Source organism: Phalacrocorax aristotelis, chromosome 11 (assembly GCF_949628215.1).
Source record: "Phalacrocorax aristotelis chromosome 11, bGulAri2.1, whole genome shotgun sequence".
Taxonomy (NCBI): domain Eukaryota; kingdom Metazoa; phylum Chordata; class Aves; order Suliformes; family Phalacrocoracidae; genus Phalacrocorax; species Phalacrocorax aristotelis.
The window spans coordinates 2,566,501-2,706,851 of record NC_134286.1 but is presented as its reverse complement, the minus strand read 5'-3'; the positions used below and the strand labels follow the sequence as shown (position 1 = coordinate 2,706,851).

At 46.2% G+C, this 140,351-nt stretch overlaps 3 protein-coding genes and 1 long non-coding RNA gene across 14 annotated transcripts; 3 read left to right on the top strand and 1 right to left on the bottom strand.

Annotated features, from left to right (window-relative positions):
- Positions 1 to 9,010: 9,010 nt before the first annotated feature.
- On the top strand, positions 9,011 to 18,257 carry HMGN5 (high mobility group nucleosome binding domain 5). Its single transcript, XM_075106613.1, has 6 exons — positions 9,011 to 9,303; positions 10,525 to 10,554; positions 11,088 to 11,117; positions 12,060 to 12,110; positions 16,110 to 16,253; positions 17,563 to 18,257. Exons 1-6 carry the CDS (start codon positions 9,289 to 9,291, stop codon positions 17,608 to 17,610), a joined length of 318 nt encoding a protein of 105 aa, XP_074962714.1. The 5' UTR covers positions 9,011 to 9,288; the 3' UTR covers positions 17,611 to 18,257.
- Positions 18,258 to 32,005: 13,748 nt separating this feature from the next.
- On the bottom strand, positions 32,006 to 48,868 carry LOC142063185 (uncharacterized). 11 transcript variants are annotated; one of them, XR_012662673.1, is made up of 6 exons: positions 48,242 to 48,712; positions 48,098 to 48,126; positions 45,642 to 45,881; positions 41,448 to 45,057; positions 41,239 to 41,335; positions 40,461 to 40,788 (listed from the first exon to the last, which is right to left on the bottom strand). It is a non-coding gene; the product is annotated as an uncharacterized LOC142063185 (long non-coding RNA). The 11 variants fall into 11 exon arrangements; XR_012662670.1 differs by adding an exon at positions 32,006 to 34,755 and having other exon boundaries at positions 40,647 to 45,057; XR_012662677.1 differs by lacking the exons at positions 40,461 to 40,788; positions 41,239 to 41,335 and adding an exon at positions 32,006 to 34,755.
- BRWD3 (bromodomain and WD repeat domain containing 3) lies at positions 47,693 to 108,859 on the top strand. The gene is made up of 40 exons (XM_075106610.1): positions 47,693 to 47,980; positions 48,087 to 48,145; positions 48,277 to 48,306; positions 48,617 to 48,676; positions 57,046 to 57,196; positions 59,640 to 59,738; positions 66,776 to 66,936; positions 68,771 to 68,992; positions 70,494 to 70,594; positions 71,316 to 71,386; positions 72,532 to 72,632; positions 74,420 to 74,460; positions 78,373 to 78,477; positions 79,952 to 80,105; positions 80,646 to 80,780; positions 81,615 to 81,743; positions 82,153 to 82,378; positions 83,056 to 83,226; positions 85,078 to 85,261; positions 85,778 to 85,871; positions 86,506 to 86,655; positions 87,476 to 87,552; positions 88,554 to 88,731; positions 89,320 to 89,436; positions 89,888 to 89,995; positions 91,514 to 91,638; positions 91,855 to 91,937; positions 92,329 to 92,440; positions 92,799 to 92,860; positions 92,952 to 93,107; positions 93,832 to 93,952; positions 94,725 to 94,850; positions 94,941 to 95,022; positions 96,585 to 96,641; positions 97,174 to 97,314; positions 97,581 to 97,733; positions 100,567 to 100,730; positions 101,279 to 101,376; positions 101,900 to 102,058; positions 103,289 to 108,859. The coding sequence occupies exons 1-40, from the start codon at positions 47,944 to 47,946 to the stop codon at positions 104,065 to 104,067; spliced, it is 5,379 nt and encodes a 1,792-aa protein (XP_074962711.1). The 5' UTR covers positions 47,693 to 47,943; the 3' UTR covers positions 104,068 to 108,859.
- A 3,350-nt stretch (positions 108,860 to 112,209) lies between these two features.
- Positions 112,210 to 114,210, top strand: LOC142063095 (syntaxin-1B-like). The gene has a single exon (XM_075106482.1). It carries the CDS (start codon positions 112,400 to 112,402, stop codon positions 113,324 to 113,326), a length of 927 nt encoding a protein of 308 aa, XP_074962583.1. The 5' UTR covers positions 112,210 to 112,399; the 3' UTR covers positions 113,327 to 114,210.
- Positions 114,211 to 140,351: the final 26,141 nt, after the last annotated feature.

The window sequence follows — 140,351 nt, the reverse complement described above, 5'->3', positions numbered from 1 at the left end:
CGCGACGTGACCCGACGTTGCTCCCGGATGAGCGCCTGCGCTGGCACTGGTTTGCACAGGGTGTTCACTGCACCAAACCCGTCCCTGGAATCATCCCTACGGCTGCTGAAGGCAAGAGGAGGGTCCAAGCAGGGCTGAAAACGCCTTCCCTGTAGCGAGAGGAGCTCGGGCTGGCCTCGGTGGCAGTTCAGGCGCCCGGACGAACTCGCGGGTAGCAGCGGCGGCGTTACCGGGGCGCGCCCCCTGCCGGCCCCGGGCTCCGGGGGCTCCGGGCTCCGGGGGCTCCGGGGAGGGCTGGCCGAGGGGCCGGCGGGGCCGGCAGCATCCAACACCCCCCGCAGGGCCGAGGCTGGATTTTATCTTGGGGCCAGAGAGCGCGGCTCACGCTGGAGGAGCAGCCCACATCCAGGGGGTGCAGCCTGTCACCTTCGGTTGGGCTGGTTTTAATTTTTGTAATAACACGATGTTGTTCTGACAGTTCAGCATTTGTAGAACCAAAGGTGCCCGAAGGCACTCCACCGCGGACTGTCACCGTTCCCTGCCCCTGAGACCTTCCCATCCCTCTACTGACTTCTGTCCAGAAAGGGGCTGGCCATGCACAACTCCCTGCTTCAGGTTTAATCTCTCCTTTTCCTTGTGCTCCCGGCTGGCCATCCATCCTCCTGGCTCCGAGCCACCGGCCAGCCCTGGCTCGGACAAGCCCTGTGCAGGCTCCTGAAGTGCACTTAGTTACCCTGGAGTACCTGAGGGAAGTACACGGAAGGGAATACTACAGATACCAGGATTTCAGCCCGAATAACAGGACTATTCACACTTTTAACACCCTTTTAGACCAATTTGCTCAGCATCTCAGAGGGCTGTTCCCCTGAAGGGCAGAAGATACGATCCAGGAGTCTGCCAACACCCTTGCCTGGTCCCCGGCTCCTGCTGACTCAGCACCCGACCTGGACAGAACACTTTTTTGTGCCCTGAACACTAAATCCTGCCTTCCCTGCCAGCAGGTCCTGCTTGCTGTGAGCTCAGAGCAAGCTGAAAGAAGGGGATGTGGAGCTGCAAATCTGCACGTGGTGCCTGCCATGCCATTTTTTGAGAAGTTTTTATATCCTTGGAGCTAATCAGTACATCCAGGTTGAAGAGGGCTTGGGTTTCCTAGGACTTAGCCAGTTTTGGTCAAAGGGTCCACTCGCAGGCTTGCTCTCCGCCTGACCTCTCCATGTGTTCTGGGCGTCTTCAAATGGCTGTTGGAAAGACTTGTTAAAAATAAAGTGCTAAAGGTAGCGTGGCTTTGTAAAACTTCACTGTGTTTACTTAGTCACAACCCTTTCGGGTGCTGGGTCTCCCTGGGAACGGATTTTAAAAGCTGGTGGCATCAGCCCTCTCCTAAGGCTTTGTGTGGAAGCCGTTTTAAAGGAAGGCTTACGCACTTCTGCGGGTGCGATGAGGACCATCTGCCAACGGTTAGTTTGTTATTATTCACTTTGTCGATTTATTCTAACCCTTACCGATGTTTCCGCGTGAGACAGATCCTCAGGCGAGCTTGTGAGTTCCTGCCTGGGAACTTCCCCAGCCTCCTCCACAATAAACACAGATGCAAAAAACTCATGTGGGGTTTTCTGCTCCAATATTGTCTTTTCTACGTATTCCTTTTATATCTCAATAGCTGATTTGTTCTAGAAAATGTCTTTCAGGCTTCCTGCTCCTGACAAGACTGAAAAATTACTTACTATGGTTTTAAACCCTCTGTGCCAGCTGTGTGTCAAACTCTGCTTTTCATACAGCCACATTACATTTCACTTGTTTATAACCTTTTCTGGTTTCCTCATTAAAACACAAATCCAGCTCTTTGAAGGATGCCTTCCTGTTTGTGATAGCCTCCCATGTCCCACCTTTTAGCCATGTTTGATTTTTAGCCGTGTTTTCAGCCATGCTTGATCCTCCTACGCGCTTTTTGACAGGTGACATGCATTTGGTCAGAGCTGCCAATGGGATGTCTTTCAGTGGTCTCCATGCAGTGTAAAACCCTTTTATTCTTTTTGCTACCCCTTTCAGCTATTTGCAAGAATACCCTTCTCGCTGTTACAGAGTTCCCCTTTCCAAAATTAAGAACAACAGGGGGTTTCTTTGGCTTTTGTTGCTCTGACCTGAGTGGTGACTCTTAAGTATGTAATGGTCGCTGATTCGAAGACTGATTAGTTAGGTCCTGTTCTCTGCCCTCAACCAAATCGAGAGTTGCTTCTCCTTTCTTGGCTTCCCTAACCAGCTGCTCTATAAAAAGTCACTAGGAGTGTCTAACCATTCGCACTCAGACATAACACTTCCGTGGTCTGCATCGACAGTTGGATGTTTCCCGTTGCAGGTGTTTTCTGCCCCTGCCGCCTTCCTTGTTTTCATCAACCCTGTTAGGCTACCTGATAGAGTTAGTATCATGTTATAAGGGTAGCAGACATTTCCACTTATTTCTACATCAAGAAGTCACCAAACCTGACAATAATCTCCCTTGTGTTAAGTGAGGAAATATATTTTCTGGTTTATAATGCCAGATTGCACATCTGTCCGAGAATGGAGTGCACCAGGCCCCGAAGGTGCCTGCTTTTCTCTGCCAACTATAGAGGGAGTCCAGACACCTAACTCAAACGTGAGCATCCGCTTTTGGATAGATGACTCCTGCCTGTAGCTCCCTGGAAATCGTCTGGTTTTGCAGATTATATTATTTCCGCATCCCAGTATGGCATTTGCGATTTTTTGCCACCGTGCGACCTCGCAACGGAGGTGAATCCCTGTTTTGGGGACAGGGCTCCTTGCAGCGCTTCGCGCAAGGCCCAGACCTGGCAACACTTCGCCCATGCACGTGACTCCTGCGCTCTTCAAACTTACTTTTCTCTTCTCACGTGCACTCCCATAACCTCATATTTTTGAAGAACAGAGAGAATAGTTACTGTAATGGCAGTCGTCAGGTGCCTGAGCAGTGCATGCCACACGAGACTTGTGGAGGAAAAGGCAAATAAAAGACAGTGTTGGCAACTGATCAGCCGATGAAACTACTCATTTTTCTTTTGTGCTTTTTTCTGGCTCCATTTTAGTAGTAGTCTTAGTTTTGACTGCTATTCCAAATCACATCTGCTTTCAAACAACCAAAACTGTAAGAAATAACTAAAAGACAAACTTGCTGCTGACAGTCTGCTCGTCTGACTGCAATGGATTGAAACTTCTTCTCTGTATTTAGCGTTTAATAAAAATCTGCGTTTACTTTGGGGCTTGCAGTCATCCCCTTTACTACCAGGGACTAGGTAGGAAGCCATAGCTAAGCCAAAAGGTTTTACCGAAGCAAAGATGAACAGACTCAATGCAAATCCTAAACCAACCAGCACAGTTACACCCTCATGTTCCCTAATTGATAATCAGTAAATGTTTCATCGCACCCAGTACTGAATTGGACACATAAATCAATTTTTACCCACGACAAACCATAAAACCACCTGGGATTAAGCATAAAATTAACAAAGCACAAACATCTTCTAGAGATGGATAATCCACTCATTCCAAAAGTTATGTCAAACAAGGCCAGCAGACACTTTAAAAGCCAGGTACCTAACAGTTACACATGGTTGGTGATATTTTGCCACAAAACAACATATGTATTAATATGACTTGTCCTCTGTGCCGGCACTGTGTCCTAATTTCCCTTGCCTCTGAACCCGTCGTTATGGGGCGGCTGCATAATTAGATGAACCAGGCTGAGAGCTGAAGGTGTCCAAAGCCCGTGTCATGCTTGCTTCTGGTTCAACAGACGTCGTCACGGCAGACGTCAGCAAGGTGGTCAGGGCAGCCTCGCCGTGCCATCAGCCACGCTGTCAGCGCCTGCGATGCGCCTCGTTGTCGTGCTGCAGCCCCAGTCGGCAGCTAAACACCCCGCAGCCGCTCGCTCGCTGCCCCACCCCTGTGGGATGGGGAGAGAATCGGAAGAGCAAACGCAAAAAAAAAGAAAACTTTTGGGTTGAGATAAGAACAGTTTAATAATTAGAATAAAATAATAATGATAATAATATTGATTATGATAATAATAACCATAATGATAATATAATAAAAAGGAAAAGGGAAAAAGGGAAAAAACCAGAAACACAAACGATACAGCCGCTCACCGCCCGCCGCTGCCCATCCCTGAGCCGCAATTGCTGCCTCCCTCCCGCCGCCAGCCCCTCCCAGGTAACATACTGGGCATGATGTTACATGATATGGAATATTCCTGTGGCCAGTTTGAATCTGCTCTTATCTGTGCCTCCTCCCCTCCCGGCTTCTTGTGCCCCCGGCAGAGCATGGGAAGCTAGGAAAGTCCTTGACTAGTACAAGCACTGCCCGGCAACAACCAAAACATCTGTGTGTTATCTCAACATTGTTTTCATACTAAGTCCAAAGCACAGCACTATGCCAGCTGCAGTGAAGAAAATTAACTCTACCCCAGCTAAAACCATGACACTCACCCACCCTCCTGATTCCAGAGATAGTGGTGTTGAAGAAGGGCATAACCACAGTACCTTCGGTAAGACCAAGTCTTTATGCATTAGAGACAAATGAATCAGGGAATAAAATGCCTCGGGTCTGAACAGCATGACCGTGAGAGCTGCAAGACTACTGAGATAACAAGGTGGAAAGGAATCTCCTCACGTTCAAAACTCACGTGAATTTCAGCACCAAGGAATGAGAAAACAACATCTATCTCACAGCCTGTTTGGGGAAGGCTAGACCGCAATCACCCAAGAGTGACTTCAGTGTGTTTTGCCTTTATCGAGGAATGTCTTGATCTGCCTCAGTTCAAGGTGATCTAGGAAAACATGCATCCAGTACTACAGATCTTCTCTGACATGAGGAACAGGCTCTCCTGCCCTGCAGGACGTTCCCGCCTTGGGCAACAGCAGGAATTATCTACATGAGATATTGTGAACCAGTAAATATCCTGAAAACCATCCAACAGTCAAAACATCGGTAACTGCACCTTGGAGGACGTTGCAGAGACATAGATCCCCGAGATGACTGCTCAGCAGACACAGAACAGCCAGGAGTCAGGCCACGGGGGGTATCAAAACCGAGTTGACTGAGTCTTGCCCTAGTTTGGAAAGATTAGGGGGCAAAACCTAAACTGAGTCGTGACAGTTTCAGCCTGAAAGTATTTTCTTGCACTTAGGTTATCTGCAATTTCCCAATTTTCTAATAATTTCTCAACATTCAAACATTGCTTTAAGTTTAGCTTGGGCTGTTCAGACCGATGTTGCATGCTGGCTGTGTTGGTTACCATTGTTTTGACATAGTCATGTATTTCTGTTTGTAGACTGGATGTTTTTACCTCTGGAGTCAATAACCTGGTGCGAATACCTATGCTCACAGGAGCAGGATTCAAATTTTAGCATGAAGTTTTCTCATGGAAACAGCAGCACAAAAAAGATTAATTTCTGGTTTGTTGCTTTGATTGACTCTTGATGCTGTCTGGTAATAGGACATCATAAATTCAGGTTTAGGTCTTTTTGTGCTTTAGGTCTTTTTGTGCTGAATAAAAATGCCAGTTTTGGCAAAAACACCAAAAAAGGTCACATGGTACGAACTAATGCTCCAGAATAAACTTCTCCTAGGCCTAATTCATTCAAAAGGTTGAACTGGTTAGTTTTGCACTGTGTGCTGTGACTGATGTCGCAGTGAGCCTGCTGCCTGACTGGATCAGATCCGTGCTACCGTATTAACGGTGGTGGAACCGCTGTCTCCTTTGCTGTGACACTGAGGGTGAACAGCAAGGACAGAAGGCCTTCATCGCATGGCTGTGCACGTCAATGCCTTTTACCTGCCGCTTGGTTTTGGTCACGGATAAAACATAGAGCTACTCCTGTGATTTAGAAGAAAATTCAACCAGCCATGGCCAGCTCCCCGATGAGCTGATAGGTGACTTCCTATTCTTTCCAGTTATTCTTGCATAAAGGAATATTTAATTGCTCCTTCCACTTGGCCTGAAGGAAGGGTGTTTAGAATACCCGTAGGCTATAGCCAGGTCTGTGATTTTCTGTAGGTCTGCACAGTAACAGCCACTGACGCTTTCAGCGTAACAGTATCTTGCAGCAGCTTATCCTATCTATTCAGATCGTCTAACTAATGATGACTCAAGCCAGTTTGTGGTTTAATGAACATTTTTAGAAAAGTCAAAATGTTTGGAAACAATATAAAGGTGAAAAAGAAGGCAGAGCAAATACAATGCAAACACTAGCATTGAATTTTAAATCTGTGCTTGATTTCCAGTGCACATTTTGATCCAAGCTTCCAAACTGCTTGTCATGCAAGTTGTTCAGGAGAAGACGTTCACAGAGACTCTTCAACAAATTCCTGTTCTTTTCCACAAATGTACAAAGACTTCTCAGAGAATATAGAAAGAACGAAACAATAACTGCAGGGGAATGGGCAAAACTTTTCAAGGCAGCTGCAGCACAAATCTTGTCGGTGATGGAGAACTCCTGCTATTGGACAGACTCTTAAAAGAAGACCAAGAGCCCTTGAAATGTGTTTTAGACAATTTTTAGTTCAGAAGATGGAGAAAACTATTGGAAACACTATTTAAAATCTTGATTAATCCAGGAGGACTTGAAGGTGGCACAATTAACAGGCAACGAGAGAGAAAGAAACCCACTGACAGAACGGAAAACCATCCTCGCACAGAAGAAAGATAGGAAGCATATTAAAGACCAACATAAAGACGAACAAAAGTATGATGTAGCTGTAATGGCAGCTTTAAAAATGCATGAGCAGTCTTTCTAAATTGTGCAAAAAGCAGAAACAAGCAGACAACCAAGAATTAGGAGAATGGACTAGAATGGGCACAGAGGAACAAAATAAGAGACAAAGGTCCAAAATCAGTTGCAGTGAGGGAAGAATGGAGGAGGATATAGGAGCACATTCTGTTTATACACAACAGAAGTAAAAGCAAAACAAAAGAAAATCTTATTACTGACAGAAAAGGAGAACAAATAAAGGAAGGCACAAAAAAAAAGCTGTTTCTCCTTTGCTTCAGCCTTCAAATAAAGTGAACTGCCACCAGTTACTAAACCCAACGTTTTAAGGAAGATGGCAGCAACAGGTAGCAGCAGAAAAAACAGACTAAATTGCTTTTCGTTATGTGGCTACAGTGAGGTGCCTGGAAACTGCACGCCCCAGTATTTAGGAGGCCAGTCAGAGACAGTATTGAATAATGGGCATGTATCTACAAAAAAGTGATGGCATTTGGTGGTTCTGCATTGATTGGAGGAAGGTGGAGAAAGGTGGACCCGTGGATAGAAAACTGCTCAGCTGAACTCCAAAGTCCAGGAAGATAATAAACTACTGACATAAAAGCACTGTGAGAATGGGGTAACATACGAAGTGACAAATCAAAAAGTCACCATTAATTTGTCAAGAAACAGCTGTTCAGATAGCAGCACTGAAAGGGACAGGGGATTACAGGGGATCAGCAAAAGAATCTGAACCAACATGGTGATGCTCTTGCGAAGACGGCAATTGCCACGCTGAGATCGGTTATGTCATTAACCTGATTACTGGATATAGATGAAGGAAGAATGCAAAGCTGAAGAGTCCAGAGTAGCCTAAAAATCAGACCAGGTTTAGAGAATATGGCCTATGAGATCATGAGACCTATGAGACGTTGTTTAGTCTATAAAAATGGAAGTTTACTGGAGAGCATAATATTATGTGAGACGATACAGTATCTAAAATGTTATTGTTAAGCTGATGTTGATTAACTGTTCTATCTGCTGGAGGCTAGGCAAAGAAACTTTATTTAATTCACAACCAAAGCACAGTTTAGATGCTGGCGAAAACTTCGTGGTTTTAAGGACAGATGAGTGCTGAAACGGGCTATCTGGGAAGGTTGCAGAATCTCCTTCATCGTCAGTTTTTAGAAAGAGATTAGAGGGGCTTTTGGCAGGAACCGACACACCTCAGAGCAGCAGCTCTGGCTTTAAGTCTTCACTGCAAAGCGCTCTGGCCCTCAAGGTGGTATTAATACACGCCTTGTGCTTTCCCCAAAGAAAAACACAAAGTAAACGGCAGAAACCCTGATGGCAATTGCAGTTATGATAGAAACAAGAGCAAAATTTCCTTAATCCCTGCAGAGGTCTGAGGCTTCACCTTACGGCCTACCTCAAACTCAGGCCCGGCTCCAGGGAAGATTTTGCACTCTTCGGCTGAGATGTGACAGACCAAAAGCCGACTTAAAAGCCAGAACTGGCCCCAAACCCCCTGCCCAGCTGTCGCCCGGCCCCAGAGGCGATCGCACCCTGCGGTCACCCCGTTTTTAGCCGGCGGGGCCGGGGCGGACAAAGGCCGCGGCCCCTCCGCCGGCTGAGGTAACCCGGGTGGGGATGGGGAGGGATGGGGGCCGGCGGCCCTTTCCAACAGGTACCGCAAAGGCGGGGGGCGGTGGCCGGCCCGGCTCCCCCCTTCCCAGGCGGCCCGGCCTCTGCTGCCCGCCGCCCTCGGCCGCCAGGCCGCAGCGCCCCGCGGCATGGCGGCTCCCCGCAGCCCCGGGCGGGCGGGCCGGCGCCGCCGCCGAGGCCGCCATGTTGTCGTCCTGCGGCCTGTGGTAACTTTCGGGGAAGTTTCTTTCCCGGCCTCTGGGGGGAACGCGGGGAAGGAGGCGACGACGGGGCGGGGGTGAGGCGGCCGGAGGGGGGTATCTGCGGCCGCCGGGGCAGGACGCGCCGTAGCGGAGAGGCCGCTCGGAGAAGCGGCGGCCCGGGGACGGCCACCCCCTCTCCGCTCCGCGTCGCCTCCCGGCCCGCCCGGCCCGCTCGGGCTGCCGGCGGCGCCCGCCCCGCCGCAGCGACGGCGCCCTATTCACCGCGCACTTTACGCCGGCTCCGCTACGCAAACAGCGTAGCGCCGCCGTCCCTCCGCCTGCCGGCGGCTCTCGCGCTACGGACCGCGCCCCGCCCACCCGCCCACGCCCCGCCTCCCGGGCCGCTACCCGCGCTCCCATTGGCCGCCGCGGCCGTCACTCGGCGGCTGGGCCCATCTCGGGCTCCCCATTCATGCAGTTTGGTTGCGTGTTGGTGTATTTTACTGTTTGCAATAAAGAGGGGGGGATTTTTTTTTGTTCAGTTTCTGCTGCAATTAACTCTTGGTCCCTTATACATCTTTCGTTTTCTTTTTTTTTTCTTTTTTTTCAATTTTGCAGAAGGGTTGAAACAGTTTTTTCGGTGGTCACATTTATTTTTTATATATATCTATATACATTTTGCAATCAACTATTAAGGTGCAACTATGCCCAAAAGAAAGGTAAGTACAAAAAAAAAATTAGGGGAGACAGATGGGGAAGGAAGGGGAGAGATAAAAGCAGCATTTGCAAATTTAGCTGTAAAATTTTGCGCGCGCGCGTGTGTGTCTATGTGGAGTTTTTGCATTTTTAATTTTTTGTGTATGTCCTAAAGCGGAGCTGGGACTGGAGGGAGAGGGCTAGGGCGTGTGTTGGGGCTGCTCGGCGCGGGCAGGGGAGCCTGTGAGTTCACTTTGGGCTGTTTTGTTTGCAAGGAGAAGGCTGAGCAGTGTCTCCATGCTGGATTACAAACAGCCATAGTGCTGCTGCTGCCCCTATGGAGAACACAGGCAGGCAGCGCTAGGCACGGCGAGCTCTGCCGCTCGCCCAGCGCCGAAAACCCCGGGACCGAGCGGCCCCAGCCCTCCCGGGCACCTCCGGGGGTATTTTCGGGCCATTCCCCGGGAGGATTTGGGTCTAAACGGTGCCTCTTTCTCCTGCGTTTGCCTTTGTTCTCCCTTTTTTTTTTTTTTTTTTTTTCTCCTCTCCCACTTCTTGTCATACCAGATGGTTGTGCAATGGTAATTTGGAGCCATTAGGCGGCGCAGAATTTGAAACTGTCCTTGAAGGAAAGCGGGGAAGGGATTCACCACCATAATTAGTAACTTTAGCTCGTTGCGGGGGTCCCACCGGTCCCGTGTGTCCCCCCTCCTCCGCCAGCCCCGGGGACGAGGAGGAGGAGGCGGTCGCCCCCCACCCGCCGGGACCCCCGACCGCCCGGGGGGCCTCGGACCGGACCCGTCGCCCACGGCCCCGCCGACGGCGGGGCCGGGGGCGACGGGTCCGGTCCGAGGCCCCGCCGGGCGGGAAACGAACGCGGGTGTCCGACATTGTCCTTGCGCGGGGCCGGCGACGACCTTGTTGTGGCAGGTAATTTGGCGGGAACTTTTTAAACGCGGGAACGGCTGGGCGCGGTGACGTCGCCTGGGCGGCCCCGAGGCATTGTGGGAGTTGTAGTCCGTGAGGCGCGGCGAAAGGGAGGGCCCCCTCCCCCCCTTCTTTCCGCCATTAATCTCCCCTCACGCTGCCGAGGAAGGGAGCCCGGAGGTGCGGTTCCCCACCCCACCCCCCGCCGAGTGGTCTTGGGGGTTCCCGGGCTCCCCTGAGGGCTCCAAGCGGCGTCAGGGAGCCGAGTGCAGGGGATGGTGCCGCCTTCTCACCTCAGTCTCTCCCTTTCCTTGCAGGCTCCAGCTGAAGGCGAGGCAAAGGAGGAGGTAGGAGCTGCTTCTTCGGTGCCGGTCCCCGCTCCTCCATGAGCTCATGTGGTGGTCCACATAAATTACAAAGTCCCCAGCGGTGGGTGCAGGCTCGGGCCCGGTGCCCGGGTTCGGGGAGCCCAGGCCCAGCCCGTGTTCTGTCGCCCGAGGTGGGTGCCGGGTGTCCCGGCCACAGGCAGCAGCTCCGCCGGGCTGTGCCCAGAGGCCGCCAGCTCCAACGGGAACGTGTTCCCTTGAGCCATCCCGGCAGGTTCTCCATGGCAGAGCCTTAATGGCACAACTGGAAATAAAGAAACTTAATCGCTTACCGCCTCGGTGGGGTGAAAGGGCAGCGGCGTAGAGTGAGAGCCATTGAACAGCGCTGCACTCTTGGGAGGTCATCGCCGTAATGCCCGTAGTTTCATAAATCCTAGAATTTTTACGGGACTTTGTGACATAGCGTGTGTGTCGCGTTATTCTGGGTCGTGGTTCGGAGAAAGCACTGCTTGATACGCTCTCTGAATTTTAGTGACACATCTTTCTTTACGCAGCCAAAGAGAAGGTCAGCTAGACTATCCGCTGTAAGTACCTTTATTTACCTTTTAATGTTACATCACATGGGATGCTAAGTTCTGGGGGACAGTTACAGATAATGTACAGATGTTTGGGTTCCTTCCACCAATATTGTGAAAGGCATGGTTAGAGTATTGCACTATTTAAAAGTAAAATTGCTGTCTTATGTTTCCAGTCCTTGAGTATCAACACAAAACAGGCTCACTTTTAGACATTTCACCTGAGATGCAACATCTGTGTTAGTTAACGTTCGGTCTGGACGCATGACTCTCCAGAGTCAAGGAATACTGATTTCAAGATGCCTTGGTTCTCTGTAGGTCTTCTCTGTACAAATACCTGCTCACAGCTCTATAAATTACCTGCTCTCTCCTTATACTCGCAGTTTGCCCGTTGATTTTGCGGGCCCAACTGTTGGGTAACGTGAGACCTAGAGGGTGTAAGTCTGTGTCATGCGGTAGGGTTCAGCCCAAAGTCACAGCATTAAACAGGCTCTTGGCATCCTTTTCCGCAGACACTTTGTGCACCCAGCCCTTTTTAAAGCCATCTTGGAAATGCCAAGTGGATAGGGTTGCTATTTAAAAAAGAAAGTACTTAATTTTAGTGAAAGCTAAGATGTGTATTCATAAATAGAGGTATGTCCGAATGTTAATACCTTTCATTTTTGACGGCCGCTTGCCTTCACAGCAGACAGTAACACCCAGACACAGTAATGATCTGCTTGCTGCCACTGTCAGCGTCCGTGCCATAACCGCTGTAACATACATGAGGAAACATGGGTTTGGGTAACGAAAAATGCTGATCTGTCTCTGGCATTTACTTCTTTATACTACAGAAGGAAGCAGACAGCTCTGAACTATGTTTTGTTTGACTAGTTTTCAAAAGTTACCAACATATTGCTAAAACATTTACGGCATTCATCTAACTCTGATTCTTATGTATGTTTTGTGCAGAAACCTGCTCCGCCTAAACCGGAGCCAAAGCCCAAAAAGGCAGCACCTAAGGTAAGTGTTTGAGATCTCTTGAACTGAAGTTATTCTTTTCTTTCTCAAGGCATTTTTAGGGGGGAAAAAACCATCCACAGCTAACCATTTTGGTTTTTCCTAGTTTTCTTCAAAGATTGAATGATGTGAGTTAAAAGAACATGAAAGATGTAAAGATAATTTTGTCCAATTCCTAGTGAAGGAATGTGGTAAACTGAACAGATTTTAAATCAGTTGTGGTGAGGCTTTACTGCTTGCCTTGCAAGGCCGTTCTGAAGTTTCATGTAATGCATTGTTGGGAAAACGATGCTTTGAATAGAGATCAGAAACTCAATTAGAGAAGGCATTGGAAATCGTGCTTTTAATTACAGTTCCTTACTCTGTTCTTATTCAAAGGCCCTCTTAGTTATCAGTTTATCAGATTTTGGTCACCGGAGATAAAGTTCTACATACCAGTTTCCTTAAGCTGGATATTTTTGGAAATGTCAAAAATACTGGCATAGCTGACAGTGTTAAAAAAGAAACTATTTAAAGTTCCTTTGTGCTTTGGAGCAACAGTTTGAAATTTAAAAGGGGATAGTTCTGCACTCTAGGGGGTATTTCTTTATACCCCACTCCTGCCACAGACTTCCCCAGTGGCTGCCGTTTGCAATGCATTTTTTTAGATCTGTCTGTAAACATTCAGATTGTGTTTGGATTTTGCGGCTGGCAAAAAAAACCCCAACAAACCCAACAACAAAACCTTAGTGTTAATTTTAACCTGTTCCCATGATACCTTCTCCTTTGTGGTTTTGGACGGTCACATGGGCAAAGCTGAGGTGCGTTAGTTACAGAAGGGGATGACGGGCTGGGAACCAAGAACTCTTTTTTTCTGTACATTTAAAAGGCCTTACAATGACATACGGCACAGCAGACTTCCAGATGATGGAAAACTACCCTGCCTCCAAGTCTTGCTGTGTGGAGCAGCAGAGATATCACGAGAAATGGACAAGAAGGAGAACCTTGCTTGCCATTTTGGGGACCCCACGCCTCAGCTCTGTCATCTCAGTGGTGTGCAGAGCAAATTTTTCACATCTGCATCTTGGTGGTGCGGCTGGGTTTCTAGATCCCATTCTGGAGTGGCAGGGGAACCTAGGGACCCTGCCGCTCCGCATTCCTGTGGTGCAAGCAGCTGGCACGCTCTGGATTACGTCTCCAAGTGGCTGGTCCCCCGGGAGGAGGAGAGCCTACTGCTCATGGCTGCTCTTCCAGCCCAAGTGGCAGAGAGCTGGCCTGGGGATCTAAAAGTCCCGGGTTCAGCCTCTGCTGATGACCCGTGCAGAGGTCAGTGCCGTTGCACACCATGCACGTTGTTGGTATTTTCTTTTTTTTCAAGTTTGCTTTTTAAAATTTTTATGGAAACATCTCAGAGTTTATACACAAAAGCTGCGTTCACCGAATCTTAAAAGTTTTGAAAATAAGCGTTCAAAAGTTAAGGACTGTGAGTGACTGTGAAAACTTGGTTGGTCCCTCAGTGCACACGCTGTATGCTGTGGGCTCCCTCTGGGATCATACACAGATTAGTTCTGCTGGGAGTGGTGCCTTGGTCATTGCCCCCCAGTTGGTCTGGGAAAGCATTGGTCCTCTTGCTTCTGAGGTGCTGGTTTGAAGCCAGGATACTTGAGCTGCCTCTTCGGCTCTCCAGAGCTCCTAAGGCTGGATCAATACCTGTGCAAAGGGGGATGTAATAAGAATTGTGCAGTCATCTTTAGTTCTTGCTTCCCCAAATGCTTAACGTTACAACCTTCAGGTTCTTTGAACGTTTTTGTGTGTGTCAGAATAGATTTCACCTTTTAAACTTTGCCATGTTGGAAAACTTAGAGCTGAGAAAAAAGTTTTATCATGTTATAAAACACATGACCTTATTACTGAATTGATGTTGCCACCTGTGTAGAAAAATTATTCAGGGAAATTAATGCAAGGGTACTAGCTCAGAACTAGCGGAGAGGATGGGAGGAACTTGAAAATCGAAAAATATCGTTGTCTCCTTGGGTATGTTTTTTTCCTGGAGTCACTCGCTTGTGGAAGCAGGCTTGATCCCTTTCTGAATAGATGTTAGCTTGTCCCCAGGAGCCACAGATCTTGCAGGACAGAGCAGGGATCCCGGGATCCTCACGCACAGCTGTGTGCTGCGAGACACTTTCTCTCCGGTCAGGCCGGCCATGGAAGCCAGTTTCTGTGGGCTCTCCTCCAATGCTTGCCGAAGCAGGGCTTTACCAGCAAAGAGCAAGCTACAGAAAACGACAGTGTTAGCTCTCTTAATACTTTGTTTTCTTTTTTTAATGGGGTAAGGGAAAAGATACCCTTTTTCAAACAATCCAAGTCTTTAAAAATCCTTTACGGCTTACATGGGAAGAGCAAGTGACTAACACACCTGTGCTCGTGAGTTCAGAGCATACTGGTGCTGCTGGAGGAGCCCTTCGTGCTGGACTACTTACGTGTGCTTCAAAGGTCTGATGAGGTCTGTTCAAGTGACAGAGAGGAAAGCAGTACCATGGTAGCATTGCAATTCTAAATCTTGCTGCCGGATGCTACCAGGAGACTTGGGTGCTGACATTACTGTGATATTTGTATTTTTTCCACCTCTCTTGAAAGTTGGAGGGCTGTTCAGCCAACAGAGGGGAAAAAGAACAAGTGGAGGCATACTTTTCTCTTTCCTCTGGTGACTCTCTTCCTTCTCTCTGAAGGAGCTGCATACATACATAAGTCAGTCCCCAGAGAGGAGGAGAGGCTTGTGGAGAGTGGGCACAGCCCAGGAGAAGGGGCTCCTCACCCCCTGTCGTAGTAGAGTTTCCCAGGTGGGCTGAAATCCCTCAGCCAGGTCAGACTGGGGAGTGGGAGGTTAGAGAGGAAAGAGACCCTCACCCATTCGAGTGCTACCAACCTCCTGTCTTAAATTTTGTGCATTATTATAGGATTTGAGGTTAATTTTGGTGAATTTTCAATTATCAGCATTGGTGTCCTTGAAGAATCAAGTGATTTTGCCCCTTCTACTCTGTAACTGAGTTTACCCTTAGCAAGCAGCTCATTTTTAATGTGAATTAATTTTGTACACTAGTAAGTGAGGTGTTGAAATAAGAAAGTGTACTTTTCGTAACTTCCAGTCACTGAGGCAACTCCATCTTCTGAGTAGAGAGAGAGAGAGAGAGATATTTAGTAATTATCTGTGTATCTTCACTTACCTGTGAGTGGTAATTTTGCAGATATTAATGGCTCCTTTGTGCAACTCGGTTAATCAAGCGAGGAACTAAGCTAGTTTGCTTAGTGCAGTTACTTATTGGCAGCACGAGGCAGATCCTTGGAAGTGAAACCAGTGAGAGTCATGCTAGTTACTGCCTTGGGGTCGGGATCTGGCCTTGTCCTATAGAAAACTATTACTACATAAGTTGTAGCACCAAGTTTTGTTTTGATTTAGCCTGTTCCACATATAAGAAGTGGCGCTTAAATAAGAAACGCAAAGGTCTCGTTATTGAATTGATGCTCTTGCGCCCCCGACTTCTTTATCACACAGTTTTACTACAGTAAGGAGTTTTTCTGGCAGGGAAGGGGGAAAGTCCTTTGACTACAGCTTTGTTACAGTTTTCTAAATAGGCATTAATAGCACATCTGAAGTATTCTGGTATTTCCACTAGTTGTACATGTTCCCTTTGTTCTGTGGCATGCCTTTCAGCAGCACAGCAGAAATACAGGCCAGTTCAACTCCAACATATTTTAGCTAATTTAATTGAATGCCTGTTTAAAATAGAAATTCTTCTAACCCCAGCCATGGCTGCTTTTATATTATGCGCTTCCCAGTAGCGCATTCAGGGCAGAATAGAAGGAAAGCACTTCTCCGTAGAAACTTTCATCTCATCGTTGTCAATAGGAAGTTCAGTGTGTAGAAGCAGGTCACACAGAAGGTTTTAGAGTTGAGAATGTGCTTGTGCAGATGTACGAGGTAGAAATTAGCGCTTACCATAACACGGTCTGTTTTCTTCACAGAAGGAAAAAGCAGCAAATGATAAAAAGGAGGACAAAAAGGCAGCAACAAAAGGGAAGAAAGGAGCCAAAGGCAAAGATGAAACTAAACAAGAGGATGCTAAAGAAGAAAACCACTCTGAAAACGGAGATACCAAAACTAATGAGGTACTTTAGCTACAGTAAACACGGGAATAAACACAGATGTATTGGTAATACATCTGCAGGAGCTAACGATTTGGCCTCCTTGTCAGAAGGGGGTGTGTTTCACTGCCGTCCTGTAAAGACAGACCAGCTGCAGTATCTGCACAGGGCTACTCCCAGGGAGAGCCCGAAAGAATAGTGTTCTCCTTGAGCCTCATTCCTGCTGTGTGATAGAGCCCTTCCACAGGTGGCCCGTGCTATCATAGTGTCCCTCTCAGGCTTGGCACAAGAGCAATGCAGAATATTTGGGGAACAATAGAGCTCAGTAAGATTGCTATCCAACCCTGAGCTGACTTTGCATATCCTCTCTGGACTGCTGGATTGCCTCTTCTGCTCAGCACGGGTTGGTACTGTGCCAGAAATCTGGTTTTAAGTTTTACACAATTCTTTGAAACAATTCTTCGCCTCAGAACAATTCAACAAGAGATCTGCAAAATAAACTTGGTCCTGTCTCTTGATCTGCAAGCCTCTTTCTTACAGGTTCTTACCGTATCAGCTACTTACCTAAGAGCTGCCATTTGCTAGGACTAGCTACAAGCTTCAGTCAGCTCCTGATGGCCTTTCCCCAGCAGATTTCTTGCTGCTAGTAGAAGCACAACATTTGCTACGGGCTCCCTTTGCCCCTGTAGGCACAGACTAGCCTGTTGTATTCTCTGTTGCTTCTGATTTACAGTGATCTCTCTTCGCAAGTTGAGTATCATTATCCAGTTAACGGGTTGTTTATTCTTTCATTTTAAAGCTAATTCAGGAGCTTCTTTGCTAAAAATTAATATGGGGCTAATGCACTTCAAAGGATCTTTGATAGGAGCTTTGCGATTTTGATGTGTCGACTTAAAAAGTAATAGCAGACATTTTAATAGAAAACAAGGGAGAACCAATTTCCCTGAAGTTTGGACAATAGACAAGTATTGTGGTTTTATGTGTGATTCCCACACTTCCCTGTGGCTGACAGAGATGAGGACTTGAACTTTCCCTAGCATACGGCTGATCCTAACCTAAAATGTGCTGTAAACTTCCGCCTCTTCGGAGGCACTCAACATTCCAAAATTAACCCGATCATCAATTAATACTCAATCCGTGTTTTAATTTTTAGGATTCTCAGCCGACAGCTCATTGCGTTGATGTTTTCTGTAGTGGCTGTGCATTCTTGTCTATCTACACAAAATGTTGTCCGTGTCTGTGCTGACAAACTAGTCTCTCTTTGATGCTTGTTCGAATGGAATCCGATTAGCATTACGAATAATATTTCTATTCTTCCCAAACACTTTTATAGGCACCAGCTGCTGAAGCATCTGATGATAAGGAAGCCAAGTCCGAGTAATGTTAACCCTGCCCTATATCTCCATCATTTGGTATCCGTACCTCCATGCTGTATTGTTAACAGAGAGGAATATTTTTATCAACTATTTTATAAATGCAGGTTTTTTTAGCATGAATTTAATTATGGAACATCTTCATCTCGGTTACTTGGGAATTAAATCCCTAACAAACAAAACAAAACAAAAGAAAAAAAAAATCATTGTTTTTAAATTTTGTGATTGTAATAGTTTGTATGGTACATGGAAAGAATAAGTGGTGGTAGCTTTTGACTTCTGTCAGTGTGTCCCTTTTTGTGTAAGTCATGCTTACAGACTTCAGATTTTAATTTTTCCCTTGTATGTGTTGTATGGTTTCTTAAAGTGGGGAGGTCTCAAAACAAATAACCGTGTTAAACATTCCAGTGGTTCTGTGGGTTGCTTTTATAAAGAAGGTGAGCTATTTTCATGAAAAACCTAAGAGCTGGAAATCTGTTGTTTCCCAAATGTAATTTTATTTTGTCAGTTTTGAAAAAAATAAATAAATAAAAGTGTAATCATGTTTTTAAATGAAATACAAACATTTCTTTTAAGAGGGCAGGTTGGTTGTATGTACCCACTGTTAGGAATTTTGCTGGATTTATCTTAATAAAAAAGACTCCTCAAAAGCTGATTGTGGTTTGTTGCTTGTGCTGCAAACGTAGTGCTGGAAAGCCCCCGCATTCCAGAAGAGTTGCAGTAGTACCGAGCTCCGGGCTGAGAGAACCGGTGCGGCTAGAGAGCCCTGGGCCACGGCAGGGTTAGGGCTTGGGCCCCTGTCCTCTTCCGTTGTGTCAACAGCAACGACGTTACGGGCCAGCCTCGGCAGCCGAACGGGAAGGGACGATTTCAGGGCTGGCGCGCACCGGCTGGGCGCCTCAGCCAGCGCTTGCGGATGGACGCTGGCCTTGTCAACTCCTGTTGCTCACTCGAGTGAAGGTGGGGTGTTGGTGGTGCCCGGTACGCCTTGAGCATTGTTATTGTAAATTCTGAAGGGTATCGTCTGGCTTTCTTTTTTAATTGCCTCAATATTTAATGGATAATCATCGATAATAAATGAATTAAAATTAATTATGATTTGGGGGGGGTTTCTTTCCTCTTCAAAGTATTGCGGAAGCTTAGAGACCACCACGATTACATCGAACTCTTACTAGCGTAAAATACTTCTCTCTTGACAGAGGGGCGTTCGTAGCCCTGGTTAAAGTGCATACTTCCATAACTGTTGTTTATAGTTTTCTTTTTTAAACGTGTATTACTCACTGAATATTTTCTTGGACTCGCTTAGCTTCTCCTAGCATGATAACGTCTGTGTACAGGAGTGCTTTCCATTAAGGCAAGCTTCATTATTCTGGGAAATGACAGCTAGACTAGACCGTAGTGAAGTGCGGGTTTAGTGTGGGTTTTGCCGAGCCGTATTTTGGTTGCTACAGCTACTCTATGCAACTTTTTCAAGGACACTTCAAATTTTCCTCTTAAAGCCTCCTTTTATATAAAGTCTCTTCACACTGATGACCAAATACATCATATATTTAATAAGAAGGAAAATGTCTGCAATGCAGAAACCTTATCTTTTGCATGAAATTGTTTCGCAGCCCAGAAATGTGACATTCCGAGAGCTTGCCTGTTTTATCTCGTATCCAAAACCTAACTCAGCATCTCAATGCATCGTGTCTTGTATTAAACCTGTGTCTCAGGATCAGTACCCCAGGGCACTGGCTACTGGATGGTGCTTAATGCGGATTTAATTTTCAAGGCCGAAAGCACTGGGGATTTTTATTCCTGCTGCACCACTTTCCATTCTGTAGAACTGCTCTATAAAAGCGGCAGGGTTAACTGAGCTAGATCTTCCTCGGCGGTAGAGGTGGGAGAGTGTTTAGGGGCCTTTTCCTTTGCAGTATATTCCCTAATCCAACGCAGCCTTCATGCCGTGACTTTCGGGCGTACTCTGTAGTCTGTCCTGCAGTGAAAACTGATGGAGAGAAGTAGCCGGAATCCCTTGCCTGGTGGAAGTGTGGTGAGATGTGGGTAAAACCAGGGAGGTTCTGAATGTCCCGGTTCGGAGACAATCCAGCAATAGTTCAGATGTCAGCCTGATACTTTTACACGTAAAAACGATTCACTGAATTTAGCCTGCTTTTGAATAATGAAAGATGACGAACAAGCACAGCAGCTTTGGACACATGGTACAGTCAGTTTTTGGGTCTGACTGACTGCTGCTTGAAGTCGATGAGAAATACCAACGGCCCGTACCGCTTCAGGGAGAAAAAATGCATATTGGAGTGAAATGTTTAATACTTGCGTGTTCCCCCCACCCCCGGTGGTTTCTCTGAAAGGCCTTAAAATAGCAAATCCAGTTCTGCAAGGAAGGTGAGCTCCTTCTCCAAATCTTGGTACCGTAGAACCGTTTCTCTGTGGCCTTAGCCTCCAGTCAGAGAGCATTTCAAGCATTGTTATTTAAATAGCAGCAGACGCGATGAATATGGTTGGTATTTTCTTTTTAGCGAAGGGCTCGTCCATGTGCCAAGGTATAATCAGCCCATCATACGCTAATTGAGGTCATTCTGTACGTCGAGTCATGTTTCTCCATTTTAATATGGAGGTTGTCACACAGAAACATACAATTGAGTGTTTGGTTTTGTTTATTTCTTTTTCATCCAGCGCCAGGGCGAGAGTTGTTAATTCTATAACTATTGTTACAATCAGATTCCTGTTTCAAATAAGTACAGAAAATTGCTTGAGAACTTTTCAGACAAACCCCCTTGCTCCAATTCATAACTTTTCTGAGCAATGGGGTATTGAGCGAGTTGCACAACTAAATAGATTGCCTGCCCTCTGCCAAATCCCCATCTGATGCCTAGATGAGGTCCTGATGTCTAGACACTGAATCAAAGGCTAGCTCCACGTCAGCTCACAAGCTTTGCTTAGTTTATGGTTGTCCGAAAAATAGAGGTTTCGAAGGGAGAAGCCTTTTCCACTGACGGGTCAGTTGGGTGTACGTGCGCTCAGGTTTAGCTGGAGTATGCGGAGAAACGACCTTCGCCGAGGCCCTTGGCTGGCTGCTGAGCAGGGCTCCGGGTGCCAGCAGTACGCGTTTGCCTACGCCGATGCTGGTTACGAAAGATCCATGGAATTGCTAGGCGGGCAAAGTCGGCTGCGGGAGTTGGATTATCGTTACTGACCATAATAAGTACAGGCCGTAGATGATGGCGAACAGATTCATGAGTCTGAATATAGGCATGGTCCTGAGGTGGCAAAATGTTGTTTTTAGGTAGGGGAAGAGATGTACGGCGAGGTCGGCAGCAACTTGCAGAGGTGAGATGCCCGTATAGCTCGTCAGTTATCGGGCAAGATACACGTACAGCTGCTGAGGTGGATTTTGCAGTGAAACCTGGTGAAAGGAGGCAATATTGCTGGTCGTAATGGTTTAGATACTCGTCGTCCTTTGAGGTAGTTTGACAAACCTTATGGCCTGTTTAACAAGCAGCCTGTGAGCACTACCGATTTCATTTAGTAGCAATCGTTGGACCAAGCACGGCTCTTCGCGAGGATTTTTGCCTTGTCATTCTTGCCAGGCTCGGTGCATGAATGTGACTCATGATGTAACTTTTGGTGCAGGCTCCCGGTGCAGCACGGGGCTGAGGTAACCTCAGGGTGCCTTAAAAGTTCTAGAGAAAGTACTGAGACTTCCCACTCCTCGCAATAATGCGTTCTTACAGGATCTTCAACAGACCTTGGGCAAGCATTTGCTTCTGGCTTTGTCGGAACGATGAAAGGCTTAGAAAGACCCTGCTCACCATCCTGGAAAGGGGCTTGAAACAAAAGAAAGCCGTCTCAACCCCACGAACCACACACAGGGAAGGCTTTTGTAGGTACATCCTGCAGCCACCTTCGCTCCTTTGAATGAAGTGACTGCATGCAAAAGCCAGCAAATCTGACGGGTCTGATTTTCAGATCAAGAGCAACTCCCTGGTAGTTAATGGAGTTACATTGGTGTTAATCTGATGAAGTAGAAAGAAAATTGAATCCCCTGAATAGAAACGGATGGCTCTTCTTTCTAATTGTCCCAGTGGTGATGTTCCTTCCCCAGGCAGCTGGCGTGGGAGCCCCTGCTCTGAAACCTGATGCCCTGGACGGGCTCCAGAGAGCCGAGAACATCCCTCGGGCCCCACCGCTGCGTGGCTTTCGAGGAGCCTCTCTCATTTTGAGAGAACAATGTTAACGTGGCTTCTGGCCAGAGACCGTCCCGGTGCCTGAAAGAGGGGAGCTGGTCACAAGTGAGCGCGGAGGTGGGTGACCGAAGTCGTCGGTGCCTCAGTTGGCCACCGTCCCCTGCTTTTGGAGGAGTGCGATTAGGATCGGGCTTGGGGCGACTCGAGCAGGGGATGGGGAGAGGGCCAGTGCGCTGCTCCCGCACCCTTCATCTGCCCTGATTTAGCTACCTCTGCCAACGCTGCTGGAAGAGGACAGCGCAGGGCCGGCGGGAGAGGATCTCGGAGGAGCGAAACGCTGCCTTCCTCCTGTGCTGCCAGCAGTTCGAGGGAATTGCTCGAAACGTGTCAAATGGAAATACGCAACCGACGTCCGAATGGGTTAGCGTGAACTTTGGATCGATGTGACACCTGAAAGCAGTGAAACGAAGTAGGTGCTTATGTGATATAAAAGGAATAAAATCGCAAATTAGAAAGCTCTGTTTCTAAAAGAGTGGAAATCAAATTGACACCATAATGCTCTCAAAGGCATGTTAATACAATTGGACACATCTTAAACGTTTCCAGACATTTTTTAAAAAAGGGGGGAAGCATAAATAACACAGGCAAAAATGCTGTATTGAAACCTAAAAATAGAGTGGTCAAGATTTAAACCAGGTTCATCTCACTGGGAATAGGAAATTCATCCCTCCCTAGGAGAGCCCAGCTTCGTTTCACTCCTCAGCCAGGCTCCCCCGGAGCAGTGACGAAGCTCAATTCCCTCTTCGAGCAGACGCGAGGAGTGCGCAATGCAGAGGCCGTCCCAGAGAGGCGCAGGAGCTCCGGCGGAGCACTCCTGGGGTGAAATTTCTAAGGAATTGTCCCAAATTGGCGATGCCTCCCGGTGCCGAGGCACAAACCGCTTCTCCCTCCCGGCGCCGGCGTCCCCAGCGCGCAGCCGGTGGGGGCCCGTACCCGCGTGCGGTCCCAGGGCACGGCTTTCTGGTTTGCCTCCCTCCCGGCCAAGCGAGGTGCGTTGCTTTTGTTAGGCACGAAGGGTAGCGCAAGCCCGGAATTCGCAGTCAAAGCTGCTTGGAAGTTATCTGAGAGCCGAAGTCCAGAAAAATCGCCAGGGTTTTGTTTGTTTAACATTAACGATTCGGGGAGGGGGTGGAACTACATTTCTCGGAGCTAAAACCAGATGTGAGACATCTTAGCCACAAAGCTTTCTGGTTCTCCTCTGTTTGTTTTCCCCCGGTAAGATAAAAGCAACTGCAGAGAAGGTTTAGATTGCGGCAACTCTCGGATTTCATCCTGGCTACGAGGGTGCTGGCAGATGCTGCTCTGCGAGACCACAAATGAGCTTTTTTTGTTTTACTGATACGGAGGCTGCCATGCCCCATGGCACGCGTCTTGTAGTTAGAGGGAGGCTGTCGCTAAGCCTAGGACTGAGCCTCAGCTTCCCAGCCAGGCTGAAAGTTCCCTTGATTTGATTTTCTTCCTTCATATAACCGTATCTACCATCACAGAGGTGCCGGCCGTAACTCCATCGCCAAGTCGCGGTTCCATTTTGCACTGAAAGCATCTCCGCTAAGCAGGGAGAGGCTGGAGTCGCCACTCCAAGCCTCGACAGCCCAGTCCAAGGGAAACCCTGCAGGATCTGCCTTCCCCTAAGGCAGCCTCCTATAAATCTTTTCCATGCTGCAAACAGAAGTTTGCAAATCTAGGCCAAGCTTTCCCTGCTCCGGTTTCACCACCCATGCTGTTATAGACTGGTTATATCAGCGTAGCTCTTCGGAGTGAACGCTGACTCCTCTGCTCTGTGTTTATGCCTGTGTAGCCCAGTGGCGTCCTCCGCTATACCTGGAACTTTACCCTGGGAGTAATTAAAATAATTAACAAGTGTAATTAACTGTTGGAGAGTAAAGGAGAGTTTTAGCACATTATATCAGCAACAATTAAATAAATTACCCTTTTTGTCTTGCAAGGAATTGACAGACGGAGGGGAAAAAAGGAGGAGGGAGAAGCACAGACTCGTGCAGTGGCACGGAGAAAGTGAATAGGGGTCGATGGCTCTTGTGTTGGAAGACAAAGTGAACAAAGAGGCACCAAATGAAATTACCGAGCGGCAGATGCAAAACGAACATATTTCACACAATGCGTAATTAAGCCATGGAACTCATTGCCCAAATGGATCCCAAAAATCGTAATGGTTTAGTAAGTGATTAGACAAATTCTTGGAAGAGGACCCAGCGGGGCTGTTGAACACAAAGACACGTCCCCAGTGCAGGACGAGCTGAAGTCACAAACCTTGGGAGGGGACGTGAAGCCGTCCCCTGGCCCTGCCCTGCCCCACCACCGCCGGCGGCGCTGGAGGCACGGGGACACAGCCCCGTGCCTTTGGTCCGAGCCCTGCCGGCTGCCCTCCTGGCACATCCACAGGCGAAAAGCTCGCCCGCTGTCAGACCACGCGTGTCTCTGGCTGTCGGTGGGGACAGACAGCCAGCAGTGGCTTCAGCGTGGATGTAAGCGAGGTACTGTAGGCTGGCGGGCTGCTGCGCGCATCCCTGCCAAGCCCTGTGCTGCTAAACCTTGGCTTCTCAGCAGCCAAAGCCAAGGAACACGGCTGCTGCCTACGCGCCCCCGCCGCAAGCGGTGCCCAGGAATCTGATACTCCACTGGAGCTGAAGCAGGGGCTCCTCCTAACCCCCCTCATGCAGGGGAGGATGCACGGGAGGAAAAGGGCACCCCATTCTTCTGCCCCTTGCAAAGCTCCTTCTCTAAGTGCATCCCCCCAGGGTGGCAGGTTCCCTTCGTTGGCTGCTGTTGCGTAGGCTGAAGCTGAGTTGAGGGCCGCCGCTGGGGCGGAGGAGGGTGGTCAGGGTACCCAGCTCTCATTGCTGCTCGATTTGGGCTCCTGAAATATTTCCAACCCCTTTTTTGGCCCATCTTGACTATAAATCTTTCTAGCTTCATTTAGTGCTCTAGCCTCTAGGTGGTGGTCATGTCTGAATATTCTTGTGCAACTGCACTGCAAACATAACTTGATAATCAGGGAGGACCGGGGGAGTTTGAGGTTAATCAGCTGGCCGGGGGTGTTGACAGCGCTGTGCCGGGAGCACGTACCGCAGCTCCCGACGTTTGTGGCCAGGGCATCGGTGTATTTAGCGCCCGGTCACCGGGTGCTCCGCTGTCACCAGCGGCTCCACAGGGTTGGGTGACGTGGTGGGAGCCCCTGTGTCCCAGCTCCCCCAGCAGAAACACCCGGTGAGGCTGCACAGGGGCAGCAGAGACCACCAGCCCGGCCACGGTGTGAGCTGGGGCTGCGAAGGAAAATGCATCCGCGATTCTCCCCGTCGCTTGGAAGCGCAACGTCCTTGCGAGAGCCTGAACCCTCCGGGGTGACAGACGCTCCTCCCTGCCCTGCCCTGCAGCCTTTTTGTCACAGAAACTTGGGGTCTGTGTGTCCCCATCCTCCGGTCCCCACTGTCGGGGACCAGAGGCCGAGTTTCGGGCCACCAGCCCACTTCCCCTTGGGATGTGGCAGAACCTGCGGACGCCGGCTGGCGGGTACCCAGCAGGGTGCCCACACTTTCCTGCTGCCCCCGTGATGGGGACAGTGGCTCGGGCCAGTCCTGCAGTGGATAAGAAGCAAGCAAGCACTCTTGTTTCATTTTGCACGTCCCACTTACAGAGGTACGTGAGCTTGGAGGAAAAGAAACCGTAGAAATCCAAGCTACGAAGATGAGTTCATCGCTCTGCGGCAGTCAGCTGAAGTTTCTCCATCAGGTTTAATAAGGTGAGGAGTTCATTCTCTAAATCTTTGTATAAATTTAATGTGCTGGATAAACGGTGATAGTTATTATTTGTAATGAGAACGATGGAAAAGCGGGCCAGCTGAGCAGCGAGGCCGCAGGCTCATCATGGAGGACATGGAAGTTAAAGCATAGCAAAGCCCCCCTGGTGCCCTGCTCTTCTCCCAGAGGTTTTCCACCTATAGCAGGTGGAAAGCAGCACCTGTAACTTGCTATAATTTGAAATCTAAGTAGGATCATACGGAACCATCCTCAATCTACTGGTTCTGCTTCAAGTGTGCCAGTTCGGCTCAGCAGCCTTTTTTGATTGCAACCTAATGCCTCTCGTACGGTCCAGGTCTCATAAATAGATGTGTTTTCTTCTAATCTCTTCCTTGGACGTTTCAGTCAATGGGCATCTGTAACCGACAATGTCAAGGCAGGAAACTTGGTCCTGCCCTGGCTGGTTAAATGTTGGAAGCACCGTACCCTCTGCCATCCCCAGGGCTCCGGCTGCAGAGCCCATTCACTGTAACAGCCACTACAGCACTCGCTGATCTGGTTTGATTTAGTATACCTCTTATTTATCTTCTAGGATTCGCATAAAAGAAACTTCTTTAATAAAACAGTGACCATCCAGGAGCTCAAAGAGAAAAACATAAGGAAAAGGCTGTTGTAGAATGGTCTCTTGCACGTCCAGCCCCGCTGCCTCGCGTGTCATGGGAAATTTGTCCATCTGACATGAAAACATGGTCAGAATCATTCAAAGAAGAGAATACAGCTCATCTTTCATTAGCGATTTATTTTAAAGATCCCTATCATCGCCTTAAATGAACTGCAGGTGCCAACTTGCCAAGCTGTCCTTTGATCTTGGGAGTCAGCTTTGTCTCGTTTTCCGGAGAAGCAGCTTCTATTTTCACGTCCCCAGGGAACAGTTGGGACCCCCACGAGTACGCGGGCACTCGGCCCCGTAACTGGAGGTGTGCAGCCTGGTATCTGAGCATTCAAAGCTGCAGTTAATGGGAACGAGGAAGCCGAGCCTTGCACCAAGAAGAGCTTGACATTACGTAAACTGGGCTGGAAACGATCTGCGCTGAAATACCACGAGGTCCTGCAAGAACAGCCTAATGAAACCCAGAGCAGTAAGCGCTGGGAGTCCTAGCGCTGTTAGCTACGAACGACCAAAACAAAACAACCATCTTTCTTTCATAATTCTCGGCGTGCAGCTGCGAGCCCGGCGGTGAATTCGGGGCAGCTGGTGTCCTGCCGGCGCCGGGCTGCCGTGAGCCAGGTCCTGCCCGCCGCTGCCGTCTGTGCGAGCACGGCGTAGAAACCTTATCTGGAAACAACCGGTTTGAAGGCGTTGGGGCACACGTGCCGATGGCTGGAAGGAGTCCTGCTTTGGGTTTGCAGAAGGGGCCCCGGTTTGTGCAGAGGTCGGTGGCGGTTGCTTGTGTGCCGTGGGCAGCTCCTGGAGACGTCGGTGACGGCCATGGTGCCAATCGATAAATTAGGAGGGCTCTACGAAGGCATCTCACCAGCACATTTTCTAAAAACAAAATATATTTTATGGAGCGGATAATAATTGCTCCATATATCTTTTACAGCCCATGGGGTAGGCTGTGCACACCTTGAAAATCATCCAAATGCAGGTTTGGACAGCCAGCAGCCCCCACCGGCTTCGAGCCATCGCAGGACATCAGGTGAGGAATATGTGCTGTAGAAGCTCCCCAATTAGCGCACGTATTGATTAGGGCGTGTGGTTGTAATCTACGGGGCCAATACGCCTTGTTTCCAGCGGCTCCGGCTTTGCAGCAGGGTTTCTGCCAAGGACGGAGTCGTGCCTTCAGCCTGGAGAGCCTCGTGCGGGTCGCAGACCCCTCAGTGTTATGTGGATCACTGATGCTTCGCCTTTTATCCGTAGAAAGCTCCAGTCATAACCTAAAATGGCTTTACAAACATGATTCAGTGCTGTTACCCCTGGTTTTAATCCAGGAGAAGTGCCCACGCGTGCACACATCGGGAGCCTCCTTGGCCGCATGCGTGAGCCGGCTGGGAGGGATGTGCCTGTTCCCGGGCACCGGCTGACTTCGGCGCTCACCGACCACTGTCCATCGGACTTGTTTGAGCAGATATTTTGTTGTGGCAAAAAAAATTGCCTTTTGGATTTTCCCCTCCCATATTTCCACGTTCCCTGCTTGGCCTCGGCTCATCCCATCAGGAGCACCGGTGCTGCGGGAACAGCAACCACCCCCCAGCCACGTGGGCTCCCCGCCCTGGCTGTCATTCCCAGCCCCGTCCCTAACGTCCTGCTGTGACCTGCTGGGCGCTGCCCTCGCTGCCCACCCCTGGCACCCATCCCCTCCCCCGCCGGACCCGAGCCGAGCCGGGAGCCCAGCGCCGGCTCCAAAGCCTCCCAACCTCAGCATGGGGGGTGCCCCCACGAGAGCAGCAATGTGCCCGTCGGTACAGCAGCAATGGGCGTTAGTTACAATATTTTATTTATAGGTACATATAAAAACATAAATATATTAAAAATACATACAATGTGGTTGTAGGCCACATTCTTTAGACCAAGCGTGACTCCGTGGTGGGTGCTGAAAGCCCTGTGTGACGTCCCCGCACCCAGCTGCCCCCAGGGACTGCGCGCCCTGGGTGGCCCTCGGTGCGGGTGCCCCTGGGTGCCCCCGCAGCCGCTGCCGCGTCGGCGTCTGCCCCGTGCCGGCCCCCCTCTCCCCCGGCGAGGCCAGCCCGCGCCAAAGCCGGCAGTTTTGGTTATTGCCCAGTCGGAGCCCTCCGCTCTCGGGCTCGCTTCAGTCAAGATCTGCATGACAAAACCACCGGCTCGAGCTCATTTTGGTGATCGCTTGCAACAGGAACATTACGACTTTCATCAAAAGCGTGGATGATTTTAGGGTCTAGGTTTTAATTCATTACAGCATTGGCTGACAAAGCTCATGACATCATCTGCTTGGAAGAGAAATTCTCTGCAGCTGCTTGTGTGGTGCGAGGGGTTTTGTTTCAAAAATAAGACAGATTTTTGTTTCTTTCTTTCAGAGCAATTTTCCTCCCAATTGCTGGAAAACTGTATGCTAAAAGGCTTCAAAAGTGGAAGGGAACAGGGCAGCGTGCAGCAGTTTGAGCCATTCTTTTTTATTATTATTATTTCCTTTCCAAAGACCTGGGGCGGGGGGGGAATAGCCCCATTACCCCACGCATCCAGCGCGCCCAGCCAGGCGTGAAAAGCAAAGCCAGTGTCATGGCAATGGCAGATGGCACGAAGCAGGAGGGAGGGCTCCGGCCCCGACCTCCGGACGGACCGCGCTCCTAATTAGCTCTGGAGCAGAGAGTAATTATACCTGGAGGTAAGGGAGGTGCTCGCTTCTCCTCGGCGGGCGCTGGAGGGGAGGGCCGGGCAGGGATGGGGTGCGGGAGCGGGGCTGCCCCGGGGCTGGCCGGGGCCGGAGCCGGAGCCGCCCCCACATTAATGCTGGGAATTCATTTTCATCTCGCTCAGCCCTCCCGCGCTGCCAGCGAGCAGGGAAGCTACGCCAGGACTCCTTCTAGTTCTCCAAATGACCATAGGCTGCATAAAATGCAATAAAACGTGGCGTTGCAAGGAAATGCTGATGGAAGGGAGAGAGGCAGCGTCTGGACTCTGTGCCGATGGCATTAAAACGTGACACGCTCAATTATTTAGCATTGCAACAGCACCTGATTATTCTGTGCACTGACTTGAACTACCCCAATGCCAGAGCTGTACCTTTTCTTTCCTCCTCGTCAGTTGTCTTAGAGTATTTTCTTATGCTAGATAACCTCGTTTCTTTTAATCCACTTTCCTTGGTTTGCTCTGAAAGAAGCAGTTGGAAGCAAATTATTTTTGTTGCTGTCCGAATGGGTGCAAAGCTCTTGCAAAGCGAGATTTATACAGTGAAACGCACGCAGAGTCCTATGAAAAAATATTAAAGTTCTTCATTCACTGTAATCAAAATCCATCAAAATCGGGAAAATCCATAACCTGGTAGCTGTGTGGCGCTGCATATCACCACTGCCCTTAGACTTCACCTCGAAAACCGCAGTTAATGGCAGCAGGACCCCCGAGCAGGGCGAAGCGACGCGCTCCCACATCCAGCCGCTTCCAGGCCCAGCAAAGTATTTTCTCCAGGGTTGTCCTTGGGAGCAGCCCTTTCTGCAGCAGCACCAGCAGAGCTTGCAGCAGCCCCTGGGCTTTCCAAGCCCCGGATGGGGCAGGGGCTGGCAGCCCTGTGCAGCCCCGAGGACATGGTGCGGGTGAGGAGGGCGGCAGCGGGGAGGCGATGCCCTTCCCCGGTACAGCTGCGCCCACCCAGCACCCAGAGGGGTTAACGCTGGACAGGACCTACCTGAAAGGAGGTTACAGCGAGGTGGGTGCCGGTCTCTTCTCCCAGGTCTCTCACTAGTGATAGAACAAGAGGAAATGGCCTCTTGCCCAGGTGGCCAAGGAGGCCACCAGCCCCCGGGCTTGTGTCAGCACTGGTGTGGCCAGCAGGAGCCGGGCAGGGATGGGGCCCCTGTGCTCGGCCCTGGGGAGGCCCCACCTCGAATGCTGGGCTCAGGTTTGGGCCCCTCGGGACAAGAAGGGCCTTGAGGGGCTGGAGCGTGTCCAGAGAAGGGCAGCGGGGCTGGGGCAGGGTCTGGAGCACAAGTGTGCTGGGGGGCGGCTGAGGGGGCTGGGGGGGTTTAGCCTGGAGAAGAGGGGGCTGAGGGGAGCCCTTCTCGCTCTCTGCAGCTGCCTGAGAGGGGCTGGAGTGAGGGGGGGGCTGGTCTCTGCTCCCAGGTCACCAGTGACAGGACGAGAGGGAACGGCCTCAAGCTGCGCCAGGGGAGGTTTGGGTTGGAGATGAGGGAACATGCCTTCCCTGCCAGAGCGGTCAGGCCCTGGCACAGGCTGCCCAGAGAGGTGGGGGAGTCACCGTCCCTGGGGGGTTCAAAACCTTGTAGACGTGGCACATGGCTCAGGAGGCCTGGGGGTGCTGGGTTGGGGGTTGGGCTTGATGATCCTCGAGGTCTTTTCCAACCTTAATGATCCTGTGATTCTCTCCTATGACTCTATTCTATTCTATGACCTGGCTGCAGGCTCCCTCGCCCAGGGTCGGAAACACCTGCCAAAGCTCAGGGAGCTTCTGGCTTAAAGATTTCTGGTTCCACTTAAAAAATACACCGTGTTTATAGTCCTCTTGCTTTCAGTGGAAACTCTGACAGCAGAGTATACCCAAAGCTCAGGAAGCAAATAAGAAAGGGAATTGAACTTCTATTCTTTTTTTTCTTCCAAAGTACAGCTTAAACCCCACGACTGGCGGGAGCTCACGATTTGGCTCCGAGTGCTGGGGCCGGTGTGGCGGAGGGGCAACGCTGCAGCTGGGCAGGTCCCGCACAGGGGGCCGCCGCCGGACACAACGCTGGGGTCCCGCACGGAGCTGCGCTCCGCGTCCTGCGGGGGCTGCCGCCGCCTGCCTTCCCGCTGCGCCTCCCCGCTCTGCGGGGAAAAGGGCTTTGCTACAGAAACTATCGCTGGGCTCTGAATGCGGGGTAGGTGCTGGGGAATAGAGTCATTCCTGCTCCAGAATAAAAGTGCAAATTGCAGCAGAGGAGTCAAAGGGGGGAGAGTTTTTCTACAGCCCCCAGCGCCCCAGGCCGTAACTTCAGGCACACCCCTTCCCCAGACAGCAAACCAGCTCATTTGGAAAAATCGCCTTCCAAAAGCTCCTGGAGCTCAGCCGGGGAAGCTGGGGGTCCCGAGCCGCCGGCACTGCGCTGGGGGGCTGCAGCTGGCGTGCGGGGGGGGCTCGCCCACGTTGCTTGGTGGCTGCCTTGGAAGCACAGAAACACTTCAGCAGCGCCTCCATCCCCGCTGGCCTCCCACGAGCCTTGGGGCTGAACCAAAGGGAGGGCAAAAAAAGGTAGGACTTGTTTGAGAGGCCTAAACACCAGCTGGGAAAAAGCCTGAGGCTCTGATTTCCCTCTCTGGGTTAGTCCTGGTTCCCCCACCATCGCGGTCCGACCCTGGGGGATGCTCCCACCTGTAGTTCACACTGAGCATTCGGAAGCCAGGAGCAGGGCTGCTCCCGCGGGCACCCACGGGCTTGGAAAGCCCGGGGCGTTCAGGGCACTGGGACGCGCCGTGCTCCTGGCCGGCCGTGCTGGCGCCTGGGGAGCTGCACGGATGGAGCCCGCCGAGGCGGGCAGGGAGGACGGCGGAGGGGCTGCGATGAAGAAGGATCGCAGTGAGCTCTGCAGAAGGAGCTGGATTTACCTTGGAAAAGGGGCAGGAAAGCAGGGAAGAGCCACGGCTTTTTGAGGAGGGAGAGATGAGAACCTCCTTATTCTCCCCTGGAAGGAACTGAGTGAAGCAGCGGAGCATCAAGGAAGCCCTTTATTATCTTAAATGTACTTATTTTTGCGGTGGCTCATCACTGCAAAACCTCTGAGTCCAGACCCGCTTAACGCAGCTGCCTCCGCCAGCGATTCCTGCCGGGGTGTGCTGGGGTTTCTTCGGTTTTTATGAACAGGCTGAAGTTTGCCACACAAATGGGAAAAATCGTGGCTCTACGGAGCCTTCAGCACTTATTTATGCATTTACAGTCAGATGCTCCGTACCCAACGCACACAGAACGGCTGGGTTTTGCATAACGCCAGCTGCCTTTTTGCTTGGCTTAAAATAGCTGCGGCTCTGGATCTCCCATCACCCGCTGGAGCACCAGGCACATCCCTCCATCTGAATCATTAGCAAAGTCCCTGGGGATAAGTGTGGGTTCCAGAATAACATCTACCTCTTGCAGCGTACCATCCGGATGATCTCAAAATCAAATGTCACCAGACCTCTGCTTCCTAGCTGAAATGCCGGACAGCTTTTATTCCTTTTTTGTACTGGATTAGTCCTGGCTTGATGCAGGGCAGAAACAGGGCTGTGGTGCTTTCCTGTGGCTTTATATTTTACCCCATAAATACTCTTTGCCTTTGACAAGCAGGAGAGGAGCCCGACAGGACAACCCCTGTTCGCTGCCAGGGTCTGACCCACCTAGGAGCTCCCGGCGCGGCTTCAGCTCGTCCCAGTGCCCAGCCTTGCCCACACCACAGCGCGATTCCCATCAAGGTTTCCCTGACATAGAGATGGTCAAAGTTATTCGCTCCCATTTAAAAATCAGCCAGGACTATGAAAAAATGGGAACATTTCACCAGCAGTGCTGTGACTAAATCTCCATGGTCCCAACCCGGCTGGGATGCTTACGGGATGAAAAGAGCCTGGGAGAGCTTGGTATTCCCAGATAAACCACTGAATTCCCACCCATTGCTCCTATTTAATGCAGAAACAATGGCAAAACCAACCTGGCTGGAGGGAACAAACATGGAAACGGTGTTGGGACTGTTTGAATGAGATTAACACTATGTCCATGAAAATTATTAGTGATAATTAGTCCCTGCTTGTTGCCTTGAGCTTCAGATATTGATACTCTGGATCTCACATCTGTCAGAATAACTTTTAGTTATCAGCAGTTATAGGGTTTTCCCACTCCCCAGCAAATGCATATTAACTTCTGTCTTGTACGGTGCTTCTGATTCTTCATGAAAAGGGAATAAAGCCAGAGCTGACGGGCAGCGGCGCCCAGGACCGGGGCTGAGCGCGGAGCAGCAGATGGGGGGAGCCAGCGGCAGCTCCTCGCTGTCCCCAAAGCAGCCTACATCTGCTCCTAATGATGATTTTAATAGCCCGATTTATTTCAGTTACTGGAGCAGGGAATCTTAGTACATTATGTCAGATGAGTGGGCTCTTTCTTTTCCTGAAAAATAACCCCCCCCAGAAAGGGAGGGGGGCAGGCAGGCTGATTGGCACCACCGCACTAAGCCTATTTACTATACAAAGGGGATTTAACTCCAAATTTCAAGTGCAATTTAAGGCTAATGCTAAACATGAAAATGGTGCTCACATCACGCTATTAAGAAATGCGTATAAAATGCATTGGAAGTTTAAGTCGGCGATTTCTTTTCCCTCCTTACATTGAAAAACCTGCCCTGTAATTGTAATGTGTGCGAGATTGGGGGGTTTTTTAAAAACCAGACAAATAAGGGGAAGACCCAGGAACGGAGGCAGAGCTCAGCTGCCAGCCTTGCCCTCGGAGGCAGACCAGGTGTGCTCCCCGACGAACACGGGCAGCCTCCGCCACAGAAACGTCTGTTAAAGAGAAGAAACCTTCCGTGGGGGCAGCCGGGGATGCTGCCGGCCAGGGAGGACCCGCAGCTTGTTCCTGGCTTTCCTGGTTTGCCGTTGCATCGGCAGAGCCCGGAGAGCAATTAGCTTAGCCATCCCCCTTCTGGGTGTAGAGACCAGAGGCAGTTCCCCTCTAAATTCCTAACAATGGTATTAAATTTTTGTTGAACATGGTGCTTCTGCCACCCACCTTTCCTTTAGGAAAGGCACAGGACAGCAACCAGGTTTCTTTATGGGACCGGCTTGCACCGAGGCCGGGCTTGGCTGGAACGGAGCTGAGTGCGCCGGGAGAGCCCCGCTGCCTCTCGGGGAAGCTGCAGAAGAAAGGCAGGGCCAGGAAAGACAGGCAGAAATGCTTGCGGAGAAAGCGTTGGCTTGGAAAGAGACGCTTACGGAGGGATGTCGGACTTTGGGTGCAGGACCTCAGGCAGCCCCTGCAGCATCTGTCCCGCTCCCTTCCCCTGGCGGAAGAAACCCTCAGGAGCTGCTCGCTCACACCCGAAAGGGGCGCAGCCGGTGTCAGCAGGGGCCGAGCGAGCTGCCCGACGGCAGCACAGTGGGCAAGCGCTGCAGACGCACGGATGACCCCAAGGACAGCAGAGATACAGGGAAATAGGTGCTGGCTCCTTTCCAGGAGGAATGCAGGGCTTCCCAGGAGATGTCCTGCGAGGGAGACGAAAATCTCAGCCGGAGTAGAAACTTCTGAAGGGGAGATGTGCATCGGGAGACACACCACCTCGGACTGGGACTGGCGGGACGAGGAGCATCGCTGCCCGGACACGGGCGTCACTACGGGCGATCATCCGCCATAACCCGAAGGTGACGGGGGCTCGAGCGGACAGACGCAGCACCCATCTTCCAGGATGAGGAGCGGGGAATTACAGACCAGGAGCCCAACTCTGATATCTGGGAAGGTAGTGGGAAAAAATATTAAACAGTCAACATACAGAGATCCTGGAGATTAATAAAATGATAAGAAAGCAGCCAGCATGGATTTGTCAGGAAGAAATACCAAGAAAGCAAGCTGATTTTTTTTTTTTACAGGGTAGCTGGCCTAGTAGGGAAGGGAGAAGCAGTGAATGTATCGTGGCTTTTGAATGGTGTCTAAGAGCATCTTATATGGCACTGGTAAGCAAAGTAAAGAGAGGGGACGCATTTATATATAAATATATAGGGCATATCCTATAAATACACAGAGCATATATTTATAAAAAGGTGACAGGTCAAGGAGAAAATCACTGAAATCAGTGCAAGGTGCTCCTCTGAGGGGGAGGAAATGCAATAGGCAGGGACTGAACCGCTGCCGTGCTGCTGCGGTGACGTTGCGGTGACGCTGCGGTGACGCTGCGGTGATGCTGCAGTGACGCTGCGGTGACATTGCAGTGATGCTGCAGTGACGCTGCGGTGACGTTGTGGTGACGCTGCGGTGATGCTGTGGTGACGTTGTAGTGACGTTGCAGTGACGCTGCAGTGATGCTGCAGTGACGTTGCAGTGATGCTGCAGTGATGCTGCGGTAACATTGCGGTGATGTTGCAGTGATGTTGCAGTGATGCTGCGGTGACGCTGCGGTGACGCTGCGGTGATGCTGCGGTGATGCTGCGGTGATGCTGCGGTGACGCTGCGGTGATGCTGCGGTGACGCTGCGGTGACGTTGCAGTGCTCCATTGAAAGACAACAAAGAAAGCGCTCGGATACGCTCTTGTGTCCGTTTATTAAGAAACACAGAGATTCCCTTCATGCCGTCTTCACTGAAGGTCACCCACGTCAGCAAGCGAGGGGATCTCCGACCCTCCCTGGGAGGAAAAGGAAGGTGAAAAGGCCTGCACAGATCGTTACAGGGTTTGCTCCCTTTCTGCCTTCATTTCAGCCCAGAACAACACGCTCTTCCTGTTAATTGCAGAGACGACCTCAGGCCATTAACCACCTCCCACAGAAACACGTGTGCTTTATCAGGAGATCCCGCCGAGGCACTACTTGGTTCTTCGGGGACGCCGGGTCCCGTGCTGGGCGCCGCTCTGCGATGGAGCCAAGGCGAGGCGGGACGCCGCTCACCTCCTTCACGTAAGCTACCGGCATCGGGGAGTTATCGTCTAACCCAGTTCACGACACTGGTGGCATCATTTGGGGAGTTTCTTGTAGATTTGGTTGTGTTCAGTTTCGATTCTTGCTGGTGGAAAATAATTTTTTTTTTTTTATATCTGCATCGGCATCTGGTAGTAGGTGAAAAGTTCAGGAAGCTAAAAAATGAAAACAAAATAGGATCTTTTTTTTCTGTTCCCTGAAAAATAAGGTTGCTTTCCAATGCACGTTTTATTTTAAGGTGAGTTATTTTGTTGCCATAGTAATACTACTCAGGTTTTGAACCGCTACGGTTTTGGTTGTCCTCCAGGCTAGCCTTGCATCCAAGGCCCTTCCCAGAGCGCGGCGTCCCACGGCGGTGCAAAACACCTTGAAACTTCCATCTGCACAATGAAGTACCGCCGATCCGTGCCGAGGCGCGGGGTGGACGCGGGAGCCCCGACGGTCGGAGCGGAGAGCTGCGCGGGGCGAGCGCGGCCGCGGCGAGGCACTCCTCTGCCCGGGTCTTATCCTTCCTCCCCGGCCCTTGCAATAAGACTTTGAGAAGGTCGAAGATAACCCGGTGGGTTTATTAATTAGCACTTATTAACAACACTCCCCCGGCTGTGGCGCGGGCGTGCTCGGCGGCCGCCCTCCTCCGGGCTCTGACGCAGGCGAGAGCAAACCCGCCTTTGCCCCAAAGAGCTTAAAACCTCTGTAAATCCTATTTGTTGCTACACAGGTGTCTCCTTTCTTTAGTCCAAGCCTAATGAATTAATTTTATTACTAAGAGGACTGTATTAAAATAAAGACTTTAAATACGAGGGTCTGTAATGATGTTAAGAACGGTGCAGAGAAAAGGGATTCCCTGGTAAGGAAATATTTCTGTGGTCATTTGGGTGAAATGGGTTCTGTAAATGTATTGGAAATTAATATTTAATTTTCTATAGTTATATATAAATATTTAAACAAAGCGTATCATTAAGATATTAAAATATTTAAATTTAAATTGGAAATGCTTTTTTTTTGCTGTAATTCGTCTAATTAAAGCAGGCACAGCGTGCCACATATTAGCCTAAAACCTATTACATGGGTGCCAGACCATATATACGGCCGAGAGCCTGGGCGCTCGTTCCGCTGCACAGGCAGAGCAGCTCAAGCAAAGCAGTTTTAAAGGATTGCTTGGGGTTTTTTCCTTTCGTTTTTTTTTGTTTTTTTGTTTTTTTTTAATATGGAATAAACCATTTCCTGATTAACAAGTCAAGGCTACGTGCACGTAGAAGACCTGAGACCCATGTAAGCCTTCCAGAGATTGGTGCATCTGGATAAATCCAGCACGGATTAAAGGAAAGCTTTCACCGCACGGACTCTCCCCCGAACCGAGCAGGGTGCTCGTGACGCTGCCGTCCCTGGGAACAGCGGGCAGCGAACGACGAGCGCCGACGGCGGGCAGGACGGCGCGGCGGCGTGGAGGCAACGGTCCTGCGCCGTACGCGGTTCCGTTGCGCTGCTCCCTCGCCGGGGGAATTACCGAAGCAGAGCCATTCCGGGAGCGTTAGGGCCGCGGCAGCTTCTGTGGTTCACAAGATTACCCGCGGCTCTCCAGCTCCCTGATAGAAAACCCTCTGAAACGCAACGCCGCGCCTAAACACAATAGCGCTCTAGAATAAAGCCACAGCCTTAACAATGAGTTTCTTTGCTTTTATAGGTTTTAGCGAAGCCCATTGTGTTGTTTTAACACCCTTTTTTGTATTTAGATTTTTAACGTCTTTGACTGGGGGAAGGGTGGAAGGGGCAACCAATTTAATTCATTAATCCCCCTAAGCCTTGCTTAATGCAGTCACTCTGGTTTGCGCCTGAAAATTTTATAGTGGTATTTTGGGTGGTTGCAGCATTGCACTGGAAAATGTCCCATCATTTATTTTGCAGCTATTCGAGGGAAATGGTTCCCGGTGCCGGGGAGCCTCTTCATTAAATCCATATTGTCAAATGAAACAAGCTCTGCCACCCCAGATGGGGCTGGACCTCAGGGCTGCCGTGCCATTTCCTGGATAAGGTAGCTCAGAGTGTGGGTGCAAATTGCCAAAATTGATATTAAACCATGAGGAGGAGACTGTTGCCGTTGGTGAAAAATCTCCTTTTTGGCTTGGAGAAGCCAAAGAAGTCAGCTGCGGCTGACGTCAGGGTGGGGCTGCAGGGAACAAAGCGAAGTCCCCAGCTCGGGGCCGCCTGCGTCCCCCCGGGACGGTGCTGGTGCAGCAGCACGGGCCCTCCTGCCTCCCCAAACACGACCGCGGCTCACGCCATTTGCCCGCAGGGTGGATGAGACGAAAGTGCTGCAGGAGGAACGTTTCAGCAAGAGTTTTTGTCCAGTTGCTTTCTTCTCCCAACAGGGAGGGAGTGCTGCAGCATGGGCTGGTTTTCCCCATGCTCATAAGAAAGACGAGACCTTTAAAGCGTATCGAAGCGTCTCATGAGTCTCTGTGCTCTTTAAATTCCTCCGCCAGTGCTCAGCTCCCGGCATTTCTCTGATGTTTGCTTGAACCTGATGCACTCAGCCAGCAGTGAAAAAACCCACTTGTGCCAGTAGGCTAGCATCGCTCCCAATGGGATTTTTCGATGCCCCATTTAAGGGTGCACCACATCTCCCAAGGAAATGTTCCAGAAGCATCTCGGAAAGAGTCACAGCAAAGACAAAAGCACAAACACAAGGGCACGGGGGGCCGGGCCAGCCGAGAGGCAGCAGTGACAGAGTCAAGATGGGAAGAAGGGTTTGGAAGAGAGGTTGAGGACTGAAAGATGTCACCTGTAGCAAACTAAGTCACCCAGACAGGAGAAAGGAGCAAAGAAAGGAAAAAAAATTTAAGAGACTGCGATCTACTAGACTGCCACAGAACCAGAAGAGAGAAAGGTGCCCAGAGAGACGTCAGAAAACACACAGAGAGAAGAGGATCCTCCACAGGAAAATGGCAGGACTCTTTAGGTGTAACAAAGAATGTGGGGAATAAACAGGAGATGCTTTTTTCACCTCTCCAATCTGTGCAATTGCCTTCCACAGTTATCTCATTATAATCCAGCGACAAGAAATACCTTGGGGAAAATCTAGACCTGTCTTCAAAATTCTTTTAAAGGATTCTGTCTTTATGGCCACCATTTGCCTCCACAGCTTCACCTCACACCTCCTGGCCTTGCGTGTTATTTTCCACCAGACACCAGCCCAGCACTCAGCCACGCAGAACTCAGGGACTTGACAAACTCTGAAGAAAAACTCTTTTATTTGGCATAAAAGAAGTGAAAGGGAACAGCCAAAAAGGCAAGTACTTGCAGGTGTTGAAAAACACTTCACCAGAGATGAAATTAAATTAGTCCTTCAGTCAAGAAAAGCTTTAAGGGATCTTCCAAGAACGTAAGTCATCTCCAAATGGAGAAGTCAGAGAGCACATATTCTAGCATTCTGTATCTCAAGTCCTAATAAGTTAAGGGCAAAAAAATAAAGACAAGCGAGATTCTGAAAACTGACCTCCTGAGAATATCAGAGGAAAGACTTTTCCCAAAGAGAAGAAGCTGGAAGGCTACAGGAGAATGTGTGTGTCCACTAAATGAGGGAAGTACGAGAACTAAATGATATGTGTGGGTCACTGTTTACTACAGAGGAATCTATGGAGGTTTCCACGTTAAAGCCTTTCTTTATGAGGGATAAGATGGAGAAGTCATCCCAAACGGAAGATCACTAGAAGAGGCTTTAAACCGAATAAATAAGGGGAACAAAATGCCGGTATGGGACAGCATTTTGAGAGGTCCAGAAAAGTGCTCAAATATGAAAGTGTCAACCTACTTAACCCTAGTTTGAAAGCCCTTGTGCAAATCAGGCCCGAGATTTAATGACTAGAAGAAGTGAAACTGAACTTGGATGATGCAAAATCATGCAGACCACTACAAACACACAGGAACGGGCTCAGACCCACTACGACTTGCTGAGGAGCTCTTGGCATCACCGCACCGGCATTTTCATAGAGCTCAGAGGCAGCCGGAAGGCAAACGGACCACGAGGAATTATGAGGGAGAACATGGAGAACATAAAAACAAGTGTTGTTACAGCACTGCACGAGCCCGCGGTGTGCCCACGCGTTTCGGCCCCCTCTTCCCACGATGGGTACCCAGAAAAGGTGGAAAAACACACGGGGAGGGAGTAGCGGTCTGCAAAAATCGCCTTGTGGGGTTAAATAGAGTAGGGCTGTCTTATTTGGAAGGGATGCCTGAAAGAGAATACGATGGGGGTACATGAAGAGCATGGTGAAGGGGGGTGGCTGCTCCTTGGTTCGGTTTTGGGCTCACAGAGCCCATTTCGTTCTCCTCATCGTCAAACTGGAGCAGTGGTTTCATTAGTGACTTACAAAGTTCATTATAAACTCACACTCCTGTGGGCAAACTTATACAAGACAGTTTTCTAATCCATCATCTCGCGCAGTAATTTGCATTTAAGTTCTAATTTTTATAAGACTTGCAATGTCTACATGTTACAGATATAAATAAATATAAAAAATACCTCAAACCGTTTTTAAACTTTTTATTTCAAAACAGCAGCACTTTTAAAAACGCTTGCGAGCCCTGCGTGCTCCTTCACAAAAATAGCTAATATTTTGGTAAAACTGACAAACAAAACATATAAAAATCCTCACAACATAACAGAGAAAGGGTACGGGATACACAGGGACATAATTTGATTTAAATGATATACTTAGCTGAGGGGGCCCAGCAAAATTTGCATGTCCAGCTCTGCGGGGAGAGAGGTGATGACTTCCCAGTCGCAGCTGGACACCGTGTGCCCAGGCTGTAAGGCTCCCCGGCGCTTCCAGAAGTCAAAACCGCAGGATTGGGCCCTGAAACCCCCCAAAATCACAAACCAAACATCAAAGGGTTATTAAAAAAAAAATTAGCAAGGCTTGAAGTTGCTGGATTAGCCCCAGCAGGCAACATCAGGCGGTATTTCTGGGGCGAGAGCCCCTTTGCGCGTCGCGGCGCCCCAGACGGGCAGCAGCTGCGGCCACCCCGCGCCTGATGGGCTGCGCTGGGCAGCTGGGAGAGGCTGGGGCCAGGGGGCTCCGTCCCAGCTGGGGGGCTCCTGCGGACACGGGATCAGCATCGGGCCCTTCCACAGGGACGCAGCCGACCGCAACTGCAATCCTGACAATAACAAAACTACCCGGCCGCTTACAGCTCATAGTAATTCTCCCACTTCTAAAACTTGCGGGGTTACGAGCCCGTCCAGGTACAATGTTGAAATTCAGTGACGCTGCATATACGTACACCGAAATACGGACGTTATTTACCTGGTCCCTCCGCTTACAGAGCTGTGAGCATGCAGGCACGCAGCCTGCCGATGCCCCTTTTCATATGCATTTCATCCATATTTGGAATTTTGCATTTCTGTGTAAAACAGAGACATGGATAAACATTCGTATAATATTCAGAGAGAATTCATTTCTTTGAAAACCAGGCAAGCAATAAGTTCCCACGATTGCGGCGGTCATGTACATACCGTCCAGGCGATCGACAGCTAACACCAGTTAATGGCTGCCGTAAGAAATATGAGATATGGATCGGTCCGCGGTGTAACAGATGGTAGTTCCAGGCAGGTGGCATTTCAGGCGCTAGCGAATGGGTTTTAGGATTCTCAGGAGGAAGAAACACCATATTTACATCAGGCAGAACAAGTAATCTATCAACTTAGGTGAACTATTGTAAGATAGAGTTTAGAAACAAAGGAGAGTGGCGTCCTGACTATTTCTCAATCGCCTTTCATGTGGGATAGTGTTACGCCCGGCTCTTGGGTATGGGGCACCATCTAGAGGAAAGGTTGGTACGATGCAGCAGGGAAATTAAATATTAAATTTTTAAAAATAGCAAAAAACCTAGAGCAGATCTTGTGTAACATCTAACAGCTATTTAATCATTACTTAACAGCTGTTGTCAAGGGAGAAACCCGTACGGAGGAGGGGAACTTTGGAGACTCCTCCCGCAAGGCAGGGTGTTGATTTGCACACACGACTTCTGCTCTCAAGCAAAACCCGGGACTGTTACTATTGCTAATTATTTTGCACCTCATATTTTTTTTAGAATGAGCTACGATACCAAACTTTCCTTTTGAGGTTGCTGCATTTAGAGATCATCTTAAAGTAAACCTTGACTTTTCAACATCCGTATTGGCTTACGGCTGCTCAGTACAAGGCACCAGTTCCTAAGTTCCTTCTGAATAACGCTTAATTTTGGGTCAGTTAAACAAAACCTCGGTTTTCACTTCTGAAACCATTGCTATCCTCATTTACCACTTAGCTGCATATCAAAGGTCCAAGGTGAGCAGGACGTACGCAGAAATGTGCATAGAAGATATTTAAAAAAAAAGCTGAAAAAGCTTACCTTGCTCTAGTGTTTAAATCCAAATGGAGACAGACACCTGCGTTCCCATCCACATTTACGGCAAAGGAAAGGTACAACCCAGGCACAAGCCAGCACACCTGCACCATTCCGCTCTAAACTTTCTCTTTCTGATTTGCGACCGTACATTTCCGTCTGGCTGTGAAAAACTGCAACCGTGATTTCAGCCCACGTTAAAGCAGAAGTCAGAATCTGACTCCTCGGTGTAACGATAAATGAAGTAAGAGAGAGACACATTTACTTGGCGTTACAAGCTGACTTTGGGGAAACCCATTTAATTTTGTAGTCAGATTAAACAGGGGTGAACTCTGCTGGCTTGGATTCACTCTCACCTACAGTGATAGGATGTGACGGACCATTTTGCAGGGGAGGAACAGGCTGCCAGTAGTCAGGATATGAAAGTGCCCTCAGCACAAGCACTAGCGCAGCCCCGGCTAAGCCAGAAAGAGGCAAAAAGCTGGAAAATGGCTTATTGTTAAGTGCCGAGAGGTTTCCACCATACCAACCGGGTGGAAGCGACGGGCATTTGAATATTACTGGCAAAAGTTGTCGGAACGGGGCTTTTCAGAGGGATAAGGTGCGTCAGGTTAATCACATCTACATAATGTTAAAAGCGGTTTGGGTAAGCTAGTGGTGCAATGCAGAAGTCTGAGGCAGTTTTTCCGAGGGCTTTGTTTCACACAGGTTTTTGCTTGGAGCAACATGCACGCACAGAGGGGCTACGCCAAGAAACTGGGGACTTAGTAGTAACAAGAGATGGCAATAGGAAGGTAGAAAGGTGGAATTAAGTGAGCCTATGGAAGTGTGAAAAATGCATATACATGCATGAAACAAAAATCTCACCATCAGCCTCACCTGTGACCCACCTCTATAACCTCAGCAAGCTCTCTCTCAGAGCGATATCCTCCGAGATACTCTCCCGGTACATGTTCAGCACTTGTTATCCACCCTCTTGAGCTTTCCACGGACCAGAGAGGTTCCTGACAACCTGCGCCCTGCCCTGCCAGGAGGCGTGGGGAGAGGCAGGTAACCCTGCAAGGTCTGACGAGTTTGGCCACAGCAGAATGGGACCGGTTCCGCTCTGCGGGACGGTGTTGAGCGTGCATTTATCTAACGTTTTCTACCCCTAAAATCCTTTAAAGGCTTTTATTTTTTTAACAAGCAGCATGGAAAAAACCTGTTACAATCCAGCTTCTTCCTTAAAGCATCGCTGCTTCTGAATACCTCTGTTGCTCATTAGCAAAGATTACCACGCCAGTCAGTACGTTCTTCTTTGCTACGCGGAGCCGCCGCTGCTGTTGGCACTTACATAATAGAGCTCTGCTCTGGAGAAAGATGAATAAGCACAACCATAAAATCTTGCTTTCACTAGGAGATTTACTATCATCCCCCAGCAGGCTGCTGCGTGGATGCGGGGGATCCAGAAAGAGATGAGTCACGGAGCTGCAAGATCTGCGTGTGGCCGCAGCGTGCTGTGGAAACGGAGCTCCTGGGGAACGAAAGCTACGCTTGAGAGTGGGCATTTCTCACCAGAGAGATGAGTCCTTAAGGGGAAAAGCCGGGAGAAGCGGGAAGAGGTATTGATCACAGCCCGTATAGCAGCCTTAAGGAATAATAAAGCAACTGGGAAAATATTAACGACAGGAAGCTGAGGTGCCAGGGACTAGCAACTCGGGAAGAGGCTTGGGAGTCACTGCAGCGCAGTAAACCACAGCTGTGATCGCGCCAGAGGACTCCGGCCAAGTTACGCAACGGCTGTTTTGGGCATGACTAATGCTGTTTGTACTCGACCTGAATGCAGGATGCCCTAGTCTGCGTACCTGTACTCTGCCACACACGCGTAACAAATAGTCGGGTGATTACTAACGCGCTCCTCTCTTGTTAATGCACGAATCCATCTGAGCTGCGATGAGGGTGCAGCGTTTGCGACACGGAGCGCGTGTATTTATAAGCACTGAGGCAAACAGCATGTGGCGAGACTTCCCGTCGGAATGGTGTGGGAAGGACACAAGTGAGGGACAGATGAGCTTGCTTTGGAAACATTTTCTATCCCAGGCTTTTGATTTGAGAGTGATTTTAATTACTGTAGAAATTCCCCTCAGCTCTAGACAGGCCCTAAAAGAATCCTGTCTATTGTGGTGGTGCAGCCCCACGTGTTGCCACCCCCAAGCTCAAAGAAAAGCAAATAATGAGTGGAAGCGTTCCGTAAGGCACAGACCAAAAGAAACACGCCATATTCATAAAGAAATCTATTAGGTAACTGTTAGCACTAGAATACCCCAGGATGTGGTGCTATTAAATACTTATGGTGCTGTGTTTTCTCTCGACACAGAATTCCATTTAGCTCAGAAGGACTGATGTGTACTTTCAGGTGTATGATAAAACATCACATGTGTTCTTTTCTTTGCATCCCCGTCACACATAAAAAGATGAGCTGGTGATTCACAGTTCTAAAGACAGGTGGGAGAAAGATTACCTCTAAAGATGGTGAACATCAGCAATACTCTTTTCCTAGCTGGTAATTTATTTGAGGACTGCAGTTTTACACTGTAGCCCTCACAGGAAGCACCCGTGCTGCAGCTTCAGAGGCTGCGGTGTAACGCTGGGAAGGTGGGAGTGTCATTACTGTTGGAAAGCCACTAGATCTGGAGTTTGCAGCTTGGTAAGGCGGCACCTCACATCTCTGCTAGTGACGAGCTGATCGATGAATCTGCCTTAAAAAAGATTCCAAGAGCTACCATGGTGAGCAATTTTTTTTATATTTAAACTCTCATGAGGAATCACAGAATCATTAAGGTTGGAAAAGACCTCGAGGATCATCAAGTCCAACCCCCAACCCAGCACCCCCAGGCCTCCCGAACCATGCGCCCACGTGCCACGTCTACAAGGTTTTGAACCCCCCCAGGGACGGTGACTCCCCCACCTCTCTGGGCAGCCTGTGCCAGGGCCTGACCACTCTGGAAGTAAAGAAATCTTTCCCAATCTCCAACCTAAACCTCCCCTGGCGCAGCTTGAGGCCGTTTCCTCTCATCCTGTCACTGGTGACTTGGGAGCAGAGACCAACCCCCCCCTCACTCCAGCCCCTCTCAGGCAGCTGCAGAGAGCGATGAGGGCTCCCCTCAGCCCCCTCTTCTCCAGGCTAAACCCCCCCTAGCCCCCTCAGCTGCCCCCCAGCACACTTGTGCTCCAGACCCTGCCCCAGCCCCGCTGCCCTTCTCTGGACACGCTCCAGCCCCTCCAGGGCCTTCTTGTCCCGAGGGGCCCAAACCTGAGCCCAGCATTCAAGGTGGGGCCTCACCAGCACTGAGAACATTAGAGGATGAAGAAGAAACGAGGCCTACACAACATCCAGTTGATCTGAGCTGCTGGCACAAAGAAACAACTTCCACAGCTGTATGACGGGGCAGGCAGGCGAATACAGGTGAATTATGTGGAGCAGCTGAATGTCAAGTACCTGACTCCTCCAGAGAGCTACTGGCGCCTGGTCGAGTACCTTGAAGCGTCCTGAGAAGAGGCTGCCAGCAGGAAGGACCGCATCCTGACAGTAACAGCAAGAACAACTCTGAAACAGCACTTCACAGAAAGCCTAGTCATGAGTAGATGCTATAAATACATGCTAAAAATGAATTTATTCTTAATGTTTCAACGGCATCGATTTACAATGATTCAGCTCTTGGTATTCAAAGCATGAAGATGAGTTGTCTTTTTCTGTTTTCCACTTATGACAGTGACTGTTACGCTGCCAAGGCTCGGGGAGTTCTAGTACCAAATGCCTGGTATTTACGGTGGCAAAACACAATTTTACACTAAAGAATGCTGTCAATTCACTTAATATGGTTTAGCAACTTATTGCTAAAGTGACATAAATTTCTGGGGCTTTGACAGGATGCTTCCCATGGAAAAAACATTTGTTTCCCTTAAGAGTATCTACAGTGACTGATATCGAACCCTTCTTTCCCTGAAGAGAGCAGGTGCCACATCAATCATATTTTCATTTCCCGGACACTGGGAGCAAATAATTTTCTTTTGGCTCCTAAAGTCACCCATCGCCCCCCGTTCTGTAAGCCTGGCAGGACCACGCCCCTTGGGGCGCATCGCTGACTGTGCGTGCCGAGGCTGGTAACAGCGCGCTTCTTGGTGCAAGATGCACAAGGGCTCCTCGAAGCATCAAGGTGCTTCTCAAGCTGGCCAGCACCAGCTATCTGTACCTCGACACTTTGTCTAGTGGGTCTTTCCCTACATTTACAGTGAATTAAGCAATTTCATGAACACAGCTCAAAAAACCTCTTTCTGTACCTCCAGCACATTGCTGTATGGCTGTTCTGTACCTAATAGTGCCTCCCCTGCCCTTTGCCTACAGCTAAGCCTTTCTTAATGGAGCCAGCAGCTCTCCGCCTCCACCTTTGCACCCACCCTACCCGCCTGCCAGTGATCACTGAATCCCAGAATGGCGGGGGCTGGAAGGGGCCTCTGGAGCTCATCCTGTCCCACCCCCTGCTTGAGCAGGCACCCCCAGAGCAGGGGCACAGGGCCGCGTCCAGGCGGGGGGTGAATGTCTCCAGGGAAGGGACCCCACAGCCTCTCTGGGCAGCCTGTGCCCCTGCTCTGGCACCCGCACAGGGAAGGGGTTTGTCCTCATGTTCAGGTGGAACTTCCCATGTTCCAGCTTGTGCCCGTGGCCCCTTGGCCTGGCGTTGGGCACCACTGAAGAGAGTCCAGTCCCATCATCATACCACCCACCCTTCAGATATTTATACGTATTGATGAAATAACCCCTCAGCCTTCTCTTCTCCAGGCTGAACAAGCCCAGGTCTCTCAGCCTTTCCTCACGAGGGAGATGCTCCAGCCCCTGATCACCTTGGCAGCTCTGCGCTGGCCTTGCTCCAGCAGTTCCCTGTCCTTCTTGAACTGGGGGGCCCAAGCCTGGACGCAGCACTCCAGGTGTGGCTTCATATTTAGAAGAGGCTAATGATTCCCCAATCCCTGCGGGCGTTTTTTGTTTGGGTTTTTTTTGTGTTATATAAAACACTTATTTCCGGGCCTCCGTGGCTCTCCGTTTCCCAGCCGCTGCCAGGCAGGGGCCGCCTCAGCTCCGGCGCAGAGGCCGGGAGGGCCGAGACGGGCGGCCGGGCTCCCCCCGGGGCGGCGGCGGCGGCCGGGCCCGTAAGGGCCCAACCTCTCCCCCTCCCGTCACGGCGGCGGCGGCGGCGATGACGCAACTCCCGGGCCCCGCGCGGCCCAACCATCGCCTCCTCCACCCACACACCGGCCGGAAGCGCCGCCTGACGCAGAGCCCCGCCCCCGCTGCGTCACCGCCCCTCCCTTCCGGCCGGACCCTTCCGCCCCCCCGCCGCCGGCCGCCGCGCACCGCCCCCGTGCGGCGGGAGGCGCACCCTGCACCCCGCTCGGCCGCCGCCGCTCGGGCCGGGACATCCATGGGGCGAACGGCGATGCGATGAGCCCGGGCAGGAGCCGGACCGGAGGCAGCACCGCGCAGGGGCGGCGGGGCTCCTCCATGGGGGCTCGGCCGCAGTAGGAGCGGTGTCTCCCCCGGGGGCGCCACCCGCCACCTCCCCTCCCCCTCGGGCCTCCTGAGGAGGATGGCGACGGCGGCCGCCCCGACCCAGCTCGAAGCCGGTGGGTATCGCTGGCGGCGGGGGCTGCCCCCCTCGCCCCCCCGCCCGCCGCCCCCCGTTGTAACCGTGTCCCCTTCTCCCCTCGCCCCCCACTCCCCTTCCCGCAGAGCTCTACTACCTGATCGCCCGGTTCCTGCAGTCCGGACCCTGCAAGAAATCCGCCCAGGTGAGCGGGGAGCCGCCGGCTCGGGCCGGGGCGGGACGGGACGGGGAGGGCGGCGGGAGGGAGGGAGAGCCGCTGCGCTGCGGGCGCCGGACTCACGTTCTTTGTCTGTCCGTCCGTCCGTCTCTCCCCAGGTACTGGTGGAGGAGCTGGAGGAGCACCAGGTAAGGCGCCTGCCCCGGCGGGACGGGGACGGGGACACGGGGAAGCCCTGGGGACGGCGGCGGGGAGGGTTGGGGGGGGACGCGGCGGTGCCGGGGGTTTGCCCTGCCCCGTCTAACCCGGCCCATCGGGTCCTCCCGGGGCTCCGCCGCGGGTGCCCCCGCAGCGGCGGAGGGGCTCCTCCCCGGGGCGGGCTGGCACCGGCGGGGGGCTCCCCTCGCCCGCCCGGGGAGGGGTCGCTCGGCGGCGGGGCCGGCCGGGGTCTGACGGCCGCCTCCCTCCCGTCCCTCCTCCCCCGTCTCTCTCCCGCAGCTGATCCCCCGCCGCCTGGACTGGCAGGGCAAGGAGCACCGCCGCAGCTTCGAGGACCTGGTGAGACAACTTGCGCTCCCGACTTCCCCGACGAGCCCCCCCAGCTCCGCTCCCGGTGTCCCCCCCACCCCCAGCCCTCCCTCACAGGGCTGCGCCTCGCCGAGGCCGCGGCCGCCCCGGGGGGCGCGGAGGGGAGGGAAGGGGAGGCTCGGTGGTGGGTGCCCGGGGCGGGGGGACGGGACGCGGCGGGGGCTGCTTGGTGCTGACTGACTGCGCCGTGCCATTGTGGGGCCGGGAGGGTTATCTGAGGGCACCTACCGGGGCCCGGCCCGGCGAATGGCGCCGCGTCTTACATGCCGGAGAGCGTCGGGAGGAGATGGAAGGCGGTAGCTGATTGGTTGCGGCGCAGCGGAGGCACCGGGAGGGAGGGCGGGCTGGGGCGGGGGGCGCGGGGTGCCGGCGTTCCCCCCTCCCCGCCCCGGGCTGACAGGGCCGGCTGAGAGGGCAGGCCCCCGCCGCGGGCGAGCCGCAGCCTGGCCGAAACACGGCTTTCCGCGGGCACCCGTGGGCTGGAGGAGGCCGGCGGCAGCGGGTTCCTGTCACCGCCCGGCCCCGGGGGGCGGCGGGGAGCGGCCGGGCCGGCCGGGCGGGGGGATGGCGCACCGCCGTGCCGCCGGGCCCGGCCCCGGGCAGGGCTGCTGCTCCGGCTCGGGGAGTGCCGGCCTGCGGCGGCAAGCCCCGCGCCTCACCGGGGCGGCTGGGCCTGCTTCAATAGCTGTTAAAAAACCAGGGACTTTTTAGGACATGTGACGTCGAAGCTCTTAAATGCCTGCGAAATGTACGGAGTGGCTACTTTTGTTAGATATAAACCACATGCACGCCTGTCATTGAGGAAGGTCGGCGATCCCTGTGCGCTGCCGAGGGGCCCGGTGCGTGGGGATGGCCCTTCTCCCCTCCCGGCCCCCGAGATGCGCCCGTGCTCACCGTGTGCCAGCGGCGAGACTGGAAAGTCATTTCGGTTTGTTTCCGAAGGGTGCAGACAGCCTTGTTTTCATTTCTAGGAGGAGCTCTGGGTAATAATGTGTGGTGCTGATGTAGCACTTTGCAGCTGGAATGCTGTAAACCTAACTAATAGCTTTTATAATACTGATACACCGCATACGTGCGATCCCGCTGTCTCCTCACTTGCGAGCGGTTGAAAGTATGTCCTTGCCTTTCCCATCTCGCACAGTGCAGTGTGGGATTTTGACATGACTGTTGCTCAGACTGCTTTGTAGCTTGCTCAAGAGTTATCTTTCCACTCTAGCAATATTGTAGAACCTCAGATGCAGATGGGAGAGCTCCTTGCGTCCAGATGAGACGTTTGTACCTGCTGCCTTTCCCTCTCCAAAGTGTGTTAAGAATTTAAGATGAATGTTATGCTTCATCATACCCCTTGTGGATAATTCTGGGACTGTAGATTGAGTGAAAGACACGGAGTATGTACTGCAGTCAGTAAATCTGGATGCTGTACGGTCTTCCTGGAGAACCTGAAATCTAACTAGGGGCTGTTTGAGGATTAGCTTGTGGCTGTAGCTGGTACCTGAGAGCAATATCAACAGTGGCAGTATGAAGTCTGATTTCAGACATAGTGGTTTGGCTTAATCACTTACATTAACATCTACATTTTTTTTCCTTTTATTCTGTGGGGCACGAATAGGAAAGCCTTAACACCCCCCAGTGGTTTCGTTGTTTTTTTTTTTTTTTGTGCATTAGATGGTGGTGTTGGAACCAAATACGTTTCCTTAAAATTTCAGAAACAGGAGACAAACCGTTGTAAAGTAAGGCTTGGCATTAGTGGGAAATTGCTTCTTGCTGTATAAAATTATCCAAATTAAGAGTTTTTTTCTCTGTCTTAAACTAATCAACAGTAATCAATCCTTTTAGATTGCCTTTTTTATCTAGTATTATTTAACTGTTTGTCTTGATTTGCAGTAAGAAACAGGTCCATAAACGAATCATTACAGTTAGACAGGTTGATGCTAGGTAGGATGAACTGAGCTTCTCTCTATTAATCCTCAGAATAAAGCTTTCACTGCTGAGGATGTTGAAGAAAGGCCTTTTTTTCCCTCTCATTGCTTTGGGTTTGATGTATTTGGAACTTGGACTTTTGGTTGCATATGATTGTATATTAACCTGAACTCCTCGACTTCTATGCTAGCTGGATGTCTGAGCTTTGGGCTTAGAGCAAAGCCAGGGTGTGAAGAACACAAATAACGCTGACCTTCATTTTAATTATCTCAGTCACGTAATGAGCCAAAAAGAAATTATAGATGCTAGCAATTGGAGATAAAGGGTTTTTTCTACGTGTTTCTCTTTTTTGAACACTTACAGACAGAAAACCGAATTCAGTGACAATCTCTGCCTGGTCTGGCAGCTACCCTGGTCAGGCAGGCTGGAGAAAATCAAACCCAAGGAGAGTTTAGAAACCCAGAGAAGTCTGAGTTGGCCCCCCCTACCCTTTGTTTGCCCAATATTCTGCTTTGGCAAATCTGACAGAGTATTTTGTGTTCTAACTGCTGATGTTTCAACTTCGTTTTCCATTCTCAGCTTGACTGGTCAGGTCAGCGGTGGTATTTTTCAGAAAATATGCCGATACTCTTGCCATTAGCCATGTTGTTATTCCTCTTGGGGCTTTCAGAAACGGTGAAGATGTAAGAACCGAATTGCCTACTAGGTGGCTTTTATCTAGGGAATGTTTACTCCTGTTTCACTCAAGCTTTTAGTCAAGATCTGAAAACTCTCTGAGTCTCTTTCATTTGAACTTGGTCTTTTCCTTTAAATGTCAGGTACCACAAGGCAGAAGAGTAACTCAAGGCACACTAATAAGAGTCATACCTAGTGAGCAAAACTGCGCAGAGAATGCTAGCCGACGTGCATTTGTGTTCCCTTTGTCTTCTCTGCTTATTCCCACTTTGGAGGACTTTTTATGTGCAACATGTGGCTGGCTGTCTAGGTGATCTAGGTGATTGACTGCTGGTGGTCTCGAGACACGAAATGTGTTTGGAAAAAGGAGGGTCCTGGCTCTCCTTACGAAGACCTGAAGTATGTCAAACTTGCACGCAGTGAGTGCTCCTATTTTAAATTAACCGTTGCAGCTCAGTGTGGAGTCAGCTGTTGTACAGACGAGTCAAGCTGAACCGACTCAGATTGTCAGAACAGTCTCCAGTGGGCTGCTGTTTGAAATCATCTTTATTTATTCCTGATAAAGATGACTGGCTCTGGTTTTCAAGAACTTTTTGATGGGCTCTCTCTTCTGGCTCAGCCCATTTTGGTCTTTGTGCTGAAGATATGTATAATTTCAGGAAAAAAAAAACAGAAAATCAGCTATTGTTGGACAGTGGAGAATTTGCATCCGTGAGTGGCTGTGCTGGTATGGAACAGCTTATGGGATTTGGCTTTGAGTTTCTGCCTTGCCCATCTGCATTGATTTAAAGCTAGCTATGAGTCCGAGGTGCTGTTATTTATAGAGATTGCCAATCCCAGCATTAGCAGCACAGAGATGTTACTGTTTTGTCACCTCAGGAAAATGTCATCTGCTAGTACGGCGGTTCCAACCCTGGTTCTCTCTGGGGAAACCGAGTGGATAATGGTTTTTAAAATTCATCTGTATTTGCATACTGTTGACATCTTGTGCAAGTCCAGTGTCTGAGCTTCCTTTTGCTGAGATTCCATATTTGAGTTCTTGAGTAATTTCCTGCTTGCTCAGCTGCCTTGGTTCTCTTGGTGTCCTTTTGATACAGTTGTCAATTGATTCTTAATGGACAATTATTTTGGCAAATGAGAGATGTGTCGCACGACTGCCTAGAGGTTAGAAATCTGCTGCTGATGCACAACTGCCTGCCGGCCCACAGGAGACTGGGCACGAGGAGCCTTCGAAGGTCTGCGTTGCCTCCATTATGCAGCTCCTGCATCAAATTTAGTCTCTCCTTTGAAGCAACGTTTCGCTGGGCTTCCCAAAAGAGATGTTTCAGAGCTATCTGTTTCCGATTCCTGGGAAGACAGATGTCTTATTATAAGTAGAAGTCACAAAGAGTCTTTTTTTGTTTGTTTCCTGTTTATTGAAACCTTCCTGGGAGGAGAAATTGTCAGCAGTCATACCAAGGGATTTTGTTTGTTTTGGGGATCAACAAGCTTCATGCCTGTCGTCCTAGCTCTCCGAGGAGGACCCTTTGCTCAGTAGTCTTTGGGATTACATGGTAATGATTCCAACAACAGAAGCATAAACAGGTTTAGGGGTATGACTTTCTCCTAGCCCTGGCGTGACTTCACTAATAGTCCTTTACTTGCAGCTGCTTATCACTGTAGCAACTTATTTGCATACTGGTTCAAGCAGTCATGATGGTGTTACATTCACCTGCGGTTGTTCACATATTTTTTTGTCTAAATAATGGATTCACTTTACCCAATTCTTGAAAGTTTTTAGATCTGTAAGACCTGTGTGGTTACTCTGTCAGAGAACTCTTACCTAGTACTGTGGCATTCTTGTGCTCTCATGTTTTAACCTTCATAGCGCCTTTCACATCTTAAGGCAACACAACATTTTTCTCTTTATAATTTATCCCAGGGTGCAGAACTTACTCTCGCTTAGCACGCTTTCAGCTCTTCTGCATTATTTTAACATGCTCTTTTAAGAGCTCCTGTTAAGCACGGTTTTGGCCTGTATGACTTGTCTCTGATTTTTTCCTAATTTTCTAGTTATCTTCTAACATTCTAAAAATATTTTCTAAGAGATTTGTGGAGGTGGTAATATCCTAGCCATCGTTTAATTTTGCTGTACGGGGTTTGGACTAGCGTACGCTAAGAGGTGTGGCTATAACTGATGCTAAGCTTTGCCTTTTTCCTTCCTTCTTTTAACGAAGATCTGATCTGGAGACTTTGCTTTTCTCAGCTGTATGTTTACAGCTTCATGTTTTGGAAAGATACTTAAAATTCATTTACAGCTATCTCACACAGAGGTGAAAGGAAGGATTTTTGTTTCAAGTTCTTTTGGCAACCTGAAAATAGAATTGCTTGTTTTGCTCTGGGCTGCAGTTTAAGCATTTTGTCTGGAAGTTATTATGGAAAAAAAAGTCTCCAGGAGAATTTGCTGCTCTTGCTGCCTGCCTGTGTAGCTGTTTGGTAAGAACAGTGATAATATTCACATTAAAGAGCCACTTAGTTGGGCTGTTCTGGCTTCTAGAAACATTAAAACATGCAGGGAAAGAAGCGCAATACAGCCTTTCTTCTTTAGTATGGCATGGTTCTGACTGCAGGTGGCAAATCTAGTGAGTAGGGCGTGTCAGTGAAGTGAGTGGTCACTTTGATATGCGCCTAGTCTGTGCAATGTGCTCCACATTAAATGTCGCTTAGAAAAGTTCAGAGTCTAATAAAACTGCACTAAAGTCTGGATGCTTCAGCAGCTCGCTTGTGCCGATGTAACTCTGGCTCCGTGCTGGATTTGCCAACTTTCCTGGTCTGGGTAGCGATCAAGCAGATGTCTGGTATCCTGAGCTGCTTAACGCCTGGATGTCCCTGGCAAATTACCACCAGGCGTAGGCAGATAACTGCCACATGCTCCGGGAGTCTGGGCATCCGCCTTTCATCCTGGAGCCTTGGCCGGTCTGCACATGTGTTGGTGTTCGCTCCCTTTGCTAGTCTTTATAAAACCGCGGCTTAATCTGCAGATCTTTAAGCAGCAAAGTCCCTCTCTGTTTCTGAGTAGGTGCGCCGAGGTAACCAGGACTGCTTGTTGAATAACTTGTGCTCTGCCTCCACAGTAGGGTATTTGCTGCCAGGCTTAATGCAGCACCTCACTCTAGACGTAGAACAGCGGCGATGTTTCAACAACGTGCTCCTGAGTGAAAAGGGAAGCGTTCTGCTGCATTGCACTAGGAGAAGGGTTTGGACTTCCTGTGGAGTTTTATATTTCCAGAGAGTGGTATGGTTTGTTTTTTCCTACCCTAGAAGTAAAATGTAAAATTCCACAGCATTGGTTACTCTTTTTAATCTTAAGCTTGATAAGTTGCTAGGATAGGCAATTGTTGACTGAGAAGCATGTTATTAATGATCGGAGATGTAAAAGAGATTTTTATACTCAGATTTTATTAAATCGCAGATTCTCTCTTTAGAATTACCTTTGTTTCAGGTCCTTTCAGATCCCTCACGTACCAAAGGGAGGCTGGCACAGGATACGAAAATATTTTGTAGCGTGAACGCATTTCTAATATTTCAGGAATGAGTAAGAATGATAGGCAAATACAAAAGTTTGGATAATCCTTTAATCTCATTTTGACTTCTGTTATATCATGTAATTTATAATGAAAGGCAATTCCTGCTTATTGGGAAGGTACCAACGCAATTTTGGAACTCTATGATATGTGGCAGGGGGGAGTTAGGATGGCTCGAGAAACCGGTCAGTGCAAGAGGGCGTTTGTGGAGTCATTCCTTGATGCTCACAGTATGAAAAGTCATGGAATGGGACCATGTTAGTGCAGACATGAGGTTTATCTTTCCCGCGGAGGTACGATCCTTCTGTTTCCATCAAAAGGCCAGAGCCGAATCTTTAATGTGCAGTGACTGAAAGGCTTCCCCACATATCCTGTCTCTCTTCTGTAAGAATTTCCATTCAGATTGGAAGGGTCTTTGATTGGGTTTAGTTAAATGATAATTTCTATTTATCACTAGAAAAGCCTTTCCTTTTTTTTTTGTTTGTTTAAAATCTTATTTGTGGGATGGAGTCCCTCCTGCTTGTGCTGCAGGTGATTACATTATACAACACATGACTCACTGCGTTGAGTCCCGTAGCACCACTGCTGTTGCCCAATTGGAACGAACGATTTCCCAATGACATGTAGTAATAATCTGTTTGATGACATAGTTCAGTGAACAATGTTTTGGCAGCAGGTCTGAGTGAAGTACTTAACTTTTCCTCCTTCCCGATGCGTGCCGCTCCCTCCGGTGTGCCAGGGCAGGAGCTGGGCATATCCTTGGGGTCTGGGTAGGCAGGATAGCTGGGCCTATCTGATGATGTTCAGCTGTTGAAAGAAGTTGTCCTGTTGCTTGCTTTCCACCAGCTCTGACACCTCTCTGAATCACAGTCAACTTTGCTAAACCTGGCAGAAAACCTTTTCCTTCAGTTGTCGGGTGAGCATTCCTAGCCAGGGAGCTGAAACGGCTCCCTCCGCAGTAGATGAGCGCTGGAGCTGATGCAGAGAGGAGCTCGGTCGTGGTTTTGGCCAGGCTGGGGAATTGTTCTGGCTCACTGCAGCTGCACAAAAACTTGCCCTGCCCTGCTGGGAGGGAACTGCATGGGTTTGTGAGCGCTCACAGCCCTGTCGCTGGGTATCGGCCTGTGACTGGCCACGTTTGAAGTGGTCATGTAGGAGAGAGGGGTGTGTGCAGGCACATGCCTGCTGTTATTTCTTTACCATGAGCACCCTTCTGGCCCTTTCAGGTCAGCTTTAGTATTATTTGGCTTCAGTTTGTGGCTTGGTAAAACAAAAAACTGGTTTCTGACGATCTCTTCATAATATTGCAACAGATACCAAAGTCGTAAATAGTTCTGATACAAATATTTTTTCCATCTTCGGTCACAGGTACTTAGGAGCTGAGTGACCTCTTACAGTTGATCTTTAAAAAGGAGGTGGATGTGGCTGTATGTCCTGTGTTGAAGGAGCTAAATGAGCTCTGATGTTGAGTCTGTACTGCCAGCTAGTAAATATAGTAAAAGTCAAGCAAGTGTAGGACATTCTGGATAATGAGGCACAATTTATTTGCTGTTTGAACAGACTGTTGGAAAAACTATTGTCTTTCCATAGAAAACAGTCTCTGTCTAAAGGGGAAAAAAGAAGAATGTTTTCTTGAGCCGACAAATTAGGAGCAGAGCCTACACATGTGGGTCTTAAAGATACTTATTCCAAGTAGCTAAAAACCAGAGGCTGGGTATTGCTTTTAGGGTAATATTTAGGGTTTTTAGGCTTTAGCACATGTGCTTCTTAAAGTAATGTGAGTGTCTGGCAAGGGTGTTTCAGCTGAGCGAGAAATACTGTAAGGGAAGAGAATGAACTGAAGGGTAAAACATGCTTAAAAACCAAAAAGTCCACAGACGATACTTTGTTGATCAGAGAGTACTGTGCCGGGAACTCTGAGTTTCAGGGATTTTTGGTTGTTGTTGAGGGGTATCCTAAATGACAACTGTAGCTACCACCAGCTGGAATTTCTGGTCTGACTTTTTCAACACTCCATGTCAATTTAAAAGATGTCTTTGGTATAATTAATTTTGAGGGGGTTTCAGGGGTTTTGGACTTCGTTTCAGTAACTTTAACACTTGAATATGAACCAAACAAAGAAATACCAGCAGAAGCAAGAATAAAACCATTCTCAAACGGCTGCGTTGTTTATATGTTTAGGTGGCTGTCAATGCACACATCCCTCCGGATTATCTTCTTAGGATCTGTGAGAGGCTTGGACCCCTTTTAGACAAGGAAATCCCACAGAGTGTCCTAGGTGTGCAGACTTTGCTAGGTGTCGGGCGCCAGTCTCTATTAAGGGCAGCGAAAGGTAAGCTTCTCAATTTACATGTGATTGAATTTTATTTTAATGATCAGAATCCCTTTTGTTTTGATTCATATTGTGCTCTCTGTGTGTGTTTGCATGAACCCTGGTTTGTCTCCTGTGCTTGTTGGCTCCTGCTTTCTTGTTGCAGCCTTGCTAAAGTGCAGTTATTGCTGGCCCTGTTACATATCTCTTTCTTTGGTTGAGAACGCTGTCTTAAGCCGCTCTTGCTTACAGTTGCCTGATCTTGTCCTTGCTTCCCCTCCCTTCCCTTCTCAGCATGTAGGACTGGTGTTTGTGTAAACGATGTGATGAACTGGATTAGAAAAATAGCCTGAAAAATAGCCAGTTTCTTTCATAGACCTATCTACATGCCTGTGTCTAAAATAACACAGCAGCCTATATCTTTTCTGGGCTATTTTTCAGGCTGATTTGTTCCATTTGTTCCATTATTTGATTCCCTGGCCATGCAGGCAGATGTGTCAGCTTGATGGGCAGGGTGGCATTTGGGTCGGCGTTTAGAGGGTGGGAGAAGGGGAGACTGATTCTTCAGTGACAATTCCTGCTTGTCCTTGCTTAAAGTTAATTTGAACGGAAGCCCCCTATTCCTCTCATGAATAGAACACCAGTCCTATTCCTTTAGAAAAACTGCTCTGCTTGAGATAACGATCCTGAGAGCACAGTTTTTGTTATAACTAAACAGATCTGAGAGCCATCTGCTATTGAAAAGAGTGGTTCCTCCCTTCCCTCCTCACTCCATGCCCCTGCCACTTCTTCCCTGTAGGAGCCAGAACTTATTTGATGCCATGATGTGCTGATTCAGAGAGCTAAAATGTTGCAAAAATTTGTTATTGCTGTGGCAGTGAATTAAATTAGCTCATGGAAGGATCAGAGTGCTGGAGGTGACACAGGCAGCAGGAGCATCCTTCTGGGAGAGGAGGAGGGATGGGAGAGCAGGACCTTCCTGTTTCAGTGGCAGTTGAGCACTTAATTTACCTCATCCTGTGAAGTCACGCTCTGATGCTAACGAGGACCGTAGCATTCTGCTGATCCACTGGATATCACCTGGAGGGATGTGCTGTTTGCAAACACGTTTCCTTATGGAAAGTTTTGGGACAGAATCTTGTTTTGCCTGTGCTTTGTTACAGCTGGGGGGAGAATTTCAGGTTTGCAGGGAGTCCTGCAGAGAAACACTTCTTCGTTTCACACTCAGTTTGTGTCTTAGAAGAAAAGAGCAACAAAACGTAAAGAGAAAATAAACATTTTTGTGTAGGGAAATGGAATTTTCTTAGGTGAAGTAGGGGTCAGAGGCTAGATGCATCACTGAAGGATGTAGTGCTTCCTAAGCCGTGTAATAAATTTATTGCAAAGAGGTTTCTACTAGATTTATGGTGGGTTTTTTTCCCCTTCAGAAAAAGGTGCTGCGACGTGCCGTTTGGTGTGTAAACCACACTCACTAATACAAAACAGCGTACCTTTCTCAAAGCTGACGTACACGGATTTCCGCTCCCCCTAGTTGTGCATCAGTATGAAGTTTCCATTTACTGTTAGTATTTGTAGCTATTTTGATCTATTTTAGAAAGTATGTGAGCTGTTTTTTAATGTGTATCGTTGTAATACTCGGTGGTACAGTTTGGGTTTTAATCAGAAGGTGCTCTCCGGAGTCTCTTTGAGTCACGTAAGCTTGTGCGCTTCAGAGATCTGAATGGTGATATGCAGATCCACCAATCTGTGGCACTATCCTTCTGCTTCAGTCCTTATTCACCATGGAAGCTCATTTCTCTCCTTCCAGATGGCCAGAAATGGAAGAAGTCCAGGTCTAATTTCTGAGGCACTCTGAACAGTCTCAGAAAAATCACCATTGTTCTAGAGAGGAGGCTCTCTGAGGCCAATTGGCAGCCGGTAGCTGGAGAGTCTTTAAAGAAAAGTCTTCATTTTAAAAACAATGTTTTTGGGGGGGCTGGGGTGCAGAGGAGAATCTGAAAGGAGGGCATATTGCCACCAATTGCAGGAAAACAGATTTATTGGAAAGAAAAAAAAAATCTCACTTCTCCCACTTTCAGGGAGCGAATGTGTGCGTGTATGTGTATTCTCAAATGTACAGCTCATAAGAAGAGGTGCTGTAGGTACTGGGATTGCAAAAGGGCTGAAAACATACCAAAGATCAGTCCTGCCTCAATACAAAGCGTGCCTGCTCTTCATTCTCTTATTTCCATCAATTCAGACCCCCTACTTGCAAAAATAAGCCCAAACCATTTACAGTCATATTGCTTAGGAACTAGAGATCAGAGTAGCAGTCTTCGAGTGTTAGATCCCTGCAAACTGTTTAAAAAGACAGAACTTCTTTTGGGATGCTGGGCTTGATGCTCTTGATTTGAAGAAGAATAGGTCAGTTGGACCCAGTTTGGCTGATCGTTTCACTAACCCGCTGTTAATCTTGCTGGTACAGACTTCAGACATACGCTATGGAAAGGATCTGCGTTTGCAGCTCTTCACCGAGGCCGGCCTCCCGAACTGCCTGTAAATTATGGGAAACCACCAAACGTGGGTGAGTTTTGAAACATACGTAAGGTGTTTTTTTTCCTTCTCTGTGTTTTTGTTACTCTTTCAGCTGAAAGTTACTCTTACTGACTGAAACACGACTGTGGGTTTGCATTAATGGCTTTTTTGACATTTCACTACGAATTAGTCTAAACCAGGGTTCTTACTGACAACAGAATAACCCTTTGTGCAATATTCAGGCTTGAGTCTTCCATAACGTATGTATGCCTGTTGAAATGTTGTGGCCACGTTGAAAGGCTTTGCATGCCAACTTTCTGTTTGGAGGGCAATATGCTTGAGGATTTTTTAATGATATACCTACATAATATGTACAGATGCTTGTTAAGATTGAATAGGTGTGGGCACGGGAGCATGTTCACAATCTTTTCATTCAGGAATCTCAGCCAGAACAAAGTGCCTGGCTCCCAGGGAACTTTTTTAACTCAAGAATTCATTTTAGTTCGATTACAACAGAAACCAGCCTGCTTGCAACATCCCCCTCCAGAAAGGAAATAATCGCCAAACCAACATTTGTGTTGCTTCAGTTTCAATTGACCACACAGTTAGATAAAGAACTTGTATAAAACTCAGATATATGCAGGCATTCAGCTTGCACATATCATCAGAGAGCTTCCCTGTTTTGCTTCAGCTGAGAACTGTTTTCCCTGTATGGTCTGAACTTTCATTAGCTATTTTTATAGCAAACAAAATTGATTCTTGCAGGCATAAATATAAGTCTTGCTGGTCATGATTTGTTTCTTATTAGGGTGTTTTACCTGTATTTACTGCGTAAGTGTCTGTGCAAACGTGTAGGCTTCCCCTGGTTTGTTAGGGAATCCATTCAGGTGTGCTGCTCCCATCCCGTTGGAGGCAGGGGCGTGATGGTGGTGGTCTTCTGTTTCTACCATGTCTGTTCCTCTATTTGTGCTTCTGCGCTTTCTCTTTCATTTCCAAAAATTAATCTTTGTCAGACACAAGAGTGACAAAACCTGGGCTGTTTGTGGTTGAAATCGATAGCGTGCTTTGCATAAGGTCTGCGGTGTTGTGGCAGCAGTGTGACGAACAGCAAAGTTAATGGTGGGGCTCCTGAATGAAAAAGAAATGGGTATTTGCCTTGGACTAGTGCGGAGGGAACTATTGCATTGGTACTTTTCCTGCTTTTGTCTGATAATGTATGAGTCATACTGTGGACATAAAAAAGGAAACTATTTCCATATATTAGTATGGTTACTTCGGTACATGTCTATGTATTCTTTCAGGCTGGTTCTACAGTTACTTTATTGTTAGCGGTTGGGCTGATGGATCGCTAACAGTCTAGATTATAGATTAATTGCACACGCTCAGCTTCTCTAGTTGTATTTCTATAAGGGCTCTTGGATCAATTCTTTCATAAGAGGAGAATCAGACTGTGCGTTTTTGGAATATGCAGTATTATTAATGAACCACACCTGCAGACTGGACTTCAGTGTTCATCATGCCATTGTGACAAAGATTTGTGCTGCTTGCTTGGTGACTATTTAGTGACGTAGAGAACAGAATGATTTGTTTGGTTTGCTGTTTTCCGATGAATTGTTTTTTTAAGAAATGCAAAGGTGTTACATGGAAAAGGGTCTTTTATAGCTGGGAACTGATTTTTACAAGTATTGGTTCCTGGAAGAATACAGTCCTCCTTGGAGTAGATACACAAACTACTGGTAAGAGATGGAAATGTGTGTAAAGATATTAAAACAAGAAGTTGACTACACTTAAGCTGTACAGGAGGCTGGAGTTTGGTTTTGGCGTTCCCCATTCTTAATCCTGAAGCGGAAGTCACAAAACTACTTCTGTGTATATTTGTGCAAAATGGGTGCTTTTTCTGGTGAGTAGTGACAGCCACAGATGCCGCAGTGCATGTCTTGTTTTAAAATCCAAGATGAAGTATGCCCAGCCCCTTTAATATTTTGTTTTAATTGTGAATTCCCATACTGTGCTGGCTTAGTCAGATTGAGTTTTCTGGAATTACTTGCTGAGGTAGTTGGGCTGAAGTAATAGACACCCATAATGATGTGTGTTCATGAGTGAGATGAAATGATTGTGTAATTGCCTGTGTAGACAGGTAAATAAGGCCTAGAACTAGCAGCCAAAAGTATTTTTACATTGTTTCCCTCCCAGTGATAAAGATTTAAGCTTGCTGCCGTAAATGTGGCTTTTCTGCTGCAAGAACGGGAATGCTCGTGGTCGCCCTCCCAGCTGGCGGAGGCGGTAGCTGCGGTGGTTTGCCTTTCCGTCTGGATGGGGTTGGGATGGGACCTTGTGATCTGTACTCCAGCATACAAGGTCATGCCCAGTGGAACTGGAGCAAGAAATCAGTGTTGCCATTTCCCAGCATGTTTGTGCAGAGCTGGGAATCTTTTGGCTGGGGGAGTCTCTGAGAAAGTGCTGATCTGTGGAAGTTGTTTTCAGGAACGTCTTATTTCTGTGTTGAGTCTTGAAGGTCTGTGGAGATCTGCTGGGGGGGGGAGTGGGAAGGAAAATGCTGTCTTAGCTTTCTGCTGCTGATAGGATAACACAGTGAATACGGTGAGGATGGTCTTTTAGACAGGTTTTTTTTTTTTGCAGGTTTTGTGGTAGTGGTATGTTTAGGACTTCCTTTGTGCTCTTCCAGTCAGAAAACTGGAAGATTGTCACACAGTACCTCAGCAAAGGGATTTATTCACATATGATAAACCCACTTTTGAACACTGCTTCAATTTTGTCCGAGACTTTTTTTTTAAGGCAACCCAAAGCAGATTAGAGGATTGTTTTCCCTCTGTAGTTGATTACTAGAGCTGTTTTGTCCCGAGTATGAAAATCTTGATGTGGGTAACTGTTGTTAGTGAAAAATAACATGAAATTTGGAACCAGAAAGTTCACAACATGGGCCCAATGTACAAACGGTTCGGCTATATGGAAATTCAGAGTCAAGGTGATGCGGCTACCTTAGGCCTGCCGAATAGCAGCTCTGATGAGGTCAAAAAATCAATGATGTGTCTCTGCTGTAAAGGTGTTCCGTGAGGTCAGCAGCTACGAGGGCTGGAACACTTTGTTCTTTTGGTGCTTTTACCGAGTCTAGCTGTCTTTGTGGCCACGCATCCACTCTCTGAGCAGGTACTTTGCATGTGTGAGCCAACTGTGTGTATTTCCCAGTGTTCTTACGAAATCCAGACTTGAGTTTCTTTTGCACGCTGCGAGCGGTACCCAATCTTCATGCCTGCTCAGGCCCTACGCTGAGGTCACAGCTTACTCACCCCATGCCCTGGCTTTGTAAAATTTTATGTCCTCATTACAAAGTTACAGTGCTGATCTCAAAAGGTAAAATAGTATGATGTGAAGTCATCACCCTTCGTACTAGAGAGACTATTTTTAAACCAGATGCTGTTTTCTGGTTTTGCTTGCAAAAAATAGGAGCGAGGCACGGGCTTTGTAGGGGGAGGAAGAGCTCAAGCAGTTTGAAAACTGCTGCAGTTAGGTGACTTTGTCCACGCTGAAACGATTTAATTCCTTCTGAAGTTCTGACTTAACTTTGAAATCTGTGGTGTCCAATCATTATTTTTTAAATCTGGTTTTCACTGATGGGTTATTGTTGCAGGGTTTTAGTTTTATCCTTCCTAGGTGAGCATTCTTGCAAGGGTTTTTACATCTGCGCTGTTATCTCTAGCAGAATGGAATGTGATTTAAGAATTACTGTTGTACAGCATATGTGACTCCCCTCTGCCCCTGCAGCTGTGCCCGTACTTGCAGTTAAGGACTGTAATTTTCCTGAAGGCGTGACCTTCAAGGACAGTGATAAACCAGCAGAAAAACGCATGCATTTTACCCCATGTCGCCCTCGGTTAGTACTACAGGTTGCAGTCTGAGGAGGCATGAGTCTGTAAGCCAGGGCTTTGCTCAGGAAGCTGGCTGTGCTGGTGCTGAGGCCGGAGCAGGTTGCTCCCAGCGCAGGCTAAGGGAGAGAAAGCCCCCCCTCTGATGGCAGCACCTCTGCACCTAGGCAGCAGTCATTTCAGCAGCCAGAAGGGAAGAACTTCATGTGAGATGGCAGCCTTTCCATTTGTGGACAAAACTAACTTACTTTTCTTAACAAGAAGACTAGATATGCTCACTTTTTATGTGAAATAACATAACACAGTTTTTAAAGTTTTTTTTCCTGGCAGGAAATAGAGAGGGGGTAGACTTGGCAGCTGTTATGCCCAGTGTGGCGTGAAGTACAGCAGCTAATTAGATAGGTGGCTAAAAGTGTTTAGGGCTACGATGTTGCTAATTCCCTGTGTGGGAATCAGGGCTCTATGAGAACAATACCTTCATTGTACTGAAGAAAGCAAATTTCACGGGGCTTTCTGTCACGTGTGGGTAATTCCCTATTTAGATATTGTGTATTAATCTTCTACCAAAAAATATGAGAACCGGGATTGGGGATGTTTATTCTGTTTCATGGGGTGTGTGTGTTTTACTTTGCAGTTCCTTTGAAGGCAGTGGTAGTTTATAAGGTGTGGGAAGACAAAGACCTCAGTCACAGCTTTTTGTGTGTGGTGTACAGTTCTGATATACCCTGAGGATTTTTATGGTGAGGATCAGATACGTTGAATACTTGCCACTTTTTGTTCAAAGACGCTGTTGATTTGATAAAGTCAGTGCTCCTTATGGCACAACTGCAGTTCTGCATTTCTCTGAAACTCGTGAGTGAAGGATTCCATAAGCAGTGCTTTTTATTTTTTAATTATCCATGGGAGATTGAGGAGTCCTGTGCCCATTGTGCAAATAGGGAAGGAGACACAGAAAAAAGTGAAATTACTTTCACATCCTCTGAAGCTGAACTGATTGCAAGTCTGGGAATCGACTGGAAAAGCTAGGTGCCCAGTGCCAAATGAAAGGTTGGGTGAGTTAGGTGCCTCGCTCTTCATCATACCTCACAGTGTTTTCCTTCATGTGATTTACAACAAACAGCAGTTGTAAATTTTCAGAAGGATTGCATGGGAACACTGTAGTACACAGAAAATATTGTAATTATTGGGAATATTTCTGAAATGCTAGTATACCTTTTTGATTCACACAGTTCTTTGTGTGGTTAAAAGAAATGTTCAAAGGCGTTTGAAATTGTTTAAAGGCAGATACGCTGTTATTATGTATGTAAATGATTTAAGCACTGAAAGGCACAGCCGAATTACCATATTGCTAAATGACTACATCTCTGTGTTGGCATAACAGTGTCCGCAGTGTGGGGGAAAGGGAGGTGTAATATTTTTAAGAACTTAGCTTTTAAGCTGTCATACTTAAATAGTAAAAACAAAAACGTTCAGGCAAAACGGACGGTACCTTTGTACAGCATTTGTCGCTACGGGATCTCTGTGCCCTCCTGTAAGAGGTGGGGAAAAGGGTTAAAGATTTCATTTTTACTTTGCTAGGGGAGACAGTTTCCATTTAGTAGTTCCCGTATAACATCAGGTATCAGCTAAATAGTAAGTAGGTAGTAAATTCGTTTGGTTTACTGTGTTTTGCTTTTTTAGTATTGTTGAATATGTTTTTACACAAAAAACAAGTATTAACTGAAGATGAGGTCACGCTGGGAGCCTGATGACTTCTGCAAACATCTACACCTTTTGTGCAACTTTTTTTACCTAGGATGTAGCGATTCAATTGCATTGAGTGATTAAAAATACTCCAAATTTCCAAGCATAAAACTGAGGAACAAAAATACTTTCTGTAAATCTGGAAACAATTTCTTTACTTGCCCATTTATCTCTCCGCTTGTGTATAAATACTTCAATGTTATAAACGTACAGAAGTGTGTTACAGGTTAGTAGCCCTTTGAAATGATGTGTCTTGACTTTGTAGATTTTTTTTTTAATATATTCCATAATCTTTTTTGTGTGGGTAGGCAATGATATGATGTTACAATTAGGAAAACGGGTCAAATTGTTCACCCTACTTTTAAACTAAGGTTTTGAAAGGCTGAACTGAGGAGCTTCATGCCGCTCCTGTAGAGCCCTGCCTACTTCAGTGTGCAGTAAACAAGATAAGGGGTTTCTTGATAAGGGAGCCTGCTATTGCAAGAACTCAACAAAACCCACCAATGTAGCAATGTCAGATCTTTAAGTGCCATTGAAAAAAAGTCTCACAACTTTAAAATGGAAAGTTCAAGTGGTATATGTTAGGATAGGTAAAATTAAATACCCCAAATGATTTCAAATTATGCATCAAATCAAAGATTAGAATCAGGATCTTTCTGTATTCTACAGCCATAACGATGTTCATTTGGTGGTGTGTCCCGGCAAAGGCACGTACCTCTTTTCTTGTCTAGTGGAAAGATTTATAATTATCGCAGTGAAACTGCTAACCGGGCTCTTCTACGTGATACTTTTGTGCATTTAGATTTCGGGCTGTTCTTGTAAAGACTCGTAGGTTTAGCAATATGGAATAATTCATTATTTTTGCAGTTTTCTCTTGTGCCTGCCATTCTTTTGACTGGGGCTCAGTGCCACACATTTCTTATTCTTCAATGACATTGCCATAGAAATGCTGCTTATAAGAGCATGGTGTTGTGAGGAGCATGTGGAAGACCGTTGATTCCCACATATGATCTGGAACCCATTCCAAAGAATCACCAAAAGAGCCCTTAAAATAAACTATTATTATACTCTAAAAATAAATTTGTTGTAATTGCTTTAAGGAAATTGTATGTTACTAAGTTTTCCAAATCCATATAGAATAAATGTATCTGTTGCCTGTTCATGAAGTGAACATTGGACTAACTTCTAGTGTGGTGGGAACTTCTTATTCTGCTTTAATTTTTGTTAGGAAAGCAGGTGCAGTGTGTGATGTGGTAGGGCTTGAAAGGCTTCATTGGGAGCGGGCTTTCTTTATATAAGACTGTACTGAATGTTCTGATAAGGCAGAAGAGGTTCAGATTTATGGATTATAATAATAAAGTTGTTACCAAATGTTATATTTGATTTAATATTTATTTACTTTCAGTTCTGGGCAAAATGACTGTCTTAGTTTTCTTCTTGTTTTGTTTTTCTGTTCTAGTAAATATAATTTCTGCCAGGCAATTAACTGGATGTGGACGTTTCAGCCACTTGTTCCCAACATCCACCTACCAACACATGAAGATGCATAAGAGGATCTTGGGACATCTGTCATCTGTTTATTGTATAGCCTTTGATCGCAGTGGGAGAAGAATTTTTACGGTAAGTTTAAAAATTGTACTTTTCTTGGAAGATTGCTTTGCTTGCTTTGATTTCTTTCTTTCTTGAGTCCCTCAACAGCCTCTTAGTTACTGACTGATACAGAGACACAGCTTCCAGAAAAAGAAAGAAACAAAAACCTTAAAATGTGTGGAAAACTGATCTCGTTCTATGCTAATTTTCACTTTTCAGTTAACTTGGTATTTTAAAATTGCTCACGGCTCTGGTGGACTGAAACTTAGTCAGCTCTTTGCTTCTCCATGGAGAACGGTTCATCAGGGTTGTTTTGGTACAGAGCTCGCAACTGTCACTTGAAACACGTGCTCGTTTTTCTTTATTTATCATCTTTCTTACTGGATGGCACCTGCAGTCTTCTGGGATTTGGAATTAATTTGCACGCTGCTTGCTGGGTTAAATCTTAACACTTTTTTTTTTTTTTTTAAAAAACTACATTTTACCTTCCGGTAACCTTGGAAATGCTGGCAGTCCTTTCCTTACATTTCAGTAAAACCTGATGATAAATAGAAGACCTCGTTACTTCATCTGCAGTTTACTCCTCCACTAAATTATCTTTCTAGAATTTGTAGTGTGTCAGTGAATATATGGATATTATTCTAAGTTTTTTCTCCATTTCTATGATAGTGCCCTTGCTTTTTGTTGTGCATATTTAAAAATTAACAGATCTGTCAAGTGAATAATGCATCTTTTAACTGTTAATGTCTTGTCTTTGCCCTTGTCCCTTATCAATAGGTGTTTAGAAACAGATTACCTGGCAGGCCAGTTGTTGTCTTTGTGTTCTTGCTAGCTTCACTCATTAGGAATTGGTCAAATAGAGATGATGTTAGGATAGTTATTCTGGGTCATATGAGGGCCGTTCCATTTTTGTTTACATGATAAAGAAATCTTTCTCATCTGCACTTATATGAAGAGCTGAAAGTGATTTGTCTTCAAATATACCTGCAGTTAATAAAATTTAAAGTCAAATGATGTCGGTACTGTAGTTCGTTTCATTGTTATGTTTCTGAATATATAGTGGCAATCCTAGCCACTAGTATTAGTATTGTTCGTTTTTACCATATTGTTCAGTATTCACATTTTTTCATATTGTTCAGTGTATTATTGACATATGTGAACGGTCTAAAAATTCTTGGCAATATTGGGATTGAGTATGAAATTATGTAGGGGCTACAGTAGGTAAAAGTATTCTGCAGCGATCCACATTGGATATGCTTTTGAATTGTGCCCTGTCCTGAACTGAAATCTCACTGACGTAGTATTTCAGTTGCACACGATGCTGCACCGTTTCTCTCTTTGAGTGGTCCAACTTTATTCTGTTGCAAAAACTGAACTCATGGTACAGCTGCCTTACAGCTCTAGCAGCGTGGCACAAACTCTAAGGTCCCTCAGATGCTTAAGTGCTCTCTTTCCTTAGAGATTAAGGCTTCGATCACTTTGATTTTACTACTGGCTTGATCTGGCTCACACAGGTAAATATATCTTTTGGTAGTATGTAATGAAACATTTTTATCTTGTTAAATTTACATAAATCATTACAGAACTGTACTGAGAGGAGTTGTGTTAGCAGCAGTGGTCGTATCTGAGTATGAAACATATGATGGTGGCTTCTGTTTTATAAATATCTAAACCCCTGACCCCACAAGATGATTCCCAGACTCAGGTAGTTGTGTCCCTGTGGAATGCCGCCAAGTTGCTCTTCCGGCAGGATCACGGCGCGGTGGTGTTTTAGATCCTTGTTCCTCTTCAGCGTACCTGTGTGTTATGTACCCATAACACATATTCTTTTATATAATCTTTGGAAATTTTTGTGTGGCATTAGGGGTCAGATGATTGTTTGGTCAAAATCTGGGCTACAGATGATGGGCGCCTGCTCTCAACGTTGCGAGGACACTCGGCTGAAATTTCAGACATGGCCGTTAACTACGAGAACACCCTGCTTGCTGCAGGCAGTTGCGATAAAGTCGTCCGAGTATGGTGTCTTCGAACCTGCGCCCCAGTCGCAGTACTGCAGGGCCATTCGGCTTCCATTACTTCCATACAGGTAAGGAATGACCTTTTTTGTCCTAAACCCTTGAGTTAAAAGGGTAATAAGAGATGTGGGTTAGTAATCAGGGATAAAACTTACCTTTTAATCTCTGTTTGGCAGTGTAGATTTGCCCCAATTTGAGGGTGGTGTTTCCTGGCAAACTCACTCCTGTGTGGTGGCCAATGCTGCCTGAGGGGACGATCCTGCTTCTCCCAGCTGCCTGTAACTCTGTGGTCCCATTGCTTCTACCTTAGGTCTAGAAAAGTGCATGATCACCGAGAGCATCAAATCAACTAGCTGAGCCAGGGAGACATGGCTGGAATCTTTGGAGGTAGTCCTTGCACAGCGACTGACCCCACAGTTGTTTGTTCGTAGAGGACGTTTATTTTTCAGGGGAACACTGTCAGCTAAAAATCTTTATTCCACATGTCTTATTTGCTCATTATCTTAGCCTGTACCGTAAGAAGCTGATCTGGGTGTTGTAGTGTACCTAGACGCTGCAGCAGCCGCAGTGCAGCGCAGATCAGGGTTCGCAGAGGGTCTGCGCTTGTGCCCAGGCAGTTTCAGTTGGTAGCAAGTGCCCATTGAGCAATAGCAGAGTGGGGGAAAAAAATCACTAAACTGCCAGCACTCAGTTCTCTAGTGGTGCCGCGGACAATAATGGCTAGTAGTTTGCAGTTTATTAGCTTTAAAAAAGCCACAACAGCCAGGCAGAAACCTCCAACAAAACACAATTCCAGGATAAAAAAGACAATCCCTGCGATTTGGCAGGTTACGCACATAGAGGGGAGAACGAGTGGGGATGTTTGGCTCAGAATCCCTCTCTTCTGGAGGCTTGCTGCCTTTGATTCATCACCGTCTTCTCCATCATGCCAGCAGTCCCTGGAGTCTCGTTTCTCCCCTCTTGCCTATGCTTCCAATTCTGTCTGAGTTCAACTACGTTGTGAGTTACCTGCTTTAAGGTGATTGTTTTGGAAACATATTTTACAACCTTGTTTTTGTTTTGTATATTATTTTATTCACATACATTCCTCAGCTTTCTGTAAAACTCTGGTAATTTAGAAATTAATCAGTCATGGCTTTGTGAGGAAGCAGTGCTCGATTCCTTTATCAAATTACCAAGTAGCCAGAGGATTAAAGGTATTGCTGCAGAAATTAAAGTGAGAGACTCCTGTCTTTGTTACCATGCTTGATCCAGTTCTATCCTAGAAAGAAGTATTTGCTCATCTTGTTGCCCCATTAGAATGGTCTAGGCTTGTTTCATATCTCCAACTTACTAACTTTTGTGTGGTAGAAACAATGACTTTCTAGCCAAAATGTAGGTATTTTCCATTACTCAGCTTTATTTTTATGGAAGCTCAGATTCTGTGCTTATCCCCGATACTGCTCTCTGTACTCCCGGGGAGAAAGCTAATGTGTTCGTGAAAGAGATTCTTGTCAACATCCATTTACAAGTTTCCAGTAAGTAAGGGGAGAAAGAAATTAGCTGGTTTAACTGTTACAACTTTATTTTTAGTTCTCTCCAGCAAGGAAAGGAACAACACGATACCTCACTTCTACTGGTGCTGACGGAACAATCTGTTTCTGGCAGTGGCATGCTAACACCATGAAATTTAAGTAAGCCGGTTTAGATAATTATAATTATCTTAAATAAAGGACAAATTTATTTTGAGTTGTAGTGTGGAGAGGAATGCTGGGATAATTAAACAAGGGTGTGTTCTTTCTCAATGAGTGGGTTTCCCGGGATATGTTCTCCCGCAGACACACTGTGCATGAGTGCTATACCAGTGTGTGGGGCAGGGAGCGCGTTCTTAGATGTGTTGGGGAGTCTACGGCATTACAGCCCGGGGGGAGGCAGAGATCAGGGCTATTATTGCTGGGTTTTGTGCTTTGCAAGCCAGTGTTGTGGAAGAACTTTTAGCTTTTATTTTTAAGACTAAATCCTTGTCCAAAATGTACAGGCAGAAGAGTTTTTTTGCTTTTAATAAGATGATTAAGCCATCTGCACATAAGTAGATGGTATCAAACCTGTATTTAATAGAGAGTAAACGCTATTAGACTAATGGTTTGCCAGGCTCTGTTTTAAGTAGATTTGAACTGGTGAGTAAAATAAGTTGGAGAGTCTTTTCAATTTAGAAAATGATGGTTTTTCTTACCAAACTAAGGAAGAAAATTACTAAAATGAAAAAGTTCTAGCAAACTTAGGAGAGAATTCTGAAATAAAGACATTTAGGATGACTGTATTGAACTTAACCTGCTGAGCTGCATTGCGCTATTCTTGGGGAATGGCATTGGAATAAAGTAATAAAAGGCAAAAATGTTGTGTTGTTGCATGTAGGGATCGCCCTGTAAAATTTGCAGAGAGATCCAGGCCCGGTGTTCAGATATCTTGTTCGTCTTTCAGTTCCGGTACGTATGCGCTGTAAGGTCGCTGAAGGTATTTTGTGAACTATAATTCCTTTGGTGACAAGACTGTTACTTCTTTTTAAATGGTATTAAACCCTTTTTCAGTTAATTACAGCACTGTCAAATTGTGATTGTTTGAAATATTCCATGCTAAGTGTCTGCTACGAGCTACTTTTTCTTTTTTAAAAATATAATTTAAGCTAAAATGTCTTGACCACTTCGAAGGAAGACTGTGCTTTCAGTCTGTTGTTCTGCACATTAGAGCTTCTTCTTTGTAACATCCTTTTAAGGTTTTTATCTTGTAACATTTTTGAGTGGAAAGTTCTTGAAATCTGGCAGACGGGTGGCCTCAGTTCAGAGGTTACGCTCTTGTTAATCTTCCAAATTTGGCTAAGTTCTAGGAGGATCAGTTCAATGTGTCTGAAAATATCAGCTTAACTGACATCCTTTGCAGCTTTGAATTCTCAAAAATACTGATTTTTACAAGCAAAATTATGTAATTTCTCATTAATTTTTGCTCCCTGAAATTCAGAGCTATTCTAGAGCCGTGTGAGCCTTGCACATTCCTTTTTTAAAACCAAAAATCCTGAAATTACTAAAACCACTTCAATGTAGTAAATGGCACGGAAGCGCCCTTTTTGTGCAATATTGTCAATAGAACAAACGTGACAAGAAAATAGCTTAATTACTGACTCCCAATTCAGCAACAATTTCTCTGATGTGCTTCAAATAGATATCGAAGATGCGCTTAAATATTTTATTTTATATTTACCTGTGAGAACGTGAAACTATTTCCCGTGTAATTTTCCGCACAGGCTGATGGAGAGCGCTGTGGTGATTTCTGAGGGAAAGCAGAATAGTTTGTTGGATGAATGTTGTAACTTGCAATATTCTCTTCCTTTGGTCAGGAAGGTTTGCCACTGGAAAATATTGTAGAGCTCATAGTTACCCTAAAGCTGATACGGCCTGAGAAAATACAGATCATAACAGAAGTTGTCAGAGTCAACAGCTTTGTTCGGGACATAGGTTTTGGTTGCATTGAAATTTTCTGTTCAAAGCTGTAGTTTGCTGCTTTGGCAATAAAGCAGTAATTAAAATTAGTTGTTCCTTGGATGGCTTTTCTTCTCACAGAAAACTGTCTGTCTTAGGTGGCATGTTCATTGCAACAGGCAGTACTGACCACGTGATCAGAATTTATTATTTGGGCTCGGAATCTCCGGAGAAAATGGCCGAGTTAGAATCTCATACGGTAAGAGCTGAATCGGAAAGCAAATCCTTTTTTTCCCTATTTTACCTTGTTTCAGGAACTTTGATTTTGTACATGCTATTTGACTTGTTTTCTGTTTTTAGAGCTGAGTTGGCTCTCAACACTGAAAATTGGTGGTATGTTTATTTTTAAATTCCTCTGAGGCAGGAGGTGTGTGCAAAATGTGCTCTGTGTATTTCATTTCCCCCAGGAAACTGAGGGGCTAGATGGTTTTCCCGTATTCTTGGAGAAAGTCTGTGTTGGAATGAGGAATTAAAGCAGTTTTCATGCACGGTGTGATTATTTTTCCTATTAAATTTCCTGTTGAGTATTTCACTTGAGCTGACACCACAAATGCACATAACAAGAAAAACCAAAGTAATTCTGGCTTCAGAGTGAGTCAAACTTTTGGATCATGGTGGTAATTTCATTTAGAAAATAAAGCAAGCTTAAAAGCATCCTTCCTCAGGTAATGCAGCAGGGTTCTTGTAAAAACTCAAACTATTTTAGGTATCTGTACGATGACTTTCAATGTTAGTTTTGAAGCTTGAGTCTTGATAGCTTTTGTTAAAGCTGCTGAATGTCTCAGTTTTAATGAAACCCCGTAAAGAAGTGTCACTAAAATAGTACCAAATCTTTCTTCATTTCTTAGTTGTTACGGAGAGCAGGTGATGATTGCATTATTTATTACATGCACGGTAAGCAATGTATCAGAAAGGCCAGCTTACAGCAACCCTGATAGGGCTGTCACTTGTGAGGGGTTTGGAGCATTTGTCTTTGAACTTTAATAGCCCAGCTGCCCACCTTAACAATATTTTATGGATTAAGGCTGACGTCTAAATTGATTCACTGAACTTCAGTGGGAGTCACGGGTCTCACATTTAAGTCTCGGAGCTTCAAGTCAACAAATCCAACAAGTATTTTGCCCATTAAAAAAAAATGTTTTCTACATTCAGCAGTTCAGGTTTGGAACAAACTGTAATTCCTTTAATTTTTGAAAGTCTGCTCTTAATAGCACAGGCTGCTGTCAGCCCACTCCGAAAACAATCCCGAATTGGACACTTGGTTATCAGGAGCTAGAGACGTCAGTGGGAGTAAAGATAGCAAGTGTGTGTAGCCAACACAAGAATTTAGCAAAGTAAAAAAGGCAAAACCACGTCTAAAACATAATATTAGTTTCTCAGCAGTTTAAAAGTGGAAATAAAGCCAATTTTTTAAATGAAATATTTTGATGCACTTTAATGTTAGGTCTAAAAATGGCAACGTGCTGTGATCGTTTATTTGGTTAAATCATGCTCTCTCCATCCGTTGAGTGCTGTTCCTGCTAGGCCTTGTGAGCTCCTGGGGTTCCTTATCCCTGCTAATTCTGCAGAATCTCAAAGGTACAGAGTTTCCCAGGCAGAGCTTACCCCGGGGTGTGTATGGTCCTGTGGCACTGTGCAGGAATTCTGTGCTCAGGCAAGAGCAGGGCTGCAGCCTCTTCCTCCTGAATGTCCGAGTGTCAGGAGGACTGAGTCGGAAATCGAATCTGTCTCTGAGCTACTTCTGGAGCCACACGAAACCATTGCCTCTCTGAAGTTTTCCATTTGAATGCTTAACACAATATGCCTGGGGAAGTTTTAACTTCAAATACGACTTTTCTGTTTTTGAATTTGTAAGATAGTATATTGTAGGAGCTGTATGGGAAGATGCAATTTGCCAAATAGAAGCTCATCATTAAGATCTTTTTGGATGAGTGTTTCAGCCTACAAAGCACTTACTACTGGTTTTTTTTCCTCCCTCCTATTTAGGACAAAGTGGTTGCAGTCCAGTTCTGTAACAATGGTGACAGGTGAGTGGCTGTCCTGGCTTGGTGACATGAGAAGTATGGTATTTAATTTTCCAAATAACATTTCGGAGAAAATTTGGTGCAACAGAAAGACTGCACATGGGCTCTGATTAATCTGAGATAAATTATTTAAAGTATGTTGCAAGATGTGTGTCATGTCCACGAGCTTGGACTTGTGTTCCTCTGCTCTAACAATGAAAGCGTTCTGTAACTATGCTTTTGCTTTCTATTTTTTAAAATAGCAAGTTGGAAACTATATTTTGTATCGTTTCAGTGTAAGAGTGTCTTACTTCTCAGGTAGCCTTGTGTCCTGTAGTAGGTTACTTCTGGAGTAAAGGCATTATGATAAATGTAGTTCTAAGCGAAAGTTAGAACTGTTACACATACGCAGATGGTCAGACAAGTAGGTCTGCGAGGAGCTGTGGTCTGATCTTCATTAAAGGAGCCTCTCTTGCAAGGTGCTTTTACCTGGCAACGTGGCAATAACATCTGAGTGTATTCATTGTTTATAGTGGGATCAGGGATTTGGTTTCCCAATTACTTGTCTGTCTTTTTTTTTTAATCTAGAATATCAGGTTAAGGGTGGGGGGGAGAATATAAAAGCTTGTTGGCTTTATCATTTCTGTCCTGTTAGAGCAAGCTGAAAAATAAGCAGATATACGTATTTATTTATCTGTGTGGCTCTTGTTTGAGTTAGTGTCTTTTGGGCTTCCTTTTTTCTGGGTTGCAGGAAGCAAAGGGGTAGCGTGGTGGCTGTACCACCCGTCTGTTTGCCAGCCGTAGCCAGAGCTGATGGCCAGGCTACCAGCGACAGTAGCACTTTCGGTAGCTGTTGCATTCAAAGGAGGTCTATTTCCCTTGTTTCTGTACTGGGCCACAGATGAGGAGGCCACTTTACTTCTTTATCAACTGCTTTTGCTCTGTACTCTCTGTAGTAAGTTGTACGGGAATGTGACACGCTGACTTCTGAAGAAGTGTGCTCTTAGACTGGTGTCAGAGCAGCGCTGGCCGCACTGACCGTAACGATGTACAAACGCAGTGCAGTCGCCTATGAAAAGAAGATAAACGTGGAAGGGGAAATAAGACTTGAGTGTTGTCAGAACTGAAATGGATGGAAATCAAGGGAATAATGGCATCTAGATGAGGAGTATCATGCATAATGAAAACAAGGGACTGTAGAAATACCTTTTATCTTTTTTTTTTTCATTACTTCACTGTGCTCTTATTTATGATCTGTATGAGAATCATGTTGAAGCTGATAGTGGTGTTGATAGATTATGTATGTATTTGGGTTTTGTTAAAATTTGCTTCTCTCGTATATGTTACCTGTATCATTTATACCAGCTGGGGACCAAAAAGCAGCCAATGATTAGCATAATTTGAAACCATTTTCCAAATAATATGACATTGCTGATATGTTGCTGAAACTTAAGGCCATCCACCCTTTACTGTCTGCCTCATTCAATTCCTTGGTGAATGATGTCTTCTGCCAGTCCCTATCTGGGCACACTGAATTAAAAAAAAAAAAACCAAAACACCTGATGTATTTCCAAGGGGCAATAAGCAAAAAACAACTCTTGAATGGGATGGAAAGGTGCAGGTGATCCCCGCATCCCAGATTTGGATCCAGTCTACTTGGTAGATAAAATTCCCCCGCTCAATTTGTCTGCAGCTGAGATTAAAACCTTCCTTTACACATGTTCTTCTCATTACAATTGTTAGGCTTTTCACAAGGGTGTGGATGTTTTATGTAATACTTCAGTAGTGCCCTACCATATTGTGGTTGTGTCTCCTTGCAACCCGCTATCTTTAGTCACCAGTACGTCTGGATAGCTTAACGTCACCAAGTGGGATGTTAAATGGGCTAATCTTAACTCTTCCTGGAGTGAAGACTCTGTGAGTCTGTGTTTGTGTGGCTAATGATGAGCTGCAGTACTGGACCAGTTGCTGGAACCACGTGTATGGGACAGTTACTCTACGCACATCGCGTGCTCTGAACTCGCAGTCCTTGGCTGCTGCCACCTGCCCAGAACCAGTTACAGAGGCACAGTCTTAAGACCTTTGGGTCTTGATAATAATTTCATTGGTCTGCTTTATTATTTTTAATAATTTACTTATCTCTGACGACATACCTGGCAAATATGTGAATTTCTGGGCAGATGTATGAATTTCCAGCTAATCAGTTTAGATTATAACAGTGGTTTTAAAATTTATGAAGTGAACCGTTCCAACCTGCAGAGCTTTCAGTTTTTAAAACTCTGCTAAGTCAGGATGCTGTCACTTACGTAAGAATTAAAGTCAGGAGGCTCATGATAAAATGTATAAAGGTGCCTGTAGGCACGTCTGCGTGTCAAACTGCTGCGGTACAGCTGTGCTGGAGAGTGGCATGACAAGCTTTGATTAGTGATCGTCTTAATGTAAATGCTTGTAGGCCAGCTTTTGCTTGCGTTTCTTATTTCGCTTGGCAGGAGGTTTAAGGGACGTGTGCGAGCAGGAGCCTTCCAAGCAAAACTGTAGCTTTGCCAGTGGAACTGCACCTGTACTCCGAGGTCTTTGTCACACGAAATTATGTGGGAATGTACTGGTATAATGGTACTAACAGTTCCTTCCAAAGGGTGTGAGAGCACAGCTCTCGCTGTGGGTATTGGGTGACATAGTCACTGAAAATTATGTGCTATAGTGATGCTTTTAATGGAAAAGTGATAGCTTCCTCTTTATTTTAATATAAACAAATAAAAATAAAGAGAAAATAAACTTGTCACAAGCATTTTAAAACACGTTTTCATCATGATGAAAAAATTCAGATCAGGGAAACTGAAAAGATGAAAGAATCACGTATTAACATAAAATAGCATAGGCCTGCCTTTTTACCTGCAATTTTGCATATAAGTGGAATACACTTTCAAAGGTGGTGGCCATCCTGTAAAATGTAGTACTTGAGGAACTTTTTTCAAATTTCTCAACAAAAATGATTCGTGTGACACCGATAGCCAAAGCGTTATGATGTAGTTAAATGCATTTGCTGGATGCTTGAGTTTTTTAAACGAGGAGCTTAAAAATGAAAATAATCATGTTCAGCTTCCCAGGCAGGGCTACCTACTTGTGTTCAACGTGGGTATTTCCCTTCCCTGTCTTCACCCTCTCCCTAAATTAATGTATTATAATTTATGCTAGACTCCTGGCATGCAGTTTCTTTTTCTTTGCTGCCACTATGAACTGCTCCAGGGATTTGCTGATGTCATTAAAAAGGGAATGTGCAGCTTGTATGAATTACGACATTGAAGTCACTCCAAGGCCATCTGCTAGCTGTAGCAAATGTAATTAATGTTGTGGGGTGCAAACTCTTTTGTACCGTGCAATATCTGATATGAAAATTGTAACCTCACTGTCTTTTAATTACGTTCTCTAGATTCAGAGACGCACAAACAATATAAAGAATAAGTGTTGAAAAAAGATTATGTACATTCTAGCTTCTGTGCTGGTGTGAATGGGTGTGCTCTTGGCTTGCCAGCGTTTTGTAGCTGCCTCTTTCCTGTGGCAGTAGTTCCTGGATATTTTATGAGTTGTTAAACACGCCTATGTGTGGGCATATATAGAGTAAGACAAGTATATATGCACAAGTATGCGATTCCAAGTATATATATACTTGAGTACTGTGTTGCAGAATAACATAAAAGTGCTTCTAGTGACCTTTCCTAAGGTGAATGACAGTCCTCTGCCAAGCTCCTAAATATTATTGCCACAGGATTTAGTGTGCTCACGCTGCCGAGGATGGAAAACTCCATAGCGAAGCTACTGAATAGTGAGAAAATAAGATTCCGAGATGGGCATGTGGGTATTAGACCAAAAGCAGCAGTAACTTACGCTTATTCAGAATTTCATGGCTTTTTTTTTTTTTTTTTTTTCCTTCCATAGCTTAAGATTTGTCAGTGGAAGCAGAGATGGAACTGCAAGAATATGGCACTATCAGCAGCAAGATTGGAAGAGTATAGTCCTGGATATGGCTACTAAAATGACAGGGTAAAACAAACCAAAACGAGAGCACACTTCACAGCAGCGTTTACATGCAAAATCTAATCTTCCATCATACTGAAAACTATTTATTTACCTCCACTTTGAGTTGATTTTGGTGCATGTTTTTTTGTATATTGGAAATGCCATGGCTCTGCCTGTTCAGTTGCACAGTTAATTAGCCCCCAAAAGACAAATTTCATACATTTGTAGTTCATTACCCTAATGGTTGGGGAATATTTAGTATTTTATATATGAAGTAAGAATGTCAAATAGAGTTCATCTCACAGAAAGAGGTTTTTAGAACCTCATTGATCATATGGTGACTTGCATGTTATTTTAAAAATGTCCAAAACAAGTGTTAGTTTCTGACATAATTGGTTTCCTCAGGTTGCTAGTTTTTACTTCATGTTATATGCTCTGCTATTTTGGTTTTTGCGCTTTGGAGTGCAGTTAAAATTTTAAGGAAAAATAAAGTTAAGATAGAGAAAAGCAAGCAAAATGTATGATATGAATGTGAATATGAACATATTCAGTAGTTTCTAGCGTCACACAGCCACCGTTATAGGTAATTGATCGTTTCTTCTATGATTCCAGTTACTATTCCAGTAAATAAATTTAGTAAATAATTTTAGTAAAAAACAAAGCAAAACACCCCCAAAATGGGTTGCCCATTACAGCTTATTGCCCACCTGAGGGCAAGTGGCAGTAAGCAGAAGGTTAATGAGAGATGTGACATAGATTCTTTTCCCTAACAACATTCATTTGAAAACACGTTTTTGGATTCCTTATTTCATTCCAAGGCCTGAATTGCCTGGCAAAATTTTTGTTTATATATATATATCTATATCTATATATATATCTCCAGAATGTTTCTTAACATTGTATTTTTCCTGAAGTTTTCAAGAGATGAGATAGGGTGATTTGGTTCTCCGATTCAATCGAGTTTTTCTTTTTGAGATCCTCAGGTGACTTCTGTAAGTGGCCTTGTAATTGGCTATGCACAGTAACAAAAAGAAGTCCATTAGGCATTTTGCTTTGCAGAATTCTTTATATTTCATTCAGTTACATTTTTAATAAGTTAGCTGTCAAAGCATGATTTGGATTTATTTAACAAGCTTTTGCACGTTCTAGAGTTTACTCGTATTGATCACTGATAAGAAAAAGGCCTTGTAGGAAGGAAACTTAATAGAACTGAGTAGCTTGAAAGAAAGAATTGGGGTAGGTGAGGTTGACCACTTAAGAAGAAAAGAAAAACTTGTCCTTGTTACGGAATTCAAACTCTCTAAATCTTTGTGATACTGAATATTTTCTGTATCTTTTTTTTTACCACTGCAGAAGCCACCCTTCATTCTCCTGCGTTAGCCAGTAGCCACAGTGGTAGCAGCCATGCTCTCCCTAATTTAATACTGAATTAGTGCTGTTAAATGTTTCCATGTGTAGTTACTGATTTATTTATTCTTTGAATTATTAATTTCTTCAGAAACAACGTAGCATCTGGGGAGGACAAGGTGACTAAACTGAAGGTTACTATGGTGGCTTGGGATAGATACGATGCCACTGTCATCACTGCAGTCAACAATTTCCTTCTCAAAGTGTGGAACTCGTCCACAGGGCAGCTTCTTCAGACCTTATCTGTGAGTAGAATTCAAGTGGGTAACCCCAAATGGTTGTGGTTCAACTCTGAAATGGACTCGAGGCTAAACTGCATCATCATTCCCCCGACGGGGAGTGTTTTGCCCTGAAGTGTGCCACCCATCTTACGCATATTGGGAGGAGCGTGTATCGTGGGGAGAGGAGCTGATGAACAAAATGCTGCTAGGCCCTGCTGATTGCTGGCCGACAAGGGAGCCCTTTGGAGGCCTCCGTTTGCGCCCAGATTAGAGGGCTGCAGCTGTCCTCGCTGCTGATTTCTCCTTCCTCCCTGTCCCTCTCCATCTCAGCTGTGCTGAGCTACAGTCCGAGGCACTTACAGAGTGGGCAGTGATAATGCCAAGCCTCTGACAGAAACGTTGGCGAAGTACAGACACAGTTCTGGTCTAAGATGCAGTAAATTGAGCTGCCATGGATGACTACCTGACCTGAGATGTCCTCACACTAAATACTAGCATGTCTGGAGATACTACAGACATCAGTGGAGAAACACGACTTTCTTCTTCACCCTGCTTTCATTGCAGGGTCACGATGATGAAGTTTTTGTTCTGGAGGCCCATCCATTTGACCAAAGGATCGTGCTTTCGGCAGGTCACGATGGAAATATTTTTGTTTGGGATATCGACAAAGGAACAAAAATTCGCAATTACTTTAACATGGTAAGACCGATCAGGGAATGGGGGGGTTGGTTGTTTTTTTTTCCACACTTGTGTAAAACTGGTCTTGAGGCAAACGCAAATTTCATTATATACCTACTGTTATAACAGGATACCAGTGTTATAACAGGATTAGGGGAAAACTTCTAATATTTTAAAAAAATAATCCCTGTACTCCTCAGTAAGCAATACCAAAGTATTTTTTTTGCACATTTTAAGCGTAGCAGCGTTTCGTGGGTCTGTTACACCTGAATATTATCCATGCGTATAGGTATGGTTATACCATGCAAAAGATTATAGTGACTCCCAAAGTAGGGCAATGAAAACCAGTAAGCCTGTGTGTTGTAGCGCAATGCTGTGGTCTGGGGAATGGTACAGTTGGCTCCGTGCTGCTTCTGTCTTAATGCGCCCAGCGCCGGGTTTGTTGGTTTGGTTCCAGTGCTGAGCAAATGCAGCTGTACCGCTCGAGGACCTGAGCTAGCCTCCCGGCACTTGGGGCGGTGAAACCTGCTTGTATGGAGCCAATACGTGTCCAAGATCTTTGGTGCAGGCTCGCCTTGTGTCTTCCATTAACATAAAATGTAGACTTCTAGGTGGTTGTTTCAGAACGTGCATTAAAAGTTGTACTGAAATTTCCGGACAAAGCGAAAAATGCATTGTTCAGCTTAGCTTTAATAATTCAGTGGAAAAAACTGTAAGTGCAAATCAATCTTGAGTGGGATGAGAAATTATACCGAATTAGGAGTAAATACTTGTTGGAGCACAGGTGAAATTTTCGTAAAAACGCTTTTATAGAGAATGCATGATTGTGAAAGAGTGCTCTGTGCTTGCATACAGATTGAGGGCCAAGGCCACGGAGCTGTTTTTGATTGCAAGTTCTCACCAGATGGACAACATTTTGCCTGCACAGACTCTCATGGACATCTGCTACTATTTGGTTTTGGATGCAATAAATATTATGAAAAGGTGGGTTGAATGAATTTTAAACTCTTCTGTGTCTTGACCTGATTTTGTCTTAGAAGTATTTGTGTTACAGTTTATTCTCTCACCCTGGCCCAGGTAAAACAGTAATTAGATCATGAAGCAGTTGCTGTTTACCTAAATCAAAAAGATTTAGACAAGAGACTCTCTAGGCAGGGGAACAAAGCATTAACTTTATATATATTCACCTCTGTTGGCATATTTTACTATAGAATTTTTGCATCAGGCCTTGGTAATAAAACACACTTGTGGTAGGAATCTCTTCTCTGTCATAATGTTTCTTCTGCTCCTCCTAAGTGTAGGGGTTGTGGTTTATGGGTATGGGAGCCATTCCAGAGCAGCAACACAGCTGCAAATGGCCGTTGATTTATTTACTAAATCACTTTTCTTGCAGATTCCAGATCAGATGTTCTTCCATACGGATTACCGACCACTGATCCGTGATGCAAACAACTATGTGTTGGATGAACAGACTCAACAGGCCCCACATCTTATGCCTCCTCCATTCTTGGTGGATGTTGATGGAAATCCTCATCCCACGAGATTCCAGCGGCTGGTACCAGGGAGGGAAAATTGCAAGGATGAACAACTTATTCCTCAGCTGGGATATGTAGCTAATGGTATGCTGTCTAACACTCCTGCATAGTACGTGTGTTGCACAGTAGTGAGCACCAGCTCAGCACGACGGTACTGTAAGGATTTGCTTGTTTCAGTTGTCTTCTGAAACTAGCGGTTTAAATTCAGTGTGGAGGTAGAAGAGGAGATGGGGTGGCTTTTTGGCATAAAGGAAGTGTTTGGAATCAGCTTGACTGGAGGCAAGACGAGGAGACTGCAGTGTTCCAAAATCTGTGGGCTTCTACCAGGTATATGGCAACATGCCTAAAGAATTGTCCCATTAACCTGGGTGTAACTGTGTTTTTGAGTAAGGAAGGACATTGAAAAAACAGCTTTTCTTTTCTAAAACAGGTTTATTTTTTCTTGAAGATATAAACTTTTGCAAAATGCTGATCTCCAGAAGAGATCTTTCATTATTACCTACTGAAGCATGATTTCTTTCCACTGTTTCTAAGGGTTTGTGTTTATATTTTACCTGTGGTCTGTAACTTTAGGTTTTTATTGTAACTTCTCTTTTTAAACTTTACCTCCATTTATTACATGAGAGCAGAAGGCCAGCTGGTGATCAGATGTTTTGCAGAGCAGACAAATAATCGTGCACAGTTTTAAATTTGATTGTTTCTATGGTGTTTAGTAAAACAGAAATTGTTTGGTAAGCAGTTGTGGCTTTGTTCATGTCAAGGTGATGGTGAAGTAGTTGAACAAGTCATCGGGCAGCAGACTAATGACCAGGATGAGAGCATCCTTGATGGAATGATCAGAGAGCTACAGAGGGAACAAGATCTGAGACTAATTAATGAAGGAGAAACTCTTCCAAACCCTCCACTCAACAGATCCCACTCTGTTAATGGAGGTGAGTGTCCCTTCTTTACCTCCCTCCTTGCTTTTCCTAAAGCACAGTAAGGTACTAATCAAAATCTGTTAATGTAAGTTCTGACACTATATCTCTGAGGATGCTTTTCTCTCTTGTTCTCATACACATTGTTAACCGCTGCGGAGCAGTTGGACATTCTACTGATGCTAGCAGAGGAGCTAGAAGTTTAAGGAGCAGCTGAGGGCACACAGTGGTCTAACTGGCCTGTATCTGATTACCTAGGGCTATTAGACTGTAATTATTCCTGTTATAAACCTTTCCTAAAAAATAAAGTTCACTGTATTGTCTTGGTGTCAGTCACTGCAGAGGTGATACTTCGTAGCTGCATAGTGTCAAGATAACAGCTTGTAATTAGAGAATGTCAATGGAATACAATGTTGTGACAGACTAATGGCTTCCTGTTGCAGCAGAAATGGTAAGGCTGAGCATCAGTGTTTATAAAACAAACGTGTCTGCTCTGTCTTAGTGTTTCCTTAGAAAGCTTGAGACTGTTCTCACAGTAAGTGTTCTGCTACTGTGATTTTATTTTTAATACACAAAGTGATTAAAAATTTAAAACAAGCTCAATCAGATGTGATCAGCTGACTGCGAGGCAGCTGCCTGAGTGCAGTTGCTGTAAGAGAGCAGATGTTGTGGACTTTGTGCTGCAAGTCATCCCGAGCTTTTAAAAAATTTACATCCGCTAATAAATTAATTCTAGGTTAAATGACTGATTGCACATGTCTGAGTTAGATTTCCTGACAAAGCTTGTTAGAATTGCTAGATTTTGAGTTGCTTGTCCTTTAAATTCAGGAAAGAATAGGAAAAATATTTGTGAAAAGGCTTAAAATATGCTTTTATGTTGATCTAAATTGGTATTATGAAGAAGGTGGCCTAGAAGCCAGCTTCAGCTCAGGAGGCTTTTCTGCTTCTTGTGAGAGGTTGATGTGTTGTGCAGTCCCAGTTGTCAATTTTATTTGTATATCCCTGTATTTGTGTGAAAGGGAGTTTCCAGACACGAGTGGTATAGAAATTAAAGTACTGTGACCTTGGAGAATTCACATTGATCCGTGGCTTTGCTGCGTAAACTGCTCATTTGTTGAAGTTACTTAAAGTACATATAAAGTACGTGATGTTTTAATAGCCTAAGACTTTTATACAGGTTTGCACAACCGTGAATGCGATTTATTGGTGGCGGTGAACCATATTAAAGCATATGGAAATGTGTCGATGCATTCCCAGATGATGAGATGAATTAAGGCAATGCTAGCAGTGATTCTGGTATTTTCAGCCTTTTTGTCTCAGTTTGCTGCCTAAAAGTTCAGTCTCTGTTTTCTCCTGAGTACGTAGTACTGTGTCGTCGTGCCACCGGATGAAAAGCCCGGAGGGGGAGCGGTGCCCCTGGCACAGTAGAAAAGCGTTACAAATACAGAGCATGTGGAGGTACAACAGAAACCTTAACCCTTGCATCAGTCTACTAATTTTAGATGTCAACTTCATCTCTTATTGTGCCATAGAATTCATGATTTCAGAGGCTTTAAACAGTTGACAAGGCTTTGATTTGAAGGTTGCTTAAGTCCCTTTAAAACTTTTCTCATCGATTATATTCTTTGCTTGCCTCAGATATCTCTAAGACATAGCAAGCCACAGCGATGTTACAGTAGCATACACATCTCCACTAGTCCAAGGCCAATACACAAAAATGTTCATCTGAAGCAAAAGACAAAGCCACTTAACGCAGAATAAGTGTTGTTTATTGCCAAAAAAGAATCTCCGTGCAGTCCTTAAGCTTTAAATTCTAGATTTTATTGATGGTTTGTAGACGTGAAGAGAAATAATTTTCTTCCTTAGCTCTTCGAAGTCCAGGTTTGGATGTTACATCTCCACCAAACGTTGGTCTCCGGAGAAGCGGTCAGATCGAAGGGGTCCGGCAAATGCATCACAACGCTCCCCGAAGTCAAATGGCAACGGAGCGAGATCTCATGGCGTGGAGCAGGAGGGTAGTGGTGAACGAGCTTCCTCCAGGCATCAGCAAGTAAGATGCTAAGTGAGACAGGAAAAAGATTAAATTGTGTAATGTTTAATGATTCTTCCTTACAGCTGTTAGGAGTTTTAAAAAATGTTTTTTCAGAAATGTGTTGGCTTTTGAGGGTGGGTGGGCTGGTTGGTTTGTTTTGAAATCCAGATATTAGGATTAGAGTCGTAGCCTCTGCTGGAGAGTTGAGTAGTAATTCCCACTCTTCACAACTGAATCTTTCATCAGGTGTTCACATAACACTATTTTCCTGACACTTTATTTTAAAAAAACGTACAAAAAATAATTTAAATACATTTCAATTTTCTTGAAAATAATTATGTGTGCTCAGCTGTCAGGTTTGCTTCCTTAACTTGTGATTCCAGGAGGGAGGTGTGTGTGGATGCTGCTAGGAGGACTTGTGCATAGATTTCTCACAGCCAGGGAACCAGAAGTATTTTAATATGTATGTTAATGAAACTGTCAAGTTATACGATGATTTATTGAATAAAATGGATGTTTCCTATGTACAATTAGGGTCCAGGAAGAATGTCGAGCTGCTAAAGGTGAAATCGAAATTAATTTATACACTGTTGAAAAGAAGAGAAAACCGTCCCACACCTTACAGCGGGTGAGTTAATTCAGAAGAGAGAACCTGTGCGTAAAGCAGCTCTGAGCACTGAGCAAAACAAAGAGAAACAAAAAAAACCCAAACCCACTTTTATTAAATGATTTCGACAATCGATAGTACTAGTTGTTTCTCTGGCTCTCTCTCTTCTGTAACTGTAATTTGTCTGTCTTTATATTGTAATATGCAGATAGCAGTGGTGAGTCTCTTTAAGGCTTCAGTGGTGAGGAGATGCTGGGAAAGGAAAAGGGCAGAGCCACAGCGCATGTTCAGTTTGACTCGTGGAAACTAGGAGAATTATTAGAGGGGCTACGCTTAAAATTTTAAGTGGCTAGCTTTTATCTTATCCACAGACTGCAGGTATTTTATTCTAAAAAATTATACTTCTCCATAACTTCCCTTCTAAGGACTGCTACTTTAAAAAGTAGAATTGATATTGAACCAAGAAACGCCACCTGCACATGCACCGACATTAACTGCAAGTGTGTAAAAATACCGTTCTAATTCTGAATTTCCTAGCTGTCATTTGTAAATGTGATACCATGTACAGACACTTTAATGAGGCATTTTTTTAACCGTGTAATTAATTATTAAACCCCTTAATTTTTTTTTTGTCCCTCCTGTCCTGTGATAAAAGAATGATTACCAACCAGGAAGCGGAAGGTCTTTGAGAAGAAACCAACGCAAACGCCAGCATGCCTACCAAACGCGCTCCACGATAGAACACAATCAGCAAGGAGCAAGTCAAAATGCACGTGCACGGGAGGAATCGGACAGCTCCTCAGAGGTCTGACCCATCACGTGATGCTTTCAATAGGCTCCCTGTTCACAAAGAGCATGGTTTGACGGTGGATGTGCTGAGGGCACTGTTACCATTAAGGCTCTGAGTTTCTCCTCCTAGGAAGAAACACGCAAATCATTGGGTCATTTGGATTTGTGGTGTTAGTGTAGTAAGTTGATCTTGGAGAGAGAAGGATCATTTACCTCAATGCCAGGACAGTGCTCAAAACTAGCTTAAAACAGGTTGTATATTTTTGGAAATCGGAAACATTTTCAAGTAAATTTAACTGGGTTGTGTTAAACCTCTTGCTATTTCCGGATTTCATACCACACGTTTATTCTAGGTCACAGTCAGTACTTGGGTTTCATCTCCATCTGTAGCCTGCTGTTGAAAGAGATTGAGTATTGGTATTAATCACTAATATTGGCAAGGGAAGAACTTAAAATATACCAGATTAAATATAACTTGTTTTCATGAAGGAAGCTTGCAGAGACTGAACATTGTCACGTTGTAAATGCATTGAACATACAGAATAGCTATAAAGCTGGTCACTTGACACTAAAAGCTTTTAATCCAACACTTAAATAAGAACTCATTCTATGGTTCTAATACCATTAAAATTCACATCTCTTTCTATAGAAATTATGTAAGCTTATAGTGTAATACTAATTCAGATACAGAAGGAAATTGCGGACTTAGTTTAAGCTAAAGCAGTCCTTAAATACAAAGCTTTCCTCAGGAGAGACAACTCGCGTAACTTGCTTGCAAACAAAAATGATACATTTCAAACTTAGCCCAAAAGTGAAACCTTTCATTTTTGATACAGGAGGATGAGACTGTTGGCACAAGCGATGCATCTATGGATGATCCTGTGGCAGCTTGGCAAAGCGAAAGCAGTTCCAGGTAGCTTTACTGCTCTCTTAATTGGTAGCATTTGTTGATTATAGATGAATTTAAGTAAGACAGTTGATATTGTGATCCTATGACTACAAGTCAGTACAGATTTGTTACAGCCTGTGACAGATTGAAGCAGAGGGTTTAGCACACTTCGGTAGTTTGAAACGGGAACCAACACAATTTGTGGAGTCTGTGAACAGACAAATACTTTCATGTCTGTGAGTGACTAAGTAATTGTAGAAGTTTTTATAACAGGATTTAAACCAGTGTAAAAAGTCTTTAATTTTGAAGATTGACTTTCCCCCCTTCCCCCAATTCTTCATGAAGCATTTTATATTGGTTTTTTTTGGTAGGATTTTGTTTTTTTTCAAGTCAAGAACAATTTTGAAAGACCATTTGTAAAAAAGTGTTGTCTTTAATTAAGAACTGCTTGAAAAAAATCAATGCCAGTGAGTCGTATGCAATAGAAATGTTGATAGAAGTGTATACATAGCTTCTGTGCACACCTCAGTATTTTCTAATTTTTCTGTTGTCGATATGTATTTGTGTACAATTTCTACAGTCTCTTTTCTTATTTTTAATGCTATGCTGTTATGGCTGGAAGGGCCATTGGCTAATACAATACTGTACTTGTGTTATTTGGATATTAAAGAAGTCAGAACTGTATTTCTAGAAGAGTACTCTAGTTCTCTAAATTTTTCATGCATTTTGTGCTGTCGGTTCTTATGAAACCAGTCTCTGAATCAGTGAGATAATTACTATGAAAATAGGTATCAGCCGTAACTGTAGTTTTACCCTGAGTTTGCAGTTGATAAAATAATTTGCTGAAATACCCAAATTAGATGGCACTTAGGTTTTCTGTAAATTCACGTGAGAACAAAATCTTGTGCTAATCCTGACATCTGTTGCACATAACCAGAAGAACAGGTTGAATGGTTGGACCTTTCACTCCATTGTGTGAAAACTGAAGCGCTGTCTTCTTTCTTACAACTTTTTATTATCTACAGTGATTCCTCAAGTGAATATTCTGACTGGACAGCAGATGCTGGAATTAATCTCCAGCCTCCGAAGAGACAAACCAGGCAGGCAGCTCGGAAAATCTGTAGTAGTTCTGAAGATGAAAACATGAAGGGAACAAAAGGACTGGAGCCAAAACGAAGGAAACTTAAGCAGACTAGAAAAAAGGTCAGCATTTTAAATTTTTTACGAATATACCTTTTTTTTGTGAAAAATCTTACTTTGAAAACAACCACTCCAAACAAATGCGCAGCAAGAAGGATCCTAGAGATGGCACGATAATTGTAATACCAGAGTAATTTTGCTCTGCTTTGTTTTGGTGATGTGGTGACATAGGTGTACCTCCATTGTCATGCAGGTAGTTCTCCGTTAAGGGTGGAATGTTTTATCCTAAAATCGTGTTCTCACTACAGTTAGATTTACTCCAGGGTAGTTTTGTTGTAAAATTATAACGCGTCTGTATTGTATCTGCACTGTCAGATTTCTTTTTTCTAGTATTTTTAAAGAAGACATTTAGAATATTTCTAAGGAAAGAAATATAATCTCTATTTATTAACGTTTTAATCTTCTATTATATTTATAACAAACATGTCTTATTCCCTGCTATTTAGTTGAGGTTTTGGGGAGGTTGACACTCCAGCGCTTGCTTTGCCCTTATATCTAGTTACCTTCAGTAAGTGCTGCGTGATCAGTTTTTCGTATGTTCTGCCATAGTAATTAGAGCCTTCATTCTGAATTTAATATAACTTACTTAAGAAACCAAGCGGACTGCTTTCGATGGAGGGTGAACCTAGTGAAGAATGGCTTGCCCCACAGTGGATCTTGGATACGATACCCCGCCGCTCGCCTTTTGTCCCGCAAATGGGAGATGAGGTAATGAATGGAGCAATTCTGAAATTCCCACCTAGGCCAATGAGCTGGTTTTGGCCAGGGCTATTAAATCCAGCGATATTTGCAGTGAATCGTGCTCAAGATAGGCTGACTTTTGATAACTTTTTTCCTTTCTCAGGCAGTCAGATGTTTACAGATAGCTGCCCTGTCTCTCTTTTTGTGCCCATGTAACTTACAGGTAGGAGGAAGAATTGAGTGTGCATCTTGAGGCAAACCTGCACACTTCTTAACAACCCCAAGTTTGAAAGCACGTGGCAGGTGCCACTTTGGGGGCTGATATAAATATTTTTAAGGAGAAGAGTGCTTTATAGTGAAATAAAGAAGTGTGAGATATGTTCTAAAAGGGGTGAAGCTTGACATGTTTGTAGACATTTTAGAATAAACAGGAAGAGAACTATCAGTAAAATAAACTTCTTTTTAATTTTCTTTAAAGATCATATACTTTAGGCAAGGCCACGAAGCTTATGTGCGGGCAGTAAGGAAAGCAAAAATTTACAGTATTAACATGCAAAAACAACCATGGAACAAAATGGAACTCAGGGTAAGTTAAACAAATACTTCAAAGAGCTGAATGCCTGTGTAATGTTAAATTGACATTAAAAACCAGTATGAAAAATATAAAGAAAGCATTACATTAAAATGTTAATATCAAAATTAAGATTTTAAATCTTAATGTTTTCATTAACACAAAGCCTCTGCATCTCTTCAGTTCCTGATAACAGGAAGCCAGAAGGGTATTAAAGAATGTGAAAGATCATCTAGTGTGGTATTCTTGCCTGATGGATTAAAAAATGTAGAATATTAAATAAAAAAAAAAGTCAGAGTGAGATTAGTTCAGCACTGGAACAAGTTGCTCAGAGAGAGCATGGAATCTATCCTTGACGACTTCTCAAAGCTCCACAGAACAAGCTCCAGGTGGCTTTATCTAACGTAGACGTTAGCCCTGCCATAAGCAGGATTTTGGACTAGGTGATTCTCAGGGGTCACTTGCAACCCAAATTGTTTCACAGCTCTGGTGGTTTTTTTTCTTAACACTAATTCCTGCAGACCACTCAAAAGCTGTTTATAGTTCTACTGACGCTCTGCAATGACCTGAACACCTACGTTCTGTTCGTTGTTTCACACGCTACGGTAAGAAGTAGGACGTTATGGTGTAAAGACCAAAGTGTATGGACAAGCTCCATTCAGCAGCATATCTAGCTAAGCACATTATTGTGTATGTTGTTAAATTCTCGGCAGAGCAAGGCAATATCTTACAACGTATTTTCACAAAATAAAAGTATTAAGGATTACTTGGCTAAACACTAGGTTTACATAGTTCTGTGGATTTTTCCTATCCTCTTGCTTTGAACCAGTGAGCCCCTGAATATTTAAGCCCCAGCGCTGCCATATTTTTTTCTGCATTGCTCAGATTTCGTATTGAGAGAAGAGCGCATGTATGTGCTAATATTCATACAGGTGTATGACAGTGGTTCTGTTAATGAAAATAATTGATTTACTGGAAAAAATATCCAGTTACTAGTCCTAGGAATTCAGTCATTCCAGCTGTAACCTTCAAAGGCATCACCAGTTTGTAAGGCAAAGGAAATGATATTTCATTTAGGGTAGAGGTCTTGCTGCCAGCTGACGTTTGACAGGACGTGAACATAAAGGCTATTGTTGAATTTCCGCTTTAAGAGGAAGAGTTTCCTTCTAGTTCCCCTGTACGTTGCTATTTAAGGGCGAGAGGCCCTGGGTTTAGTCAGGTGTAACCTTTGGTGCCGCCAGAGTGGCTAAAACCAGTGGAGTGTTCCTTAGAACCTTACTACAAAAGTTAAATAATGTCTGGGTATTCTGCTCACAAATCTACCCCGGGAATGAGCATCTTACATTTTTTCTGGTTTTATGGTGACTGTGATTGACTTTCAGTATTTGGAAAAGAAAACTTTTCTGGGTGAAATTACCTGGGCTGTAAAGTAGGAACGTATTTGTTTTTTATTAATATGTTTGGTACTTTAACAGGGCTGTTTTTGTTGTTAGCAAGTTAAAATCATATTGTTCCATGCTTATTGATAAATAGGAACAAGAATTTGTGAAGACGGTAGGAATTAAATATGAAGTTGGGCCGCCTACACTCTGCTGCTTGAAGCTTGCATTCCTAGATCCAATCACAGGCAAAATGACAGGAGAATCATTTTCCATAAAGTAAGTAGCTGAAATGCTGATGACATTCTTGGAGAGATTTCCTTGCAGTTTAGAAGCTTCCCCCTCCTATTCTTTTTCCTCTTGGAATTAATGGGGACAGCATTAATTTGTTATTACGCCAGCCTTGAGAACAAAATGCATGAAATGTGGTGTATTGTACATGTGGAGCTGTGTTTGTGGGTAACAGAAGCAATTTTTTGTGTCTGTTTCTTGAAGGTACCATGATATGCCAGATGTTATTGACTTCCTTGTGCTGCATCAGTTTTATAATGAAGCCAAAGAAAGGAACTGGCAAATAGGTGACTACTTCTTTCCCCGCTTGCGTATGTTCTGCGACATTTCTGCAGCTGTTTAATAGGATACAGTGTCTGTATTGCACGATGGAAACTTTATTTGATGTTTGCTACAATTTCTGTAGCAGGAAAGAAAGAGAAATGAGAGTAACTGTTACAAGGTCTGTGATAGCAGAAGAATGTCCGGTTATGTTGTAATTTGAGGTGTGGAGGCAGCTGTGACTAATTAACCAGAGCCCTGAAAGCCCTCCCTTTAGGGGAAGGGTTGGATTCCTGTAGTGCAAAATGTAAGAATCGAAGTAGTGCACTTATGAAAGGTGAAGTCGATTCTCCAAAAAGAAGCATTTAGCAATTATTTATGTTGTTCTTTTGCTGAATGCAATCTTCTTCCTTACAGGGGATAGATTTCGCAGTATAATAGACGACGCTTGGTGGTTTGGAACTGTGGAGAGTCAGCAGCCTTTCCAGGCAGAATATCCTGATAGTTCCTTCCAGTGCTACTGTGTTCAGTAAGTGTTTACATAGCTTAATGTGTCACACATGTTTACATGCTCTGCGTCTCCTGGACGTTTACATGCAACGTGTACCCCAGGAACTAGGAACCTTTTTCCCATTTCAGTACATAATCAGCCACTTCGGATTTATTTATCTAATAATTAACTTATTCCTAAAACAACACTTTTAATGTAAACAGCAGGGCAGTAAATATATAGGAGATAGGAGAGAAAAATAAGGAGTTTGAATGTAGCTACTGATGTGTCTTGTTTCTAATGGGCATGACCTTTTTGGTTTAAATCTGTTAGAGAAAAGGTGTATTTTTATATTCAGCTTTAATTTATGCATTTGAATGTATCTTTTTTTTAATAGCTGGGACAATAACGAAAGAGAGAGGATGAGTCCATGGGACATGGAACCAATTCCAGAAGGAAGTAAGTGTGTGTTAAATTCACGTCCATATACAAAGGAAACAATTTTTTGCCGCTGCTAATACTTAACTGTTGTTGAATTCTTCATATTTAGCTGCTTATCCGGAGGAGGTTGGTGCTGGAGTTCCTGTGACTCCAGATGAGCTGACAGCTCTTCTCTACAAACCCCAGGAAGGAGAATGGGGGGCCCATTCCAGAGACGAAGAATGTGAACGAGTGATCCGGGGGATTGAGCAACTTCTTTCCCTTGGTATGTTTGGAGGGAAAAAGTGGAAGGATTAAGAATATCAGCATGGCAGCACATGAGTGAAGAGCAGACAGGATGGAGTGTTGGGAGTTGGTGTGGAGGAGCTGAAATATGCTCAACTAAATCGTTGAAAAAGGCCTTGAAAATTTCATGTGGTGTCCTTTTCGGTTATACTCCCTCTTTGCTGGGGCTTGACTTGCTTCCTTTCAGCTTAATGGGAACTCTCAGTGGGTCATACCTAAATACAAATGAGCACAACATTGAATTAAACCCCTCAAAAAATAACCAACAGGTCCTTACCAAACATCCTCACCAACAACTACCTTGTGCAACTGGTTTGTAGCAGTTTAATAGCATGCTATGATTTAAATTCTAGCCTATATTTATACACGGGACATGTCTGCACTCTGAGTTTATGTTGCTTGTTGTAGTATTTCTTTTGTAAGTGCATGTGCAATGTTGCTCTTTAGCAACAGGGTTGGCTGCTGGCATGCCAATCTCAGATGTGAATCTTGAACAAAAAACGCTTTTTCAAGAGTAGTTAACAGATGGTACAAGAGGAAGAACCCTACCCTGTGGGTAATGACGTACCCAGCCGTAGGTCGGTATTGTTTTGCCAAATTCTGAGAAAGAAAACCAAGAAACCATTATAAAGAATCTAGCTTTCTTCTAACTTCCCTTCTGGTATCTTCTGAGGCATCTAAATTATTTTGATCTTTTCTTTCAGACATTTCTAATCCCTTTGCTGTTCCAGTGGACCTTAGTGCCTATCCCATGTATTGCACTGTTGTTGCTTATCCAACTGACCTCACCACGATCAGGAGGAGACTTGAAAACAGGTTTTACAGGTCAGCCGAATTGTTATTTGTTTGCAGTCTACATTTACTATAGCCCCATCCAGGACAATATGTTTAGCTGAATACTACGTAATGCCACTTCAGCAATATATTTCTTTGAGCCAAAAGCGTACGATCAGACTCTATTTGGCTCGGGCAAAGTGAGTGCTGCTGAATAATAATTTCTTGTGGCCACATTGTTAAGGCCAAAGCTGGTATATCTGGATCTGGAGTGTTTTCTTTGCTTAACTGAGCCTTACTCTCTAGATGCGTTGTATGCAGGGCATATTTGCCTCATCGTTGTCTCTACAGTGTTTGAACCAGATGCTTTGTTTGTATTGCAGTTGCGAGAAGTGGGCTAAATAGAGCTGTAAACTGGAAATCTCAGGTTTTCCAATTTACTTGGGGATAAATAGTGCCCTGTTCTCCCCCCTGCCCCCCTCCTTTGAGGACCACTTTATCTCTCAGGCTTCCTCGAAGTGGGCACAGTCAGCAGTCTCCTTTAGTAGGTTTTTCCTCTTTTCATTCCATTTGTTGCTGATTTGAAGAGGGACATCATTTTTCCCCAAAGCTGTCACAGCCTGGCATGCTGGGGCAGTCAGCAGTATGTGAACAGAAACCACTGACCTTGGGCTCTGGCAACCTGTTTCCCCTGGACATGGATTACCTGATTCCTTTTTTTACTGAGGAATCCTGCTGATCTGAAAAGGAAAATAATGTAAACTGTCCTCTCCATCCCCTCCCTTTTTTTTCTTGTTTTTTTTTTTTCCCCCCTGTTTTTAAGGAGAATCTCTGCGCTGATGTGGGAGGTACGATACATTGAACATAATGCCAGGACTTTCAACGAGCCAGACAGTCCTATAGTCAAAGCAGCCAAAATTGTAACAGATGTCTTACTTCGCTTCATTGGGTAGGCATGGTTTTTTACTTTACGGACCTGACATCTTGAGTTTCTGAGATACTTGATTATGTATTTTTGGCTTTTGTTATTGCCCTGCAGGGATCAGAGCTGTACTGATATATTAGAAATCTATAACAAGGTAAAAGCAGAAGACCTAAGCAGTACTGATGAAGAGGAGGAGGTAAGACCATTAATTCTGGTCGTCAGAACTTTTTCCCTTTTTCAAACTCAGCACCTGGAAGAAGTTTGAGTAAAGATTTTTTGTTGAGTTTTTATTTTATGGGTAGATGCACTGAGTTTTTGAGATGAGCCTATTTAGGCCACTTGTGTTGCTCACCTGCGGCAATAAGCTCCCTCAAGTAAGTAAAAATGATTCTTGGAACTGCCTAGCTTTAATCTTACCTCAGTACATGATGTTTTGTTGCGCAAGGATGTATTAGGTAAGGGAAGCAGGAACTGGAGCTGTTACTCAGTCTGCCGAACCAGAAGGACGACAGCTCTCCTATTGTCAGCGAGGCAGCGGAGCTGCTTTTCTTACGTAATTCTGTGTCGTTTCCCATCAGTTGTACCATGGAGTGAAATGACAGGTAGAAACCAGGTTAGATATCGCTTCCTTTAGCTCCTTCTCTCTTTACACCTTCTCCCCTTAAAGACAGCTTGTAAACGTTTTGAAATACGCAAAGAAGCGACCTGCTATAACCTAAGCCACTTGGGCTTGTTTTACTTTTTCAGTGTTGCTTCCAAATACATGAGCTAGTGTAAGATGTACTGAGGAGGTTTCTTCCCTCCTCCCTTCCCCCAGACATACTCCGTTGTTGCAGTTTTTAAATACTTAAGTTAAACCTGATGCTGCTTGAGCACCTGTGTGCTTATGGCTGGTGCTGTTGTCCTGGGTTTGCATTGAAACTTAAGGCCTATACTACAATGTAATAAATTAATTACTACTATAAAACTGAAGATATAATAATGGCATCTATTTTCACAGACTGTTAAAAGAGTATTTTGAAGGAAGCGAGGGATTTCTGTGACTTAAATAGCAGACCCTCCTTTCCCAACCCAACCATCTTGTGCCAGTTGTGAATCTCGTCTGTCCCATGTCAAGCAGTGATCAAGCGTGTCCAAAATTGCTACGATATCACCTTCCTTTCTCTCCAGCCTTTCAAAGAGCTGGTTTAGAATATGTTTTGGTTTAGAATGTGTTTTAAAATGAGAAAGAAATTACTTTTAGATTCTCTGTAGGAACTTTCCTGTCCTGTCAAAGTTACTTATTTTCAATTACAGGTAGAAAGCTGTGTACAAAGGAGTTTTTCCTATAATTTCTGAATCCAGATTCTGAAAAGATTATTACATACACCTGATATAAGTTAGGCACTACATGAAGCCTGAATAAACTCAGTACAGGTGCTCAGGGCGTGAACATTTCAGCAGGGGAATACAGCTCTGCAAGAGTAGGACTTTGCTGAGTCTTAAGGACTGAAAAGAAGCCATTCATATTTCCCACGTATTTATATATGATTTCTGTGGAAGCAAACTTGGAAAAGAGATGAAACAGCTTATCCACCTAATTATTTTTTTAAGTTATTTTAGTTCTAGCTCGAAGCTAGTTTATGTTTTGCTCGAACCATTCACTGCATTTGAGTAGTTTCAAGTTACGTTTGTTGTTGGCTGTTACGTTTTAAGCCCCTTTTCCATTGCTGAGGGCGCACAGGCATGCCCGTGTGTAATCACTACCTTTGCCTTTAGGTGGCAGAAGTAGATGTAGATTCAGACGCTCCAGGAACTTCCTCTGGAAAAAGACGAGTGAGTAAACATTTCTGCTTGGTCTCGCTTGTGAAGGGCCACAGGCCAGGTACTTGAAACGCTCGGTTAGGTCTGGAATGGTTTAAATTTGTTGCAGCCTGTAGGAGTGTGTGAATTCAGTTGCATGAGTATGTAAGTGTTGGCAGACTAAGGAAGTTACTGGGCAGGAAAACTTACTTAAATGCTAAAGAATCTTTTTTTTTTTTTTCTTTTTAATTTGATTTGGAAGCCAATTGATTTCAGCCAATTTTCAATCAAAATTGGCTGAAAGCTGACAAAACCAGCAAGGCTGGATCTGAAATGCTGCACACCTCTGATGTGTCTCAGTGTTCATATATTACCAGAAGAGGCATATTTCTACAATTTGCATACTGCATATTGCTGTGCCATCAGCTCTGCTTTAGTCTTACCGCCATTCTGGTTTTAATTGTGGAAATCCGCTTTGAACCATAACACTAGTAAATTAATGGGACCTTAAAGTGAAAAATCGGAATATTCTGAAAAATGATGAAAGACATCTGTTTCCCTGCAGGTAAGGCGGCGAATAAAAAGACAGCCCATGAAAGCAAGTCCTGATGCTTGGAAAGAGCAATGCAAGCAGTTGTTAAACCTGATTTACGAAAGAGAGGACTCGGAGCCTTTTAGGCAGCCAGTTGATCTCTTCTCCTATCCTGTAAGTATAACTTCCATATGCGAAATTAAAAAAGCCTGTTGTTCATCGTTTGGCAAAACATCCAGGCCGGGCACGTTTCTAGCCTCTGCCTTTCTGAGCTGGCACGTACTGTGTTCTGTGCACTCATGTTTTCAGAGAATTATCTGCAGTAACTCTCAAGTAGAAATAATGACTTGAGAGTCACCGCTGTGGATAATCACTTAGGTGATCACTTTTATTGCCATAGGATTTGTCAGCCTTTGTTATTTTCTTGTGTACTCTTACAGGATTATCGAGATATTGTAGACACCCCTATGGACTTCAGCACTGTGAAAGAAACCTTGGAAGCAGGAAACTACACTAGTCCCTTGGAATTCTACAAAGATATTCGTTTAATATTCTGCAACTCTAAAGCTTACACTCCTAATAAAAAGTCTCGAGTAAGTAATAAATCCTAATCCCTTCTTTACAAAGACCCTGGCCCCACGTGCTGAATCCAGGACATGAAATAAGGTCTGTATCTGGAGAGCGAAGCGCTGCATTGTGAAATAAAAATAAGCAGTGTATGTCAATTCTGAGACCTACGGTTATAAATTTGCTTTGTTCCGCTCATGCAGATCACTTCTGAATTTCATTCTCATCTGAACACTCTGAGCTGAAAGCTTCTGAGAAGTTGTATGGTTACTGTTGCAGCCATTTCTTTGAATAGTTGTAGCAGGAAACTCATCACCGGTTGCTTTTATTTTTCCAGTAATTTATTCCTGGAAACAAGGCTATCAGCTTGATAACTGCATATAGAGAGAGTAGGGTCTTTTTTTAATCTCCTATTAATGCAAGTATTAGCCTATATTTCTACTGAGAGCACTATAATACTTAATTTTTTTCAAGTTTACTTGGTATACTTGCCAAGATTTTTGCACAGTGTTGCCTGTGTTTCCCAGATACTAATCTTGTTTTTTTTTTTTCCTGCGTGCAGGAATAGGCACAAAAAATGTTTAGGGCTCCAGTCCAATACAGGATATGGCAAGAGGGAAAGGGGAGATCAAAATGTTAGGATATGGGTATTTTTATATGAGCTAGGTAAAATGACTGCTAAGTGTGTGACTGCCCGTGCAGACATGGCTATGTTGGATGCGTGTTCCTGTGCGGTACGTTGCCTGCCAGCTTTTCCTAACGTGCTAAATGATCAAACGATTCTAAAATTTTCAAGTGTTGTAACAATACATTGTTGATGCTCAAAAAAATCACAAGCTGGCACGAGGACACAGATGCAGTTTTTAGCGCCGTTGATGCAAAATAGAACACGAGCGGTCGACGTCGTTGTGATATAAAAGGAGACAGAATTTCGACTGTTTCCAGACATTAAATTGTGATGACCTTGTTATTGTTATGAGAAGCTGCGTACTGAATAAGGTGCTTAAGTTGTGACAAAATCACATCTCTGAAACGCATCATTTAGCATAGGTTAGTGTGCTGGTCACAGAGCTGCCTAATATTTCTTGTGTAGAAACAGGAGCACTTATAAACTCTTAAGAAACACATGCCATTTGGGACTAGACTGAGAGACTGTTACTTCAAGCACAGTAATACACAGAACTTAATATTACTGTAAAATCTTCGTGTGGCACCTGACATGGTTTGACACAAGATTTTACTACACTAGGCGCTGTCACACAGGAGGAGGAAGCAGAGTGTGCTGCGAAGAGCGTTCACTGCACGTGTAAACGGCGCTGGGTGGGAGGAAGCAGGAGGTTGAGCGGCCTTACTTGTCACTTGAGGAGTAATAGTTCATCAGTGGAGTAACAACTCCTGTGTTTTGTGTATAGCGGGATGATGAGAGTAAGCTTGAAGTAGGATGATGCTGTAGGAGAGGGGAGCTCTGGCTGAGCGTTAGTGTGAAAGAAAGCACAAAGTTGCTGTCGTTGAAGGCAGATTGAACTCTTGGTGTTGAATAAGGGCTGAGAGGTGGGCTGTGGGTAAGCTCTGAAGGTAAAGATCAGTAACTTCTGCTCACTTTATTAGAAGAGAAGTCTGTAAAGGATTTCAAGACGACAGGTGGTTTGAGGGTGCATTGTGTGTGCTTGATATCAGAGTAAACTTGGTGAGTTATTTACTGCTGCACGCTCCCTGGGAGCTTCCCTGTGGATGAATAACTGAACAGCTTGTGAGTCAACTCCCAAATTACTTTAATAGAGTGGCTCATCAATATCCATTTGCTTAAATACTGTGAAATGCCTCATTGAGATGATCCTTGCTGGAGGGCTGGGGCACTCAGCTGGGCCTTCTGCCACTGCAGGTTCGTCTGCTGCCAAATGTGTGCCAACATCCTGAGGTTTTCTAGCCCATTTTACTGTCTTTGCAACAGCATCCTGAATGGAGGCAGGAGGAGCAGAGTAATACATACCAGAGCTAAAGAAAGAGACATTGCTAACGCATAGGGGTCTGGGCAAAAATGAAGTTATATGAATGTAAAGAAAATCATATCAAAGAGATGTTATATTCAGACAGACTGCAAGAGGTCTGAGGATAAGATGATAACATCATCTTCATGGTGTTTCCACAGTTTTCAGAAGACTGTGCAGCAGAAGGGTATAGGTATGAGGAAGGAGTCAAGAACTTTATTTCTGCTGAGTTTGAACTATTAGTTTGTTGTAACTCAAACACATCCAAGGTAAAATCCTGAACAGAAGCACATGCAGTCTGAAATATGGAGAAATAACCGTGAGTGAATTTGTGGATGAGGCTACACAGAGGCAAGGCCTAGAAAGGGGATGGGAAGATGGCTTAAGGATTTTGACATCTGGCTTAGAGAAATTAGGAAAGAGGACACTTTAGTTGGCTTCTGTGTGCAGCTCTGTAGGGGTGGTGTAAGGACTTGTGACTAGGGAATTAAAGCAAAAAACAAAGGTGAGGGGGCAGCAAAGTTCAAGTGGTTTTCCCTTGGTACTTCAAGTTGTCTTATGGCATGCTTCCGTGCTTTGTGGAGATTAAAAAAGGAGGCTGTATTTCAGGAATCTAGATATCCATTTTCCTTTAACTGTAAATATTTTGTACTGTAAGTAATTAAATCCTTTTGTGAAAACACTTCCTGTTGCGAGAACGCACATGTACCACAGAGGGGAATTATCTATGAAGAACCTCGTAGTTAAATGTCACCATGAATTTTTCTTCTGTGCTACAAAGTCTGGGCATCTTCATGATTTTTTTTTTTTTTCCCCTTGATCCTCTAGTTATTCTACCTCTAACAAGTATGACCATGCTTTCTCACTCCAGATTTACAGCATGACACTTCGACTCTCTGCCTTATTTGAAAATCATATGAAAAATATCATCTCCGAGTACAAGTCAGCAATGCAATGTCAGAAGAGGAAAAGGCCACGGTACCGAAAACGGCTAAGAAGCAGTAGCAGTTCACCATCAACTAGCAGAGCATCTAGGTAACGTCATGATAGCAAGACTTGCTCTCAGTGTCATTTGAGATGCCGGTGGTAGACATGCCTGCATGAATAAGCACTCAGTAACAGTATTGCTCGTTTCCTGATGCACTTGCTCTTTTGGGTGATAAAAGCAGGAGCTCAAATTCCGTCCTCAATTTGTAGTTTGTGCATAATTCTGGTAAACGAAAGACCGTATAATTAGACGTATTTCCCCGGCAGAAATGGAAAAGCAGGTCTCTTTTTGCCTTTGTTTAGTAACTGTTGAAAAAAGTGTTTTATAATACTTTTCTGACTTCCGTATGATCCATTATCTAAGTAAACTGAGTATTTGTTTTAGAAGGTGAGATACAATCTTGTTCTTGCAAACTCATATTCAAACAGAATGATATTGCCACTAATTTTAGTATTACTATACCTGTGCAAGCACTGGGAAGAGATCATCAGTGTTGTGTATTTGCTGCAAAAAACCATGGCGCTTTGTGGGGAAATTGGTTTTGAGTCTTCTGGTGCTAACGATTTTGTCTCTTTGGGGTATTTTCTGTCTTCAGCCCAAAAGGGAAACAGAAGCAAATGAAGATTCAACCTAAACCCAACCAGAATACCTCACTCCCTTTGACCAGAACTAGTTCTTCAGTTTCATCTCATGGTGAGGAGAAATTCTCTAAAACGCATCCTTTCCCATGCAGCAACTTGTATGTGCACAATGATGAAAAAGCTGAAGGATGTTTCATGTTCAGTTTAAATCTTAAATTCATGACACATGCAAAACCCACCTGTTGAAAGAGCAAGTAGCAAGGTCATGTAAATACGGTGTCAGTAGACTGTGTTAGCTGAACTTGGCCCTCCAGCTGTTGGTAAGTTGTTGGTAAGGGTCAGAGAATAGGGAACCTGGGTCTGTCCTTGGTAAGGATGAATCCAGTGACAAGAGGCTGGACTTCCTGTATGCAGGCGGTTCTCATACAGCGATTGCAAATATGTTAAGCTTACTTTGCATTATGCCCCAGAGAAATCAGTCTTTTCATGGCTGCAGAGGCAGCTTGGTGAGATTAACTTCCTGACTTGGGCTGTTAATTCAGGTGACACAAAACTTCCCCAAAACGCTTTGCGTTACAACCCTATAAATAGAGGATAAAAGTGACTCTGTCATATTAGTGGTGTCCTGTCTACAGTTTCAGATACAGCAGAAGAACCTCTGGGTTCAGCCACTGGTGAAGAGATGGAAGGCCAGCCATCTTCCTCAGGCTCAAATGCACAGAACCGAAGTGGAAATACCGTTGATCCAGGGAAAAGTAGGCCAATCAGGAGTAAATCTACACCAGTGAAACAAGGTGAGAAATAATAAGTATTGTGTTCTTTGAGCGACTGGTTTCACTAGAAATGAAAAGTGTTGCTTCTGTCTGATGTTTATGATATTCTTGCCTGAGTCTAGCATTATACTATATCCCCAAACCATACTGAAAAATTGAATTTACCTCACTTCTTAGAGTTCTGTGGTCTCTTGTCTGAAGCGTGGCATGCACATGATGCCACATGTGCTTCAGTGAAGCCCCTTAAAATTTCTCCAGATGGAAAAGCTGGATTGCTCTTAAACTTCTTGAAGTTCTTTCAGGAGTTACAAAAAGGCGAGCCGAACGAAAAGAATCCCCACCCCAAAACCTTGTCCTTTCATTAATCAAGTTGAAACCAAAGATGAAAAAAAGTTCTAGAAAAATTTAAGTATTTTTGTCGTAATCAAGACTAAGTGGTTGTGATTAGAAGGGAAACACTTTGAAAACTGTGGTGTTTTGTCGGTTGGACATGTTAATCAGACCTTCCACTGAGGTAGGCATTGAACGAGCATCGGCTGTAACCCTGAAGCCTTTGCCGGGTCCGTACGACTGTGCTGTAGCAGCGTTGTATGCTGCAGGTCAGCTTTTGGTATCCCATGTTAAGGAAGATCTTTAATCTTCATTGTCAGATTCCTAACTCCAAAAACGTGCACTGTTTTGGGTCCCAAGCCCGCAAGATACTTTATATAATATTTTTAAGTTAAGGTGCTCAGCAGTCCTGGTGAGCTGTCTTGGGTTATTTACTGCCTTGAAACTGTGCTTGCCACAGGTGTTCCCTGGAGTGAGCCTTTTGAGAGCATGCATTTGGTGGGGAACAAATACTGCTTGCAGAGTGTTATTTTAATGTATGCAGGTTTGAAATGTATATTAGAGTTTTTCCTGCCTTGGCACCCGAGGTAAGATTCATCTGACTAAATGTTAGATGTTTGTGTCTAACCTAGTCACTTTGGGCTCCTTTTATTGACTGGATCTTCACTGAACTCTTAGTCAAGAGGGTTGTCAGTTCTTGCTTCCAGATAAGATGACCTGTGTTTACTTTGTCTGATAAATTTTCCCCTAGAGTACCTGTTTGTCTCCGCAGCCTGTAAAGGTCGCCTGTGGTGAGTAGCTCAGAGCTGGATCATCCCCAGAGCACACCTCAAAGGCAGATGAGGCGAATCCCACTTTTTGTATCCTACTTGGCTCTGGCGTGATGATGATAACCGATAGGGTTATTTTGTGTTTGCTTAGATCACTCTCCTGATGGACCACTTACAAATGGTGATGGCAGAGAACATCGGACAGGAGTCAAGAGGAAGTTAATAAGTGCATCAGAAGACGATGAGCATCTGGAGGAGGCGGAGGAAGAGGAAAAGAAGAAGAGAGAATTGAAGGAAAAATCTGGTTTATCTTCATCAGAAAGTGGGGAATCGGGATCCAGTTCAAGTTCTGAAAGCAGAAGCGGCTCCGATTCAGACTCTGAATCAACATCTAGGACAGATCAGGATTACATCGATGGAGACCATGACTACAGCAAAGTTGTGCAATCCAAAAAACCCAAACGAAAAATCAAAAGAAAGATCACCGGTGGGAAGCGGAATTGGCAGGGCAGAGGGACAGGGAGGAGAGGTAGATGGGGGAGGTGGGGGCGATGGAGTAGAGGGGGAAGAGGCGGTAGAGGCGGAAGAGGCTGTGGCAGAGGAAGAGGTGGCGGCAGGGGAGGAAGAAGAGGCCGAGGAGCCTCGCGAGGAGCCACCAGAGCGAAGCGTGCCCGAATTACAGATGACGAATTTGAAAACCTGTTTGGAGGACAGTTTGGTGAAAACGTGTTTGGAGGGCGATTCAGTAGACCGCCTCGAATCAAAACACGGAACGAGGGCAGGAGAACTGTCTTGTACAATGACGATTCTGATAATGACAATTTTGTGCACACCGAGGATCCTTTGAACCTTGGTACTTCCAGGTCAGGCAGGGTGCGGAAAATGACAGAAAAAGCCAGGGTCAGCCATCTCATGGGATGGAATTATTGACAGATGAAAAACTTTGGAACAATTTTAAAAGAACTTCAATGGCCTTCTACTGCAGGGATTTTACCAGAAAATCTACCAAGCAAGTTGTGCGGGGACTCCACTCACGTTTCACAGTGGTGCTTTTCCATTACGTCAGTTTGCGTTTGTTTTGAAACTTCAGATCGCCACACTTCATTGGTCAAAACTAGCCTTAGTCATTAGGCCTTAAATTGCAGAAATTCTTCCCCACACACTACGAGTTCATCACATTAAAGAGGCTTCCAGCTTCTCAATAAGAACATGACATTTTGAGTCACGATTATGACTTCTCTCCCTTGTTTTGTTTTTGTATTATAGAAATAGCACCTTCTTACAGAGTTTTTATGTGGTTTCTGCCATAAATCCTTATACACAGTAATAATTATAACTTTTGCACAATACACCAATCCTAAAGGCAGCTATAAAATGTTTACAGTTTATATATTGTAAGAAGGATCTGGATTATTTTAATCTTCCCAGGCCAAACGTTCATGAATTGTGCTGAACTGAAGTATGTCTATACTACAGTTGCGGGGGTCCTGATGTGCTTTCTATCGGTTCTTTATTCGTGTAAAAAGTGACAAAGGGTTGGTGCCTTGTAAATATGTAGCAAACCTTTGATGTGGTGTGTCCTATGTGTGCATTAACTTTATTAAAAAGAGAATACTTGAGAAGTATGAATATCTAGACAAAAGGTGCCAAATGCAAAAGTTACTTGCATCTATTTTCTTTTTGTCCGCTCATATTTTTATAGTATTAATAGAGATTGTGCAGCTAAGGGGTAACTTCAACATTTGAAAGGTTCCTCCTCTTCAAAGCATAACGTGATTTTTAATAGTAGCTCAGCTACCTCTATTTACAACTACTGGAAGCTTAAAAGAAAATAGATGCTATTATTCAGTACGTGTTGAAGAAGAGGCAAGAAGGAGCGTAGAGGGATGGAGTTGCTTGCGAAGTTGTAGAGTAACTATATCTCCATTATATTGACACAACGAAAACAAATCTAAGTAATTCTCAGAGTTTTCAGAAGCGTAAGGTTCTCAGCAGCTGGTGGTTGGTTTGTGCGGATAGGCTGACTGGCTCCCGCGCATTTCTGCTGCCACGTGCTCGGTGCAAAGCTGCGTTTGGTTTAATTTGCCCCTTCCTTGAGGGCGATGAGGCGATGAGGGGGCTGAACGGAGCGCGGGTACCTCTGGTGGCTGGCAGTACGGATGGGCTCCGGTTCACATCCTGCAGGCGGGCTCTTGTATCTCAAGCTTCCAGAAGAGAATTCGTGTTGCACTGTACTCTTGTCGTCCTGAAAAGTGTTGAAACCAGAAATTGTTTTGGTAGTTATAGTACAGTATGTGGCGACGTTTGTAGTCTTGCTCCTCGGTGAACAGAAACAGGTGTTTGGCATGAGCAGCCTCTGGCTTCGTAGGGTCTGGCTGGAATATATATGGGACTTCAGTTTCCTCCCCTTGTCTAAATGAATCTGACAGTTCTAGCTTGGTTAAGAGAGTGAGTTCGATGACGCAGAGAGAGCAAACAAAAAGACTAGAAAGTTTTGGTGGAGTTTTTCAAGAATATATATATAATTTAAAAAACAAACAAACTTTCATCCAATATCCCTAAATTCTTCTGTGCACAGCTTGGTCAATAATTCTGGAAAACCTCAGGCAGCAAAGAGTGACCCATGTATATTCTCAGATGCAGAAGGAATTTAATTTTTGACTTTCTATATTAAGCACTAGCTATTTTATCTCGCTTTCCAAAAATTCTAGTTAGATGCAAAATGACTTGAAAAAATGCAGAGGTTTAGTTTTGTGATGGAGGAGAGTATATCCGAAATTGCTCAGAGCATTAATACGAGTTTATGGTACAGTACAAAAATCACACTTTTAATTTTTTTAAGGAATGTTTTGAAGGGCTGTAATCAGTTTCTGGACTTGATTCAGTTGCGTTTTGGTGGGGGAGGTGTATGGAAAGTGCAGAGGCTCTCCTAGTTCTGTACTGGGCTTTAAAATATAAACACCTGTCCTGTCATCTCTCTCATATATATGTATATATATATACACACTTATATATTTATAAGAAATGTGTTATTTCTTTGACTGGTTGGTCCTTCTACATATGGTAACCAGGAATAGCATGTAAGCATCAGTCCATAGTCAGAATCATACCCCTTTTAGATCAGTCCTGTTGAGCTAATGTAAACACTATCGTTTCTGTTCTAAAGCCTGAAAAATCTTGAAATGCAAAAGAAATGCTTTTCATATATTTCTGACAGGCCGAAGATCCACTTACTTATTTATTTTGTGTAGGGGCTGGGGAGAGATAAAACACGTGGATTCCAGAGAAATCGCTTTATAAGTTTGTGCATTTTAGCAGCAATTAGAATAATACTTACTCTGTTCTTAAGTGTATCTTTTCTATGTAATGAAGTACTGTGAAGATAACAGTGAAGCATCACTTTGCTGTGGCGTAAGTATTAATCAAAAGTGTTCCATGATTAAGAGCTAGACAGCAGGGTGTGCTACAACAACAGAACTATTGCTTCTTGTAAAAAAAAAAAAAAAAAAAAAAAAAAAAGAAGAAAAAAAGCTTTTTTTTGTGCATGAGAACCTTTTTTATAAGCATGAAAGAAATAACTTGGGTTTAGAGACGTTATTTTTACTTGCTTTTGTAGCCGGATTCTTCCTCTGAGTTAGGCGATCGATTTCTCATAGCCTCCTTCTGTGGAATAGTTACAATTTCGTAGTAACTTGGACGCTTTCTCTCAAAGCCCGGGTCCTGTTAGGAGCCACTTATAGTTGCAGAAAACTTCGTATCAGCCCAGCAGCTGCAGCAGAAGTGGTAAAATGATTTACACCTTGTGCCGTCTCGCTGCCTGACCCAGGACCTGGGTGCTTCGCCAGCACCTCGTGAAGTTGCCGAGCTCCTGCCAGGCTGCACCGCCCCGTGCGTTGCAGAGTCACGACCGTAGTCTCTCTCCTTGCACTTTTAACCAAAAACTCCCAAACTCTGCCCAAGAAGAGGGTTTGCAGGTCTGGTTACGGATCCGATTCCTGCAGGCTAACAAGGCGTGCAGGCAGGCCAGGGGTTCCTCTGCTGCTGTAGCATTAATTCTTGGGCATCGGTGCTTCAAAGTTTTCTCTGGATGTGCAGTCTTGCGTGATCCCTTCCCGAGTCACCGGGGGACTCGTGGGCATTCAGAGACACCTTGGAGACCCAGGGCTCGCGCCCCGAGGGGCTTCGCTGGCAGCGGAGCGCGAGCCCCACGCGCTCCATCCTCTGGGGGGACGGGGCTGACAGTCTTGTGAGCATCTGTGTTGTCAGACTTCTCCTGGCTGCAAACCTGCTGCCGCCGTAGCGCTCCCGCTTCTTCCCGGGCCAGGGCACGCATGACGAAGCCGATTTTGCAGTAGCGATGTGCTGTTGTCTCAGTTCAGCCCAAACTTTGCCTGCTTTTTATTTTCTCTATCGCCTTTTGGCTTTCTCTTTGCCATGCTCCACCTCTCCTCTTTAGCTTCCCGTTATTGCCCCTGTAGGTTCTTTCAGGTGCTCTTTCGGAAACATCTCGATGATCTTTATTTCGTCTAGATTTAATTCTTTATTATCCCTCTTTTCCCCCAAGACTTTCCATATTTGTTGTATCTGCCTTTGCTAGCAACAACCCCCAATCGCTGGAGGTGGATTTAACGAAGATGGAAAGCTTGAGGGCTGCTCCGCGCTCCCGCGGCCGCCCGTACCCCGAGGGGAGATGCTGCCGGCTCAGCACGTGCCTCCCCGTGCCCCGGTGCCGGAGGTAGCGGGGAGGCGCGGCCGCGGGGCTGCTCCCAGTGCGGCCATACGCGCAGCTGCGTAAGCCAGCGCTCGGCTCCGCCTGGTGTCCCTCAACGCGTGTGCTCCCTTCTGCTGGATTACTCCTTTTTTTCTTTTTCCCCTTTGCTGTGTGAATTGCAGTTGATGTAACCCTCGTAGAAGTCGCGTGCTTCCAGCCTCACGAGATACTTCTGGTTTAAATAACCCGTGAAACTTTTATGCCAGTGCTTGAACTTCGCTGGGTCTCGGCAGTTTTATCGCTCCTCTCTCTCTTTCAAGCGCTCCTTTCTCCATAAACTGAGCAAGGCCACCCCCTTATCGCAGTCGCCCCCACCCTGCAAATAAACAAGCGAAATAGAATCGCGAAGAAGTAATTGGTGGAGGATTTTTTTGGGCCGCCTAAAGTTTTGCGTCCTGTTGCGCCTTTTAAATTTCCCTGAACGTTTTCTTAAATGTACGCCTCGGCTGCTTCTCCTGCACGAAGGCAGGCAGACTGCGTGGTCCCAGAGCACTGAAAAGGTCTGACACCGGGTGCATATAAACAGGGTTTTCAAGTAATTAAAAAAAAAAAAAATATGGAAAGACCAACGCCCATGCATTTGCTCTTGAATAATGTTTGGAGGCTCTTTTGGCTGCAAAAAGCAAGGTGAACCTCGTCAAGCGATTGAAAAGGCGGCTCCTGCGTGTCTCTGGGATAGCTTTTGGCAACCGTTCAAAATCACACAGTATTAACGTGAGACAATAAGTTTAAATCACTAATTTTTGATAAGAATTTGATTAATACGTCATCTTTAATCTGAGAGCAGTGAGTGAGGGAAAATTGAGTAGCTGTAGGTGTAAGGGTATCTTGTCAGCCCTGACTTGGAGTGTCCTGCTGTCGATGGTCCGTGTCATGAATTCAGTGTTTTAAACATGTATTTGTGTGTTTACATTTCTTGATTTTATTGTCGGGGTTGTGTTTTGTTTTTTTTTTTTAAAAAAAAACCCGTCATGCAAAGTTTCCTAAAATGCTAATTCTTTACACGATAGACTGAAGGAGCAGTTAACAATCCAAGGATAAATCTATATTTAGTATTGTAGGGAGCTGTCATTGTGTTCTTACAAGTATGTATTATAGAAAATTACTGCGCATGTGCGATAGATAATTTTCAAATATTAGTATATCGGAGGTTTACGCATTGAAAAAAAAAAAACTCCTTTATGTACAGTAAGTAACAGCCTGCAAAATTTAGTCTAAAAGTTGTCTTTTTTAGTATTAGAAATGCAAGGACCTGTTGGAAGCTTGTACATTTTGAATATGTCATGTTCAGCCCACAGCAAACTTACGCAACTGTGCTATGAATCCCTGAAAAATTAGATTTCCAGTGGAATTGCTGTCACAGCCTTAACTCTAGTGTTATAAAAATGGTGCTTAAATACACTTATGTGCATGGGTGTGGGTACCTGGTAAGGGATTGTCAGAATCTAAAGCGAAAGCGAGCGGCTCGGTGCTGCCCTTGTGGGCGCACGCTCGTGGCAGATAACCGCAGCCGCACTCGGGAGCTGACAGACGTGTAAATATTTGGGAAATATTTAAACCGGTGGACGATTAAGAGCAGTTTTGGGGTTGTCAGTTGGCGAGCACTGCGTATCTTCCCGATTTCGGGGTGCGAGAGAAGCAGCCGGGGTGGTGAGAGGAGCTGCTGCGGGGCCGGGGGTCCCGCGGGCCTCGCGGCGGCGCCGCTCCGTGGCGGATAAGATCAAAATCCTCCATGTCTTTTCCTAAAACTGCCTCGGATATACTCGGATATACTCGGAAATCAAAGTCTGATGATTATTTTTCTGTAGAAATACTAATCTAGGCTATTCTTTCCTCCATGGATCGTTATAGCAGACTTCATTTAGAAATACCAGTTATGTCGGAGCAATGAAATTCACGTGATTTAGGCTCTCCAGTTCATGGTCTGGATGATATAAAATACTGCAAAAATGCACAAAACTATTAGAATTATGTCTACTTTCTATATTGATTTTTTTTTTTTCCAGGTGATATTTATGCCCATATCTTCACATCCGCTATCTCAGGTCCCTTTAAATGAATACTTCAGGGATTTTGATGCCACTTGTTGGCAGACCAAATGTAATATTTATATGCAATGAGCTGTTAGTTTTTGTATTGTACAAATGTAAATTTGTAAAGAGTTTTTTCTAGAGTTTTTTTGAAGTCACTTATGTAATCTAGGATGTTTCATTTTCCAGCTGTGGGATTGTCTTAATAAAAAAAAGATAAACTCTGACGTTGGTTTTGCATTGCTTACTAAATAGTTTAGAGGTTAAAAAGATCAAAAAACTTTAAAATTGAGTTTTCAGCATAAAAAGAAAATCACTTTTTGATACAACTGGATAATTTTATACTTACAAAAAAGGAAACTTATAAACTGGATATAGAAACTTTTACAAACCATGCCAGTCTCGAGCAGGACAGGACGGCGACCCTCGCCTCGGCCGAGGGCGGGGGCGCGCTGGGCGTCTGTCGCCCAAATCATCATCCGCCTGGCTCCAAAATACTGTCTTCCTGGGCAAAAGGAGAGCAGGAGCGGATGGTTTCATGGAAAACTGTGCGAAAAACGCTGTCCGGGGCGACAGGCCTGTGCAGAGCCTCCCCGAGCAGCGCCGGAGCGGGCGACGAGGAGGAGGTTGGTGGGTGAGGTCCCTGCGGCCAGCGCGGACACGGGCGGCTCCGGCGGCGAGATTCGGCTCGAGGAGGAGGTCGTGCCTGCTTTTCAGGGGTATTTAGTGCAATCCAAAGAGCTACTCCTTTTTCATCGCTGTTCTTGCCCTTTTGTTAAATAGAAGTGATAATATTGTTTAAACAGGGCTTTTCCTCCGCGAGCGGCGCCCGCAGCCGGGCACGGCCGGCACCGGCTGTGCCTGGGGCCGCCTCGGCGGCCGGGCGCTGCCCCGGGGGGCTCCGGGCTCGGGGGCTCGCCGTCACTGCGTGGCACCGTTCCGCAAGGCTGGCCCTGCGCCGTCCCACGTGGGAGCGGGGAGGGGCTGGGGGCTGGTGCGGGGCCTTTAAAGCCCTTGCGCCCCCTCGGCCCCGGGGGTTTCATCCTCAAAAATCGCTGTTGCAAGTACTCGAGCAAGGCGAGCCTGCCCGAGGTGGCCTGTCCCTGGCCCTTCAGCCCTCCCTCGCGCCCGTCGCGCCGCGTGCTGCTCTCACAACGCGGTATTTTGGCTTTTCCCCTCTTCTGGCTTATTTGACATTTCATTTTATTGCGCTGATTCAAACGGCCCGAATGGCAATTCCTTTCTGGTGTGGATGAGCTCATGCTGCAGGCTCCGCGAACAGAAGGGCTTTTTTTTTTTCCCTTGGCCTTGTTGGTTACAGAGAATAAAATTGAACTTGCGTTGCCCAGATGCTGAAGCCCCCTGCTAAGTCCAGCCACTGAAAGGCATTAGCAAGAAGAAATAAGAGCTGCTTTACCTTTGTCAAACCAACCTTCGCTGTCACCCCCGTAGATATTATATCGTAGATTTTATATACTTTATATCATCGTATGCTTAGGCCGTATATGATAATGCATGTTAGAAAATACATTATATAAATTATCCATGTAGTCGAGAACAATTCAGTTATTCTTCCAACGCACTCTTGGAAATACATTTTGTAGAAGTACTTTTTTAACAGTCGTTTTTGCAGATGTTTTAGAATTAAATTGTGATTTTTATACATTTTAGCAGCGTGTGGACTAAATACTACCTTGCCCTGATGTGCAGCACAGCTGTGTCATCCCAACACTCATTTCCAGCCTGGAAGACCCCGAAGCACCCTGCTCCATCCACCGCTTTGCCTGTGCAGGTGCTGTCGGTGGCTGCGGGGCTCCGCGTGGCTCCCAGCCCCGTGCCGACCTTCGCGGGAGCGGGGAAGCCAGGCTTTGCCTGCGTCGCATCTTTTCATTTCAAAATAGGCCCCGCAGCAGGACGGTTTGCCCTTCGGTTATTGTGGGGGCACCTCATCGAAGCTGCTTTTCAAGGCTCATTGAAAGGTCTGAAGAGATGTGCAGCGTGTGTCCTCGGAGCCGACCGCGGGCTGTTTTTGGGGTGCGGGACGGGGGTGCCACCGTGGGGCCCTGCGGCAGGAGGAGGGGCTGGGGGAGCGCCGGGCTGGTGCCCCCCCTCCTCTGCCTCCCGGGAGCCCGGACTTTTGGGCTTTCTTTGTTTCTCGGTGAATAAAAGCCCTTTGTCTTAAAACCCGGAGGATCGGACGTTGAGCCAGGAGCGCCTCTCCCATGACGCAGGCGTTGGCGGTGCTGGCAGCCATCCCACCCCGGGCTGCCTTCCTCCCGCTCTGTCTCCCGGCAAAACCCCTTTCCCCTCCCCGCCGGTGGCGCGATGGGGTCCGGCCCGGCAGCTGACGCAGGGCAGCCTGCCCGCCTCCATCAATATTTGCTCGGGTGCCTGGAGGGAAGGTTTTAACAGCTCCCACTGACGCAAGGAGCTCCGACCTCGCCCTCCCTTCCCGGGGCTGATGGGCTGCCCGTCCTGCCGACGGCGCCGGCGGCCACTGCGGAGCATGAGGGACCGGCTGGCGGAGCTGCGGCGGCGAGCCGCGGCCGAGGGCGACCCGCACGAGGATGCCCTGTGCTTCGACAACCCGGCCTTTGTTGGGGACGACGCCAGCTCTGTTGGCCGGGCGCTGCGGGAGGCGGCCGAGCTCTGGCGGGCGCTGGACCAGCTGGAGCAGCTCTCCGAGAGCATTGACAGGACGCAGCAGACGGTGCTGTGCTGCACCTCCGAGGAGAGCATCACCCGGGAGAAGCAGGGGCTCGGCGCCGCCAGAGCCGCCTTTGCCCGCGAGGCCGTGTCCCTGCAGTCCCAGCTGGGCGCCCTGCCGGCAGCACCGGAGCTGGGGTCGGGGCAAGCGGGTCCCCGCGTCCGCCAGACCCAGCTGTGGCTGCTGCTGCGGCGGTACCGTGCCATCCTCACCCGCCACTACGCCCGGGAGAGCCGCTACTGGCAGAGGCTGAAGGAGCAGATCGGGAGGCAGGCGGAGCTGGCGGGCATCGACCTGGGGGCCGAGGACTTGGACCGGCTGGCCGAGAGCCCCGAGGCGCCCCGCATCGTGGGCCGGGAGCTGGGGGAGCTCAAGGCCAAGCAGCACTTGGCCTTGGCCCAGGCGCGCCAGCAGCAGCTCCTCGACCTGGAAACGCAGATGGTGGAGCTGCACAGGCTCTTCCTGCAGCTGGAGGGGCTGCTGGCCGAGCAGCACGGGGCCATCGACAGCGTGGAGCAGTATGTCCTGCAAACCCTCGACTACGTCGCCCAGACCAGCAGCGAGGTGAAGAAAGCCTTCAAGTACCAGCGGCCCTCGCGGCTCTCGTCCCTGCTGACGGCGGCGCTCAGCCTCTGCGCCTGCTGCGCCTGCCTGCCCTGCCTCAGCGGGACCGTCCGATGAGCCCGCGCGGCACCGGGAGGGTTCTGCAGCAGCTCTCATGGCCTTCCCTCCTGTGGATCCGCAAGAAATGATGTCATGAGAGGCTTCTGCCGTCTTGTACTTCTTGCACCGCGCTGCAGGGACCTTGCACACCTTGTGCAACGGTGCAGGAACCACGCACGCCTTGCGCGGCAGCACGGAGACCATGCACATCTTGTACGATGGCGCGAGGACCACACACACACCTTGCACGATGGCACAGGGACCATGAACGCCTTGCGTGGCAACCTGGAGACCATGCACGCCTTGCACACCAGCACGGAGGCCACGCTTGTGCTGCAGGACTGGCACCCAGTGCCCAACAAGGAAAAGCACTTTTAATACTATGAAAATACTTAAAAACTTTAATTTTTCATTTTAAGGAGAGGAAAAAAAAGCCTGTTGAAGTTTTTGGCACATTTGTGGTTACACGCGAGGGGACTCGATGGCTCGGTGCCACCACAGAGCAGCATGAAGGCTCCTCCACCACCTCTGACTCTTTCTTCTCACCGCTTTCTCCAATTTCTACTCCCCCCTGACACCGGGAGGGGGTTCATACAATGGGTGCAGGTTTCTGGGAGACTGCAGGAGACGGGCCCTTCCTTAACCAGCACATTGCCAGGTCAGCCAATATCCCACGTGTGCTGGGAACTCGGTGTGGCCGTTTCCTCCGGTCCCCGCGACACCATCTGAACTTCCCAAAGCCCCTCAAATTAGGGACCGGGGCCTGGTTAAGTTTCTTGGGAACCCTTTGCGGAAGGTCCCTTTGTGTCCTGCCAGTTTCTGGAGTCGGGTCCCAGCTCTCTCCACCACCCTTAGGGTTATTTTTGTCTTCTGGCTGAGCCTTAATAAATCAATTTCTCCATAACCTCCTGAGTGTGGATGGGTGAGTTATTTCTTTGCAGCGGGTAGCCCAAAGCTAACAAAGAGCAGAAATGGAATGACTTGGTGTGTCTATTGGGTTAAATCCTTATGAATCTAGAAAACTTAGTTTTCATGCTGATGAGTGTGCTGCTTTTCCTGATACGGGTCTTTTCTGTTGAGCTGGAAGGCTCCCAGCATCAGGAACATCCATCCTTGCGTGAGCTTCACAGGGGAGTGACCTTCTCTTGGTCTATTTCCCTCCTGTTTGTCCCAGCAACCCCAGAGGAAGCTTCCTGAAGTGGAAATCAAATAGAGGCAGCGAGCAGAAGGAAGCTTCATTCACACTTGCCGTGTCACGGTGCGGTGCCGCGGTGGCTCCTGCCCGCCCCCAGCCTCCCCAGCGCAGGGCAGTGACCGCCTGCCCAGTCCCGTCTCGTGTGGCCAGACCACAGGAAACACCGTCTACATCTTATATTAAAATCCTGTTTGATGTGTGGTTGCAACAGCAGCCTCCTGGGGAAGCACTGAAGACTATTTACAGACTCCGGGGACATACAGAGAAGGGAAAAACCTCCGCGAGGTAGGGGAGGTGGCAAACCCAAATGCAGCGTAGCGTATATTTAACCACGCTTTATGCAACACCGGCGTGGCTCCGTGCGAACAACCTCTGCGTAGCGCGAGCGTCGGCCTCGGCAGAGACCTGCCTGAGCCCCGGCTTGGCTTACTGGGCAGCACCCAGTGCCAGCAGCCCTGCGGAACTGGTTGAGCTGCTCAGTAAATGATTATCCATATAACGTGCAGGAAAACCACTGTGTTGTCGTCGGTGCTTTCGGCCAGTGCATATTCACAGGGGGTTTCATGGACCACAACGTCCTCCGGAGCCTGGCGCGGAGGCGACGGTCCCCAGGCGCCGGCCCCTTGGCAGCTCTCTCTGCCGGCAGCGGCGGCCGGGGGCACGCTCTTTCTTGCATACGGGATTAACAAGAAAATAGCCCTGATACGTGTTACGTGGCCGGGTGAGAAGTTAAGGAAGTGGGACAAAAAGAGGAGAAACTTTGCACCTCGGAGCGGATCTTTCCACCGATGGCTTCAGCAGTTTATGGGACTTTATGAGTTTATTCATCAGGTTTTTCTTCTGATGTTTGGTTGCCTTTCACTAAATATTGGCCCCGGAAGGAGACTGATTACTCTATAGAAAAGTGATTAACAATATTGTAATGTGGGCATGAATGTTCGACAGGATGGGAAAGCTTCCTTTCTCCTCTGAGTAATGGTTGGGGCTTCATTTGGAGCACGTTGCTTTATGAATATTCCCAGGGACGATGGAGCCAAGGTGAAGGACCTGCTTTAATGATTTGAAGAATATACATGAGGAGGCTGTTTTAATTATTTCCCAGATGAGCATCATAAATTTAGGAAGTTCACATTTAAGGGGAAAATTAAGAGAAAGCTAAACATGGTAGGGTAAAATCAGGCTGCCCAAACCCCTTAGCTCTGTTCTGTAACGACATGCTAAGACTGCAGTCATGCCTAAGGTATTTTAATGTTTCTTGCTGCAGATCAGATTATACTTTTTTTGCCTTTCTTTCCACCTAGAGCCATTAGGGAAGGAGACCCTAATCATGGTATTCTGAAAACTGCGCCTTTATCTTGTCCTGTTTTGCGAAAAGAAAACGAGCCCTGCCCCAGCCTTCCTCGGTCGCTGCGAGGCCCGCTGTGGGCTCTGGGGTGGGTCGCTGCTGGTGGGACGCCGGACCTGATGGGGAGAGACCCGGCGATCACAAAGTTGATTATTAACCCGAATGCAAATGGATGCTCAGAATAAGATTCATTAAAAGAGGAATGTTTTAGTAAAATGCCTTAGAAGGAGCCGGCTTAAAAATACGAAGGGTTTGTAGGTGTGCCAGCAGCATGCACTGGTTTTCACTTGCACGGTCTTCCAGCTGAAGAAATGCCACTCTTTAGAAGAGAATAAAAACTCTTCCTGGCGTTTAGGCAAGCAAATAGTTCCGGCACAATTTAATCACCCTATAGGACTTTTGTTTTTAGGCAGGTTACTGCAGCTTGAGAGTCCATCGTTCCTGCTCAGAGACCCCGGGAGGACTCGGGCTCGCCAGTTCAAACACTGAATTTTCATCCCGTCAACACTGTTGATTTTTCATGTCACAACAAACACCTCTTGAACAGAGTGGTTTCTTGTGAATGCAACTTCAAAAGCCTCCTGAACATTGAAGTTCCCTGAGATCTGTTCAATTTGCAGCATCTGTTTGGCCAAACCTCGAGACGTGCACATTTATTGGCAAAAGTGGAAGGGAGAGTTGCATCAGCGTTCAGGACTGTGATTCCACTTTGCTGTACTCCAGCTGCCCTTGAATAACACACCCTGGCACGGGGGCAAGGAGAAATTCTTAATTTGAAATATTTATATATTTTAATTCAAGACGAGAGAGTTAATGAATTATATTTTCATTTTCCTCAAACTATTGCCATTGAAAACCATCACTCAATATTTCCATTTCCAGAATTTTTCCCAAAAGTGGGGTTCTTTTTTTCGTCAAAAAGACTTTGTGTACCAAATCACGCTTGGTATTTTTATTCTGAGTGTACTTAACATCAAATCAGAAAGTCATTCTTCTGTGTGGGCTACCAAGTTATTGCGATGCTTCAAAACACTTTTTACATTCCATTCACCAATACAGAAATGTGGCAGCGGTTGAAATTGACTTGATTTGTTTTTTCCCCAGTTTTTCCTGTATTTTCCAGCGAATCAACAACTCTATGAATAGAGCTCATCAAGTATCTGCTGCTGCTGCCTGGCTTCGGAAAATGCGGAGCTCTGGCTCCCACGCCTTTCCGCAGGAGCAGGGATCACTGCCAAGCCGTGCAGGGGAGCCACTTCTTGTCTTTCTAGTAAGAGATTGGAAACTCCCTCCTTGGTTTTTATTGGCAAATTGGGCTCATTTCAGTGTCGTTTGGGTGCTTATTGGAACTGCATGTCTTTGGCGTCCCAGCAGCCTGACCCGCCTGGGCAGCACGGAGCAGGTCACATCTCAATGTTAGAGCCCTTTTAAGGGCGTTTCTCCAGCAGGCGTGAAATAAATTGTGTTTTCCAATGTTAGCATATTGCTATTGGATTTCCCTGGCGGGGATGAAGTTTGATCTCCGTGCCTCTTCCTGCAGTTAACTGAGGCAAAATCTATCAGGAATAATTTAGGACAAAGCAGTTCATGTTTTATTACAGGGGTCCCTATCTTAGAAAACCCGCTCCTTTGGTTCGTTGACCTGCAGCTTTCAAATGTGAAGTAGCTATGAAGTTTTCTCCAACACTGCCTTCTAGTGGGTCTGCAGGGATGTGTTGCTGCAGCTTACGGGTGTAGAGGGGAGCGCTGCGTGTGTCAGCATTTCTGACCCAAATCTGGGGCAATAAGCCAGGCCTCGCACAAAATTGCTTTGATGGACCGGCACCGAGCAGTGTTCTTCCAGAGAAGAGCAAATTTGAAAAGACTTAAGGAAAGGGAGGTAGCAAATTCCCGCCGAGGCAGTGTCGGGCCGAGGGTTACGTCCCTGGTGGGGAACAGGGAAAGGAAAGAACACAACAATCAGTAGCGCTCACTGGTGTATTCTAGGCGTGGGGGTTTGGGCAAAAGGTGAAGATTAAATGGGGGTTGTGGGGCAAGTGGAGGGAGGATTCGGCAAAGCTTGGACCCGGGGGTGCCACTTGTTGTTTATTCTCTCTCCAGTTTGGGGGTGAAAGCCCCTTCTGAGTCCTGAAGGATGGCAGCACCGTGTCCCCGGGACCCCGAGCGTCCCACGGGTGCACAGAGCTAACGGCGGCAGTAGTGACGGGGGTGCGCGTGGGTGACTGACAGCAACCCTCTGCCTCTTCCCGGTGAGACCAAAACAACTGTATTTTTTTGTGATGGTCTTTGTATTCAGCACCTTTTCAGCTTTGTTGGTTTTTTTTTTTTTAATTAACAATGAACCTCTTCCCATTCGCTCAGTAAAATTGCACCAGTGGAGCCCAAGCTTTGCATGCGAAAGATGCACAATGAGCTGTTGTGAGAGGAGTCGTGGAATAATCATCTTGTGAGCACTGAATTCAGCTGCCAGGTGAGGAAAAAGCTGGGCTCGTGGAGAGCAGAGTCCTCATGGGTCCTTCCTGTGCAATTAAGGGCTGAAACCGGGCGAGTGTTGCCCTGCTCTGTAAGCCCAGGCTGTGGGAGATGGTCCCCGTGTGGGGCTGGGGGAGCCGAGGGCTGAGCCTACCTCCACGCAGGTCCGGGAGGTTTCCTGAGGTCCCTGCCCACCCTGTGCTCCCAAACGTGCCCACCTCCGTGTCTCGGATGCGGTTGTTCCCAAGGGGGAACGCTTGGTGCTTCCTGAGCTCCCCGATAAATCCATTTATTTCCTATCATGAAATCAGAACAGGGCGTTTCCCTTTATTCTTCTTTTCTTCCACGTTGAACATTTCCTTTTATTTCGTGTGTCGATCTTGGCATCCAAGCACATTTTTTACCATTTTCTTGAGCGAGGCTGTGTCAAGAACATACATTTTTATAATTCTTAGGGAAAAAGATATCTCCACAACTCCAGTGACATAAATGATGAACTGACGGCTTTCAAAGTGATCACTAGCGAACACACAATTTTAGCTTGATTTCCTACACTGTCTTGAAATGGTTGTGTTCTTCATTAATTTTAAGCAGTAAAAGCAAGTCTTGAATTTACAGCAAGACTTATTTTAGGTTTAAGGTAAACTCTTAAAATCTCATATTAACAGTGAATAGGCTGACTAGATTTTTTTCTTTTGGCACGGAGGGCAGTAACTTCTGTTCAAGTTGCTCAACCCATCTTCTCATAGGAATGCGTGCATTTAAAATTCTGTATTTTGTGGTTCTCCACCTAAAAGGGTGTTGCCTGTGTTAACAAGGTTGCTCCCACAGGCAATAATGCAAGGCATAAATATGCGTGTTAACAGCCTGTTCCAATCCTTCGGCTTCTTTGCAAAATGAGGGGAGTAAATCAAATCTGGGATTTCGAGGGGGCAGCGCAGTAGTGGGGACGCGCAGAAGCCAGGCAGGACCAGATGCTTGCACCAGGGCGGCCCTGAGCTGCCCTGCTCAGCCGAGGCTGGATCAAACCGTCGCACAAACAGCATGATGGGCAGCTCAGGCTGGAAACGCCTGTTTACCAGAGCTTGAAGCCTTGTTTGCACAAATCTTTTTGTGCAAATCTTCAGCGGGGCTGATTTACGGTCTCTGCTTGGCCGGAAGGGCAAAGTACTTATGACGGGAGAGAGAGAAAAGGGATTTGTGACAATTTATTAGACTCACAGCTGCCCCATCACGCCGCTTCTGAATGGAAGGACGATGCGCATTGCGCTCTGCCAGGATCTCACATTAGCATCCGACGATGAGACGAGTAGATAATAGCTTCTCTGGGGATGATTTCGTTCTTAACTGCTATTTCTAAAGCTTCAGGACAGATCCAGAGGACAGTTTGATATTGTTGCCAGCAGTCGGCATTACGGAAACCCGTGGAGCCTTGGGGCTGAGTCACGCACGGGGACGTGACGGTGGCCGTGGTGTGACGTGCGATGGCGATGGCCTTTCTTTGAGACAGGGCACAGAGCTGCCTTTGCTGCCCAGGCCGTGCACAATATTCACCAAGGCTTTAAATGGCCCCTAAATTAAAGTTTTAGTGCAGTCTTAACTTCACGGGTAGTTTTTCATTTGGCTTTTCACGACAAAGCAACCCCTCCAGGCTTTGTAATTTGGGTCAATGTCTGGTTCTCTGAAAATGGGTTTTGGTTTAGTAGTTTTGTCAATCCATATGTAGTCTGGGGAGCCAACCACTACAGGATTTCTATTAATAATGGAAGTCTTAAATAAAGCATTTCACTCACTCCAAATAACTAATATTTTGGGTTGGATGAACAGTGAGAGGAAAAAAATTGACCTTGAAAATTGACTAAATTTTCATGTAGAAAATCGTGTTCCCGTTCCCTGACATTCAATTGCACAAGCTCTTGGGCAGGTAACCGGGAGCCCCTGTGTCCTGTCCCAGCGTGCGGCAGCTTCGTGCTGGAGCAAAGTAACAACGGCAAGCATCAGCTCTTCGGCGCAGCTGTCGCCGGCGGGGCTGCGCCCCTGGTCCCCCCGGAATGGCCTCGGCCCATGGCGTTTGTTGCCTGGGTGGGGGTCCCAGCTCGAGGAGCTGCGGGTCTGCTCCCTCCCGCGGGACCACGCACCCGCTGCCTTCCAGCCTGCTGGAAATGATCCTGTCTGCGGTATGTCCCCATCTCTGCCTGGGCTCTTTGCCTGCTCTGAAGAGACTTCAGCTTCAGTGCTTCGCTCCCGGCTTATGTCTCCTCGAAACCTTCCTTGGATTTGCTCATACTGCAGGTACACAGCCTGCCTTTCGTCTCCGATGGGTGTAAGTGAAGTGCAGGCAAAGCAGCGTAAATGCCTCGGTTCTTGGCTGAACCCCCGGTGATGCGCCATTGTAACTTGTTGCAAAACATTGTTGGAAGGAATTCCTGGTTATTCACGCCAGGACGCGTGCCGGAGCAGCGCGAGGAGAAGCATCGAACACGCGATGTTTGCCGGGGCAGCTGCACTGAATCGGCTGCTTTTGGGGATTAATTAAGGGATCAGCTGCTTTCCAGCTCAGCTTTTTAATGAAGTATACAGAAGCTGCATAAATGGCTCGCGGCTCATCCTTAAAGACTTCCATCCATTTAATATGTTGTATTTTTCTATACTGTTTCATAATGCAGAATAAGCTATTTCTATAGCTTATGGGAAAACAGGTTCGCGGGAGCACGGGCATGGGAAATAAGGTTGGCAGGAGCTGAAAGAGAACATCAAGTGCCAAGGCGGTTTTCACAGTAACAGATCACCAGCAGCTTTTGCTTAAGGGGAGGGGGCTAACAAGGTACGGCAGACACAGGGCGGGCAAAGCCCGGAATGAGGCGGCCCCACCGAGCGCCTATGTTGAAATCCAATCACCAGAGCAACTCCCGACGTCGGCACTTTATTAGTGAGCGTAAACAGGGAAGCGGCTGGAGCCGACAGGTACAGATGATGCACATCACAGACAACCATTCCCCATCTCAGGCAGAGGCTGGATATCCTGGTGCCTTGAAATGGAGCCAAGCGAGGGCACGAGGGACTCCAGCCATGGGGCAGGAGGACAGTACCAGCCAGCGGGGTGGGAGGAAACCACCCGCTACCGGGCTGCTCGGAAACTCGCCGTCTTTCTTCTATCATTGTTACTTTATTTAGCTACACTGCTTTAAATAGGCGCATTTCCTAAGAAATACAGTTGACACAGGAATAAATAAAGTTTTCCACTAATATTTCCAGATCGTAATGTAACGTGAAATAATGCAGCTCTGTTGACTTCCTCGCGACATGCGCTGCTTCGAAACGGTGACAAATGGTAGTTAACAAAAAAAATTTTCCCCTAAAAACGTTGATTATAAATCCCTTCTTAGCTGTGGTACAAATATACAGTATTTGCCTTGCCTGTGTGGGAAACACGAGTATCTCAGGCCATGGTGAGGCAGCAGGGGACGGTGGTACCATAGCGGCAGGTATCGGGGGCAAGTGGCTCACCGTCCCTGGCCGCGGGGAAGAGCCTTGCTCCCTAATTCCAATTTACCCCCCATTTCAATGTTTTATTCTTGCTACCAACGTCTATTTACAGCTGTATAATGTATCTATTAAAAAAAATATGTCTGGAGCAATTGCAAGCTTTTTTCATACCTTGGCGTGGGCATCCTTTTGGGTGCGTTGCCTTTCTGGCAGGGGCTGGCCCCGAACAGGCACCGCGTGGGCGCTCCCAGGCTCGCCGCGTGCGGCGCTGTGAGGGGGTATCGGCATCGGCCTCACTTCTCAGAGTGGTTTGCAGCCTGAGCCGCAGGTAGTCACATGGCACAGAATAATTACCAGCTACTTAACCTTGATATTAAAAACCCCATTGAAGTGGCAAGGGCGCCTATTTTATACATTTTCAAAAGTGAGAATGGTTAAAACCCGCTGTAACAAAATGAATTTGATGGACAATTGTAGGGACGTTCATTTATCCCTGTCACATTTAAATGTGAGCAGGATGTGACAGGGTTTTTTATTAGGGGAGTCTTTTACTTTTGCTTTTACAGATGTGTACATTAGCATTCGTTGTCAAAACACATCTGTTAGGAGAGCTCACTGCATCTTGAAATATCAGGCTTTTTTCTCTGTCTTCCTACATCTTTGTTGTCATTTTAATTATTATTTCAGAAGGGAAAAACCTGTAAATTTGCTTGCAGTTTAAAGGCAGCCACAGGCTGGAGGTGGTTTGGTGCCCTGCTAGAGAAGGAAGGGGTCGCTTATGGGTGTTCGTATGAATTTCTGGGACTCTGTCACCCCTTTTACAGAGCAAATGTGCAGCAAGGGACGCACGTGGCTTTTGCTTCTCCTTCCGGTGTTGCCCAAGTCCTCTTGCTGTGGCAGAAAGCTGTGATGTGGGAGCACTGCCTCCAGCGAGACCTGCTCCTCAGCCCGCCTGTCCTTCGGCCAGCTGCCAGCATGGTCGCAATCAGAGCAAGCTGTCCCCTGCTACCAGCAGGAATTGATTCATCCTGACTCATACCTGCCTGTCCTCTTTGCGGGGAGGAACACAACAGCGGCCGGTGACGGGGGCAGCGTGTCCTCCCTGGAGTGGGTGCAGCCCCTGCCTCCTTCACTGAGCGCAACGGACCGTACTCGTCCCGCGCCGACGCCAGCGGGCGGCTAGGGCGCAGCTCAGCAGGCGCATTTTCACACGGTCTGCAGATGTGCCCGCCAGCTGTGCGCACATCCCGCTGGCACACAAGCTTGTGCCCTGAGCGCAGCGCTGCGGCGGCAGCTGACATAGCTGCCCTTTAGCACGTATCCCAAAACGCAGAAGAAATTCACTTGTTCTTACTGACCCTCTCTAGAGTTTGGCCAGGAGCAGCGAGCGTCCTTGCATCACCCCCCGACCAGCCCAGCCCTTCCCCATGCAAGGAGAGGCGCCGATGCAACGTGGGGTCTCCCCAGGGGTGCCTGTCTCTGCTCGGTGCCCCTCCTCCCCACGGTGAGCTCTGGGTCCCTGACCTGTCACCATGGTGCGTGGCCTGGCCACAAGACCAGAAGCCGTTAATCCAGGATTTCTTATTTTGACAGTTTTTCTCCTTGCAGCGTACGGACATGTGTCCCGATGCAAGTTCTGCCGGACTGAGCGGGCTCCAGCGCAGGCGCATCTGGGACCGTTTGCCGTTGTGGCTTCTTGGCTTGCTCTGGCGGCTGCTCCACACAGTGTGTCTGTGAGCACGGGCTGGAAAATTTTGAAGACCTTTCTTCCAGGTCTTCTCTGTTGAAAAGTCCAGGGCCATTTCTATGTCCTCTTTTTGACTTAAAATACACAAAATTTTTTCCCTTCAAAAAAAGCTAATGGGTCAAGCTGAACTTTATTTTAACAAATACACTTTAGAGTGAATTCTACCTCCCATTTGTAATGAAAAACAAGGCTATTTAACAGCTCAAGTGTGCTGTCTGGATCGGAGGAGAGGTGCCCTGCAGAGTTAGCATTGTATGGGAAAACGGCTTGTCCTCTCTGTCCTCCAGGAAAGTCCCAGTATTTTTTATTTTTCACAAAATCAGGACAACTGGGTGCCATAATTTCCCTTATAGCCCTCAACAGCCAATCCTCTTTCCAAAATATTAGGACAGCGATAAACCTGAGACCCATAGAAAGCCTTGGAGGCACTGGCTGAAGGCCAGCGAACTTCTGTTGGTGGCTTTCAGATGAAATTGTGGGCAGAAAGCAACCAAACAGGGGCAGTCAATATTGTAAAGCCTGATTATTAAAGCACATCATTCCCTGGGCCACAAAGAGCACTTTTAACTTATATTTGGTATTCAACGGGCAGCTGAGAGCTTATGAGATGTGAATCAAACATGGAGTTGGAAAACTGGAAGGGTGGTTTCCAAAGGCAATCCTTTTTCTCCGCTCATGCCCTTGGATGACATGGTGTAGAGCTCAGCAAGGCCAGGTCCTTAGACCTTCACTGCCTTTCTACCTTCAAGCTATCTTCCTCAGAAGGTGGATATTGCTGCATATAAGTCTGATGTGCAAATGGGAAGAGAAATAATCGTGTCAGTGCCTCTCTGAGGGACGCAGGTGGCAAGGGCAGCAAGGTGGAAGGCTTTCCGTGGCTTTCCACCCTAGGATGTGCAGTAAAAAGACTATTTCGCTCGTGATTTTACACTCAGCTCAACTCTGAAAGGGCTACTTTTTAAATCATTTGCCCAATTTTTTATAAGGAGCCTGCCAGGCTTCAGAATAACCGAAGTGGAGAATATTAAGAATAGAGGAGCAGGGAAGATAAAGAATCTTGATAGCACCGTACACATGCTGCTTGTTCTGTGCTGGAACGGGGACATTCAAGCACTTTTTCCAAAAGAAGCAATTAGCACTCTTTAAATAGCTATGTTATGCAGTCAAAAAAATTGCTGTGTTTACTGCAGTTGGGAATGTATTAGGTTTATTCACTACAACAAAATGGATTTCCTTTAAGACAGGGAACAGATAAAAGACTCGAAAACCAAACTTCTGTTGAAAGTTAGTGAATATATAAATCTGAGCGAGGAAGGAACCTAGACTGGTAAAGATGGACAGCAGATATGAGTAAGTTTGCTCCAGAAGTTTCCATAGTTTTGTAAAGTTTTCAGAGTTCTTCCCCCAGCATCCTGAGAGCTGAAATGTTTCCAGAAGCACGATTTCCATATGCTGCACACCCATCTGCATTTCACAGGTAGGGCACATACAGCTGTGCTTCCTGCTATAGCTACACGTAGTCAGTGGGTATAACACAGCATCTGGGACTCCTAGAAAGCATGAAAAAGTTCCCCTGGGAGGTTAAGGTCAAGGAGAAGATGTGGGTGGTTAAGGCAAAATGCAGATGTTAAGTACGGCCTGAGTGACATATGGTTGAAGTTAATCAGAGCAGAAGTGAAAATCGAGCGCAGCGCTTCACCTCTCCATCGCTGAGGCTCTCGCCTTGGGAGGGCCAAAGCTACAAAGCCCTGCACTTGCTCTTGTAGTCGAACAAGCCTGATGAACAGACACAGGGGTGCTGATCTCCCAGCAGCTTCTTCTTCAAAGCATGTTGGGTCAGCCAGAGCAGGGAGGGCCCCTGAGCACCTCTGCTACTCTTGCATCAGGCTCTGGGGGGCTGCATGGTCCTCTGGACTCAGCCTTCACCCACCCCTGGCAGCTGGGTTTCCTCAGGCCTCCCACCTACACCATAACCCCCAACACCATGAACACCCCCTGTACATGCTCCTTGCCTGCCCTCTCTTCTCCTCGCTGTGTTCCCTGCTTGTATCCTGCTTTATCTTTGCTCACAATCATTTTTTTCCCAGTAATTTCTCTCTCCTCCTTACAATTTCTTCTAAAGTAGGGTTGTTTCCATTGAAAACTCTGTAGCAGAGCCAAATGAAGATGCAAAAGCACCGAAGTACCTTATACCATGCCTCTCTCTGATCTGTTTGCTGTATCCACATGCTTTTTGACTTTTTCCACTCTTCCTCTGTCTGTTTTTGAAGGCAAGGAGCAGTTTCAGTTGGTTTTTCTCCTGTAAATGTCCTCAGGCAGAAACTTTTTCTGCATGTCTGGAAAGTGCCCATCTCGTCAGGCCCCCAGTTTTGCATGGGCCACTGGAATATCCTTACAACACGGATGATAATAGGCAACACCATCATCTGGTGTTTGTAAGTAAATTAACCTTGGCTTTCTAAAGCCTAAAGGCTAAAGCTCCAACCTGCAACTAGAGTTAAGCGGCAAGGGCACTTCAGCACAGCACATCTGCGATGCCGGTGGGATTTGGTTAGGTGACACCCATCGGCAGCGTATAAAGGCCATGGTACTTACAACCCCACACTTAGCAATGGTTTTGATTCAACCTTAATAACAGCAGCAGCAGGAAATCAAACCCGTAGCAATGCTGATGGGAAGGGACCTGTGGGGCTCATCCAGTCCAGCATCCCGACGGGTGCGCGGCTGTTGCCGGCCCAGGTCAGCTGGGGCTTTGCTCAGCCAAGTCTTGACAACCTTCAGGGATGGAGCCTTCACAGTCTCAGGGCAGCCACCCCTCTGGGGGTCTGAGAGACAAGTTTCTGCTAAACGTTTGGCAGATACTCGGAAGATTCAAGCGCAGGTTGGCTGCAGCCCGGGACTTGAGACTTCTCCTCTATTTTTGTTCCATTTTCTTGTATTTTGACCATGCCTAGTTAAAGTTTAAAAAATGTAAATAGCGAATAGAACAGATGCACAGGAGAGAAATACAGTATTTTTTCCTTTTGTCTCAGAGTTGTTGAGGAAGCATTGGGGGAAGATTTTGAAATAGGCGCACCATATATACACCGCCGTACAAGAAAGCATGCCCGCTCTCTTGTGCTATCACATAATAGAGTTAAAAAGAAACAAGTCTTATTTCCATACTGAGTCATTGCTTGCACTTTGTTTAGCGACCGTTGAATCGAATTTCGTTTCAGCTGGTTGTGAAGCAGGGACAGGTGCCGAACATCGTCTTTTTGTTTTCGTGGCAGATGCAAGCAGAGGAGAGAGCAATGTGTTTCTCATCCATAAAGCAGCAACAGAATAATGTTAAATTAAGACTAAAACATTTCTGATGAATAAAGGCAGAGGCACAAAGTTCCAGGAAGAAAATACGTTCCACAAGAAACTGAAGTTTTCAAACTTGCAAAATATGAATTTGTTATAAAACCAGACGTTTACAATTTATTTTAATGTTTTTGCAACGTATGTGGTCACTGACAAGAGCGTCAGTAGGGAGAGGACAGCTTTTCCTCCAGTGCCATTTATGCCCCTTTATCAATCGACTCGGGCAGCTGACTGCAACCATGAGAGATGGGGAGGCTTTGAAGAAATTCAAGCTACCTGTGCCGTTTCCTCAGAGGTGAAACGGATGAAGACACAGCCTCGTATTTTGAGCTCTCCTCTGCTCTGCAGGTCCTGTCCTGCAGCCGAGCAGAGGGCAGACGGGGCAAGCGTCTTTGTGCCAGGACGTGCAGCCTGGACATCAAAAGCTTTTTATAATTAATGGGTATGCAACAGAGATGAGCAATCCACGTCCACTCCTCCCCATTCTCCACCCAGGCAGGAACCAGAAGAGCTGGCGGGGCCTCCCCTTGCGTCCACCAGCAAAGCGGTGGGTTCCTGGGGACGTGGGAGGTATTACACAAACCTATGGGCCGCGGTGCCAGCACCGTGCCCAGCACACAGCCGGGTGGTACCCCCGGACCCGGCACGCTGGGCCATGGCTCTCGTAGACATTTCTCACCATATCCCCCATTTCTAGACACCGGCACCACAAGGGAGTTGGGCAGGTGCTAGTTTTCTCCTTCCATGAACATTTTTAAGGTCTTGAAATGTCCCTGACCCATGTCACAAAGTTAAGAAAATACAGTTTCTTTCAAGTGTTTTCATCATAATCTGTTTCTTCACATGTATGTTATTGATAAATGTGTTTTTGTTCGGTTTGGGGGTGGTTTTTTTTTCTTTAAATGGCTACTTTTCATTTAGAAAAGGCTAAAAAAAAAGTTTTCAGCAATTTCAAAATACTGGCTTGAGAAAAGCAGGTTAATGAAAATAATTAACAACGAAAGACTTGACTAACTGATGAAAAAAGTTTTTGAAAAATTCCTGAGCAAATCTAACATTGGCAAAGCTGGAAGATATTTTTCACTCTTGTGCACTAAATCTTCCTTCTGGGTTTGGGGACAGCCGATTTTGGGGCAGGTGGATGTACAAGCCAGGCTTAGGAGTGAAGGAAAACCCGAGAGGTGGTTCCTGGTGGGCTCCACCCCGGGATTCACATCCTGCCTCAATTTACCTGGCCCAGGATAAACCGTGAGCTGTAATTTCACTCCAGTCCGGCTGCTTCATCGCTTTTTCAGCTGGAAACATGCAGTGTCCCAAAATTACTCTCCTGTGCAGTGACAACGCATGCGGCCACTTAGCCACTTGGCAACACCGAGGGTGCTGATGAGACTCCTCTAGCCCATCTGCCACACGGGTACCAAGGACTAGTGTCTCCACCGGTGATGACACAAGGTATTATTTACGTGTGAATTCACGCGTGCTCCTCCAGGAACAGCCACGGCAGATGGACGCCTCCAGAAAGCTACAAATCCCTCACTTAGACTCCTCCTGAGCTGAAGGATGGGGAGCGACTGTTTGGGCAAGGGATGCTGGAGGAGATGAAGGCTGGAGCCATGCCTCCTCCCGGCTCGGCGCGGCTGCAGGGATGTCCGCAGCCCCGTGCCGGTGGACAGCCCCATGCCCTGACCTGCAGATGGCAAGGAAAAACTGGCCAAAATTAGGAGCAGGTCTGAAGATGCATTTTGGAGAAGTGCCAGGGCAGAAGAAAGAACTGGGGGCAACGTGGATGGTTTGCAGGGAGGCTGCGTGCTGTGGCATGCAGGGTGCAAGAGAATGACGGGGCTGAACTCCTGGCTCATGAATTCAACCTGCACCGTCACCGTGCAGACGTGCCACACCAACCAGCCGGCGCCGGGGCAGCCTCGCTCAGCTTCTACAGAGGCTGGCGGTTCATGGGAGAAGAACCCACGGATTGTCTCCACCCAGCATATTTTAAAACAACGCCTGCGACTGCAACTACTTTTGCTTCTTTAGCATGCACCTTCGCTAAGTGTCTGAGTGGTTTTATCTAGGGAGAGGCGGGAAATAAGTGGAAATTGTTGTGATAGGCTGAAAATATAAGTGAAATGTCAGTCTTGACATTTTGTGCACTAAAGATCTTCATTCATTTCCTCCAAACTCTGGTGTCTCTGCACCATCCAAGAGGGCCCATGGCTGCGCAGGGAGGAGCGCTCTGCCGGCGCCTTGCACGCTTGTGCACTTGCACAAGCGCGGCTGGAGCCAGCCACCGACGACAGCCTTCCTCACCCAGCAGCAGCGACAGCCTCTTGCGGACACACAGCCAAGGAGAAACTGAGAGTGCCCCACCCCGCCAACACAAACCCAAACCAAAGCGATTTCAGTGTATAATTAACCTGTGAGTGAAGGCACCAAAGGCGAATCCCTGCCTGTCTTTGCTGATGGCCACGGCTCAGTGCACGGATGAGAGCTGAGCCTCCCACTCAACCTCACCCCAGACTGGCTTGTTTCCACCAGCCTTCAGGGTAATTAAAGCATTTTATGCAGAGTAATGGTTGCACTAATTAAATGTTGCTGTTTATTATTAAATAATGGAACTTATTAGCATATGCTGTGCAGCTGAGATGCTCGCGGCCCAGCTCCGGCGCCTGGCTGTGCCGGGCTCTTCCCGGGTAACCTGTGAATTCACTGCTCCAGAACTGGATGACCCCCATTTTTTCCGGTTTGTGTTCGGGTATTAAAGCATTTTCACTTGTTTGGTCAAAAGTATTTTAAATTGGGAAGATTTTAATAGATTGTGCAGCAGAACATCCATATGCATGCTGTTTTGGGTCACTTTTGAGCCCTTTATAATGTTCCATAGGCACTGGAAAAACCTGATATCTAGCACATTCCCAAGGGGAACATTTTTGCATTTGTACAAACCTAAATTGATTGCAAGCACGCAGCCAGCACTTTGACAAATTTAAGCTTGTTATTTTGCTGGTACATCATATAACAATGTTTTTATTAAAGCTGTATCGTCGCTACACGATAATTTTCAAATTTCCTGAGCTAAGCTGAGCAGCAGTGTATTAAAGATTCATATATGTTGAAATATTCACAGTATAAAATCTTAACACACCCCCAACACTAATTTAAAACATTCCAGCCATCGGGTCAGAACAGAAGCTGGGGGAAAAAACCACACGGCAGTGGTGAAAATCCAACTTGTTTTTACCACTCTGTTGCACACAGCCCTGGTGAATCAGAAAGCCCTGTTTACTCCTCATTTCATGTAATTTATTATCAGAGGGGCCAGCTGGGACCACTGTGGCTAAAGGATTGTCAGCATTTCCATTACCACCACTTTATAGCGCGGCCATAAAAATTCACTCGGAATTGTGATCGTCCGAGTCTTAGGAGAAAATTTTTTCCCCTCAAAACTTTATTTAAAGTGATTTAGGAGTCGTTAGGTTTTAGGAAGTCGAAAGGAAAATAAAAAGGTTGATATTGCGGATGGCAGATGCTTTTTTACCCCCTTCAGGAGCAGGGGCGCTGGCAAGAGTGGACGCTATGGGCTGGTCCTTCCTAATTGCTCGCCTGCGACCCCCCTTCGCCCTGGGAAGCTCGGGGTCTGTTTGGCAGCTGGTGATGGTGGCAGCGCCGCACGTGAGCGAAGGCAAACCTCTGCGTCAGGGATGTCCTCGCAGCACCTGCTTTACTGGGGGGCATTCAGCACTGAAACTGGGGTGTAGCCAAATGTGGGTCCCAGGGTGGGCGGCACGACCTCAGCACAGGATGGTAAGAGTAAAACTGCTCAAGCTCCTCCCAGCTAATACATGCTTTTTGGAAAATAGCTTTTTATCAGGAAAAAAATGGGGCAAAATATGTCTGTTTGCTGTAAGTTTGCAGAGAGTCCAAAGAAAACCCAACTGTGCCCAGGCAGTGGTTTCTGGACAGCCTGGGCACTGGGGCTCGTGCTTCTGCTCCTGCAGAGGGGCAGGGGTTGAGCTGGGATTTACATCATGCACAATGTTTCCCTTTATGTTAATGCTGGAAACAAGCCACGACATAATGCCTTGCAACTGCGCGGAAAGAGGGAAAACGAGGAATGATGAAAATTGGAGCAAATGCCCTTTTTCTGAAATCCCTCACTGAATACAATCGAATAACTTTATTTGTAAAATGGCGAATAATTTCCATGTTGGAAAGCCTTTTGCTCAGGCAGCTTGCTAGCAAGGAAACAATGCGTACGATTCATACACTAGCCAAAGAAAACAGGCGTTTGAAAGAAGAGAGTTTCCCAGTCTCAGTGCGGGCGTGCTGAATGCTGCTTTAACTCAACACACAGCCTCAGAGCGCTGAAACGGCTCATTGCGACACATTATGCCTTGCCCCAAATCAATAGGTTAAAACTTTCTCATTCGCTTTTCACTAGTAGGCCAAATGAAGCTTATTTTTTTCTTTCAAAACCACCTTTCATCTTCCTTTTGTGGTATCACCGAGGAAGGAGCCCCCTGCAACCTCTTACGTTTGAAATCATTTCCTATTTGATACTCTTTGATAGGTTGATACAGTATCAAATTCCTACTACTTCCACGCCTATCAAATGTCGTATTCAATGTTGATCAATACATTCAGTGTTGATCTCCTCAGCTCTGCTTTGAGCACCGGGAGGAGAAGAGGTTTGATCTTGCTCTCCTATTCATTTCCCACAAGTGGAACCCATCGCAGCCCATTAAACGAGATTAGAGGCCGACTGAAAGTGCACAAACAATTCCTCTTGCTACTAATTCCCTTGATATTAGTAGAAAATAATTTTATTCATCCCTTACCAAGCAATCCAGGTCCTGGCGTCGCCCATGTCAGGCAAACGTTCAGGAGGTGCCTCACCCTATGCCGACATAAGCAAATGGGCAAATGCCGGGATGCCCAGGCATGCCCGTCTTCTGGCACCGCCTGAGACATCGCCAAGAAAAGAAAAATAAAAATGAGTGTTGTGCCTGGCAGGGAAGGAGGAAGGGTGTTAGGCGAGCCCGGCAGCAGCGGGGGCTGCCAGGAGGGATGCAGGGCTGTAGCGCACCCAGGGATGCACACGGCGGGCTGCGGCGCATCCGGGAGAGCTCAAACAGCGCGCGAGGCTCAAGGAAATCAGCGGCACGGCTTCCATGGCATCAGGAGGGCTCAAACCCTCCCCGGAGGAAGCAATGAAACCACCGATGCTCCCAATCACTTCACCGGGGAGAAGGTGAAGGATTACCTGCCAGGTGGGTAACCCATCTGCCTATCTCCCATCACGGACTGGAGATACGGACCACGTCTATAATATATTGTCATCAGAGTACCTTCTGCTTGCTCACAGCCAGTGTTCTGCCTGAAATCTGTAATTCTGGGCAGTCTTTTGGGAAGACTGGGGAGGTGTGCTGCAAAATGAAATTCATTTCTGATTCAAAACAGACTTTCCTGGGGCTTTGCACTAACTATTTGTGAGTGTGCTGCACCACCGAAGTGTGGGGTTTTTAGTCTTTCTTTAAATAAAAAACTAATGAAAATAAGAGTCTATAAAGTTAGAGGGTTGTAATGACTCTGTTGTCTCTGGAGAGCGGCAGTTAGCTCTGTCTGAAGCATTTTTATTACCTATAGCTGCAAAGCACTTCTATGATCACAAAAATGGCTACGTTTTAGTTTGGTAGCATATGGTGGAGTATTGCAATTATTTGAAGGATAGGCTGATAGTCTATATTTTCGCGTACAATTCAAATTGCAGAAATACATGTCAAAACTGAAAAAGACTTTTGCTTACACGGCACAGAAGCAGCCTCCATGGCCACCAACACTGTGACAGCCGTGCAGGAGCTGATCTCTTATCTTAATGTGTTTTTCTCAAGCCTTGGCAAAAACTGATTTTTTAGATTATTTTCCTTTATCCATACATCACAGTCCTGCGTCCTGGTAAAACCCAAGCTACGTGCTCTGAGCCATCAAACTTTGGGTGCTGATGATGAACCAAGACATAACAAAGATCTGAACGTGAAGAAGACATATCAGTTAGACAAAATACAAGAGTGGGGATGACTTTTGTTAGTATTGTCACCGGGATCCAGAGGGCTCAGGGAATTCGGGAGTTTTCACAGAAAATTTTGGGAAAGATTTGCTGCAGAGTTATTGTGCTGGCAACCTCCTTTGCTTCAGCACTGCTTTACTATTTTACAGCATATGATGACTATACGTGAATGCATTTTTTCCACCACTATTTCCCCCAGGAGCCAACAAGAAACTTAAATTAAAAAAAAAATTAAAATTTAGCGCACAAGAAATATAGAATGATAGACTCATTAAGGTTAGAAAAGACCTCTAGGGTCATCAAGTCCAACCATCAACCCAACCGAGGCTCTACATGCTGATGTGAAAAGCGAGCTCTGCATTCAGATCCTGGGCTGCCACTCTGGTCTGGCTCTCCACCGCGTGCCTGCTCTGTCTTGGTCCTTCTTCATTACTGAATAACAGAATTAAAAATTCTTGTTTTGTAGCAACACCTCAGAAACTGGCAAAGGGACTATTAAATTCTGCGGTGGGACTTTATTGCCTGGATTTAATCTACTTTTAGTCCCCAGGTTTCAAATGCATGTGCAGATCCACGCATCCCTCCTGGTCCTGGAGACGGGCGGCATGCATCCGACCTGCTGACATCCCGCTGACGTCTGCTCCGCTTATCACCGTCAGCAGGGATGCTTCTCCGCCTGTCGAGTTTCTTGCTACATAATTGGCTCAGAAATGGGTATTAAAGGGAATAGTTCAGGCTGGTGAAACCATGGCCCTGGGTGGCTTGGGAGAAGCAATGAGGACACTGTTAATTGGGGAATTCCCAGTCAGAGGATCTCAGGGTCAGCAAAGCTGCGTGGCAAAGAGGAAAGAGAGGGAATAGGCTGAAGTTGCAGAGCAGATGTTCAGCAGTAATCCTCTGAAATCAGGGATGCTGTGCTGAAAGAATAGCAGTAGATGGCACCAATTTTTCCATAAGGATCACAGGTAGGGACAGGATGGGCCTGTGACACAACAGCATTAATTGCATCGTCTTTCAGAGGCAGGAAAAATTATGCAGACAGAAAAAAAGATGCGGCTTATAAAGGTGGTTTATAAATAATTACCATTTGCATGCTTTAAATAGTCTTGTCTCAGAAGAATGAGGCATGAGCCCTCTGCTGCCGCTCACAGCAATACTGCAAGAGCATCAACACTGCAATGGGCTCCACAGCTGAAATGGGGAGGGAAGTGCCACTACTGAGAGTTAATACAAAAAATTACTGTCCATACCCGTGTTTGGAAATGCTTGGGAAAGTCTCGGGGCAGGCTGGCTTTTCCCGCACATTTTGTGTCTGGCCAGGCTGGAATTTCTCCTGCTCCATCCCATCCATCATAATTTTATCACTGTGAACTTAAAAGGAGTTAGATTACTTCTGAATCGATCCCCAATTAATTACCTCTGCTGAACATTGTACAAAGGAACAATTTTTTATCTCGTTCTCTGCCCACGTGACTGATGCACTGCTAATGGAAATCTTTGCCTACAGGCAGCGTATTTCAGTAACGACGGCAGCCAAGTCTTCGGCTGCCCATAAAACTCAGAGAAACTCAGAGATATTGCTTGCGTTTTCCCACACTCATTTTTTTTAATAGATGTCTACATCCAATCAATCATAGCAAATGTCTTCTCTAAGCTCCTCGTCTATTTTTTAAAGGTCTGAATGGTGAAACTCCCTAAGGAAGCAATGGGAACATGACTGTAAACCGGCAATTAGTGGGAAGCAACACTCACTTAGGATTTTTTAATAATTTCTATGAAACATTAAGAGTCCTATTGCTGAAACCTGCTTATTTGTCTTGCACTGAGCGCTCATCAGAAGCACTTATATTGCTAAATTGACCAGCAAGCCACATTTATTGGAGTAATTTAAAATGAAAAATATCAAGTGACTTATAAAATGCAGATGCTCGGGCATAGGCTTTTACATTTGTTAGATTTTCATCTTCCTGCCACTGAAATCACAGTTAAAACCAACAACTTTAATGGCAGCAAATCATATCCCTGTGGCTTATAGCAGATGGAGCTAATCGGTCAGAAGTCTGAAATATCTGTGGTATTCCAAGGGACAAAAATAGGACTCCTTCACAACAAAACCACCACCAGGAAGGAAGGGTTGAGGAGCAGCCCTGGTCCTCCACGCATCCCTCAGAGGGTCTTGTCCTCCAACAACAGGACTTCTTCTACTGAGTGAAAGGAAATTAAAATCACCCGTAAGATGGAGAATTTTGTCTCTTCCCTGCTTTTCTGTGTCTGCTAATATGAAAGCTAATTATTCCCATCACTGGGGTACCAAGAGAGGGGACGAAGGAGGGCAGCTTCAGGGCTGGGCATTTCAGGAGGTGTCCCAGTGAAAACAGAACAAAACCAACTAGTATGTCTGGTCCCAGTTTGCAGTTGTTCCCTCGAGGCTGTTTCACGCCCTCACTGGAGGAATATAGTTAGAGACACAGATACATGTTCACAAGTCCTATTATTTCATTTTTTTGGGCCTCTTAACCTCTGCGGTTCAATGAGGCCTGTGCAAAATAATAGGGATACTGCCACCAGCTTGGGAGGGTTGTGAGGTTTAATTAAAGGCCTTTGAAATGCTTAAATAAAAGACATTGAAGAGCAAAACCCTAATGAAAGCAGATCATTTAGGGTTACTGAACACATCCTGGTCTTGAAGATCAGCTAAAACTTGAGATCCCCGTGAAAGAAAAGGAGGTTTTGCGAGTTGTTGGAAATCAGTGCTGGAGATAAACCAGCTGGTCTTCACCTGGAGCTCAGGCTGGGAGGAAGACAGCAAAAATTCACGCCACCAAAATCAGCTGTGGCCTCTGCACTCTGGACCAGACCGTAAATACTCCATTATGGCAATTCTCATCTGAAAGAAAAATGAACCTATGTTGTCTGTACTGGGACATCCTTTTGAGGAGTGGAGATAACAGCCTTTGAGTCGTAAAAGAAATACATGCCGGGGTTATTGACTTCTAAATGGCAAAGTGGGGGTGTGTTAGTGGCTGCTGCACAGCAGCTGGCTCGAAACATAAATCCTGGCCTAGATTGGCATGTATTCAATTAAACTTTCCTTAAAGCAAGAGGTGAAAAATAACATAGACCTGATGAAAAACCTTCACCATGGCTACAGGACTAGCTCTAAAATGCCCCTCTGTGCTAATGAGTCATTAGCATATGTGTTAGTCTTTCATAGACGCTCTCCATATCTATTTTTGCTATGTGGCTCCAAAGAGGAGTCGTGAAGCTGAGTCCCCAGCTGGCACTGACACTGAATACTGGAGAAAGGTGAAATACCAGTGCTGCCCCTGTGCTTGGCCCTGGGGAGGCCCCACCTCGAATGCTGGGCTCAGGTTTGGGCCCCTCGGGACAAGAAGGGCCTTGAGGGGCTGGAGCGTGTCCAGAGAAGGGCAGCAGGGCTGGGGCAGGGTCTGGAGCACAAGTGTGCTGGGGGGCGGCTGAGGGAGCTGGGGGGGTTTAGCCTGGAGAAGAGGGGGCTGAGGGGGGCCCTTCTCGCTCTCTGCAGCTGCCTGAGAGGGGCTGGAGTGGGGGGGGGGCTGGTCTCTGCTCCCAGGTCACCAGTGACAGGACGAGAGGAAACGGCCTCAAGCTGCGCCAGGGGAGGTTTGGGTTGGAGATGAGGGAAAATGCCTTCACTGAAGGAGCGGTCAGGCCCTGGCACAGGCTGCCCCGAGAGGTGGGGGAGTCACCGTCCCTGGGGGGGTATTTAAAAGATGTGTAGATGTGGCACTTGGGGACATGGTTTAGGAGGCCTGGATTGGGGGTTGGACTTGATGATCCTCGAGGTCTTTTCCAACCTTAATGATTCTGTGATTTTATTATAATATTTCACCTTTGCCAGGGAGGCAAAGACAGGGAACGGGCATCCTCCAGTGTGCTACAACAAACCTTCTAAGGACTTCTGAATGCTAGAGCCTGTGAAATAATGTTTCCTTGAATACAAGCCCTATCATTAACTTTACACGAGTCCCTTCCTTTTAGTGAAAAGAAGGAATATATCTCATTACGAAGCATCATCTTGTTTCCAAAGTATCTCTCCATCCCAGTTCGAGAACTATCGAACAAGGAGTCCAAGTGACACACATGCCTTACCACTGATAATGACAAAGATGGCTAATAAAAATAAAATAGAAATTTTAAAAAAATCAAAAATAAAAGACCTTTGGGTGGGGAAAGAGAAAAACAAAGGAACAAAAAAACCTAACAAACCAAATCAAGCCAAAGAGCCAAACCACCAAACCCATTCTGTGTTGGCATTTGCAGAAATCTGTGCAGAGACAATAGCATTTGATCCTGGCTTTGAGTCAGGACGAAGTGGGTTTGGTGGAAGACGAGGAGGGATGTGGCCACTTGCAACCAGCAGCTGGAACTGGTGCTTGTTTGAAACGGGCTGCGGTGCTGGGCTGAACGGAAGCATCGACCTGCCTTGCAAAGGCCCGTGCAGACCAGGCAGAGAAACCCTAGCAAAGAGGAGTTTGAACCTTATTTTTGGTTGCCATTTCCACTCAGAGATCTGCACTTGGAAGCATGAAGAGAGTTATGAACAAATGGAAATTATGTTTGAAAACAAGGAATATGGGTTAATAGTGTCGTATTTTGGTGCTTTCTTTCACTTAAATATTACTGGCTTATCGAAAGAAACATAGCTGTAGAAGAAATACCCGTGTAGTAGAAGGCTGTCGGTTGCGGCACGTAGTGATTTTTATCAATTGATGGATCAAAGCTGTTTTCTCTGAAGAACAAGCTATTCTCACCACATTGGGGCCATGCCCAGAGGACTGGCTGCGTTTCAGCGGCAGAAGAGCGTGTTCGGGTTTGCTTTTTCCCTCTGCCTCTGCGGGGCTGGGCAGCCTCAGCCCTCCCCGGTACTCAGTTACGCTCCTTGCTTATAAATAATTAAGTCATACAGAACAGTCAGAATTTACACGCATGTTCTTATAGATGCAGGTATTCTCCACTGGAAGAACCAGTTTAATTTTATTATTTGATCTCTTTACATTTATAGTGTAAATAAGGAAGATTGGGATTTTGGAACAGACAACTGAAAGTCTCAGTTAAAAAGCCATTACTTTAGAAACAATGTTTGTGAATTAAGATGTCCAGAAATATGGCTATTTCGCTCGGCTGCTATAAATACTTTATGAAAAATGTCTACTCTGTCAAAGAGAATTTGAATTTGCTGAGTGTTGAACCGAGCTGCAGAGATGCATATTAAAGATTCACCAACCAGACCGTAGGCTTCATTCAAGAGAGTCTTTCTATTTTTTCAGTTAATGGCATGCTTTGTGGACATGAGAATATTTGTATCTTCCTTTAACTAAAAAGCTGATTTAAAGCATAGCTTGATGGTGTTATTCAAACAGATACAACTTTCAAAGCTGGCAATTCAGAACTCGGGATTTTGGCAAAGGCATCACATCCCAGCTACTGAAATATTCAATGCTTTGTGCTCGCACTGGGGTTTGACTCATTTGCTAAGGAATAGACGCTGGATGTAAGCTCTGCGGCTCACCCCAGACGCCTTGTGATGGGGTTACCCGCAGCTTGTGGGTCGGCAGCACCGGACACCCAGCCGCAGATCGGGGCACTTTTTTTCTATGTCTCCCTCACTGAATACAAAATTAAGTAGTCTAGAAATAGAAATGGAAAAAGACCAGCGCTTCGGGATGGGTGGCCTGGAGGTTACGGCACTCTTTCCGCGCCCCATTGCTCGTGTGGGCGTATGGGGTCGCTTGGCCCCACGCCGCTATGGGGTGCTCAGCCACGCGTGGCAGCGCTGCTGATCTGCTACGCTGCTGTTGTAAATGGTACATGAGATTTTGAGCTGTATTCTAGCTATCTTGGGTATTTCAAAGGGCCTTATTTTTACAGTAGCTAAGCACAGCGAGTCCCAAACGGTGCACGTTGTGTGTAACACAGTGCATGCATATTCTAATTAAACCCTGGATGCTCTCTGTTTATTGAAGACTAGGCTATAGCTATATCTGATTTTAACTGGCCTATTTTTTTTCCCTAACAAAGCATGATTTATTTGAGTGGATCCTGCAGTCAATTACTCAGGGCAGTGTATCTCTCTGCAGTCGCTTGGACTGTTCTCTGTCTTACTGCGCTTACATTTTTTTTAAGGAAAATGAAATCTTCCACATGTATTAGCATAATTTCCTGTGAAAGTGACTGTGCTAAAGCCATTGACTAATGCAGTTTTCAAACCAGACAATTTTTCAGGGAGATTACTTCCTTCTGGGGAGATATGCAAATACAGTCTCCTTTTTATGCCAATATCTTAGGAATTATCAGTGGGAAATTAGTTTGTGATTGTTCCTGAATCATTACACAAGTCATTTGTACACTGACTGTACATTAAGAGTAGTTATTTATAACAATAAGTCAACTTAGCAAAGGTCAGATAATACAATAGTACTACTGGATTCACACAGACAGACTTCAATAAGGATTAACATCTGGCTAGTAGTAGAAAAACACTGAAGTAGTTACTTTGCCTTCACTAATTTCTTTGAGACAAATATCCTTTAGAGTTCTGTGACATTTTATGTATTGTTTGTGTCACACAGATCCAAGGAGATACCAAGTACTGACTGGGATGTTTTAAGGTCAAGCCCTGGGTTTTTATGGAGCAGCAGGGGACGAAAAGCGACGAAGCGCAAGCTCTCAGCTCTCTGGCACCACTAAAATTGGCAGCCTGTGGTGGTCCAGGGTCCAGAGAAGGAAGACGCCTTCTTTGTAGAGGACTTGATCATCATCTCAGCAGGTGCTTTTAGTGTATTCCAGAAAGCACAGGATGATCCAAAGCCAAGCCTGGCGGCTGAGAAACAAGGCAAGCTCCCAAAGAGCGCAGAACCGGACCTCAGGTAAAACAGGAGCTGACCTGAAGTGACGGCTCTTGCAAGGATGCTCCTGCACGAACACAGAGCCAAGAACCGGAGAGGCTTTCAGGTGAGATGGAAAGGCGCTTCATCAAGAACTGGAGTATGCAGCTGGTTGAATAGGGGTATCTGATGACAAGAAGACACAGTTAAACTGAGATAAAACACACCAGTAGGAAAGTATTCTTAACGCATTCCACACCATGCAGCTAAATAAAGTAAAATATGACAATTTAAAGGCATTTAGTTTCAACGATTGCCACGCTGTGACTATGCCACGTGGACAATGTCAGCCCGGTAGCAAGCGTGAGCCAGGGAGGTGCTGAGAGCACGGTCCATCTCCCCTCAAGCACTCCCCTCAAAGCACTCCCCCTTTCCCATCTCACCAGGCAAGATTTCCTTGCGCCTGGAAGTTTCCATCGGAGTAGCAATGAAAAGCAGGCTTATTGTTGACTTGACAACA

Coding starts and splice junctions, on each gene's coding strand:
- HMGN5 (XM_075106613.1), top strand. Junction 12,111..16,109: donor CCAAAAAGGCAGCACCTAAG/GTAAGTGTTTGA, acceptor TTTTCTTCACAG/AAGGAAAAAGCAGCAAATGA. Junction 16,254..17,562: donor GAGATACCAAAACTAATGAG/GTACTTTAGCTA, acceptor ACACTTTTATAG/GCACCAGCTGCTGAAGCATC.
- BRWD3 (XM_075106610.1), top strand. CDS start 47,944: ATGGCGACGGCGGCCGCCCCGACCCAGCTCGAAGCCG. Junction 92,861..92,951: donor GGAACCAATTCCAGAAGGAA/GTAAGTGTGTGT, acceptor CTTCATATTTAG/CTGCTTATCCGGAGGAGGTT. Junction 94,851..94,940: donor GTCTTACTTCGCTTCATTGG/GTAGGCATGGTT, acceptor ATTGCCCTGCAG/GGATCAGAGCTGTACTGATA.
- LOC142063095 (XM_075106482.1), top strand. CDS start 112,400: ATGGGCTGCCCGTCCTGCCGACGGCGCCGGCGGCCACTGCGGAGCATG.